Source organism: Semicossyphus pulcher, unplaced genomic scaffold (genome assembly GCF_022749685.1).
Source record: "Semicossyphus pulcher isolate SPU_LCO1_2020_fin unplaced genomic scaffold, fSemPul1.0.p SCAF_23, whole genome shotgun sequence".
NCBI lineage: Eukaryota > Metazoa > Chordata > Actinopteri > Labriformes > Labridae > Semicossyphus > Semicossyphus pulcher.
In genome coordinates this window covers 187711-313435 of record NW_027211697.1, presented here as the reverse complement: position 1 = coordinate 313435, position 125725 = coordinate 187711, and the positions used below count along the sequence as shown (strand labels likewise).

General features: G+C 42.5%; 7 protein-coding genes across 8 annotated transcripts; 4 read left to right on the top strand and 3 right to left on the bottom strand.

Annotated features, from left to right (window-relative positions):
* Positions 1-42352: 42352 nt before the first annotated feature.
* On the top strand, positions 42353-57443 carry ccdc43 (coiled-coil domain containing 43). The gene is made up of 6 exons (XM_069674294.1): positions 42353-42612; positions 54225-54448; positions 55232-55325; positions 56032-56167; positions 56334-56389; positions 56568-57443. The coding sequence occupies exons 1-6, from the start codon at positions 42519-42521 to the stop codon at positions 56753-56755; spliced, it is 792 nt and encodes a 263-aa protein (XP_069530395.1). The 5' UTR covers positions 42353-42518; the 3' UTR covers positions 56756-57443.
* A 5864-nt stretch (positions 57444-63307) lies between these two features.
* On the top strand, positions 63308-65632 carry fzd2 (frizzled class receptor 2). Its single transcript, XM_069674293.1, has one exon. The coding sequence runs from the start codon at positions 63456-63458 to the stop codon at positions 65091-65093; it is 1638 nt and encodes a 545-aa protein (XP_069530394.1). The 5' UTR covers positions 63308-63455; the 3' UTR covers positions 65094-65632.
* An 8886-nt stretch (positions 65633-74518) lies between these two features.
* On the top strand, positions 74519-82621 carry mylk5 (myosin, light chain kinase 5). Its single transcript, XM_069674857.1, has 17 exons — positions 74519-74921; positions 76105-76254; positions 76725-76877; positions 76996-77178; positions 77595-77630; positions 78691-78818; positions 78925-79078; positions 79418-79729; positions 79809-79917; positions 80275-80478; positions 80568-80785; positions 80869-80992; positions 81294-81446; positions 81529-81658; positions 81740-81827; positions 81954-82094; positions 82198-82621. The coding sequence occupies exons 1-17, from the start codon at positions 74786-74788 to the stop codon at positions 82401-82403; spliced, it is 2625 nt and encodes an 874-aa protein (XP_069530958.1). The 5' UTR covers positions 74519-74785; the 3' UTR covers positions 82404-82621.
* A 1478-nt stretch (positions 82622-84099) lies between these two features.
* On the bottom strand, positions 84100-84967 carry LOC138602501 (complement C1q-like protein 2). The gene is made up of 3 exons (XM_069673968.1): positions 84712-84967; positions 84476-84610; positions 84100-84386 (listed from the first exon to the last, which is right to left on the bottom strand). Exons 1-3 carry the CDS (start codon positions 84965-84967, stop codon positions 84100-84102), a joined length of 678 nt encoding a protein of 225 aa, XP_069530069.1.
* A 2243-nt stretch (positions 84968-87210) lies between these two features.
* Positions 87211-90399, bottom strand: LOC138602866 (coenzyme Q-binding protein COQ10 homolog, mitochondrial). 2 transcript variants are annotated; one of them, XM_069674473.1, is made up of 5 exons: positions 90197-90399; positions 89481-89633; positions 89049-89241; positions 88381-88482; positions 87211-87763 (listed from the first exon to the last, which is right to left on the bottom strand). In XM_069674473.1, exons 1-5 carry the CDS (start codon positions 90298-90300, stop codon positions 87611-87613), a joined length of 705 nt encoding a protein of 234 aa, XP_069530574.1. In that variant the 5' UTR covers positions 90301-90399; the 3' UTR covers positions 87211-87610. The 2 variants fall into 2 exon arrangements, with proteins under 2 accessions (XP_069530574.1, XP_069530575.1); XM_069674474.1 differs by lacking the exon at positions 87211-87763 and adding an exon at positions 88158-88240.
* A 1388-nt stretch (positions 90400-91787) lies between these two features.
* hsd17b1 (hydroxysteroid (17-beta) dehydrogenase 1) lies at positions 91788-94047 on the bottom strand. The gene is made up of 6 exons (XM_069674529.1): positions 93915-94047; positions 93523-93684; positions 93268-93447; positions 93008-93101; positions 92714-92897; positions 91788-92406 (listed from the first exon to the last, which is right to left on the bottom strand). Exons 1-6 carry the CDS (start codon positions 94009-94011, stop codon positions 92251-92253), a joined length of 873 nt encoding a protein of 290 aa, XP_069530630.1. The 5' UTR covers positions 94012-94047; the 3' UTR covers positions 91788-92250.
* A 17174-nt stretch (positions 94048-111221) lies between these two features.
* Positions 111222-123065, top strand: stk17al (serine/threonine kinase 17a like). Its single transcript, XM_069674495.1, has 7 exons — positions 111222-111523; positions 114936-115148; positions 118907-119051; positions 119888-120014; positions 120108-120156; positions 120410-120589; positions 121340-123065. The coding sequence occupies exons 1-7, from the start codon at positions 111411-111413 to the stop codon at positions 121623-121625; spliced, it is 1113 nt and encodes a 370-aa protein (XP_069530596.1). The 5' UTR covers positions 111222-111410; the 3' UTR covers positions 121626-123065.
* The last annotated feature ends 2660 nt before the right edge of the window (positions 123066-125725 follow it).

Here is a 125725-nt window from a genome sequence, read left to right as displayed (position 1 = left end):
GGACGGATTGATTTCCACGTATCGAAGACAAACAGTGTTACCTTGTAGGAGGCATTGTTTTTCTTCGGGCTGATGTTGATTAAAAAGTGTAGAAAAGAGAGGATCAATTTGCATCTGACAACCTGGAGGTAAGCAGAAAATGATAATGAAGGATTTAATTGAACTCCTGTGCACAGGAGAGGAAATAGATAAGGAGTATGGGAAACAATGCTGCATAGAGCGACGGGCTGGATCGAAGTGCAGAGGAGTATTTTTTATAATTAATACACTTCCACTATGTGCAGTTTAGGTGTCTAAATGGCAAGACAAACCCAACATAATTAAGGTAAATAAAAAAGGTTCAGCCACACACACACACACACACACACACACACACACACACACGCACACACACACACACACTCGCACACACACGCACACACACGCACGTGCACAATGACACGCATAGAAAGCCAAATCTGTGCAAACAGTGGGAGGTGTTGTAACAGTTTGCCAACAGGAGACATTCACGCTTTGGTGCATCTGGAAGGGTGCTAGCTAACGCCCATGACTTCCTATCCCATCTGAGGATTGTGGATGACTTTGTTCGTCATTAGCCGTTCACACACACCTCCAGCGCCGCATGTGAGCCACTTTTTCCTCCTGTTACCCGCTAAGATCTCCTCTCCCTCGTGTCTAGACCCACACCTCTATTCTCTCTCCCTCTAGCCCACACATCATGACACAGCATGTGACCACATGACATGTCATCTGCCGATATACCGCCGTTGTCACAGGCAGCAGGCGCTGATTACTAAGGATGGAAACGTTCTGCCGCACAGACGGCTAATTTACAGTCCCGCTCACACTTATGTGAAGCTGCAAGCTAAAAAAAAAGTTTGCCTTTTTGTCTGCCTGAACTGGATGGGATGTATAGAGTCAAAGTTCCTCCTGAAAAGTTATTTGTGCATCCTCATAAACGGTGATGGTGCTGGAAGCTCAGTGGAACAGAGATGAGCTATTAGATGTGAAAAAAAAAATGTTATATTTATGTTGATTGATTGTTCGATTTATGTTTATTCTGCAAAAAGGAGATATATTGTAAAAAAAATCGATGGCGCAACAGTTAATATAAAAGCCTTACTATGCTGATTTCAAGCTTCATATTTCACTATGTGATACCTGTGGAGTAGCTTAGCATCATTTACTGGAGCTCTGTGCAGGCCCTCATACAGCCTCTGCCTGAAACGACTCAGTCAGCTCTGTCCCTTTAAGAAACCCCACCCCTACAAGCCCGCTTTTTTCTGATTGGCCAGCTCTCTGAAGCCTGATGAAGCTGCACTTTGTGACGTCAAAAAGTGCAGCGTGCGAAACCTGGTGTTCACAGCAGCCTGCAGAAGAAGACAGAGAAGCCTGAGGATTACTCCAACGTACTTTTACCTACAGATTTGAAACTTCACCCATGTTTAGCCTGGACATCCACCATTGTAACGTTATACGTCTTAAAATGCGAAACAGCATAATACTCCCTCTATAAACTTGCAACTGATTTGTCTTAAATAGACCAGACACATGAGTAAACACATGACTATCATGCGATCAAGCAACCTTTTTAAGGAGAGGAGAAAAATGTTGAACTTCTGCATAACCATGGTAACAGACTGCTCTAAGCAAGTAAAGCTAAAATAAAAATACAAGAAAGAGTGCAGACAGACAGCCTTCTCGGGTTTACATCTGATTTGCCAAAACCTGACGTGCAAATAGAGATAACAGATTAATGTTGGTGCTCCTCTGAGCTTGAATGAAAAGTAGGAATTTACCAGCAAATTATTATAGGATTCAAAAACAAATACAAACTCTTGTGTTTAGACGGCATCAATGTACAAATAATGTTTCCTGACATCTTATAATATCACATCAATCTTTTTCTCTTAAATAGACTGATAAACCAATGAGAGAATGTCATGAAATGTTTCCAACTTTTATATTGAAATAAAGAAAATCACTTCTGCCATGCAGCACAGAACATGCATCCAGCTGACCTGATGCCAGGTTTGGGCAGGAAACAGCCATCATGTTGTCCTTACTAAAAGCCTGCAAGTTTTGATTATATTATGACAGAACAAAGCATTACATCCGAGAGCTGAAAAATGATGCGTACAATAGAAGAATATGTCACGATGGCAGAGATAAATATCCTTTGATGTGACTCCGTGGCGTATTTTTGAGTGTGACAAAAGTTTTCGCTGCAGCCGGTATAAGTGAGAAAGTTGCGTGACACCAGCAGGGAGGTGCTCAGCATCATTGCACATCCAGCAGCCGGCAGCCGGTGCAGCGGACTGTGGCGGGAAGCACACGACTCTGCAGAGTGGTCTGATGAAGCTATCTGAGGTTTCATCTGCTGTCACTGAAGGAACGTGGGCGGCCGCTGTCCTTTTATAAGGGCAGCACCCCAAAGGGTTGGAGAGGATCATTCCAATAGTCTGAGCATGTACTTGAGTGGCTATAAACCACCAGAGAGCCTGTTAGAGAGAGGTACTTGAGTGGAAATAGAAAGCAATATAGATTAATATAAATATGATCATTTAGACCGAGTCATGTGAGTGCGTCTGACATCACTCATCGACCACTCTGTATTGAGATACAGGCTCGGCCAATTGCAGCCCTGCGGACCTTTCTGACTCCAACAGACTTCGACAAAAGTCTTTAAAAAGCCAGAACATCCGGTGCCATGCTGCGGTTGTGTTTGTGCAGGCTTTAAAATAAAGTTCAGATGCACAAAAATAACTCATAATTCAATTTATGTATCATTTTATTTTATTCGCTTGTAATAATCGCTGTGAAATTTAAAAAAATCAAACAATAATGATGATGATAAACTAACTGGAGCTAGCTGTATGCATATTAGTCTCTCCATATTGACATATTTTAATCAATAGCTTAAAGCCAGCGGCTCCTTTGAACCAGACTTCACCTCTTAGATCACATGCTTATTATAAACGTAACTTAAGGGAAACCCACAGAGAGGTTGCATAATTAAGAGTGCAGATGATGAGGATGAGATGCCTGCATGTTGGAGTCTGCCCTGTACGCTCTTTTCTGCTGTTAAATCTTGGCTGAACTGCTGGAGCTCAAATCCCCGAACACAGAAGCCTCCACACTCTGACATCCACACATTTCTAATATTTTATTAAGTTTATATTTCAAGTGGCAGAGCGGTAGATATTGAGGTTTATCGTGAGGGCAGGATGTATGTAGCACAGCCCCCTCAGCCTGAGCAGAGAGAGAAAACACGAGACAGAGAGAGAGGGCCAAGAGTGAGGGCCCATTTTCATTTTAATCAGTCCGCTTGTTGGTTCAGTTGGCTATGAGCACTCTACAAACAAAACCAAATGGCAGCTCCTGGCACCGGCTGAGGCGCAGAGACTTTGGGCAGAGAGATGAGCGAAGAAACATACAGAGAGGGAGTTTGGGAAATCAAGGTTTCATTAAGCTGGCCAAACAGTGAAACTCAGCAGCGTTCAGACTCTTCAATGGAGGACTGCTGGAGACAGAAGACTGCGCAAAAGTGGACGTTTCCCTTCTTTGAGCCTTACAGCTTCTGTGACAATGGCTGAACACGCTGCAGGACTTAAAGGAACAGACCGAGCAGGCAGGAAGAGAAGTGTTTGATTTGCCTGAATGAAGATCTCAGAATAGGCAGGTTCCTCAATGACTATTTGAACTGGTCCATATGGTCAATAAAGGGGCGTAATGGATCTATGAAAGACATATTTAGAGCCCTAATGAAGACAAATGGACTCCATCAAAACTACCCATGTCTGATAACCTCTAGTATTGATAACAGCTTCATTATCCCGCCTCCTCCTCCTTCCTCAGCTTCTAATCAGAGCCGCAGTCTCGTCTCCACATGTGAACTGGAGGCTGATGAACTTAGTGCAGACAGCAGGAGGAGGTCTGTGTCAATCACCACGCCGTGATCTACAGAACTCACATGCGGGTCATGCTAGCCGGCCGCTCCGCTACATGTTAAACAATTAGGTATAAGGCTGCCTTTGCACCCGTGCTTAATTGGGAAAACGTCAAGCTCTCGGGCTGAGAGCAGCCTGACATATTACCCAGATTACTGTCTCACTTGAAGGCTTTCCCATTACCTAAGGCATGTCTCCCTGTCTCTTTCGCCTATCCCTCACCTCCTCCTTTATCTTTTGCTACTTTTAACTTTCCTCTCACCATCCTGCTCCTCCACTCAGAGATCACGCTTTGCTTCTCCATGTCAGGTACTGCACTTTTATACCTGGGAAGCAAAGATAACACACTGAAGAGATGTGTCAATGTCATTCCAGGAGAACGTGTGTGAATCATCAACTTATGGTTCTTCTTTTCCCACAACCAGGACGTGGTATGCTACGTATTTATATTGGAAATATTCTTTGGGAAACACAGCCTCAACTCAATGGCCTTCCTTCCCAGATTTAGATGAAAGGTTTGATACCACAATGATGTCTGTACCCTTAAATTAAGCTAACACCTGCAGCTGGCTAACTTAGCTTAGCACAAAGACTGGAAATAGGGGGAGACAGCTTGCCTGAAACCTCTATATGACTTATATCTTGTTTGTTTAGCGTAATTAGCTGGCTACTGGCAGTAGCTTCATAATTAGCATGCGAAAATGAGAATAGTGTAGATGTATATGAGTCTCAGCAAGAAAGCAAATATGTGTATACTATATCCTTAAAGAGGGGAAAACGCGATCATGGCTGTGCCCTCCACAAGAGGGATGGGAGTGAGACCGGAATAAGTGTCCTTGGATATCCTGAACAAACAGAGTTAGCTTAGCGGTAGCAAAGTGGTGTACATATGGGCCTGGCATTTCAGATTGCTTAATTGTTGGTGAAACTTCAACAAATTAGCTAGTAGTAAAGAGTTGCAGCACCATTAATTTCCTTGTTTAGTTTTCTATTTTGTTCATATCGTTGTTTAGTCATAATTTCCTCTTTTATTTTGCTATTTACTACCCTTGTGATGTTCTACTTCCTGCCTTTGTGTGTTTTCCCACTTGTTTGATTATGTGCCCCGCCCTTATCGTTTTCACCTGTTCCTTGATTGTCTCACCTGTGCCTCACCTCCCCTCCCCAGTGTATTAGTAGTCGTTGTCCTCGCCTGTCTCTGTGCCAGTTGGTCTTTTGTCTTCCGTCAATCTTCGTGACACCCTTCGTCTATCTTCGTCAGCCCTCTGTCAAACTAAGTTATGCTTGTTCCTAGCGTGGGTTGACTTTGTGGCTCCTTCTGTGTTCTTTACCTGTTTTTAGTTCGACAGTAAGTTAGACCTTGTCAAATTATTTTGGATATTGTTTCCCTGGACGTTATAACAGTAAGCTTTTGTTTTGTCTTTTTGTTGGAATCAAGACTTTTATTCTGCCTTTTGAAATTTACCACAAACTTATTTCTGCATAGCCTGCATCTTTGTTAATTTACCAAGCGTGACACTTGGGGCCTTTCTCAAACCACTCCCGACACCCGCTCCAATACACAATTACACTCCGTTTGCGTGCTCGCGTGGATGGTCCGCCACATTGTCCAAATACTCTGAATGTGGAGTGGGAGTGGGTTGTTAAATCCTCCGAGTCTGCATCGATGCTAACTTACTGACCAGGTGCAACACTGCGTTATGTTCGTCCTGAGATGACAGACGTAAATTAAAGTTCCATGTTATTACCTATACAAACGAGAACTATATATATATATATATATATATACATATACATACTGATGTCACCATCTTAAAGTTAACGTTATATTCAGGGTTTAACAAGTGTTTTCCAAGGAAGCTCGGGATCAAATTTATTTTCCTCACTGATTTTAATGCCTCAGTGGTATTTACGTAGCTTTTGTTATTCGGTTATACACATTTTCTGTGCCCGCCAGAGTGAGAGGAGTTCACCTCAAAGCTCGGCGCTGTATTTAATCCCTTTACCTTAAAGGGTGCTCCGTTCAGCTGTGAGTGTGACGTCAAACGGAGTTCACATTGCGATGGAGTGTGAGTCGGGAGGGTTTGAGAAAGGCCCTTAGCCTTTCTATAACTGGTCATTTTTCTAAGCTGTTGAGTGTTTCGTTTCTAGTTGAGCTATAAAGGCATTCTATAAGTGGGTCCCGCATGCTGCAGTGTGCCATCAAAGGTTGAAAGGAAAAATACTTCTTGATGGCTAACGGAAATAAACACTCAAGGAAACACACAATATGTGCCGGGTAGTAAAACTGAATGTGATTTTTTTTCTCCAGCGGGCGTCTTTAAAATCACTCAGGCAGCAGAGACGACCTACACTGCATGTGAGCCATGCAGCAGCTCAAACAGCCAAGTAACTCTGCCATCCTGAGCTAGTTCAGGTGCTTTTTTTTTTATCACATCAGCGTGATAAAAGAGTTCATTTAGCAGGCTATGCTGATGTGATTTTTGCAGACATAGTGCTTTGCGATAATTTGATTCTCTTACACATTTCATCATTTCTGCAAAACAACAAACAAACTGGGTAATGCATCAGCCGCTGGTTTATTTACATGAGACGCTCTCCTATCAAAAGTCTGATCTCAGCTGAACCACACAGTGCAGCAGTCAGAGGCGATGTCTCACCGTGATAAACATTTTCAGACTTTGAACTCTTTGATGAGCAACACAGCGTACACTCTCTGAAGTCTGATAGCCATTTGTGTTACAGGGCGGAACATAACAACGGGCTGATTGCTGGGACGGCTGCGGAACATCTCCGCTGATCAGATGACATGACGCACAAATGCAGATACTTCTCTAACGCTTAGGCAGGATTGTTTGTGCTATATATTACGCCAACTGTTTTCTCCAGTCCCAATTTTTTCATAAGAATGGTCATTTCCTGGATGATGCATGAAACAAAGGTCTAAAACCTCTTAACTGTTTTGATACTGTACGAGCTAAAGTGTCTTACAGCTGAATTTCATGCTGCTCCCAACTTCTGTTATCAAAAGGTTCTGATTCAAGGATTTAAACTCCTGCAGCTGAGGACAAATAATTGTGTACAGAAGAGCGGGGACCCACTCAACTGGAAATAGATGCTGAAGACCTCCCTAAGTACTGTTCAGGTTTCAGATGAGGCCGCATAATTTGGCTGAAAGAACCTCGAGTCGCTTGGTCTCGTTGAACTTGTTCAAGAGACAAACTTTGGTGCTCCAGGTAAGTGTTTGTTGGAGTGTAATGTCTGGCCTGTGGGGAAATTAATAACTTGATAATTAATTTAACTAATTTAACAATTCATTGTGTCATTCAAATTTGATAAAAATAATGATTACCATTTATTAAACCCCCCTCAGGCCGCAGCTGCACGGACTCACTAAGCAAACTCTCCACCGTCTACAGCAACTTTTTCCTGACGTGACACTTTGAAGGGAGGCGAGCTGATGGAGGAGAGGGAAGCTGGAGGCTGAGGCGCACACCGACAGTTGACGGACACTTGGTAACCCCTCAGGGACTCGCTGCATTTGTCTACGTCAGCTTGTTGTACAAGTCATTGCTTTTTAATCTTAAAGTCGGACCTAATGTGGTTTCCTTCCATCACATCTCAGCGGGAACATCAACCTAATGTTTTCACACATGAACACGTCGGTAATATAAAGACTGCACACGCTGAAGGTTAGAACTTGGGGCTTGAAACTTCCTCGAAAATAATTTTAGGGCTTTACTGCTGGCAAAACTTTCAAAAACTACTAAAGTTATCATTATAGCTAGTTTGTAATGAGTTGCTGTGATTGGCCAGTTACGTGGAAAACTAACCCTGACTGGTTGTTTAATTCCGACCAGACACATTTTTTAACAAACTAAATACAAAGGGGCACTCGCTCAGAGTCACAGATCAGCAATCAACATCAATATTTCAATTGAATATTCTTAGGGAAATGCAATGATCAAAATGTGTTATTTTATCCAAATTCTTATGAAATAATGTTGCCTACTGTTGCTTTAATCTAACAAGCATGTCTTTGGACTGTGGGAGGAAGTACCCAGAGGGAACCCACGCATGCACAGGAAGAACATTGAAAACTCCACACAGAAAGCCCCCTACGTCCGGACCTGGATTTGAACTATGGGAACCTTCTAGCTGTGAGTGCAAACCGCTGCACCACCGTGCAGCCCTTGGTTAGAACATTTCACTTTAAATTTAAATTAGTTAATCAAATTACATTTAAATAAATACACTTCCATTTTTAATCACTAAAATGAGACATTAAGTGAAGTATTATTCAGACTCGTCCGAACTTTTCTGCAAATGGAGTTATTCCCTCTGTGAGAGCTCGTAAGGGTCAGCTCGTCCTCCGCAGCTCTGATAATTTGCAGAGTGGAAAGAAGGTAATTACATTCACAGGACATCAACTTTGTGGGTAAAGGTTTTAAAGTTTGACCTATTTTATTCCCTGTATTCGGACATAACATGACGTTTTTTATATATATTATTCACACAATCAGTTATATTGGCCAGGTATGTACACATACAAGGAATACGACTCCTTTTTAACTTCGATCTCTATGTGCAAGCATTAAACATTAAATATTAAACTAAAAACTACAAGCCTACATTAAACATTAAACTTATTTCTGTCTCACTTACTGTTTTAAGTGAAACATTTGTTTGCTTCTGTGAGGAACTTCGTTTGTTTCTTTTTCTTTGGATTTTCACTTATTTTTTAAGTTAAATCTGTAGTTGTCGTTCTTTTCTTTGTTTGTTCAGCCGTAGTAGATTACTGTTTAATCGCAACATTTACAGAAACCGGAAATGCATCCGCTTAGCTCTGCCTAGCCTCTCTGGCAGACCAACCACTGCTGGCTGATGGAAAACGCGTCACTAATTGGGCGCTGCTTGTGTTTTTTTCCACAAATGTCGCCAAAGACACGCAGTCCATAATTCTGCAGATGCTAAGACTTTCATCAGTGGGCCATAGGCTCAATCACCATTGTGTTACCTCATTTGGCGATAGATAGTGACTTAACAGACATTTATATAAGTGAAAATCTTCGAGATCATTACTTGAAGTGGCGGTTTGTAACAAAAAATCTCACTTTAAATGTTTGCCCTGGAAAACGTAAACAAAGGCAGCGTGCAGTTAATTGCTTCGTCTGACACCTACCCCCCGCCAGCAGGTTCAGGCATTAAAAATAACTATATAGAAAAAATCAATTTTGTTGCTGATGATCTGGTTTGCTTTTGTAGGTCTTATAGAGTAATGAGAATAAATTTCAGTCTGTTTCATAAGCAGCAAAAAATTCCTCACAGGAGCTTTAAGATATAGAATAACTGTGAGTACAAGCAGCTGTTTTGCTCTAATGTTCACTTCCTTCTTTACTCCAGCTCTGATGGTGCTTCGGCGAGGCTTAAGAAACAAAGCCTGTGCTGAGTTTGTGGAGCTAGCAGAGAGCTTAGTCGTCCCAAGGTGTTTGAGCACGGCCTTTGCACTGTCAATTAGCCAACATTTCAGAAGTCAGCTGGAAAAATATAACAGTGTTAGACCATTAATGTCGCCCGCGGCCGGCTCATTGCACACAGTCTCACTATATTAGCCTGATAATATGCACAAGTCAGGAAACAAACACATCAGAATATATGATACATTTCCTAAATACTAACATCTGTAGCCTCTTAACTCCCTCTAACACTGAGCACTAAGAGATGGAGGACATGCCCTGAATAAATGTCAAACTGTGAACATTTTCTTGGCATTACCCACTGACCCATAGAGTAGCCCCTCTCCCAAACACTCCCCTGTAATGTAGTGCTCAGCCTTTCACAGAGAGTGTGTCTGTTAACATCCTGAAACGAACATCAGATTCCTTTTAGGGAGCTAAAAACTTCCAGTGTTCCCATAATGGCCTGTCCCTCTTTAATGACCATCTGAATCTATTTCTAAGTCTTCGTTTCACAGGGAATAAATGGCGACTTATCCGAGCCAAGCGTAGAAAAAAAAAAAGCTCAACATGGAGCTCAGATCACTTTCCTGCAGAGTTTCTTCATGCCAGAGTGTGAAGGACTTCGGCTAATGAGTTTAGTGAGGGTGTGAAACGTGTATCCTCCTCCATCAGAAAAGGGCAGGACCGGGCCTAGCATCTGTAGGAGCTGCCTCCAGATCCAAGCAGCACATGTTAGTATTTATATAAGTTCACCAATTAAGAAGTTCACTGGGAAGAGCCTGCACATTTCTCCTCCGCCTTATCTTCTCGTTGTTAGAGTGGCAGATTGGCACCGTTTCTAGCAGCAGCAGGTTTTTAACTTGGCTTAATTAATATGTTGAAATGGCTGCGGCGGGTAATGAGGGATTTACACAAGCGCACATTTCTCCTCAGCCAATAACCCCTCTTTGCTCTGACAGCCAGCCAAGAACAAAATGCTATAGTTTGTAGTCTGTGAGAAATTATTTTCTCCTTGTGAAATCAGTGGATGTACAGTATGTGCTCTAAGACGTCCATGTAGCTGACCTGGCTGTTAGAGTATTTATATACAGTACTGATAGGCAGCAGCGATGATATATAACAAAGTTTTAGCGAGTGGAAGATTTCCAGATTTTTTCAGAATAAAAGTTTCTTCAGGGTAAAATCAGGATACTCCTACTGTATTTACGTACCTAAAGACTCTCTCATTTTTAGCTCAATCACCAAGGCAACAAAAGACATCATCAGCATCAGCAGAGACAGTGAAGTGAAGAACAGAGCTGTATGTTCACTGATCTATCAACAGGCAGCGGGGCTAAAGGACTGCAGGGATGAATCTCATCACTGCAGCCGAGCAGCATAATGTGGGTGCTTGACAGCGAGTAGCAACCGATAATCAAAGTGAAGTCAACACTGCAGACTTCAGACTGACATTGTTGTAAATATAGCCGATGTGTAGGTGGTCAGAACTGCTCGCAAATGAATAACAAGTGCAGACAAGACCCACGAGAATCACAGACACAGCGTGAGGCTTCTGCAGCATGAAACATGCCATCAGCTCACGGATCGTCTCCGTCACCGGGTGTACTGTAAGGGCGTGTTCGAACACAAGTCTCGCCCGTGAAGTGTCTCCAGAAAAGAAGGGAATAAATAGGAAACAAAGCAGATAACAAACAGAGAACTTTATCGCCGGGATTCCCTTGTGGGAAACGGCATCACTCAAGCATTTAATTGGAAGGGACTGACATTTGCAAGAGCAGGGTGTCGTAGCATTTGTGTCAGAGCTGAGGCACAACTCGCTGCCGTACACATGCATCACGCTCCACTGACTCAGGAGGGGCAGTTTTCTTCTTCTTCTCTGAAAAGAAAACTTACAGTCGCACTCGGGCGAGTCAAATATATATATGTGCTCACATTTCAGCTAATGGGCGACTTGTGGAGACATCGAGGAGCGGCGCGGATAAAAATCAATGAGGGCAATCAATCGGCCTGCACATTTTCATCCGCCAATGTTTGAAGACATTCTTGACTATCAACTTCACACAAATGTCACACGGCTCATTAATCCGCTTTAATAGATATTTAAGTGTCCAGGACTTATCTGCTGCATCATTCTGTAATTAGAATCCTTGTATCCGGGATGAGAGGGAGAAATGTCAAACGCTCACGATCCACGCCTCAGTTACTCGGACCAGCGATAACATAATGCTGAAAGATTTAAGGTGACACTTTGCTTCATTATTTAAAAGACACTGAGCCGTCCTATAGCACTGTTATTAAACCAATAGGACATATGCATTTCTGCCACCTGACACACACAGAAAAGCCTCTTCAAAAATAGAAACAAGGAAACGCTTATGTTGTTGCAACATCTCAAAGATCACAAAGAAGTATGTTGGTCAAATTAAAAAAAAAATGACATGAATTGCATAACAAGAGTGAAATCTCAGCGAGGTAAAACTCATTATAATTTGAAAAGCTGATAAAGATGAAGTTCAGAAGTAGCTCTCTTTGCCTAAAGATCAATGTGAGACAAAATGTATTCTTGATGTACGACGTCCTGTCAGAAAGTGTAAACAGATCATTAAATCATGACAGGAGAGCAATCCAACACTGTCGAAGAAACATTAAATACATATTTTTGGCCCAGTGTGTGACAGACATATCTTGCAGCAACTGTTTCTATATAAAGATCTTTTATAAGAGACAAAAATAAGATAAAGCTGTAAAAATAATCATATAGCCACCTGGTGTTTCTAACTCAGCGACAGCATCTGAAGAGAATCAGCGTTATCCAGTGGATAAGTGTTTTAAACAACGATACATGTAGAAAATAATCATAGAAACATCCAGTTAAAGCGAGGTAACAACTCCCTCATGAGAGAAAAGAACAAACAGGAAGGAAGGAAGGAGTGAGAGACCGAGGGAGGCAGCACAACAACAGCCACAGACACACTGACTGTGAAACAGTGTTAAATACATAATGACATTTATGTGTAGTTTGTGATGACCGGGCGTTTTCATGTGTAATTTACATGGAGAAAACACAGTTATATGGAGGCTCAGGAGATCTGACACACAGAAGTATGATGTGAGAGAAACTTTAATGCCATGTCCTTTTTTCTGTATCCTTCCCCTCTTATCTGTGGCCTCCTGTTGTTGTTGTCTTCACCTCATAACAACATCATCCACCCTGCACAATAACATAAATAAATAAATAATATAATAAACAAAAAAGGCCGGAATGCCGTGAACTTTGGGACACGCATTCAAGAATGAATTAGAATGACTTTTGTTATTACTTCACTTTTCATATTAAGTTCATGCATTTCACTTTATCATTTTGTCGTTTGACTTCCTGTCGCATAAGCAGGAACATTTAGTTGTGATGTGCAGACCGACATCTGTTAATTAAAGAAGACCAGTTTTACAGAATAACACACAGGACTACTTCCTGAAATACACTGACAGCTGAAACTTTGTGCTAGTTTGTGAAGTATGTGTAACGGGTTTGATCTTGCGTTGTGTCATTTAAAACAAGGATTCTCAGTCTGGTTGTTGGTGATGGACAAATAAGACAATCACTGGAATGTTCTCGAACATGCATTCAGGATGAAGCTAGAGACATAGAAACACTCATGTTGACACACATACACGCAGCTTAGCAAGGAGCTAACTTAGCTAGCAACACAGCATACATGCTAATGTTCGTAGAACAAATATAGTAAATATGCAAGTCTAAAAATGTGCGTACGTCTTTGTCCATGTCTCAACTACTCCAGATACACTTTATGCATTGATATGATAACAGATTTGTGAACAAAAATAAACGATCTCAAAATTATCTGCACAATGCCGTAAACATGACCTCCCTCTTACATCGGTGGTTAAAATTGGAAGAATGTAGGGTGCGTCCGTCCCTAGTGGACAACCACGCAAAAGTGTAAGTGACAGAACACTGAACCAAAATATGTATGTATAAATACATAAACATAATATTTAGTTCTGATGGCATGGCAAGTGGAAGCATAATTATGTTACATATGCACATAATGTTTACTGCCTCCCAGCAACAAAAACAGCTCCCGCCTACCTGAACGCCCTCATCCAGGTCTACACTCCCTCCCGCCCACTACGCTCCACCAATGAAAAGCACCTGCTACTTCCATCTCAACAGGCCCCTAAGTCCCTAACTAGACTCTTCTGTCTTGATCGTTGCTTGTGTTGTATTAAATCTCAGATGTTCGTTGCTTTGGACAAAAACGAAACATTGTAACACCAGTAAACTAGTTAAGCTAATGTGATGCTAATTAACGCAATTTAATTTGATAACTTTAAAGGATGTCAACCTTTAATGTTCTAAGAAGGACATCTTTGTTTTAGCAGGATGATCAGACATTTTATGACATCATCAAAAGGGTTTTAAAAGGACTTAATGACACTGTGTTAATATAAATCAACAAACTGGACCCACATGGCTTTCATTCCACAGTTACTCTAAGTTAAGATGGTTACGTCTTCTCGTGAGGGTATTTGTGTGTGTTTGCAGATGCTTGACTGTCTCAGGCTGTTTGATTACACAAAGTCTGCCTTTATTCCAGGATCTAATAAAGCCGAGCTCATAGGCTCAGCGTGTTTCCTCTAGCATGCAGTGTACCAGGGTGTGTATAATACCTTCTGTACAAGCACCAAATGCTTCTCCTTCCTCCCTGATCCCACATCACCTCAACTCAACTTCCCAACTCACAAAAGTTACACTCAAGAGAGCTTTTCTCCACCACAATGAGAGGAGAGCGGTGTGCAAGACACAAGTGATGACAAAGTCTAAACTCTCTCACACAATTCTAAATGCAGCCATACATAAAAATATGCTCATTAAAATCGTCCATTAAAACACCTATTAGCTACACATGAGTGATGTAATAGCATCCTGGGGCACACCTGTACGTCACCGTAGTATCGGAGACAAAACATTTGCACCTTTTATACATGTCTCACTGCTTAACACCCGTGGACTGCATACAAGAAGGGAATGTGGCCTCTGGCTTCAGACTTGAAGACAATGCAAAGGTGCTTTAAATCTGCATTCTTTCAAATGGCCAGCAGGGTGCAACACCATCCATTCGTTATCTATATCGCTTATCCTGTTCAGGGTCGCGGGGGGGGCTGGAGGCGAGCTGTCATTGGCCGAGTTAGTAACAATGAGGCTAGTTTTTCTCACTTAAAACAGCGAGAAAAACAGCACTGCGTCATATTGTAAATAGGACACGTTGTAGCGGCTTGGACCCGGAAACAGTTTAATGCAGACGTCACCACTTAAAATCCGACAACTTAGCTAGATTATAGCGCCGTCATCTGGGTAAAATATCATAACACAATAACACACCTCTCTCTGCATTTTATTCTGGTATATTGGTCACACCGGTATATAGGACATAGCCCACTTTTTAGATTAAACAAAATGTATTGAAAGTGCGTCTTATACACCAAATTTTACGGTATATCTGACTACATTATAGCCTCTGGGAGCGATGGCCAACATCCCAGGGCTTCCGGTGTAGCCAGCAGTTAGGGATAGAGGACTTCCGACCAAGACATCCTCTTAATTCGCTTCATTGTGTGCAGTCCGACTAGAAACTAGAGTTGGAGTGGAAATACGACGTCTAAGAACAGGTGTTAAAAACGGCATGATGCTTTTCTCTTTACAACACAAACGACATCCAGTTTGCCCTCTCATGAAACAAAAACATTGTCTCTGTCATCATCCTTTACTCCATCGCTCCACCTCTCCTGTGCTCCTCCTTCAGGCCAAACATGTAAGCAGGTGGAGATGATCCTATAGAGGGCTGACAGACAGCCGGCCCCCTCCAAGCAACCAGTCCCCTGTCAAAGTCTGCTGTGTTCATTGTTGAAACATAACCTGTAGTAACAGTGAGCACGGAATGCAGTTGTAACGTTGCGCTGTGTGCACATTATTCCATTTAAACGATCACTTGAGTGAATATATACGTCAGACAGAAACACATATTCTCCCCTCAGCAGTGACAGAGGAAACCCACAGGGGAATACAGCAGAAAATAAATGAATGATGCCCTTATTGTAACTAAACAGGCCAAGTGGAAGATATGGGAGCTCCATTACTGATAGATGAAGATGTGTGCGTTCTCACCTCCTAAAGAGGCAGGCTAAGAGACGGACTGAAGACGAGAGAGAGGGAGAGGGAGCGCTGCGAACGTTTATCCCTCCGTAAACATGGAGTTTCACTCAGCTCTCACATGTGGAGCTGCCTCTCTGGTCAGCAGGATGCACTGATGGAGATAAACCAAAGTGACATCACTCCTCCATCTCCGTTCTCGCCCTCTCTCTGTCTTTCTCTGCCTTTCTGTCTCCGACCTCCCAAGGGCACCTTGCCACTGGGAATAGAGACAATGCTATTGTTCTCCCTTTGCTCCGTCTCTCGCTCAGCCCATGTCTTGTTGTCTCCTCACTGATTATCAATGCAACACCTCTAATAGGATCCACCGGCCCACCGCTTTCCCGCCTTCTCGCACCCACTTCATTTATACGGGGAGTGAAATTCAAAGGAGTAATTTGGGGTAGAAAGAAGATGGATGTGCCTCCGTGTGAACACCATGCTCAGGAGCCTCGCTGCAGACAGTAGATAGAGTGGAGAGGACCTTTGGGTGAGGGGCCTGATGGAGCGTTTTGCTCTCTCCCTCTTCATTGGCGCCTTAAAGGATCCAGTTGTTCCCTCTGCAGGCAGCGTTACTTTTAACTCCAAATGCTTCAATTCTACAGAATGAGCTTAAAGTCGGGATGAAACGGCATTTCGAGAGTAGCTTCCATATTGTGGAATTGATTGATTTGATCGTTGAGAAGTGGGCGTAGACAGACGTTCTCCACAGCGCAGTAGCTAGCTAACTGACCGAGCGTTCTTGGTGCTCTGCGGCTAAATGTTGTAGATTGATTGACAGGTGGATGTCATGATATTATTGGTTGAAATTGGTTGGTACTAACTTCCGTAAGCACATGTGATATTTTGTTTTACAGGAAGAAAAAATGATCAGATTTTCATATAAGAATACGAAGAAATGGATTTTCTGTATGTTTTTTGGCCTATATTGTCAAATAGATGCACAATATTACCGGGGATGTGATCTTAAAGGATTAAAATGACATTTTTCATTTCACCTCGACTTTAAGAACGTGTACTGTGAGAGGCACCTGATCTTTTCACCTTCACACTGAGGTCTTAGCAATAAACTAATACATGCTGTAAACTCTGTTTTTGTGTTGTCTGTTTCATGTTCTTGTTTCAGACACTTCACTTCCTGCCCCTGTGTGTTTCCCAGATGTGCGATTGTCTGCCCTGCCCTGTTTGCTTCCCCCTGTGTCCGATTAGCCTCAGCTCAGCAGTATATTTAGTCAGAGTGTTTCTGTTTGCCTTTAAAGTTTGTTTTATGTCACCCATGTGAAGCATTGCAGCAGTTTCTTTATGTTAGTGTTCCTGGTTGTTCAGATCTCAGATCAGATATGACCTCATCTTTTGCCTTTCCCTGCTGGTAATGAACCTGTTTTTTTTGGCAGGTAAATACTTTTTTATTTCAATATTTTTATTTCTTGGTTGGTTTAAATCCCCCAGGGGAGCATCAGTTCATCCAGTCTCAGTTTCACTGTAAATAGTAAGTTACAGTGGTAACTGGTGCATTCAAGGAAGTCGGGAAATCTAAATGCTGAATGGCTTTTATGACACTGCATCAAGGGAATTAGTCTCAAGTTAAATCTCAAACGGATTGTTAGCTGAACTTGCAGCAGGTTTATAGAGATTAATAAGAAGCTAAATCATTGTCAGATGACCGCTGATGGGAGCCAGGATGGTGTTATGGCGGATTACGTTCCGCCTGCTTTTGCTTTCCACATGGACTGTTCTTCCTGCATACGCCGAAGCCTGCTGATACGTGATTGGTCAATACTTCTCAGACTACAAACGTACTATAAATGTGCTACAAACTGAAACCACAACAATTTCTGTAGTAAAATCCTGTTGCGCACCTACAGAGCCTACATTTTTATTTATAATCTATAAATAGAGACTATACTTCATCTGACTTCCTCCTTTGATTCCATCATAATTACTACAGACACAATGTGTGGTTGAAAGCTGCTAGCACAGACATGTGGGCGTTTTATTGTGAGGACAGTCTGTATACAAAAACAGTACATGACACAAACATGAGCCAGATGGACAACAATCACAAACAACATTTTTCTCCTCTGTATTGATGAGAAGACACGAAAGCTCCCGTCATGACATGCCATGATGGCTCAGTGTCACCCTTTGTGCGACTCTTCCTAACAAAGGATGGCACATAGTGAGAAACGCTGTGGAGATCTCCTTCTGCCATCAGCATCTAACAAAAAAAAGTGTTCCTCTGTGGGAACCAATCTCTCTTATTGTCAGCTTGAACACATCAGGACACAAGGCGCTGACAGGCAGTGACAGCTATCAAGAAATTGTTTGAACATCTGCACTAAGAAAAATTAATTTTGCTTTGTTCCACAGCCTGCAATATCCTTTTATATACAGTGTATATTAAATCCCTTCACAACATGAGTCATTATAATACAAAGCCAAATAGGTTCCACAACAGGTGACAGGAATACTTTGATCTCCAGGCCTGCGGACAATTGACACAGTCTGATGTTAGCCACTGTTAGATCCACCTCCAGAGGCTATCAGCGACTAATTACATCATGACTAGACGAGGGGGAAAACCTCTTAGCGGCTCATCCATAAGCTCAGGGTCAGCGGCTTCTCAACGCAGGGGCTGGAAGCACAAAAGTATCTTAACAACACAGCTGACATGCAGACTGCTGAAATATATGTGCATGTGTAAAATAGGCTGCATCATATACAAGCTCAGGCAGCCAGGAGGAGATGCTGCGAATAAATAATATACTGCTGGAACGAAGGTTAACATCAATAGTGAGACTGTTGGGGCCGGTCTGCCATGATGGGCCCCGCGGTGGAAAGTGCATCCCCCCCAAAAGGCTCCGTGACATGCACAACTGCTGAAGGGCTGTCCCCAACAATCACGTCTTCCCACAGAAGAGCCCGGCCGGGGAACAGAGTAACACAAAGGCCAACAGCCTAAAAATAACGTCTGAGCCTGTGGAGATTCCCCACTTCATACAGTAGCCATGACCGATCATCATCAAGGCTTCAGATCAGACACAAATATGATGTGAAAGAAGTAGTGCTGAAGAACAACACATTAAGACCTGATTTTTTTTAATGTATAGAACCTCTTTTTTCTCCTTAAACTAACTCACTCTTTTAAATCGAGCATCTAGTTAGAAACCTTTTGTATCTCTGCAGCCTCTACCTTCATTGTCTTCACATCCCTCCAACACACACATGTACCCCCCCTCACATAACCTCCCCCCCGTGTTTGCCCGTGGACACTGTCATTGATGCACACAACATCTTTTCCTGCATCCCCATCGATCCCCTTATTGAAACAAGCCTCATTTGCAGTCTCCTTCTTGACATTTTTTCCTCTCCTGTCTCTTTCTTTTCCAAACTCTGACAGGCTGTGCAGATTTTGGCAGTTTGCTGTTCTCCCCTAATCCTCTGCCAGACTTTCCTCCTTCACAAATATACAAGGATTTCAGAGAAAATGCAGTCAGACATCAGATGGCCACAAAAAAAAAAAAAACCTCCGCCTTGTTATATACAGTTTTTAAATGTGTTAAAAAGTCGGCTCCTTCACTCTGGGACACTGGGGTGATGTAGTAAGGACAATGAAAAACAGCATGTCCTGATATAAAAGAAAATGGAATAGCCAAGCTGAAAATATTCTATGAAATACAATCATCATTAAAATGTGATTTTTAACATTCATTGAAGTGTAAAAGACAGTATTTCAATGGCCAATATTAGGCACTATGGAGGGGATTTAAACCTGGCTATCAGGAGTCCTGCACAGGTTAACAAAACAATAACAACTGTCATGTGCCCCCACTATGGCTACGGTCATCAAAAAAAGGTTTGTCAGTTTGTGAATGTACCACTTAATGTTCAGTATGATGTTCAGCTACAATGAACAGTTTAACAGCTTCAAAGTTTAGTTCACCAGCAGCTGAATGCTGTGACCAATGACTGTACATAAAAATAGACGACGCGTCTCCATCTTCTCTCATTGTACAAAATTGAAGCAAAAATACCCCCTGTGACGGGCGCTGCCATCTTGCGATGGTGACGTCATTTGGAGCAAGAGCGGCGCAGTAGATATCGGCGGGTGGAGCCGCTGTAGCCACTTACGCTGACCAAAACACACACTTAACTTACCGAAAAAAAAGGCAAAGATCCCGCACGCCGGCGTGTTTAACAGCAGAACAGCTTCTTGTGTTGGTCTGAAGCAGATGTTCACAAATATGGAAACTTCAGTGACTGTAGTGATTGTTTTAGTTACGTTTCCTCTCACAGTTCCTCCTCCACTCTGCTAATCAGGAACAGATCGACTGCAGGAGCCGTACTTGTCAACAGAGCTGTCAATCATCTCTTTTACAGCATCAAATAACTAATTAAAACTAAACTTGTTAGAAAAATGAACACTTGGACGTAAATCAGCATGATAAGAACTAACTATAATGACATGTTTGATTTTATAGTTTGACTCATGTCCCATCTGTTAACATGGAGGAGGCGGGCTTTATGACCTATACTGCAGCCAGTCAGCAGGGGGTGATAGAGATGTTTTGGCTTCTCTTTTAGGGAGCCGTCATGTCGTCCATCTTTTTCATAGACTGTATAAATAATGGGCGTAGTCTCAGTGACGTCAGGCAAAGACAGGCAAAGAGGCGGAGCGCGACCGAGCTACAGCTTATGGCTGAGCTCTATGGGCGGGCCGCATGAATCAGCCAGCTACGGCTATGAAGCTAGGCTATATGCTCCTCAGCGTAGCTAGCGGTTATTATCCATAGACTGTATAAATCATGAATGAGCTGGTTTGACTTTCCCAGGAGGACATTCTGTCGGTGACTGACTGCAGGTGTTTAGTTATCAGACTAAAGAAGTAGCGGACTCGCTGCTCGCTCACCCAGTGAGAGAGCAGCGAGCCGACACGTAACGGGAAACGTAAAAGAACCGGTCTCTTCATCACTACGGTCCGCTGTAATCCCTCCGGGGAAACGCCAACAACTCCTGACTCCTATTTACTGACCGACGATTAAATAAATAAACACTGCACAGGCTAACAAGCAGCTAAAGGGAGCACAGTATACCTGCTACTTAGTGCTAAAAATATTTCAATACAATAACACTAGCATTTAACTCACCGAAAAGCTTGAGCTCAGACTTCTTGCACAGCCATAAAGTTCCATAAATCCCACAGAGAGATTGTTTGTCCAAACTTTGAATGAAAAAATCCCCAAAAGTCTCCAACAACACAAACAGGTGAAGTTAAGCTCAGTGTCTGTGTCTGTGCTGACGTCTAGCAGACAGCCAGCAGGATCCACCTGTCAATCAAGTGATCCGGCCCCTATGATTTAAGGCTTAATATAATTAAAATGGGTGTGTTATAAAAAAATTCACCCCCCGTACAGTTATCCTGAACAATAAAATTAGCTATTTATAACAAAACCGTTTTTTGTACCAGGCTGTAAACATAAAAATTGGCATTTTCCCACCTGCTGTAATGTTATTTCTTGTTTTTTGGAGCCAGCCTCAAGTGGCTACTCGAGGATCTGCAATTTTTTGCACTTCCGCATTGGCTTCATTTTTCAACACCGGAGGTTGCCCCTTGATCTTTTTATGCGGTCTCTACGGTTGTGACGCAGAGTGAAGTCACTGAATGGAGCGCTGCAGCAGTAAAGGGTCAGTCTGTTACACAAGCATTTAATTATCTCTCTCTATACTTTTAAAACTTCCTGCTGATGGTGAAAAGGTCAAATAAGTGTTCATATTTAGATCAATTTACATTTTCATCAATTAGATATACAGATATATACATTTTCACTACACTCTGTACTCACAGTATGAATGTTTCTGTTTATCATACATTTCATAAGAGCTCCACCATAAGGGACAGTCATGTCCACAGGCGAATCTTTAGTATGCCATTGATTGTTGTAAAGGTTAAAGGTTAAGGTATACTGTAGATGTCTTCAGAATCAATATCTCATTGCAAATAGATCATCAAATATATTGATTGTGCCTTTAAAATAATCCAAACTTAGATGGAAGTTTCAGAAACAGACACACTTGTGTGCTCGAATATATCTGTGTGTGTGTGTGTGTGTGTGTTTTTGTTTTTTAATCAAACATGCAATGATGCTTTAAGTTGGACATAAAAAAATTATGACCTTTTAGTTTCTATGTTGAACTTTTTATACACATCAAGCAGATAAAAGATATCAGCCTACAGTTGGAGTCATGTTTCTATTCACATGGAAAATTTACCTCCAAAATGATCTCTCCTTGTCCCTCTGTTTTTAGTCTCCCTTCATCAGGGAAACATCTGGCTGTTTATCTGCTAAATGCCGGTTAACTTTTCGGACTGCTATTCGGTGCCGGCATGTAGGGATTTTATAGATTTGTGCTCAGCAAACGGCTTCCTGCTGCAGCGAAAACCAATGCAGTGAGAGAGAACTAAACTAGTAAAGGTGCAGGCTGGGCAGCTAAACAATGAGCTGAAAGACACTTTAAAGCCCAATGAGCCTGCGAAGAACTGCAGAGTCAGGTAACAACTGACCATGGGTTCATCACTGTAATGAAACCTTGTTACATAGAAGTACGATCCACAGTTACTATGAAAATATTGTTTTAAGCCTTTTTAAAGACACGGTTGCAGGATGCTACATCTTGTTTGGACACAGAATAAGCAGAGGGGCAGAAGAAACAGGTAGATTTGATGGGTAACGGCTCTCTTGTTTTAGTGTTACAGCACCCTAGATTTCCTAAAGAGGGCCCACTGGAGAGAGCACTAATCTGCAAGCTGACACACATTGTCTAACATCCCCAAGTGCTACTGCCAAGGCAACCAGGATACTTCCTCTGTGCATAAAAGAGTTTTTTTTGTGCACAGTCTCCACAGCTGAGATCCCTTACCCGCAGTCTCTGAGCAGCAAAGTCCTCCCTCTTCCTTTTCCTATACTTGCCTTTACTCTAATCCACAAAATGCATATGCAGCCAGAGGAAACAAAGAGGCAGAAGAAGAGACACGCAGAGAGAGCGTGAGAGGTTAGGAGAGAGGAAGAGAGACTGAGAAAGAAGAGAAAAGGTCCCGCGTCTCGAGCCCTCCAGAGATCAATTGTACAAACTTCTCCATGAGTGCTCTCCCTCGCCCCTGTACTCTCTGAACTAGCCGAATCAATGCCCAGGCATGTGTGTTTGTGTGTGCATGTTATTTAGACAGGAGAGGGAGCAGGGGAGGACAACTCTGAGGGCGGAAGAGACGCAGCGAGAGAGAGAGAGAGAGAGAAAAAAAATGGAGGGAATAAGAGAAGCAGCGGTAAACGATAAGAAATTCCTCAGATCAGATATTCTTAAATGTCACCGAGCTGAAGTGTCTGTGGATGGTGTCGTCTGGAATATAAAGGCGTCCTGGCGGTGGGGACAGTGCACGGTGCATTCCCTGCAGGTTTTGCTCCTGAAAATGCCACAATAAAAGAATTTCCATCAATATGTCCCCTATTTTCAATGATCACGTCCTAGTTAAGGAAATGCTTTTATTTGCACACCCATACAGTGCAGACATGAATGTCGTCAAGTTCCGGCATGGAGCCTCAAACAGAATTAACATTTAAACACATCCATCACATTCCTCTTACATTGTTACGACAACAAAGAAGGCCCCTCATTGTCTGCATGCTCCCACTCACTTAACACTATCAATTTTAGTGATTTATGTCTCCAGTTGGTATGAAGGGACTATTTTTTCTCCTGCTGCGGCTCCCAGATGTTGGGTTTGTGGATCTATAACGAACCACTTAATTGTCTTCATTTCCAATTAAATACTAAGTTTTAGTTTTTTCTTCTTCACTCTTTGGTTAGCTCTGTTGAAAAAACAGTAGGAGGATACATAGTTTACATACTCCTTGGGATTTTAACAACTTTTCCCCCAAAGAAAGCCGGCGACAGAGCAGAGTGTCTCCTTTATTAAGGCCCCTCACGCCGGGTCTTAGTGGGAGATTTTGGCTTCACGCCTCCCTGCCACGGTTTTTCCTAAATCGGCTTTCTGTGGCCATGACAGTCATTAGCCTTGCCCCTGGCAGTAATCCTCTAGTTTCTGTCTCTAATGGAAGCAGGAAGGGTTAGTAGCATTCACTCTGTTTCTGCCTGTGTTGCCGGGCCCCACGGGGAACCTACAGGCTGTCCAAAGCCAAAGCCTGATGCACCTCTTGATCCACAGCACAACCGATGCCCAAAAAAAACAACTCACACTACACTGAAGTTGTTGTCGAGACAAGTTGTGGACAAATGTACCAATGAGCAAGGGGTATAAATTAGTAGATTCATTCAAAATCACATGCAAGTCAAATTTTGATACATGAGACTTTCCCTTCCATGTTACGTTCTACTAAGCTGCTACATTATACCCCTTTCCCACCAAAATTAGCATTCTGACGCAGGTTCTTCCCGGGGAAGACCCGCTTATAAATGCTGATGGGTCTCTTTTCCCATTGTATACTCCTTTCAGTCTCTTTTCTGCTGCGTCACCGCCTGACGTCACAAATGCACCGGACACCTGTCACCTTATTTCTTCTTCCCCTCAGATCAGAAGAAGCTCTCTCACCTCGCTGTCTTGCCAGTGTTGCTGCATCTCGCACAAACAAAGAAGAAATTCGCCGTTGTATGTTCTTCTGAGTTTAAGCGTCAGCGGGCGGAAATTCAATGCACATCAAAGCACTGCGCCGGAAAGGGGCGGGGATTAGAGTGACGACCTGGGTCTTATGTTCCCATCACTGCCGATCGGAGCCGAGGCAATAATTACCCGGGTCTACTGTAGAGTCATTTGACCCGGGTCTGAATGCCGATTGTAGCCTTTCCTGCTGAACAAAAAAGGCGGGTGTTAGCGGGTTTTTTGACCAGTGGGAAAGGGGCTTTACAGAGGGAGTCATTGTCCAATTTGACTAATGAAATATCCGCGTGTATCTAAAGTGCATGGACAAGCTCCACCGGTTACAATAGTAAAATGTCTTTAAACATTTTTGTATCACTATTGAAAAGTTAGAATTCAGTATACACAGGTGAGTACTTTGAAATTTGCTGATATGTCTTTACCTTTAGTTAGGTTTGATTCTGAATGCAGGATTGCACCTGTAATGCAGTTTTATTTGTTGTTGTAATGTTACTTAGATCTTACTAAATCACTGTCCATGTAAAACTACTGACACATTCATTAAAATAGCTCCATGTCTCAGGATTTGTCTCAGGTGCCTCTCTGAAAGGGTGATTGTTCATGTTAATAACCAGAAGTGACGGATGGAGAGGACCACTAGGTGAAAACTGGCAACCTGACCCAAAAATATACAGTTTTTACAGTGTAAGCAGTAAAGTGTCAACAACAGAGAAAAATTACTGATGCAAGAAACTGCTGATGCTTTCGGTTCTGTAACATTGCAAACACAACTTTGATGAAATCAAGAAAAAGTTTGACCTCAAGCTAGAAAGCCGGAAATGTTGAGGAGAACTCCGAACAGGCTAAAGGTTGTTTATTAGCTGCAGAAGGAAGGCAGAGCTCTGAGGATAAAAGAAGATAGAGTCATCTCCCGAGTCAGACACTGAGTTAATTTAAGCAGCGTATCCATCAGTAACCAGACCCAAGGCTATGTACTGATGGTGTTGATTTAAATTGCAACACATGACAAGACCTCTCCTGCCTGCAGTGTCCGGCAGCTGTCCATGAAAGCTGAGTGAGAGAGTGCAAATTGCATGCAAGAGAGGCGTCCGACAGTGGGTCAGGGCTGTCATCAGCTCTGTGATCGGGCCTTTATTTCTATCACCTAGATACATGTACAGAAATCTGCCAGCTGTGACACTGTTGTCACTTCAAAGACCCTGAAAACGTATTTACTTCATCAGTATCAGTCATGTGTTCGTACATGAGGAGATTATTTTCTGCCATATGTTACAACTGTTTTGGTTATTTCACATTATTTATGTATTTCTTGATTTCATGACTCCTTCTCATTGATTTAATGTGGGTGTATGTGTGACTGTGATATGTGGCTCACTCACACATCTTTTCTTCACTGTCCAGAAAGAGGAAAACAGATCACAGCAGGATATTCGGAAGAAACCTCACCCTACAGTGAAGCACCCCAAAGTATAACTTCCTTTAAAATTAACAGCACCATCGTCAGCTATGAAGGCATAATCCTGGGCCTTTGGTTACATACATTAATGGACCGGTAAGCATGTGTAAACAGCTGAACAGAGTTGCAAATGGGATTGTTAGTTCTGCAGTCAGTTAGAAGTCCCCCCATGAACTGAGATCAGCAAAGTTAGACCCACACGGCGGGAAATTAAATTGTCTGAGGACTCATTCCTGCTTTTAAATGTTCAATTTAAAGGGCAAAAAGTGCCAAGTGCAAAGAGTGAAGACGTTTAATAATTCCCTTTTGACTTTTCAAAGTGCAGAGAACGACAGAAGCAGGACAGGCTGTTCTACTTAAAGGCTGTTATGAGACAAAAGCAAATCAAGGAACATACTGAGTGTCTCTGTCGCCGACAGCAATCAGTGCACAAAATAAGAAATCTGCTCTTTAACCACTGAAATAAATATTAATATCTGAAGACTATTTGATATTGTTGCCAGATAACTATAAAAGTGTAAATAATATCATTTAAACAAATAAATCTGATACAGGCCCAAATGGCAGAAAATACCCTTTGGTGCATAATCAGGGTGGGAATTGCAGGGTAACTCACGTTACGTTGCGTTGCGTTGCGTTGCGTTGCGTTGCGTTGCGTTACATAGCATGACGTTACGTTGCGTTACGTTACGTTACGGTAGGGTACGTTACGGTACGGTACGGTACGTTACAACACGACATGACACAACACGATACAGTGTGGTACGGGACCACACAATACAACATGATACGATACAATACGATACTGTGCCTTATGGTATGAAACGGTATGATACGGGACCTTACAGTACGATATGATCCGGTACGATATGATACGGTACAGTACCACATGATACAAGATAATATCACGATACAGCGATTCTGACAATCATATGACACATCAAGATATCTTCAATTAATTTCTGTTCACGTTACCCTCATTCCTGTCATAAGCGCCACCGCGAGGAGTCATGAAGTAGTGAAGCGGTGAGTCAAAATCGCAGGGAAATCTGTTTAGAATGGCATATATTTGTAAATTTAAATATTGATATTTGGCACCACCATATTAATAATTGTATTGCATGAGTCAGGACGGCGATATATTGCCGTCTCGATATTTTGTCCCACCCTTACTGCACAATATCCACGTAAAGAACAGATTTATTTTGTTATTAAGTAAGTGAAAAAAATTCATAACAATACAAAAACATATCCTGACAGTTGAATTTATTTTCCCTTCTGTTTTCCTGAGAATAAAAGGGTATAACAGGTATTCCTCATGAGCTCTTGGTGCGTCTCCTTTTCCCTCTGCCAGTTTGAATTTGATCTGTAATGTCATTTAATTTGTCAAAGCTACATAGAGATTTAAAGCGATACCAATAGCACAACTACTTCTTTGCAGGACCACTTCCTGTTGGTCAGGACATAGTGCTCCTACTTAAAAGGTTTCAAATATCCTACCACTGTAATCAGACTACAACTGAAGGGCTTCTGCAGCACAATAGAAGAAGCAGGATTACAAAGCACCCGTTTTATCTTCATGATAACATGATGATACGTGACATTTCTGGCCCTGAGTCTCATAAGTAAAAAGGAGTGTTTATGCATTCACTGTTTATGTTTGTTTGAGATTATGCTTTAACCTTTAACGTAAACCTACGGCAGCTCGGGGATATTTATTAGCAAAACACATCACTTGTGTCTTCCAAACTGCTTCTGACATTTTCCTGTGAGAAATATTCAGCACATCGAGCGCAATAAACGCATGTTCCCGCTTTATCCCCAATTTGACGAGCGTTTACAAAGCCTTTCACTGTCAGGATTTCTCGTCCTGCCTTTCAAGCAACCAAAGGCAGAGAGAGAACTTTTATTTTGAAAGGAGGATTCTGTCTGGGGGAGGCGACAGACAGACTAACAGATTGTTCGACTCTGTGGTCCATTCATGAATCCATTTATTAATTCATTCAATTGTTTGTTTGCTCCTTTGTTTTGTTTGGCTCATTTGTTCTTTTGTTTGTTGATTCATTTGTTCCCTGTTTGTTCTTTTGTTAATTTATTCATCTGTTTATCCGTCACACGTCCTGAAACAACACTGATTTAATGAAACTTGAGGGAATGACTGTGATGCATTGCCTTGGTCATCATGCCCAGACTGTCCTTAATCTCCGACTGCGAGAATTAACAGGTCGAAGTAAAAGACGTCTGTTATTTATCGGCCCTGTGGGACAGTGAATCATTTGCTGAGACACAGGCACATATACTGTGGAAATGTTTGCTGGTCACTGCCTTTAACTTTCTGCTCTTTCTTTATCTTATCAAATGGATTCCTTTTTCCATCTCATTCTCATTTCTTTCTTATTCACAGTCATATCTGAATAGGCTTTCTGGAGTGGGGTCACGATCTCCTTTCTCACGCTGCACTGTCACATGCATTCTCTATTATTCACCTCTCTTTGTCCCACTTCTCTTTATATTTGAACTGTTTCTATTCCCTTTCTCTTCCTTCCTCGCGTGGGCTCCTTAAGAAATAAGTCTTTGAGGTTGTAAGGAACCATTTGTTGTATCTGCTGAATGCCGTAGACCTGACATTATTGAACACTCTCCTGTGCGAGAAAACGACATACAAAGCTCCACACGTGAACGCAGACACATGCTGTGAAACCGGGGGAGAAAAAGAAGCTTCGGAAAGGTGAGCAGAGCAAGGACAAAGTGTGGCTACACCGCGCATCACAGATGAAAGAACGAACATATTACAGCAGCCGCAAGAGCTCACCTCTCACCCTGTTGGCTTTGACGGCCCAACTCCAACCCACTGCTGACTACTCATAATCAATCACATCTCAGCCCGGGCCCACAATTAATCAATCAATTAAAAACCCACACAAAGCCACAGCAGTGTAATCAATCAATCCAGCCTCTGTGGAGGGCCGTTATTGAGAGCCGGGGATCAGATCTATAGGCGCCGGTCCCCAGATGGCCCTGGCCTGAGTGTGCATGGAAGGAAATAAGAAAGTAACAGAGAGGTGAGACGAAAGGCTCGGTGTGAGCCACAACAGGGTGGAGAAGAGGCTCTCAACACTCCCATGATGCACCACCAAACGCCTGAATATTCATGCAGAGGAATCGGGTACCATGGAGGCGCTCAGTTATTCATTATGCTTCTGCAAAAAGAAACACACCATCATCCCACTGCGATGGAATATTAATAGTCGCCATTAATAAAATATCCCCCTCCCCATCTTAAGTCTTGTCTTCAACTTTCTCGGCCATTGCACATATTGAAGCTCGGGACATTTGGGATGTGACCATGAAAGTAAGCCGCGCTATTTCATTTGGCTTATTTGTAAACTACAAAATGTACTTATAATACTCTTCCCATCTGGTTCGGATGTTAAAAATGTGTCTTCATTTGGTCCTCTATGTGGATATAGAAAAATAGTGTGGGAGGGGTCAGCTCAAGCAGCTCTATAGCTGTATACTCAGAGGGGATGAATGTTTAATTTAGAGCAGCCTGAAAGTATGCTGACATTTCGCCATTGTTAGGAGAGATGAATACATGGGACACTGTCTGCCGCAGGAATGGAAATGTGCATCAAGGCTGTTAAAAATTCAACTTCCTTTCCCGCTCAGACATGCAGATCTACGCTCAGAATACAGTAAGCTGCAACTGTAAGTCTCCTTTGATTTAGTCTGTGGAGGTTGTTGTCATGTCATAATCTTCATGTAAACTCCACATCAGGAGCAAGGCGCATGTTTATGCACAGCCAGCCCTCTGGCGTTTGCTTTTACGTATCTGCTGAGCAGCACCTCCATTTCTCCCCTCCCTCTTACTCCCTTGATCTTTGACCTCAAGCTGCTAATTCTCCAGTCACCTGTTACCATGTGGCAAAGCATGCAAGCACACCAGCAAGATCACCACAAGGCTTCCTCTGTTGTATTTATTAAAGATGAGCGGAATAAACAAACAACAAATGCAGGTGTACTATAGCGCAGCGGGACTGAGACGCATGAGAGGCTGGGGGGGAGAGAGATAGAGAAAGAGAGAGCGGTCAGCCTGTGGCGAAGCAGTGACACAGAGCAAGAGTGCGGGGAAATAGCAAGAGAAGAAGAAAAGAGGAAAAGAGGGAGAGAAAAAGCCAGAAGAGAAGGTCAAGTACCTGCCACTCCTGTCAAACACTTCGTATAACAGCTGAGCTGTGTCCAGCAGGGTGGCTGCCTGCTTCCGGGGCCTTTCATCTCGCAGAGGTGATGGGTGATGAGGGCTCCTCTTCCTCACATTTAAAGTCTGTCACAATACATCTGCAGTCGTGGGAACTTCGGGACACCGTGGGCTGCTGGGACCTCTGGGAGAATGTGCATCTGCAAAAAGATGAAGTGCACGGCAGATACTTAATAAGGGACAGCCGGTCTGCTGTGGCTGCTACTTGTACTCTGCATCTCTAAGCATGAGCCTCTCCTGCACTGGAGAGTTTTAGGATACAAATCAAAGGGGACATTTACTTGTTGTTTGTGCTGCTACTCTGCTGTCAAGTGGTTTCAGCTCTGTTGTGCGTGTTTGTGCATGCATCTGAGCATAAATGTGTGTATGTGTGTGTGTGTGTGTGTTTTACGGTCCCTTTGTGCAAGCAGAACTATCAGCAGGCTTACAGGCCTTACCTCGAGGCAGGAGGAGCAGCTGGACCGATGGTGTGACCGGTTCAGCTCAGAATCACAGCCCTGGATCGGAAACAGAGACAGAGGCAGAGACTTGAAAGAAGTGTCTGGCAGTCTGAGAAACGCTCAGACAAAGACACCAGAAAAGAATGAACTCCTGCCTGACCACTGTATCCGCAGACCAGCAGACTGTGACTGACTGACAGACTCTGAGCCGAAGATGGCGATGCGGTCACTGCGCCACACCAAGCCAACTGGCTCGCGGAAACAGGATCTGTTTTTCCGACCCCATGGAGACCTGCTGAAAAACTCCCTGCCATCCATATATCTGAGCCCCGCTCAGGGCGAGCGCAAAGAGAGAATTAGGGACAGGTTTTAGTTTTGGAGGGTTGTGTTTCTGCCACATGTCAGCCAACTGAGTTTCAGGGAGAGGAGTTCTCTGAGGTAGCTCCAGATAGCCTCATCTTTAACCCCTCCACGCTCCCCCATCCCCAAGATAGAGTGTCACAGGACATATGGTTGAGCCAGAAGCACCTGGCAGCCCCTTCAAAACTGCAGGCGGATTGAAATTGTTGCAACAGGGGCTGGGAGCAGGAAGAAAGAAACAGATATCTCCAAAGAATGGTCTGGAATTCACAGCCTTACTGCAACTGAGAGCACCGGGATGAGAGGGTGGTAATGGGAAGGAAAATGGATAAGGACTGAGGGAGTGGTGACTTAGACGACAAGGAAATGAAAGAGAGGGATGAGGTTGCAGACTTAAATAATTACATGTATAGATTCAAACACCATCTTCTCTCAACATAAATGACACATTTCCATCTGAAAAAGTGTTGAAAAAGAGCACACGTAGCCAGAATTTTGAAATGTCGTGGGCAACATGAAGGACTGTTGCTCCGTGTAGTTGGACAGTTGCCATGTTGCCATGGTAATATTGGCCACTTCCTTTAACAATCCAAGTAAAATCAGACCAGGAAGAAATTGAGGAGAGGCTGCAAAGAGGAAAACATCCTCACTTGTATGATTGATTGCTGAATAAGATGCGGGATGTTAATGTTGTGATCACACCACTTGTTCCGTCTGCATATACACACATGCAGGACATGTTGCAACATATGTATGTTTTATGGATGATTCTGTAGCTCCACCTATTAAAGTTGAACCCAACCAATGAGATCTTTGCTCCTGCAGCAGCATCTCTAAGTAAAACTCTCGCTTTGACAGATCAATACACAATAATAAGACTTTGGACGCGTTCGCTTCATAACGTATCTCAGCTCTGTGTTCAGTCCATTGTGTTCTGACTAAAAAGATGGATGTCGACTAAATGCTCTTTGTTCGAAGCGTTTCCGCCATCATGTTTCAATTTAGCCCTCGCCAGTCTTCCAGTGTTAACAGCGAGAGGTGTCAATACAGAAAATCACATTGCATATTATCCGCTACGTTCAACGCGGAGTGATGAATTTTCTTCTGCAGTGGTTAAAATGAACAAAAATTGATTATCAATATGCACACCCATAAGTGTGTATACTGTACAGCCTCTTCTGCCATGCATCATCAGCATCACACCCTGCTGTTTAAAATTGATTACCGTGTGGACTTGTCAGAAATGATGGATTGTCATGAAGTGGATCCATATTGGTCGGGAGTGACTGCAGAGGATAAACACAGTAACGCTGACAGAGGACGCACTTCTCTGTTTTCATCGGCTGGACGACTTTGATTACACCGAGGAAACCGTGGACATGTTGCTGTGTATCCTCCATCTTCGCCATTCACACGCTTCTACTGTTAGCCTGTTGGTGATCTGCTAAATTGAGTGGTTAACAATGTTGAATGGAGAAAGAATAGCTTTTGTTTACTCTCGACTCTTGCTGGATTGAAAACTGGCAAAGGCGAGTCAGACACATATTTAGTGTCTGAATATTTACACAGTTTTGTTGTTGTTGGAGTCTTTTGAATGCTGATCCCACACACACAATCAGTCATCTGGCAAGATCAGCCTTTGAAAGTAAAATTACTGTAGCAATGAGAAGATGCATGAGAAGTAAATGATCCTTATAAAGGACTGTCTTATTTTCCAACAACAAACATGAGAAGATGCATGAGAAGTAAATGATCCTTATAAAGGACTGTCTTATTTTCCAACAACAAAGACGTGTTCTTTTGTAGGACTAAGTAACAAATCACATTTTCTGTCCCTACTGTAACGGGGGTGTCTTTCTTTTAACATTTCAAGTAGCATTCATTGGACAATATAAAAAAAGTTATAATGAACGGCATTCTCATGTGTGAGAATGAAAGAAAAACGCTACAACAAAGCAATATAAAAAAGAATGACGCCATTATGGGTGAAGATTAGCATTATTTCACTGGTTTCATGCAACATCAGGGCAATACGCTAAGAGAACCAAATCATGTACACCTTCTGCATTCAGGGCCTGTGTCCACTAACGCGTTTTTTTGCACTGGCGCCTATTTTCAATACAAAACTAACAGCTGTTTTTTGTCGATATACTCACAGGACTCTCAGTTGAAAATAGCCACGTTCATCAATGTCACTTCTCCCTCACCGGCCAATCAAAATCAAGAAGGGGCGGGACTTCAGCTTTTCTCAAATTTGTCCACAACAATGGCGGAGGAGAAGCGTATCGTTTTTTCGAGGGTATAATTTCTCTGTGTAAAGCTGCTGCTATCGTCAGGACACGATTCCAACGTGTTTAGTTTTCTTTGTAAAATGTCATTGAATTAAAGCAAATATGAAGCATACAGAGCGATTTGAAACAGACTTCACTACCGAGGGAAGCGGAAGTGCCGCCAGACAACTTTCGAAACCCAGCAACAGTAAGCGCCGGTGAGAAGCGCACTTAAATGGAGGTCGTGGGCGCTGCCTGTTTTTGTCAATTGTACCTGTCAACATAGTGACTGCGCTGTGTTCTTTCAGCTCAAAGCTTTGAGGAGTCATCTTGTTTTCATATTAGGTGATGCTTTCACGAGGATCAAATAAGAGAAGTAGAGCTTAGATCCGATTGAGACGACGTTACAAAAGAAGGCTTTTCAACAACAAACAACAAACTCACTGTGATGGTTGTCACTCAACGCAATGCTGTGTGTGTGTGTGTGTGTGTGTGTGTGTGTGTCATACATAGTGAGACACTGTAGTTCACTTTTTGTTTCTGTGTGTTTGTGGAAACAGATGCTGTGTTTTTATCGTTGGTCCATCCTTCTGTTGTCTGATGATTTCATCAATACTAAAAAGAATTCGAAGGGTTGTTACACCTGCTGCAGTGTATCACTTGTCCTTGTTTATCAGTTTAAAGAGCTGTTTTCTTCAGTGAAGCCTTGAATAATCAGTTATAGGAACAAAATAAAAAATACCATCCAAAAACAAATATATTGTTGGTTTGGACATCAGGGCTCTGTGGTTCGTTGTATATACGTCCACACGTTAGGGCACCTTGTTTTGTTGCAAAACTAATGTCAATCGTTTTGTGTCCGTTTCTTTTTTTCACTGCATTGTGATGGAGCGGTGGCCAATCATATCCAAGCAAGGGGGCAGTGCTCTCCCTGGCCACACCTCTGGATATGCTGCTCAATAACAGCTACATGTGTAAATAAAGATAAGAAATATTTTCAAACAAGTTCGCCATATCACCTAAAAAGCTGATGAGTGCTGCTGCCCCCTAGAGGCAAGATATGGATCTGCCAAAATAGTACACTAAGCACAATGACAATAATATATTTTATATCAATTAGATGGGAAATAACATGTCATGTCAGACATACATTTAATGGGAAATAAGCACTAGAATGCACAGATTACCTTTCTCCTTTTATCTTGACCCCTCTTCATGTGATGCTTCTTCTCTTTCCTCATCCATGATCAGCCTCTCCTCCTCTCAGATTATACTGGAAGAAAAAAAGTGGGTGAAGCTGATTTCCTACTACACAAATATTAATCCTAACAGGAAAACATATGGCTATCACTAATCACAGACTGCCTCATGGTCCTCAGGGCCCCTGTGTCCCTGGGCGATGTTTGTGGCTGTATTTCTAACACAAAGGCTATGAAAGTCTTAAGACTGAAACTTTTAACCAGGAGAAACCCCAGCTGCTGAATTCTGTTCTCTCTCTCTCTCTCCTTCATTCCGTTTGCACAAAACGCTTCGCTTGTCACCGCGGACTCCCAAGCTCCTTTAATAAACGAAAATGTCGGGCTTTGAGTGGCAGAGTGTGACTGTTTAAAACCATTGGGATTCTGGTGTAATCCTACGTAAGGCGCGGGCAGAACGCGACTTTAAAGTCGCCTTGTCGCTCCACATTCAAGTGGAGAACCTGGAGAGGAGAGGCTAAGGATTGTAAGAGAGGCTCTCGCGTTGCAAAAGAATAAAGTGTACATGTAGGCTTTCCAGGGAACCAGGCGGTGTTTGATACATGTAGAGCGGAGAGACTCGTATGTTATGGTGAGGCCTTACATCTGACATCAAGCTTAAAATAGAGTGAAATGTGGGTTACTTCCACTGAGGAAGTCCCATGGATGGAACTTTGAGGACTGTCAGTCAGTAGTTACAGCGTCGAGTGAAAGGTTGCAAAGGAACCAATCAAGAAGGGAACATTACCTCCATTTTTACATAATTAAAAAGCAGAGATATTCTGTGTTAAGTAGGTTTTTTAACAGCAGAGAGCAATTACTGGAGGACTGAGGATGGTGAAAGGGTTTCATTGAATGCAGCTGTAAATCTTTGTGCAGAGAACTGCACCCATTGAAGTTGTTTTTCATGCTAAAGGGAGGAAAAACAACTTTCCCAAACTTTGCCTTTTCCTCTTTTTTCCCCCACTTCCCTTTGTCTTTTTAGCAGACAGCTGTCTCAGACAAGATGCTGCTTCCACTGGAGACCTCACTCCTTTCGCTCACACGCTCGCTGGCTCCTAGTTGCCATGGAAAAACCCAGAAATGGGGCAGAAAACAGTTCAATGAGGGAGCAGAGACTTTGGAGGGTCTGGAGGGAGGCAGCAAGTTTCCAGGGCCCGTCCTGTCAAACCATCAAGATCTTTTGATGCGTGAAAACGGAAAGAAGACTGAGCGAGAGAAAGATTCTGAAAAACTGAGAATGAAAGAGGGGTCGGAAAATGGGGAGGGGGAAACTAATCTGTCGACTGAAGTTAAATTTGTGCGAGGGGAGTTAACAGCATCTTAAAAAAACTGATAACGTGACGAAGAAAAATTAAGATGTATCCGATGTGGGAATTTTGTAATCAGGGAGGAAAGAAACGATTGAAAACCTTGATGAAATATGATCCAACAGTCAATATCCTGCAGCAGAGAAATGGCTCAATGACATACAGAAGAAATCAGCAGGAAGTCCTGTCTCCAATGTAAGAATTAACTGTCTATTATTAAGGTATCAATAATCGCAGTGAGTACAGTGTTGGTGATTAATTACTAAACACAGTCAGTCAGAGCCAGTGAGAATAGGCTGGCTGGCACCAAAGGCCGATCATTCAAAGCCACAAATCAAAATGTGATCATAAAACCGAAAAAGGGAAACGCTTTCTGTAGAAAAAATAAAGTGCGGTTTGAAATATGATGCTTTAATTAATATCAGAGTATATTTAACATCCAACAACAGCGGTGGGGATTGAATCTGGGACTGTTTTACTGTGAGTTAAAGCAACAAAGGATTAAATTACATGCATTGTGTCAGGGGAAACAGGTAACAAGAATTTAACCACCACCCTCTGGGAAATTACTTACAAGATGAGCTCACAGATTACCAACGCTGCCCGCAGTCCTGAAGTCGAAGCAGAGACTATGAAATATGCAAACAAACAGATATGGATGAATAAATAAATCCTTAAAAGTTTGAAGCTCTGTGACACATCAGCGGGGACTTGCTGGTGACAGCCCCTCCTCACTTTTTGCAGAGGGGTTTTGAAGTAGCACTGTCAGGAGAGGGCCCTCAGAGGTTCTCGGGTAAAACACCTGTCTGAAATCAAATTCCCTTTTATTTCCCTGAATCCCACAGACTGAGGAGCAAAGACATGGGAGTCTAATGTCTGTTACAAACGCACAGCACCATGCATAAACGTGGCTGCCATTTTGCTGCATGATTTGTATGTTGTTTTGGTGCTAGTGTTCATTGCTGAGGTGTTTGGGCATATATTTTACATCTGTGACAAAGTGTGTCGAGACCTTTTATGTCGTCTTCCTGCTTGTTAATGCAGCTTTTCTTGTCTTTCTTGATGTGTTTGAAACAACAGCAGCAGCTGCTAGTAGAACTGCAAAAAGCATCATTTCCTGTGCACCAAACAGCAACAGTAAAACTAGCATATACTGGGGATACATTCAAACAATATGTCCTTATATCATTTGTCAATAAAACATAAACCAGAAATAAACCAATACTGTTTTTACTTGTACTTTGTAATTTGTGCCAAATAGCTAATAGTAGCACGCTAACACAGTAACCTAGGATAATGGTGGTAAACATCAGCAGGTTTGCTACGTATTTGTGATCATCACAGAGCTGCTAGCATAGCTGTAGATGCTTATTAAGGTACAATCATGATTCAAGACTTTATGTAATTGTAAAACAGTTTGCTAAAACATATATAACTCAGGCATGCAAACAGGTAAGGGGTAAAAAAGGTGAGAGCATTGTGTGGAGAGAGAAAACCTGCCACAATTAGGGGGGGTCGTGGGTGTGGTGAGCGGAGAAAATACAACAGACTCCCAAACCATCGCTGCATATCGCGAGCCCGGGCGCTCTCTCTGCGAACAGACCAACTGGTTAACATGGCCACCAAAAGGGAGCGGGCAACGCTTTGCGGCTCTTGTGTCAGGCACGAAACGCCCTTCAAGGCGATTCTCGAGGTTTACATTAGTAGAAGACTCCAAACCACATGTAGTTAGAATTCAGTGGTTCATCTCAAATGGTCCTGGCAAATTTCTCCTCAGATCTACACGAATCTCGTCGTTGACCTATTTTGATCTCAAAACGGCGAATTTCACCGAAAGGTGAGGAGTTTGCATCCCTGATAAATGTCTGCTAACTGCCGCTACATGTCTTCTACTTTGCAGTCTTGATGAAGATGAGAGGGGGTCAAAGAGGAAGGGGAGGAAGATAAAGCTGGATGATGAATGACATGAGAAGAGTGAGAGCATTTATAGCCAGGAAAGATTGATTCTTTAAGAGTCTAAAGAGAAACGGGGTGGCTCCTGCTCTGACACTAAAGATCCTTCAATTCTGCCCATATTCATCCCTCCTTCCTTTACAACGACACAAGACGGCGTGATTGACAACATTCCTCCATCTCTTTGATTACAGCGTGTCTGCCTTCCCTCCCCTGTACTATCTGTCTTCTATTTAAGCCCTAAACACAGCTGTCTGCCAGGCCGCCTCTGTCCGATCCGTCCGCAGAAAGCAGCTATCAGGAGATTGTTGGGAAGGATTTGTGCGATCAGACGGGCTGTGACACAGAGCCTCTGAATTTGTCAGCTTGTCACAAACACTTACACCTTCCACCACTAGGCCTTCTCAGACACCAAAACTGCTCAAGCGACCTCAAAGATCAGGCCAGCTTCAGTCTACCGTGATGGGGAAGAACGTAGATGTAAATAAGATCTACTATGTATGTCTCTGCAACCCCCAAACCTCCTTTTCTATCTTCTCTTTCTCGCTGTTTAAAACAAGCGGGAGACCCTCAAGCGGCGACAGAAAGCTCTGGGGGAAAGAGAGAGGGAAAGTTTGATGAAAGATCAGACGAGAAGACGTGGTAAGACGCAGATGAAAGAAAAATGTCACAGCGAGCCGTCACGGGACCTTCTAACAGGCCTGCATGTCCAGCAGGCTTGGTTTTCCATGTGAGAAGATGATGGAGTAGCAACAATGGCCTCTGAGGAGCAGCCATGCTCTGAGGGCAACACCAGCAAGGAAGCCAAATCCCAACAGTGCTGGACGACACATGGTCTGCATGTTCAGGCTATTACAGAGTCCAAATCAAACTGGTGACTCTTTGTCATTTGTGCATATTCAAGTTGTCTTTTTGTTAGAGTCATGGAGAGTATAAGACATGTTTAGGTATAAAATCCCTATCATTAACGTTAGATGTTACTTTCTTGCTAAGTTCTTTGGAATAAAAAGCTAAAACGCCTAAAAAAAAGATAGAGAAAAAACACCCTCCTTCTTAAACTCAACCAGCATCGAGCAATGGGAAATCAATGCACTGACTGAGTGTCAATGAAATGTTTGCAAACTAAAAAAATGCACCCGCGTGGCGTCAGACTCAGACAAACAGAAGTTAAGAGGACACACACGGGCACTCATGCTTATACTCACACACACATAGGCAATTAAATAAGACACAACTCAACAGGGGGTCTTTTAGGTGGATTACTTCATTGCCAGGGATTTTTTTCAGACCCATGAGATATCTTTCTCTAAGTGTTTCTGTTTTAAGAGAAAACACACCAGAAACTAATTTTAATCCAGGGATAAACACCAGACAAAAAAAAGTTTTAGGGTGAAACTGTTACCTATTTCAGTCGACTTTGAAAGTCTCGCTTCGCCGTCACACCAGAGTAAATAGACGACGCAGCTCTGCACTGTAACACATCCACTGAAATATGACTCATATATTTCTGACTACCATCTGGGTGTTCTTAACATAACCCCAACCATCTGTGTCAGTCCCGAACAAGAAATTTGACTTACAGAGGTAAATATGACTGAGGGAAAATTTGGCCTCAAAACACATTCGCTCCAAAGGAAACAGAAGTAAACAACAGAAGACGGAGGTGAATAAGCGAGAGGGGGGAAGAAAGGAAGGGACCTCATTAGGAGACGTGCAATGATACATGAGTAACAAGACAAAGCAGGAGGTTGTTCTTCACAGAATAAAAGTAATGTAACTTACACTATTTCAATTAATAATAGCGTTATATTTCTTGAAATTTGCTTCTTCAATTGCTTAATCATTTAAATAAATGTCTGTTAAGTTACTATCTATCGCCGAATGAGGTAACACAATGATGATTAAGCCTATGGCCCACCGTTGAAAGCCTTTGCATTTGCAGTATTATGGACTGGGTTTCAGGTGCGACTCGCGGAAAATAATCACAAGTAGCGCCCAATTAGTGATGCATTTTCCATCACCCAGCAGTGGTTGGTCTGCCAGGGAGGGTAGGCGGAGCTAAGCAGCTGTTTTTCCGATCTCCGCAAGTGTTGCAAGTAGACAGTAATCTACTACAAACAAAGAAAAGATCGATGATTATAGATACAACTTAGTAAACAAAAAAAAAGTGAAAATCCAAGAAAAGAAACAAACAGTCTAAAGAGGACAGCAACCCTCAGCGAGGAAAATCAAGAGTTACAACCGGAGCCAACCGTGGACGTCACACTGGCGACACTGTCTGGAGAAGATACCCTCTCAAGTATGAGCAACAGCTAGCTTGCCTAGCATGAGGTGTCTGTCAAGCTCGCTGCTAGTAAGCTAGCAATGCTGAAAACAGGGAACACTACAAGTCAGATGGTAACAAAATCCATCTGCAAGCGACTCTAAAGTTCATAAATAAGCATGTTATATCTTTTTTGAGTAAAAACTTGACTGGACTTTCTCTCGTCGCCAGCAAGTGAATGAACGTATGAACACTGTGGGAAGTTACACTACAAACAGTGGATACAAAAGTTATGATTAACCCCAACTACTCATTCATTTTCCTCAAACCTTGCAGATCGCAATATTTACAACACTAAAAACAGTAATAGAAGTGGTGCATTTCCTTCTGATAAGAGCTCCAGGCTGAGTAATTTCCCTGATGTCATACAGTACCAGCCACACAAGATGTTTCCGCCTCCACTGTGAATAAATAGCATGAAAACAGACCAATTAGATAAGCAAAGATTATGATAAAGATAAGCCGGGGTCACTGGCTGTGGCCCATTTGCCTGTCTGATTGTCTCCTGAGCTGTTGCCTTCTGTTGTCTCCTTCTTGCTCATGCTGTTCGGTTCTTAATTTAGCCTTCACTGAGCCCAGGAAGATTACAACGGCCTACAACAGGCGGAGGTGCACTCTACTGCTCTGCTCTACAAGCAGGAAGTGAAAGAGGGACAGAGGGGTAAATCAAGATACATCCCCGGGTTGATAGATGCTGAATGGAACCGATAGAGAACATGGAGCAAGGTCGGCATCCATTAGACATGCCTGTAAGTCACGGATGGATCGCTCCACAACAGAAGGGTCAGCCTGTGCTGCTCACACCTCTGTCTTACACTGGATATGTCATGGTGACACACAGAGAAGCACAGAAGCAGGTAGATGGCGAAAAACCATGTTTGCTGGCCTGCTTCCCTGTAATGATGCCATGTATTTGAACCACTTGGCTTTGTGTGAAAAACATAAAACATACACAGCACAAATGTACTGATGGTGCAGACATGCTCATTGTCAAGAAGCTCTACCTACCAGATCAGTCAAACACACCCCTCCCTTCAGTGCTCTCAGAAAGTCCAACCCCTCCATTCACTGACGCACATTGCCAGGGAAACGACGGTATTAATAAACTATTAAAAGTATTTTAATCGCAAAATGCAGAATGTCTTATGCCTGAGGATAATTTGCCCTTAACTGGGATAAAAATGTATATCATGGTGTAGCTCTGTTCCTCAGTTCCTCATGGGTGTGAACTTTGAAGCAGGAACGTAGCCGGCACAAAGGCTACCTGTTGCTAATTGGCTGGAATCGTGTTGTGTGGCTCGGCCCATGTCACTTTATTTTTTGCCTATTTGCAGAGGCATGGCTGTGGTTTTCAGCACAACTCGCCAACAAATTTGATATTTTTTTTATCAGTTAAATCTCAACAGCCTAGGTGAGGTGACTTGGAGGACATAGGAGCATTTCCATCTCTTGCAATGACATTTAGGTGTTTAGGTAAGTCTTACAACAGATTAAAAGTAACCGAAGATGTCAGGGCACTGACGTCTCCGGCTGTAATAAAAAATGTCTATCATCCAGACTTTACTCGAAGGAGCTGCATGTGAGCCAATGTGTGAACGGAGCAAGTTATTTAGAGGAACAGCAATTGAGTGGACATGTTGATGACGTCATTGACGTTGCATGGAGCCTAGCTGATTCATAGACTTTTTCCTACTTGCCCGTATATTAGTTTCAACTCCTACGCATCCATAAGAATTTTGTACTGATAAATGCAAAATCAGTCATCTTTAACAACGAGTCCTCTTCCTTGACTTGAGGGCGATACCCGGCTGTCACCCCTCGTCTAAACCACACTGAGTATTTCCAGCAGTTTAGCACATCTGACACAGACAAAGGTGAGTTTGAATAATGTGTGGACATGATTCTCAGGAAGCTGTCGTCAGTTGTAAGTGAAAACGACTTAAGATTAGAATGGTATACATTACAACAGCTACTACCCAGACCTGGCCTCTTTCACTGCTCGCAGTCCTCCAGGATCCCGGAACCTGCACGGCAATGACGGCGCCAATGTCATGCTGTCACCTGATCTGAGCCATTATTACACAGGCATTCTTAATAGCCCTATAGATTAAAGTCCAGAGGAACAAGACACCAACAGATTAAAAAAAGAAAGATAGGAAAGAGGATGATGAATTGCCTCAGATTGCGAGGCAATCATGCATAAATTACTAGGATGTGCTTAGGTATAATAACCAGCGCTGTTTTAAGTGATCGCTCACTCTCGGGGAGCGGTTGTGTAAAAAAGAGCGGGTGGGGATGTGGTGGGGGGGAGGGATGGGTGGCGGGTAAAGAAAGGAACGGGTCGCAGCTGTCTACTCAATCACATCACCGTCAAGGGTATCGCCCTGACACTGTCTCCACTCGGTGCCCTGAGCTTCCCCACAAATCTCCTGGTAGACAGACGCAGCAGTCAAACGGCACCCGCCTCCTCCCAGCAGGGGCCCCAAAGGTTCCCCGGGCACGTCTCTGTGGCCCCACAGGCTGCCGTTGGGAGCCCCGGCAACAACTGATTATTCAGGATCTAGGCTAACAAGAATCTGCCATGCGGATCTCAAAACAACCTGTTCTGGTTGTGAATACATCATGAAGCAGAGGGAACAGGCTGTCTGCCGCTTCCATTCTCTCTGGGTGAGCTGCTCTTTCAGTTGCTCAGCAGATTCGGGAGGAGCAGCTTCAGGTAGGAGGACAGCAACCAAACCGTCGCATCTTGGGTCCACATAACACAGAGAGCGGTATGATAAGGTTTCACAGTGGGACTCAGCTGTTTCTAATACTAAAAAATACACCAAGCTTCTGGATGATGAGCCAAATATGTGCTGAGAAACAGAGTCCAAAATCTTTGCCTTGTTCCTGCTTGATTGTTCAATTTGATGAAAGAAATGTAATGCAAAGACTTTCAGAGAACATTTTTTTTAAAATAGCTTTAAAAAATTCGAAAAAAAATCAGACTTTTCTTGTTAATGTCTGTGGCCGAGGATAAGTTAACACAAAGGAAGCTGAAGCATTGGGCACCAGAGCTGAATCCATCCAGTAGTGCACATTTTTCTATTCGACTCATCTCTTGAAGGGCAAGCAATCAACGACACGGTCATTGAAAGATGTACACAAACACGTGAAGGATAAATATTAGTGTCTATTTCCTCCATAACGTGTCCCCTGCCACATCAGTGCTACTGTCTGAGCCATCTGCCAGAGAGCTTGGCAGGAGTACAGGAGAGCCTCAGCTGAAGGGCCTCAATGGGACCATCTCTAAGACTGGTACAACACCTCAGGGCCCGAGCATTCGTCTCCCTTCATCACATCTTTCTTCGTCAGCATCACTTTACATTCACTCCTCACTTAAAACATGGAACTGCAGTCCCTGTCCCTTTAAATCCCCGTTTCTCTCTCCGTCTGATTGCTTATAGCCCAAGTGGTGTAGTAATGCTAGCGCAGCAGGGAGCTGGGGAGCAAAACAAACTTAGGCCACTTAACTCAATAGTATTCACAATGGCAAATTAGGTCGAAATACAGTGGTTGCATAGCATCCCACCCAATCAAACACATGGAAGCACATAGGGAGAGCAGGCAGGGTGTTTCTCCTCTGTGACTCATTATAGACCTGATAATATGCAGCAAAATTCATGAATGGGCAAAATTGTAAAAGGATACACTGGTTAATATTACATGGCACTTTGTCTCCATCATATCCTACACTCCACAGCACAGAGCCAGAAAGGAGGATTAATAGTCCCATTTTTCCTTCCATTAATCCATGAAGAGGCTGTAGAGCAACCCCCTCCCCCTCTGTTGTTCTTCCTCTCTTTTGTATCCCCAATGACCCGGAGTTCAAAGTAGAACTACAGAGCGGGGTTTGTGTTTGTACAGATTGAGGGCCCTCTCCAGCAGTATCAGGAGGAAACAAGGAAGCAGACTTGAAGTCTGTCAGCCTTCTTCTCCACATAGCAGGTGGCAAAGAATCAGAGAACAACAGAGTATGAGGGGAAAAGACAGCGGGTCGTTATGCCAGAACAGCAGGGGGCCTTGGGGACCAGTCAGGGAGATGGGACCCGAATAAAACACACACTCAGCCCCTTCAAACGCACACACGAAATTGGACACTTGGCCAGATATGGCGAGCTCATCTGGCACTGGCACGCTTGGTGCACATGAGCTTAAAGTGCAGCCCGAGGTCCATCTTAGCTTAGCCACGTAGCTTAAGTCCGCTAGCCAAGGTTTCCTCCTCTGGACTGAGCTCACACCAAAAGCATCACACAAAAAGCATACCGCTACACTGTTGCACAGAATAGAGGCCACTAACCAGGGAGCCAGCTGCCAACTCACGAATGGCTGTGGTGTACTTTCCAAGCTTGGCACCACACACACGCAGAACTGCCATTACTGGTCTCTGCAGCATCACAAATACGGCAGGCGTACAGACAAAGCATGCAGCATGAAGAGGCTGCTGACCCCAGAGGTTTCAGATGCCTCCAGGGTGGAGGCACTCAGTATCCAACACTCTCTGGTACAAGAGTACACCAGCGAACGCACAGTGAACTGTAGAGACACGCTCACAGAGGACGAACAGCATCCATATTTGTTTTAAGTGGCAGTTCAATGCTGTGCCATCAACCTTGGAGAAAGGAACTAATAAAAGTGTGCTTTAGCACCCTTTCCTTGTCTTTATTCAATTTGTCCTGTAAATTAATTTCCCTAAGGTGCTGTGTGTGAATGGATCTGAGAATACAGACCGGGATAACATAGAAATTCCACTGCATGGTATTGTGTGTGTGCAGCAATAGATTCTAAACATTCAGTAGGAAAAAGAAGAAATGGAAAGGAGGTTACAGCAGAAACAAATAAATCATGGCTGCCAGTAAACAATGGAAATCCATCCTAAATAAAGTCCATCAACCCGACCCTACTTACAGACATACTTAATTCTTGGGGAATATACAGGAAACAATGTGGGTTTTTAACAGTGTGTATTATTCGCAACTGTCTGCATGATGGGTGAGGTATCAGCTGCGTCCCAATCCAGGGGCTGCAGCCTTCGCAGGACGTCTTTGAGAGCTGATTACGTCACAGCGGCGCGTCGAAGGCTGTCCCAATTCAAACGCTCCTTCAGATGCGGCCGACAAATGCGTCCTCCGTTTACCGGGCCACAAAGGATCCATCGGGTGCATCCTTAGCAGCCCAGTGTATCCCGAGATTAATTGCATGCCACTTCAAATGAGATGGCGGACTCTTAAACAGCAGAGGAATATGCTTTTTATTGTAGAAGTTTTGGGTTTCAACTTAATTGAATAGCTAGCGTTACACATGTTTAAAAAAACGAATGGGCCCTTGAAAGAAATGATCTTTAAAATAACAGGTTAAGTTACGTGACGTTAGTTATGCTAGCTAGTTAGCCCACTAGCTACCTGTTGCTAGGCGACAGGAGCGGCGTTTGGTGATGCAAGGGTAAGGGCTTGAACAGCTGGTGACGCAAACAGGAAATCCTCCGTAGACCACAACATATCATTTCAGTTGGGCTTTAACGGTCTACACAGGCTATGAATAGCCCATCCTCCGTAAACCGCCTCCTTCAAAGACTGCAGCCTCTGGATTGGGACACATCAATCTACTATCTAAAGAATCCTGCCTTCCCATGGTCTTTTCATAAAGCTAGGTTTACATGGCTTTCTTAAGTCCTCAAACAGAGAGAATGTGGGTGGGTAAAAAAAAAATGAATGAAAGCAGGTAACAGATTGATATAAAGAGATCACTGTACTAATAATCATGCTCCAAATTGGCTTAATCAACAAAAACAGAGTACATATCACCTTTCCTCAGCCAGAATAACAAGTGATGCAGGCAGAGCAGGAGAGAGAAGAGAGAGATGTTTCAGAGAAGGGCAACAAGGCGAGCAAAAAGGGCAAAGACGAGCTTCTAAAGGGTTAGCTTGTTAGTAAAGGAGAGGACATAAGACCCGTGAGCACGTGCTCAGACAATCGCCCACACACCGACCCAAATGGGTGTGAAAACACATCCATTGTGTCGGAGAATTCTAGGAGAATGTGTCCCTATGTGACATCAATACAACCGGAGCAGTTAACGTGCCAGGCCTCGCCATTTCGCCTGACTTCCATTCTGCAACCAATAGACCAGACCTTGCACTTGGTGGTCAGAAGAATGGGATGGGGGAAGGAAAGAAAAACAAAAGCGATTGATATAAATGATCTGCCGGCCGAGAGAGGCCCCCAGGCAGGGGCGAGCGAAGGTCCGCTCGATACCAATTGATCGTGGGAGGCCCAGGCATTCGTCTTAATTCTGACTAATTAGGGCAGCGGCTGACGAGGAGGGGGTTAGAGGGACAACTTATCGGTGTGTGTGTGCTTGTGTGTGTGCGTCAGTGGAACCTCCCAGATTACAAAATCAAGCCCCCGTGTTTACAAAGCGTGGAACAAGTGGAGGATTAAGGAAATCAGTTTAGGAAACAACAAGCGTCACCACATTAGTGTTGCTGCCAAAATAATTCCCCTGTCTTCAGCGGGATGCCTGACAGGCAGGATGGGAGTAAATCCGCTCACTTTTTTTTATCTTGTTTGTGTGAGAACTGCTGATTATCTTCTAGCAGCACAAGTCTGGCCTTTGATAGCCAAGAGGCAGCAGAAGAGAGATCTTTTTCTGGCCTCACCCATCCCACAGATAGACATCAAAGCTTTTTAATTGGCAGACAAGAAGTTGGGTTTGATCACAGGAACAATTGGGGAAAAGCATTATATACGTGCACGGTCCTCAGAGTGAAAAAATATGGAGTGTAACCTCATAGTGGGAGGGTGAAACAGACAAATCTGTGGACACAAATTTCTTTTGTGTGCAGCCCTGCAGAGAGGAGTGGGAACCTGAGAATGGAAGGTGTAAGCTGGGACGTGTCCAAGAGTTTAAAGGCAAAGCCCTTTTAAAATATCCCAGCGTTTAGGAGCAGACACTGAGCGGCTGCTGAGCTGCTCAAAGCCCTGACTCAGATTTCTATCTGTCACTCCCTGAGGATGTCAGCGGCGTGAAGTGGAAGGTGGCAGGAGGAAGGTTTTGCCATGAATGAGGGGCAGCAGCGGAAACAGTTCTACCTGCAGATAACAATCTCCTCGTCAAAGAAACTCACACACACACACACACACACACACAAGGTGCCAGAGCTGGCCTTATGCAGTAGCGGCCGCTCACATAAGTGACAAAATATCAGCGGGTTAGAAGTGACAGACAGGCTGCGTATCTGTATTAGACAAGATCCCATTGTTGAGAAGAGACAAAAAAGCTCAGACAGGCCGGGCTGACCTGCTCGCTTTGTCACTCACTCTCAAAGGCCAGAAGAGATTGACAGATATAGTTGGATATCAGCTACTCACTCTTGTTCTTTGACATATAAACTTCTTGCCCTTTCCACCTCCGGCCCCCCCGTTCCCTGCCAGCTATTCATATCCCGGCCTGTCTCGCTTGCGCCACTTGCCCCTCTGGGCAGAGCTTTGTATCAGGAGTCCAGAAACAGAAACTCACGGCGGGTGTCTGGATCTCCTCAACCCTGGCTATAAATATCAACGAGGTGTCATTCTACTCACATCAAATTAACCAATCGGGGTGGACATGTCCCCTGAATTCTCTGCTCGTCAGCTCGAGTGTGATGTCCTAATGACTGCCTCGCCGTCGATACCGGTCCACATAACCACGGGCCCTGTGGGGGACAATTAGGGAGAGTCGGAGATGTTTTCCTTGATAAATGTTGTCACTGCCGGTATTGGTACTAATAAGATGTAATTTGCTGCTGTACACTCTGATGACACACGCTGTAACAGCCCCACTGCAGACAGATGGGCGAGCCCTACAAGGCTTTACATTAAAGTGACACAAATGCTTTCATTAACTCAGAAGAGTCGCATCCACAAACATATAAGCAGTGTTTATGTGATTATGCCTGTGTTACATACTGATAATGTGCAGTGTTGTGCTAGACATCAAGAGAGAGGAAGACAAATGTCATTATGTAGTCCCAACAGGAGCTCTGTTATGATTATTACTGCCGGAGCAGCAGCATTAAAAAAAGAGTGTGATGAAACTGTTGAAGGTGAAGAAGAATTTGCGATTCTTCAAAGTCTTCCAGGCCAAAAATGCAAAACTAGAGGCTGCAACACAACAGTCGACAAACCGTCACTGTAGCTATGAAGGCTGTCACTTTTAAATTTGATATATTGCTCAAACCTGGTGAAATATTAATAGTTCGAACTGTAATGATGTGACCGAATTCAAAATTGAAGCACAGCAGATAACGCTTGCCCACGAACAAATTAGAAATCTGCTGTCCAGAGTCCCAGAGTGCTATCACGTTTAAAGCAGTGTGCCTCTTATTCCGACAGGTGGCGATAATAAGCTGCCTGCTACAAACCAAAGGAGGAAACTAACGAGCCAAGCCGTTGTTAACCTTTCCTGCTTCAGTGTCCCGACCGTAGTCAGAAAGCACAGGGGAGACTTATTGCTGTTCTGCTCCAGGGCCAAAGCTGTAGCTAGCTTCGAGGCAAACTCCGTCACTTTAATGCGCCAGCAGCAGACGAGAAACGGGAGCGCGGCTTGAGTCTTGAGGAGTCGTAGGCTTTATTACGCACAAACACAGCCTAAACTGTTAGTTCTGTTGTTTATACAGCTACCGATCACTTTTTTCCCTGATCACTTAATTTTTGGTATTAAAAAATCTAAATTATTGCTAAGTTAATGAATAATTAAACCTTTTGTAGAATAGCACATAAAAGAATAACGCCAACCCCTATCAAAAGTGTCGAGGTAAATTTTCTGCTGATCAAATCATCAGGGTTGTTGTTTCAACACTGCTTGATGGCGACTGAGAAAAGAATCTTTTGATGGATCTCCTCCTAACATGCATGAGTGTGTGTCCAGCTCCCTCCAATGAGAACAAAAAAAGATCTTCTGATTGGCTGTGAGCAGGGGGACCACATGAAGAATAAAAGGCCAGGGAGACGCATCATAAAAGGCACAGGTGGTGTGAGACCGCACCGTGCTGTCTGATGTGTGTCTGACTGACAGCTACCGGTAGAGCAGGGTCGACTCAGCCCATCAGCTGACGTTCTCCAGCACCGGTCTGCAGCACCAACCGATAGTCAGCATGGACATGTGAAGATTAGCCCCGCCGGACCGCCTCTCTCTCTCTCTCTCTCCCTCCAACTTTTACTTCCTCCTCTTTGTCACCACCCTTCATGACAACGTGATGTCACCATAAACCGTCATGTGCTGATTCGCTTGAGTCAATGTTTACCGTGGTTTGAGGGGGCTTGTTAGGCAGTCATCTGACAGCCATTCATCAGATTACGGACTTATTCAAATGTGGCATCGAAGGGGAGAAAATCCACGGGAATCTGCTTGGATTGTGCATGCGGTGGAATATTTGAAAATATTGGAGCTTGCATGTAAACACCTACAGCATAGTCAAATATCACCCTGACAGTGTTTTGTAAGGAGGAGGGGGGAAAATCGCATTCAGCTATGAACAGCAAAATAACAAACCATTTTAAATGCGGTGACTGATGTGTCACAGTGGAAAATAAGTGATGACTGTGGGGGATTCTCCGCTTTCACTAAGCACAAAACTCAGTCAGCGTTTCATGCATTCATTTGCACAGAGCCTTAAAAGTAGCCTAAGTACAGCTAAATCTACAGTATCCGTTTCCTTTTCATATCATCTCTCTGAGAAGCCCCTAAAATCCATCCTTTATGCCATATACCAAGCCCGCTCTTCAATTTAATTCCCCATCTGTGGCCAGCTTGAAATATGATCCAAGAAATGAGATCCGTGACCCTGAATACAGAGTGTGAAGCAGCATCGGGAGCAGGATGGAGACATGGCCTGATTCTGTAGCTAAGTGGCATGTCTTAGAGGGGGGAAGAGGCCTGGATCCCCTCCCCAAGTGGCATGGCTAAATATTTGCCCTCATCCACTTGGCTGTCTAGACACATCCACTCAGCCCCCTTCCCATCACTCCTCTGTTCTGCTCAGAAGCGGCGAGAGCTGGCACGGTCAGCCAGGCAGGGCGCCAAACCCACGACAAAAAGTTTCTCCTCACTGCCAGAGGTCACGGAAGTTCAACAACCTGGAAAGAATGGGCTTTGCATTTTTAAAACCTCAGGGCCGACATTTGGGGAGTCACATGCACACCGAGCAAGGGACGGGCGAAAAGAAACGCTGTCAAATGGTCTTTGTGCTTCCCGATGATTTGGAGAAAGGAACCCTCAGAACTCGACGAGAGGTCTCTGCGGATTTCTCTGAGTCAGTGTTCCATATTCATAACCTTTTTCCACACTCACATGGCAGAGTTTTAATTGCCTGCAATTCAGACTAAAAAGCTCGATGAGCGGAGTGAAAGCGCGGTGCCTCCTGAGAGGGGGATGTGGGAAGTCCACCTCCAGCACACTTAACCTGATAAACGCATAACTGCTAATAGGAGCCTTCATTACACATAACCAGATTATTCCCTCTGCTAGCAGCTCGAGCTAATTCTTCTGCTTCAAAGACACACTCAGTCACTGGACTCCAACAAACGGATGAAGCAGCACATATTACTGCTATGTGAGGGTGAATCCAAACATGCCTGTGAAGAGCATCAAATAAGTCAAAGAAAATATACTAAGATTAAGATGTTGCATAAAATACAATACAAATGCCTTATGCTAAGAGCTGAGTAACTTTTCTAACATGAAATTTCTCACACAGTTAATGTGAGCCAATTTGTTTTTAAGTTATGGTAACACAAAAACTGTCTCGCATTTCTCTTATCACTTCTGTCTGCTCAACACAGAAAGACATTGTGTGTCTGTAAGAGCGTGTATGTGTGTGTATGTGTGTGTGTGTGTGTGTGTGGGCGGGAGGGGGGCAAAAGACAAGTGAGTGAGAGCAAGAGTGAGAGCATATGAATGTACAGTATGTGTGTGAGAGAGAGAAGGAGTTGTGTTATAATAATAGAAAAACAGAAGAATAATCTTTTAACTATGATCAATGATCATTAAAAATAATGTGTTAATAATATTATTAGAATTATAATGTTCTGTGATAATACTGAACATCATCTACACTCTAGATTTAATTACATTAATTAAACTCTAACAGGAATATTACTTATCATATTATATATATTATCATATATTAGATCATATCAATTTGCAGTAAGACAGCCATTACTTTGATTTCACCAGTAATTATCACCTACAACGTGACAGATTTAACTGAGCCGTCTCTGGAATACAACACAGCACAGAAATTAACGTGTGTTGATTGAACAGGCTTATTCAAGTCATCTCAGTATTATTTAAACAGCCCTATATTATACATGTCTCTCATGAGGCTTTACACCATATTATACAGTACCCACTTTTTGCTACAAGTCGAGCAACCGTGTGACAAGGAGGCCAACTGCTAGAGAAGATGAGGAAACATGTCTGTTACACATGCTGGTCCTGGTTGCTCTGCTCGCCTGCTTGTTTTGGGTTCTGGTTATATTCTGTCACATTAACGTTGGGGTAGAGGATATGTTGACATAGAGAGGACATTGCACATTGAGACTGCAGGGCTTTTCTGAGGCTGGTGGCATTGGGACATGAAGACAAGTGTGTATCTGTGTGTGTCGTGTATAGAAGGAAACTGTTGCCTGTGGAGCGGAGCATGTGGATGCCCACCCACTCAGTAGCCTGGCGGCCCTCGTCATTTCGCATCAATCCACAGCCCCTCAGTATAAATAGGACAGGCGTCCTACAGCTATGCGGTGCTAAGAGAGGGGATGGCATTATGCATCGACCCTGGGCCCCTCATTCTGAAATATGACTATGGCAGCCTGTTGTAATGGCAGCTTCCCTCAAACAGCACTTTGATAATAGGGTTCCTTTTTGGCAGTCGGTAAAATTAATGTACTTTACAATTTTGTACTGCCTACAATATAACAAGGTAACTGACATCAATGAAACTTTGAAAATCAATCTGTTTTAAATTTGAAATGAGTAAAACTAGTCAATTATTCTGCACAGGTTTCCTGACAGTACTTTTTAAACTTCTTCACAACACTGAACTGCCTGTTCTTCTACTTGCTGCACTCAAGTCATGTATAGAATTAACACATAATATCCAGCTTTGACACAGGGTCTAACTGGCTATTTTGCTCCAGTTTGAAACATCCACAACGCTATTATTACCAAAGCCCGAACAGGAAGCAATGAGCATGGAGCACCACCTAATCAGCCTGCTTTCACAATAGTTTAAGGGTGTTTGATGGAAGTTAGTTTGAATTTTGCCTGTAGAGCGTACAAAGCAAGCTAAACATGAGCAAATGTATCCTGGCTGTAAGGAACTGAAGGTGGTGCACTAAAATAGAGAGTACAGTTCTACACGGTAGCTTCCCTGTGGCGTCACAGAAGCTTCACACTTCATTACTGCAAGGCCAGCGACGTGTGAAGCCATTATGTGGGAGCAGTGGGAAGGGGAGCGTGTGTGTGTGTGGGTGTGTGTGTGTGTGAGCTGGGGGTAAACAGGGAGTGGGGTGTGTGAGAGGGGCAACCGATAACCCCCCTTTGCTCGAAGTGCTTTCTGGAAGCAGGATCAAGCCATTCACATGGAAACATATTTTAATATATTCAAACAGCTGGGAGGTGTTGTCTGCTGTCCCAGTGTCAAATGAAAGAGGACGAACAAACAGCTGGCAGGGCATGTTCTTGCTCCGCAGCTCTGCTTACAACTAAACTTTAACAAATGGAGTCTGATGCACATGCATGGAGCAATTTGCGTTGAATCACACACTAAATAAGCTCCAAACTAATGTCATGCAACTAAATCCAAGACTCAGCTGTATCCTCTGTCTCCACCTCAAGAGAAGAGAGCACTAATCTGTGTCCTCTACTTCCACCCAGAGGCCGAAAGCTGAATGTTACACTTGTTCAAGCTGCTGTTGATAGCAGCACATCTGTATTTCATCACCCAAGCTGGAGGTGCAAATAAATGTAACCTTAAGTGGTCTCACTCAAATTCAGTGCCATCATCCATTGCAACAATATTGGATCTATTTGTCATATAAATGTTTCTTCTACTTAGATGGTGGAAATGAATAGTTTGATTTTGTATGTTTAAAAATGATTTTGTTCTGCCAAAGTCTGTTTGACTGCCAGGTACCCACTGAATTTAAAAGTAGGCTACAGCTGATTATTCTGAAATCAGCATTTTAATTAGACCAGTATTGGCCTGCCTCGTGCCCAAAGCCTACGAATGAGTGCACATGTACTTCTGTAAACTGTGGTACCATCGAACATTAATTTTCAGTCAAGAACTTTGGGATTTGTGGCAGTATCCCAGTCGACTTACATGGCTGCCAATGCTGAGCAGTTAGCTTAGCGTTGATTGAAATTTTGGCTGCAAAAATGAATCCAACAAGCCAGGATAGCAGCATGACAAAGTAATCACAGCAATTTTCATTCAAATGGCCAGTTGACAAGACCTGTGTTCACAAACTACAAGCTGTAATTTAGCTTAAAGGTACAATTTATGAACTTAAGCTAAGATTTACTCTACGGGGGAGAAGTAAGCACCAGGTAGACAACAAAGAGGGGCAAAAGGAGGATGTGGGTCCAATATGGTTATTAGGTGTGAAGAAGAGGTGATCATCACATCACAGAGAATACAGAGGAGACAGTGGAAGAAGGAGGACACAGTAGGGACATGTAGGCCTGGAGCATTGCAATTAAATTTTGTTCAATCGTTTTACAACTGAATGGTAGCCTATTTGACATGAAAGTTTAGGCTACAATATTGTGTGGCTGAAAAAACAGAAGGTAAACTTTTAAATTCTATTAAATGGCTGTAATCTCAATGATAATTTATACAGGCATATAGGCCTCCTATATGTTTAAATCTTGATTGGGTTACAATCTTTTACCAAAAAAAAAAAAAGTGTTTTGCGTAACTAAATAAACTGATGGTTGCAGAAATGAATATCAAAATACTTAAGATACCAAGAATTAAGGGGGGGAAATATTCTCATGTTTAAAGAACTAAATTAGGCCACAAAACAGCACTCAATGGGGACAGTTGGAACTTTTAAGTCAATTGTAAAGCATTTCAAAGCGACAAAAAACTGTACTGTGCATTATATTCAACAGTTGTTAATAATGCACACTAGCTTGCAACAAAATGATTGCCATTTTACCTGGGCCTGGATGGTTACCTTGCCGTCAGCACGAACAAAACTGAATTGTTAAACACGCGCCGTTTTTATTTGACTTTTTTCACAGGCAATGTCAAAGGACAGCCGCGCGCCACCGAAAGACCCGAAAGGGCCAAGATGGCTGCGCCCGTGACAGACGCCGGGGAGTTTGAAAGCTGGCTAAATGATCGTCTAGACTCTTTAGAAGTGGACCGTGAGGTGTATGGGGCGTACATTTTAGGGGTCCTGCAAGAAGAGGAAAGCGACGAGGAAAAAGAAGATGCGCTTCAAGGAATATTATCCGCTTTTCTGGTGAATATCCTAAGCGGCATGCTCCGCTCAACAACTAAGGCTGTGTTGTTTTACATGTGTTGCTGTCTGTCTTCTGTGCCGGACCATACCAAGTGACAGCTGATGTCAGCTGTCATGTGGAGTTAAATTTCAACATCAGACGCAGTAATGTTTCTATTTAAGGTCTAGACACCAAAGACAGAGATATAAGCTGTTCACTCCCGCCACGCCAAATCCCATTAAAAAATGTTGAACTTTTATTTGATTGTGATCTGATCCGAAATTCCGAACAAGAAACGTATTAGTTATTAGCTAATACAATTCCTTTAAACGTTTTGACATTTTCGGCTATGAAGAAGAACCACCAAGTTATCTTTGCAATTGGTTAACCATTTGCAGTTGGCTAACCATTTATATATTTAGGACGAGCTGCCATGATGTGATTTGTCAGACTGTCAGTTAAACAGCTGTTAGCCTGTTATGAGCTCCACAGAGAGTAACAGTAACAGTTAGTGTTCACAGGACACCCATTATGCAAAAACTCTATGTGCTGTGGCAAACACATCAGACATGGTATGATAACACCACCTAATGCATCATGTGCTGGCTGTGAGTGAATCAAGTGGGTGCTGCTGTCCTCCTGGGGCTCTTCTGCAAAGCACCTCAACAAACATCATCTCATTCTGACAGCTGTGTTGATGCATAGACATTGATAGCCTTTATATGTATATGAAAGTAAATAAATGTATAGTATATGTAGAGAGCTGTTACTGGTATTTAACTGCTCTTGTCCTGTGTGCGCAGGAGGAGGACACAGTTGAAGATGTCTGCAAACAGATCATCAAGCAGTGGACAGAGTGTTGCAGCCGGTTGGCAGCCAAAAGAGATGCTGGTGATGGTATGCATGTTAATTTGATTCATCCAAAAGTCCAATCTTATTCAAGTGTAAAGAGACCTTGGCAGCTATTTCTGGGGAACAATTACATACATTACGATACAGATATTCAACCATGTGTCAACAAAAATAAGAGAAACATAAAAAATCAATAATGCAGTCCAAACTTGAACAAAAAGTTTTAAAGTCATAAAAAATTATGTAAGAAAGCCAGCAGGCTGATCTACTTATGTAAATCTTGACTAAACAGCATAGACAGCTTGCCATGGAGTCTGTTGTCAGTCCCAGGTAAACATACAGAGGGATTAGATCTTTGAGTTTTAAAATGTTTGCTTTAAGTTTGGAGCAGAGTGCAAGACACTTTTGTCTCAGGGAGAGATTAACATTTAAAACACACACACACACACACACACACACACACAAACATTCGTGACACTGCAGAAAGTTTTTTGTGATCTGAGCGAGTGTTCATGCCAAGAAGTCGTTTCCACCCAGTGTGTTTTGTCAGTGTTATTATTGGAAAGAGATTGTGAGGCTGTTTATTCTGTACATAGCCATACTGTCTAGAGCTCCGGCTCAGATGGGAGCCCTCATTGCTCCTTCTGTTAATGTATACTCATGGAGAGTAGAAAGTAGGTCCTTTTATTGCAAGTTAAGGTTCTAAATGTTTTATTTAGGTTGACTGTGCTCTGTCATTTCTTTTCTGTAGCTGAGGTCCAGGCCATCGCCAGTATGATTGAAAAACAGGCTCAGATTGTGGTGAAACACAAGGAGGTGTCCGAGGAGTCCAAGAAAAGGAAAGAAGCCCTACTTGCCCAATATGCTCATGTAACAGATGAAGAGGAATATCCTTGAGTTTGCAGATTGTTGTGAAAGTGATGAACATTACAAATGTTTCTCGTACCAGGTATAAAGTCTGTACATGAATATTTGACATGGTCCCATTCCAGTGATTATTCTCCTTCTTCACATTCAGCCATAATCCTAACGTTTTTTCCTTGACTAAAGCACTGAAGCTGACGAAGAGGAGCCAACAAGTGCAAATAACTTTCCATCAAATGAGAAATGTATCCTTTCTGAAGTGGTGTACTATCAGACGCTGTATAAAATCATCTAATGTATTACAATATAAATAGATGTTGCAACAGCCGTATAACCCTGACTCCATAATACACTGTGTTTTACAATCTGACCTCCATAATGATAATAGGTATTAACGACATTGTCCTTAACTCAACGTGTCAGCCCTCTTTAAGAACACCAATGTGGAAGAGGTGCTGAACAGACAAAAGCAAAAGCGGGACCAGGCACGAGATGATGCTCAGAAGAAGAAAGAGACGGACAAGATGCAGCGCGAGAAGGACAAACTAGCCAAACAAGACAGGAAAGAGAAGGAGAAGAAGCGTACACAGAAAGGTGAACGCAAAAGATAAAACCAAGAGAAAGGACACTTTGTGAAACGTTTTTGTTAAAAGACAGAAATGAAAAACAACAGCTATTGCCTCTTTTTATCTAATCCCCATTGGCACCTTCAGGGTGTTAATGTATTCTTTTGACCCTCTTTGCTAATTACTTTTTGGCACCGGTTCATATGAAATAAATCTAAGTACTGGATATTGTGCAGGTTCAAAATTCAGATTTTTCTTTCTTGGATACGCACATACAGAGAGATTTCTTGGAATAAAGCTGCAAAACTTCAGATGGTATTGATTGTGTTAGTCAGTCTTGTGTTGTAGATCCATACATTTATATTTTGTTGTTTAAGAACATGTGAAACATGCTTTGACCTAAGTAAAAATGATCCCTTAAGAAATCAAACTATACACCTAAAAAAAAAATGTAATTGATCATGATCAAAACAGGGGAATGCTTGCAAGGCATCTCAGAGTTTCTGCTATTATCCTCTGTGCCAACACATGCCTTGGATTTCTGCACAACTTTTCATTGAAGGCAAACCATTTTCCTTTTATTTGTTTTAGGTTTTAGTTAGAGAGTATGAACATTTTATCTGACAGTAAGACAAAAGAGCAGTTGCTAAATTATACCTCAAAAATATCATGTACCATAATTTGAATGTTTATAATGAGGCGTATGATCTTTTTAAATTAATAAAAAAAACTTTTCAGCAAGTTGGATTTCTTTATTTTTACATTTTGTGGAACAGAACAAATAACAAGAACATTAATAAGACAACTTATATTTAGAGAGCATAGTCAGGAGCGGTGCTACAGTAGTTTACAGACAAATGCTAACAGACAATTTTTGCTTGACCTCCGTTTACAATGGATTCAAGCTTTGGTCCCTAGCCGACAAACTGTCCCACTGATGGGAATAATATTTGACAAGACCCTCTGAAAATAATCTTATGGTAAGTGTGATTAATACATCAAACAAGCATTGAACTAAATCAAACACTTACATTGAACTGTTTCAGTGTCCATTGACACAGTTCAAACTTTTCCCAAACAAGCAGATATAACAGTATTCTGTTATGTCTTCAATTAACAGAAGTTTCAGAATTAATAGGAATATTACACAACATTTTATAATTTAGCATGTGATACAGAGCAAGTCTTCAAATACTAAACAGCATCCACCAAATCATTTTTTAAATTTAGCTGAGCGACACTTCACAGATAGTAATGATATTTATTTTATGTTTGTAATGGATTGGTGATCCTTTTCAATTAAAAACACTGAACTGGTTTAGGAAGTATCAGTTGAGAATAAGTTTAAAATCTAAAATTACAGCATGTTAAGGTTACATAAGAAAAACAACTGTTGCAGGTAAAATGTCACAATACACTTGCAAATAGGTGATGCTCGAACAACATATGTATTTGACAACCCTCAGATAATCAGGGTGATCTGGAGGGGTTTTAATTTCATCGGACCTTAAACTCATGCTTGGTACCTGCTAAGTGATATCCTAAAAGAGTATCCATCAAAAGGAGAGGGGCTCCTCTCCGTGTGTGTGGCCTCACTGGCAGCGTGCTGCTCCTGCCTCCTGACAGGTTTTGGGAGTGCCATCTGGTAAGCACACCAAAGGGTTGTGCGGAGTTTCCTTGTGGTAGCAGCCAGGTCTTTCAGTGCAATGACCAACAACGTTGCTATGAAACAAAACCAAGTTAGTACCAGGGGTGAGAGAGAGGGACATATGCCTACCACTGCAACATGAGTTACCGCTGTCCTGAGATTGCTTCGGATGGTGTTTGGACATGTTGGCAATATGCGCCTTGATCCTCACTTGGCAAATGGCTATATTATGTCTGCTCAGTGCCGTGTGGATGTTGATATGGAGGGGACTGTTGTACAGACGATCCAGAAGGGCCGCGACCTGCAACGCAACAGCTGATTTATTAACAAGAAATTTATAAATATTTACTCTTTACATTATTAAGACACTGTATGCAAGTATGGATTTTATTCACGATCCAAACTAGAGTTAACTAAACAAACCTCCAGAATGCATTGAGGGGATATAGCTAATGTCTGTGCAAAATAAAGCTGTAAATATCTCCAACATATCAAACCTGTTGTGACACAATTCACCTGTAGATGGCAGTAGGAAGCAATAACCATAATTCATGGGACTCACCCTTGCTTGTTCTTTCGCGTGTTTAACAATGACGTAGTCCACTCTCGTAGGATTTTGTGGAGTTTTGGGTACGCTAATGTTGTTCATGTCTGCAATCTCTTCCCAATGGAATGTCTGGGAAAGGATGGCTTGTATCTGAAATAGAAAACAAGCAAAAACATAACAACAAAACATTATTTTTCTTCACTGGAATTTTGTCAAATTCAGGCAAATAAACACAAACACTAACAAAAATTAAATTATATGTTATAATTCACAGAGCTCATCTGCACACAAATGTGGTGACAAAATGTTTGAACACTGAATAGATTTTATCTTTTTTCTTTACAGTCACAGAGACCCTGGCAATCCTTGTTGTTGTATATATGTTTTTGTGTGTGTGAAAAAGATGTTTAGAATAATTGATCAAACCACTTTAAAAAAAGGCACAAGACAAACCAGAAACTAAAAGCACTATACATTTTCCACTGATCAAAATTATTTTCTAATACATAGGGAAATTGTGCAGTGTACAAAGGCTTCATTAAAAACAGCAGACTAAAAAACTATTTCACAGGAGGAAAAATAATTGGCGGTGATACCATTCTTTAAAATCTCCTCTGGTCATCCTGTAATTATACACAAAACAAGATTTTGTTTTAGCATACCTTTTCTCTCTCATTCTTCAAACACTTCCACTGGTAAAAGCACCCGTCCAGGTACAAGTTACGCTGGATAGCAGGTCCTCCTTGATTCATCACCACTGAAGTTGTCAAGGCGGAGGCCATGCCATAGTAAGGGCGCTCTCTTCTGCGTGTCATCATTTCACTCGCATAGAAGTTGGAAGCGGCAGACTCATTGGCTGACATCATATCAGCCACATCCATACCAGGAAGTACTGTTCCATAAGGCAGTATGGATCTTGAGCTGAAGTTCGAGGAGTTGATGGTTACATTGGACGGTCTTCTAGGATCATTCACTGACAACATGGGAGGCTGGAGCTGCTGTGTATTCCCCGCATTGACCCTCTTATACTGCATGCTCCCCAGGTGGTTAAAGTAGGGATGACAAAACTCTTCAATGCCGTCGTCCTGGGACTGTCCCTGTGCTTGTCCAAAGGCCTTATGGGATACATAGTTTTGAGGAAAGGTAGGGTTCTGCCATGTTTTAGCCCCGGATTGAAAATACTCTAGCACTTCCTCTGTCAGTGGAGACCAGAAGGGATTACATTTAGGAAGGCTCCTAAAGGAAGAATTGAGAATTCCTTTAATGTTATACTATATTAAACAATGTTCTTTAAATGAAGCTGAAAAATATAAATATCTTATCATCTTTGTGGTTTTCAATCTTGGTGGTGTTAAGGCCATAAATCATAAAATATACTGTAATATACAATATATATGTATAACCAACACTACAGTGTGAAAACTCTTAACTTGAACATACCCTTCACTGTAGAAGCTGTCCTCTGAATCTCCTTCAACCAAAATGTTTGACATAAGTTGCTGTAGACCGGTCTCCTCATCGCAATCAATCATTTCTGCAGGTTTCCTTCAACAACAAAATCGTTGATAGTTCATCATGGGAAGATTCACACCAAGTATATTTAACTGCTTCTGAATAACATAATTAAAACTTAATCTTAGTATGGTTGCATAAAACTCTTAACTTGAACATACCCTTCACTGTAGAAGCTGTCCTCTGAATCTCCTTCAACCAAAATGTTTGACATAAGTTGCTGTAGACCGGTCTCCTCATCGCAATCAATCATTTCTGCAGGTTTCCTTCAACAACAAAATCGTTGACAGTTCATCATGGGAAGATTCACACCAAGTATATTTAACTGCTTCTGAATAACATAATTAAAACTTAATTTTAGTATGGTTGCATAAAACTCTTAACTACATTAAGGATAGTGCACAGATGCTGAATCACACATGTATTTAGAACATATTTAAAACTCATTCCCTGCTTTTAGCGCTGTTCTGGGCACAATTGAGAAGGCCATGGGAATCATCATGAGCATTGTGAGACCTGGGCACGTTGAATCCTACATGCTGTTCCTGCATTGAGACACTGGGAAAGGAAACAATGGGCGATGCCACACTACCATTGTTTCCAACACCTTCATTAACACTGGCCTGAAAGAGAGAGAAGCAAAATACATCTGAGGCAAACCACTCCTGTTGAAGGTGTCACAGATGCTTCAAACAATGTTTAAGTCAGTATTAGATTGGATGATTGGTAGGTAATGAATCAATAACTATTTTAATAACAAAACCATCAGCTCTATTCTAAGGATTTCACAATTTTATTTTGGTTTAATATAAATGCAAAATAAATATTTTTGGGATGAGGCATGAGCAATTTTCAGCTTTGGGATTTTAAGTATTTTCTGGGTTTTTCACAAGCCATACAATACACTTTTAAAAAATATTGACAGATTGATCAATAGTGAAGATAGTTTCAAGTTAAATCAGAGTATGTCAAACAAAATGTTACAGGATTAAGAGCGAGATCTTCTCTCATCCCAGAATACAACAACTAACACAGCAGCTATAGATGATTCAGTAGTTTTCCACAATTATTTACCCGACCATTACCCTTTTCAAAGGTCTATGGCTTCTGCAAATATGCCACTTAATGTAAAATATCATAGCTCCCAAAAAATCATAGCTTACCGGTCGCTGTGTGGGGAAGAGTGAATATGCAAATGCATCATGACGCCCATCAAATGCCATTCTGAACTCCCAGGAACTTGACCCGATTCTTTATTTAATCAACGTCAGTTTCCTGGCAAAACACGAGGTATTCATTGTTAACATTTCATTTAACCAGGCAAGTTTTGTTTCACAGAGAAATTTTAACCAACTCTCATTTCAGAGAGAGCCCATCAACTGGGCTAACTTAGCCGTTAATCAATCAATCGATCAAATTTTATTTGTATAGCGCCAAATCATCAACCAAAGTTATCTCAAGACACTTTACAAAGAGAGCAGGTCTAGACCGTACTCGTTTTATGTCATTTAGAGTCCAGCATGAATCCACCATGAGTAGCACTTAGCAACAACGTTAACGTTAGAGGATTAAGCTAGCAGCTAGTCGACGCGTCTCGGTAACTGTCACCCACATTAAAACTGCTGCTTCGCCAGTCAAATGAGGCCAACTTCGCCTAAACATACAAAGTTGTCACAGTAAAACACAGGACGAACTTACCTTCATAAGTTAAGTAACTTAACTTTTAAATTAGGAGTTCTTAAAGATTATCTTCTCGTTATCTCCAGGGGTTCTTGTGGCCCCAAAATCACCTCGAACCCATGGACGTTCGATATTGCGCGGACATTGGCTGAGCTTGATATTTCTGGTCCAATCAACGTCAAGCAGAGTATCCAGACGCATAGCAACCGTTGTCACCCCCTGCCCCATATTTTATGTCCCCCTGGATTTATTAGTGGACATACATTTATAGAATGTGTGCACATCATGTCATAATAATAATAAGCATAATGATAATAATCATAATAATACTCGTAATAATAATGTAATTTACTTTTTCTTTTGTTTAAATGCATTTTGTATGTAATCTCGCTTAATATTTTTCTTTTTCCGTTTGTATATGCAGTATTTGAGATATTAATATTTTTTTTTCAATTTAGTTCTGTTAAGCTTACATAATAATCACACCAGCTTAATTGAACACTCAGTTGAAATCAAAAGTATTCCAATACAATTGAATCCATAATACATACATACATACATACATGTATACAAAAATTCGCATGTTGATTTATTGATTGCAAAATTTTAATGTGGAATATCAACATGACATGGACCAAGCATTAGGTGGGAAAGTCAACCTCCCCTTGCAAATCTGGTTGGGCCATGCGATCCAGCTGTGCAGTCAAGTTAGACAATATTAGTAAAACACGACCTGTACAAAAGCGCCAGTATCTTCAAAATAAAAGCGTACACTACATACATGCACATTGACAATCACATGTTGATTGATTAATTGATTATGTTGGGAGGGTTTTTATGTGGAATTTAAACATGACATGGACCATGCACTAAATGGAAAAGTCTATCCCCTCTTGAGAATCTGTTTTTTTGCCACGCGATCCACCTGTGGTATCAAGTTTGACAAAATACGAACTGTAAAAAAGGCACTACTTTCAAAATAATAGCCACACGCTTGTGACTTGTGAGCCAAACCAGCGTTTATTAATATGCTGGTAACTAGTAAAGGAAAGAAAAAATCTACAACTCATGTTCATTTATTAGCATTTTATTGTGAAAGTTTTTTCCGGAAATCACTGACTTGTTGCGATTGACCTGACAGTGGTGAGGGAATCGGAGTTGTGGAAAAGAAGAAAAGTTAGCCTGCAGTGTTCAAAGCAGAGAACAAGGACTGAGAGGGCAGCGTTAAGGTCTTCGACACCAGAGTTTTCACTTTTGTGAGTTACTCTCACTCAGGATCCGCTTGCAAAACTGGAAGATACGAGGTTTGGCGCAAGTAAATCGGAGCAAATAAAGCAGTTTTTTTTAAACTTGGGAAAATGATTTTTTGCAAGATATTGTCTGTTACCCTCCTTCTGCCTCTGCTGATATCATCCCAGTATCAAGGGGACAACGGAATAGTGGTGCCCGAGCACGGATTTTGTCAGCCGATTTCAATCCCCCTGTGCACGGACATAGCCTATAACCAAACCATCATGCCAAATTTAGTGGGCCATTACAACCAAGAGGACGCGGGGCTCGAGGTGCACCAGTTTTACCCTCTTGTAAAGGTACAGTGCTCGCCGGAGTTGAAATTCTTCCTGTGCTCCATGTATGCGCCTGTGTGCACGGTTCTGGAGAAGGCCATTCCTCCCTGCAGGTCAATCTGCGAGAGGGCCAAGCAGGGCTGCGAGGCTCTTATGAACAAGTTTGGCTTTCAATGGCCGGACCGACTGCGCTGCGAAAACTTCCCTGTGCTGGGGGACGGACAGATCTGTGTGGGCCAAAACGATTCCTCTGCTGCCACCGTCCCCCCCATCCTGCCTGTGCCGGGGACCCACGATCTCTCTGTGGTCCCCACACTTGAGAGGACTTTTCGTTGCCCCCCTGTTCTCAAAGTGCCACCATATTTGAATTATAAATTCCTGGAGGAGAAGGATTGTGCAGCTCCCTGTGAGCCATCGAGGAGCGGTGGGAACATGTTTTTCAGTGACAAAGAAATTCATTTTTCTCGTCTATGGATTCTGGTGTGGTCTGTGCTTTGCTGTGCATCCACATTATTCACAGTAACCACTTATTTAGTGGACATGCAGCGCTTTAGATATCCTGAGCGGCCTATTATCTTCCTGTCTGGCTGTTACACTATGGTCTCCATAGCCTACATAGCTGGCTACTTCCTGGGAGACAAAGTGGTGTGCAACGACAGCTTTAGCCCAGATAGCTACAAAACCATTGTCCAAGGTACCAAAAAAGAGGGTTGCACCATCCTCTTTATGATGCTCTATTTCTTCAGCATGGCCAGCTCCATCTGGTGGGTCATCCTGTCTCTCACCTGGTTCTTGGCTGCAGGTATGAAGTGGGGCCATGAGGCTATTGAGGCCAACTCTCAGTATTTTCACCTGGCAGCCTGGGCAGTACCAGCAGTTAAGACCATTAGCATCCTGGCCATCGGGCAGATTGAGGGCGATGTGCTCAGCGGTGTGTGCTTTGTCAGTCTCAGCAACCTGGACCCTCTACGAGGCTTCGTGTTGGCCCCTCTCTTCATTTATCTCTTCATTGGAACCTCTTTCCTGCTGGCCGGCTTTGTGTCACTGTTCCGCATTCGCACCATCATGAAACACGACGGCACCAAGACGGAGAAGCTAGAGCGACTGATGGTGCGGATCGGTGTGTTCAGTGTGCTCTACACAGTCCCTGCCACCATCGTTATCGCCTGCTTCTTCTACGAGCAGGCCTTCCGCCCACATTGGGAGCGGAGCTGGGTCAGCCATAACTGCAGGGGCCTTGCCATCCCCTGCCCTCTGCAGACCGTGCCCCGCATGAACCCAGACTTCACCGTCTACATGATCAAGTACCTGATGACTCTCATCGTCGGTATCACCTCTGGTTTCTGGATCTGGTCTGGGAAGACTTTACAATCCTGGCATAAATTCTACACAAGGCTGACAAATGGCAAACAGGGAGAGACCACTGTGTAGAAAACACGGACATTAAATGTTGCTGGGACTACTTTGTGTATTATTTCCTGTGTCTCATGTGATAGGTAAGTAGCTGTAGGGTTCTTCAGCACTCTGTATTCTCCTCAGCTTTATAGCCTCACATGCATGCCAAGCTGAGGGTCAGGGTTTGACAAAAGGACAAGCTGGATAAACAAAAACTGAACCTGACTGTCTGAACAAATAACAAGCATGGCTGTGGATGCCATGTGCTGAAATGCTCGCCTCCCCCTCTCTGGCTCTTTTCTTAAAGCCACCAGAAACTCAAAGGGAGGGACGATCCAACAGCCGAGAACATTAGAGAGCAGGAATACGAGCAGTTTGTTCTCTCTGTAAACATTTCATATTGTAAATAGTACCTGTAAAAACATGAAATTATATATTTGTATTTAAAGAAAGTAAATACTTTCCCTTATCTAAAAGTGTACCTGCTTTACCTTTGCACTGTAAGAACGCCTTTTTATGAATTGCTGGTTATAATATTAAATTTCTCATGTATTAAAAGAATGTCTGTTTGATGATATCCAAGAAGCTGTCTCAATTTTAGCCTTCTCTTACTCCTCTTCAACCAAAAACAACTCTAATCACTAACATATGCAGCTATCATCAAAAAACTATAAATCAATCGCTTGATCCTACTTTAACAGTGAAAGTGTTTTTCCTGCAATGTTTCTCCCTTCCTTATGTTCAGTATTCTTTGCTGATTAGATAATGTCTTGATTACAAGTTATTCTCTTTGATTAAGAAGTTTTCTTAAAGGGTTAATTGGTGTGTCACACCTGAACATCTGTTGCTTCAGACTGGCAGGCAACAGTAAAACATTATTGGAATTCTTAATGGAAATTAGCTCCTTACACAAGACTGAAGCTATGTGGGAAAAAGAAGGAGTGAGTTTGTATGAAGACACACCTCTCATGTGTCTCACTTGTCAATACATTCTGAAATATTTCACATGTATGTGTTTTGTGCCCTAGCATCTGCTGCCAGCCTGTAAGAATGTATCTGAGGGCTTCCTCACACATGAACACTAACATCGCCTTCGAGTGCTAAACAAAACAAGAATCCTTTCGTCGCCTGTTGTTGTGGAGAAGGCTCTGTTAAACCAACAGGAATCATCTGGCCAGAAAAGTCTGTGCTGTTGCATAGGTGTGAAAATGTTCCTGCTTGTCTGTTTTGGTGAGGGGAAAGCAAGGGTGTTCAGCTTTGCTGTCGTGTTACTTCTCTGGAGCTACTGTGCTCCGTGCCAAGTTGGAATCCCCCAAGCCACGCATGGCTGAAACTCAACCTTGTCTGCGGTGATGTCATGAAGTAGATGGGTGTGTTGGAGAAAGCTGATCCTCTTGCCTCGGAGCAGAGGCTTTGGGCTAGAAACAGGCGATTGAGAATTGCACGCACACACAGTCCTGCAGAAGTTTAATCCCTGCAATGGGCTGTACTGCTATAGATTACAGTCTGATTACTGACACGAGCTTTTTAAAGATCCTAACTCTCTGATATCTCATGACCTGTGGAAAAGTTGATGTTTTTCTTCTTACTCCTAGTATCTGTATCTGGGGTTGGATAAAGAAGGTTCGTAATAACAGACAGGTCGGAATGATTAAAGGTAGAAACAGATACTCAGAGGGGGGAAAAAAACATAAATCTCCCCTCTTACACCCCCTCTGCCTCCCCCTCCTTCTCTCTCTCTGTTCAGCCGAACAGGGGGGGAATGCGAGTGAGTCAGTGGAGCGGTGCTGGGCCTTTGCCTAGTGACAGACAGTCTCCTGTGTGCTGCTCACTTCAAAGCGCCGCTGAAACCTGACTAGCTCCTTGTAAACAGTGCCGCCTGGCCCGAAGGCCCACTTCCTGCGCTTAACTCGACTTAATGGTTGGCTTGTTTGGCTTTGCACTGAAGCAGAGAAGCGAATGAAGAGTGAGAGGATGAAGAGAAGCAGCATGGGGTGGGGTGCGGGTGGTAAAGGGAGTAAGATTGTTTTAGGGTTAAGAGGAGGAGGGGTTTGGAGAGCTTGATGGAAAATTCAGTATCATTCGGTTGCTTTTGTCTTTCTCAAGCGGCAAACAACAAAGAGAGGAGGACAAAAAGGAGAAATGAGGAGAGACGTGACTGTGATTTTGTGAATATTTCAACTCAAACTTTTGATCTCAGACTGTCAAACCTAAACGGAATCAGATGTTGTGCATAAAACTAATGCCAGGAAGAAAAAAAGCTTCTCACAATGTAATTTTCTCTCAGTAAATCTTGATGAGCGTTTTGCACGACCCATCTGGGGAAGTTTTAAGCCTACTCTTCCAACCCTACTGTATCAAACAGTTAATATTAACTGTACAGGGGGTGGTAGCTCTCTCCTCTTTAATGTTGGTGCCCAGCTTTTTGGTGGCAGCTGTCTCGCATGTTGTTGATCTCAGATCTTAAACCTTGCATGCAGTCATTTCCTGCTCGCTTGAAGGCAAGAAAGGACAAGCCAGGGATCGGGGGTAAGACGGGAAGAATGCTCCTCCAGTTGATATTATGATGTCGCTCTTATTAGATGAAGGACTTGGCATGTCGGAAAAGGATCATGTTGTTCGTCACAAGCGCCAGAGTTCTCACTGCCACTATGGATTCATTGTTTCAGTTTGTGTTAATGTAACATTCAGTTCTTTAGCTTTATAAGAGTAATGTCAGGCCTATGAAGGGGCTTAAAGTCAGACAAAGGAAATCAGGAAGAGAGAAAAATGGGGGGAAAAGAAAAGGGAAACTCGCCAGACATGTAGTAAGCCTGTTTCTAATCAAATCTTGGCACACGCTCAAGAAGAACTCATACTCTGAAGGCTCACACTAGATTAGTTGCAGTCATATATTATCCTAACCATAGGAGATTTTCCAGAGCTTGTACTATATCTATCTGTCTCGCCCTGCCTTGAAATCTCAACAGGAAGTGCAATATGTTCTTTCTCCTCCTATCATTGCTTTCAGAGGCGGCTGCTGTGAGTGGGATGGAGTGTAACAAGTTGGCAGGAGACTGAACGTTTTCAATGTGCATTTCAGTTTCTGACTTCGATTCAGGGCCTGTAGCCATAAATTCGGCCGTTGACAGTCTCCATGAGGTGTCCGGCTTCTCTCCATTTATCTTGTGGCAATGAAATACTTTTTTGTTCATTCAGAGCCATATTTCTCACAGAAACAATACGTGATAAATGCCTGAAAACGTTTGACCTTTAACTTTATACTTTTGTAAGGAAGTATTGCACCTCTGCAGCCATGTTTTTTGCTTTTGAAAAATGATGCAAAAACTAACATCACTGGTTCAAAATAAATATGTCTTCAGGATTTTTATTGTTTCATTGTTTCTGTGATGAGTCTTAAGCTCGGACTATGCCTTACACGATGTCCAGCTGTTCTTTAATCACTAATCATAGCTTCTCATGCTCTAAATAATCAGATCAACATGTGCAGTGGAGGCAAATATATTAAAATGGTGTCGAGCAGCTCTGCCCACAAAGCTTTCTAACTTTACATTCTTGGTGGCTCACTCTCATGCCCCATGCACTCCATTTGTCTGCGATTTTATAGCTCATAAGTGCACACAGCACTCAGGGGTGGCTGTGACAAGAAAACAAACACAACCAACTGCTGAAGATTGACTCTGTGTTGTTAGGGGAGGCTTTTTTTCCCCTCTCTTGGCGAAGTGTATTTTCTATCAGTGTAGAAAGTGAGGGAGTGCCTCAGAGCCTCTCCAGCTGCTGAGCAGAGAGGTGCCGACAGCTGCGTGACAGATATTTTTGGAGCCTGCATGCAGCACGCCTGGGATAATAATGGGCTTGATTGGGAGGGAACGGTTAATGTGCATCCAGACACCACAGTGTGTACACAACCATGCCACTCTCATAAACTGTCAGGGTGATGGCGAAAGTAGCGAAAGATAACACGAGGAAGGATGGAAAGTGTGGTGTTTTTAAGCTACTGGGCGATGTCGTCGTTTTCTAATGTTTCACATTTATTGAAACTTAATGCAGAGCTGGAGCTAAGCAGCCATAGAGAGTAGACAAGTGTTGACATGATAAAATATTATTTCCAGGGTATATGAGTCTGCAAACTCCTTGCAGAAGAGTTTGGTGTAACAATATCTGTGGTTGTGAGACATGAGAGCTGTGTGAATACACTGACTGCCAAAAGCATTCTGTTTGATGTGTCATGTTTCATTAATCCATGCAATTTGTAATGAATCCACTGATTCTGTATTTATACACTGAATTGTGCATATTCTGATATATATGAGACTTACACGTGCAATATCAACAAAAAGATTTCATATTTTTATTGACTCTTATTTTGAAATTCTTGGATCTGCAACCTGACCAGTCTTTTCAACAAAGCGGAGATACTGCAGTAATAATTCTGGCTTTTAAAATGTTACTTTGGCTTCTCTTTGCAAAGATTGTAATAACTTAAAATAACAATGGGCAGCAGGGGATAAAAAATAGAGTCTATGGCACACAACAGCTGAGGAAGTAGTAGCAGTAACATGATTCTTATTGGCCTGTAAATGCAGCACTCTGAGCACCTGTATCTCCAGGTAAACGAGTGTTAAACACAAAGAGGCAGCTCTAATCCAGTCTGTGGCCACAGTCAGTCTCCTGTGGGCCTCAGTAAGGCCTCAGGCTTCCTTGATGACTTATTGAGTTGGCTCCTCTCTGGCGAGCGCCGGCCCCCCTTTTTTAATGGAGGCGCTCTTAACAGCTCTTTCTGAGGAATTTACAGCCCTGGCCCCGTCCCACTCAGTCCAGGAGAGGAGGCACACTGCAGCCTTGTCCCAACACAGCCAGCAGTGGAAATGTACCGCTTCAGGCAAGGTGGCAGCAGAGCTCCTGTGCAAGTGCATGTATGCCCATCTTTCTCTCTATATATCTCTGTGTGTGTATGTATGTGTGTTTTTGCTTGGCTGTACGTGATTTTGTGCTTGCGTTCGTGTGTGTAAACCTAAGTGAATGAGTGAGTGGTTATAGGAGGGCTCCAGCTCTGTAGGTTTTCTCTGTAATTTCACTCTCTGCACAGCGTAATCGCTTCCATGTGGGCCCGCACCAACAACAGAGTGGTGGAGGGCCTCATTGCAAAGGTGGGAGTTAAACACAGAGACACATACGGGCTTACAAATGCTCCCTCTCATGGAAAAGAAGTGCCAAGCCTGTTCACTAAAGTAACACATGCCAGGGCGATCTATTTTCTGCATATTAAAATACTACATACTGACTTTGATCCCAAAATAATTGGATTTTTTTTAAAGTTAAATACAGAAAATGCTGCACATAACTTTATTGCTTTCTCAGACCTTCGGGTAAGCAAAGATAAAATATCAGTTTCTCAGTTTTAAAACCAGCAGGAAGGCCAGTATGCCCCATGTATGCTCATGAGTCACCTCCTTAAGACATATTCAGGAGTTTGCTGTTTTTTCTTTGGCCCTCGCCACACATGTTGAACTGTGCGCCTGGAACGCCCCTAGGACTGCAGGGCCAGACAGTCACGGTCAATGTGTGAAACCAACAGAGCGAAAAACAACGGGACCTTTTGCACGACAGGGTCAGCATTTAAAGACACCTCTACAGAGCTGTTTTGCTATTTCAGCCTGAGGGAAGAGAAATTATAAGCTACAAGACCTCCTGATAGGAGAGACGGTATTTCAGGAAGTATGTACAAGCCATAAAATGTACAGACATGGGCAGTGCAACCTGATCTGTGCTGAGGCTGAACTCTAAAATCAACATTTCTTGCTTTGAACATTTCACTCAGAGATCTGATTACAGTTAGAGCTATTGTTAATATTGCTACGGTGAACTACACCCCCTGCTGTTTCATATGCTGCTACGAAACACACAAACTATCCATACAAATAAAACTGCAGCAGTTATTTTGTGTCCTGTAAGTTGTAAAAATGCATAATTCAGACAGTCCGTCATGCTACAAAGGAGTGCTCTCTGCAGAAACACATCATCTGTAGTGGGAATAGCGAGTGGTGGTTTGGTCAGCAGGCCACACAGCAGCTTTGGCCTCTCAGTTCTACAGCCAGAGGCGATTTATGACTGTTTGTCCTGCCAGCCTGGGAGCTGCTGTGAGGGAGGTCAGAGGTCACTGGTCAGCTTAAGTGTTACATTTTTCACGGTGCCTTGAGACTTCACAATCATTCTTCCCAATGGTTGCACATATAAATGTGTAGTTTGCAGAAAATGTATAAAAAGGAAATTAAAAGTACTATAAAATGCTTTCAGTTCCAAAAGTAAAATTGCTCATGAAGGGAATATTTTATATTCTCTGTTAAATTAGTTGTTTACAGATATGTAAAGAACACGTTGCTGTTGCAGCTGTTAAAGGTGGAGCTAATTTAATCTATTTTACAAATTGTTGGGTCACCTGCTCCAGGGCCTAGTAAGGCCTTCCTCTTACAAATCTTTGCTCTCTTTTACAGCTGATGATGGGCATTTATTGGACTGATAACACCTAAAAACGCTGCCTGGGTAGCTTGTAAATTTTCTTACTGGGTTTTAGTAAAGTATTTTTTTTTTACCTTTAATAATATATCATAATTTACTTGAGGCTGATACTTTAAAATCCAGTGGCCTCTTTGTAATGAATATATTTGTTATGCCACAAGGGGGTGATATAGTGCCATTTTAGGTTCCCCTGGAAGTTTTACTGCATAAACCTGGTATTTTAAATCTTGTAGGAAATGATGTGTCCATAAAGCAACATACAGAGTTTCTCTTATGGGTTAGGGCTATATAATATTTTATTAGAAGTCATAAATGCAATGATCATAGTGAGCATTGAAAGTCGAAGTGTCCTTGGGCAAGACTCTGAACCCCAAATTGGTGTTCCTTAGTGGAGATTGGCACTTTGTGTAACAGCCTCTGCCAACATTGTGTGAATGTTTGTATGAAAGGCTGAATGTGACATGTTGTGTAAAGCACTTTGAGTGGTCTGAAGACAAGAGGAGGGCATATACTGTGCATATTACGAAGCACCAACGTGCTGTATATATTTACTGCCTCAGGTAATAGGAGTGAATGCAAGACATCAAAATAAAACTTAGTATAACTTGTAGCTTTCAAGTGAACGCTTTAAAAAAGTACAGAGAGATTGTAATGCATTTGTTTCAACCAGTTACTCTTTATACAGTCTGTGGTTTCAACAAGAAACCTACCACTTGTATGTATACAGTTGGCCACTAGATGGTGCCGGTGTCTACTTTCTCAGAGATAATGCCAACTGCTACACTGAAGTCATGTGATGATCTGAACATGCAGTTTTAGATCATTTGTCATGTGGTAAATAGGATCTTTGGTTAACCTATCGACTGTTTTTGCTCTTCGCGGTTTACGCTTTTTCCTTGCCTCACATCATAAACATCACATGTGGCTGCAGGTTTTGTCAAGAGCAAACTGAAAAATGTCCGGAGGAGACTCGTTCGGTTACACAAGCCTGTTCATGTAAATGCATGTTCTTTGTTTTATGCGATTACAGATGTCGTTATGTTAGGGAATACGGTTTTTTGAAAAGGAGACATGTCGGAGCTTCAGGGTATTTTGACAGTATGATGTTGTCTTGTATTTCATCACTAAATGTATAATCATTTACATGTTGCTTCTTTAAATTAAATTTCTTTTGCCCACTCACTTTGCACCAGTTTCACTTTTAAAGCACTACATAGATCCCTATCCACTGACCGAATTCTTTCTTCACTCTGCTGTGTCTATCTCCAGTCTACATCTGCACCCTTAATTGCGCAGTCATGGTTGAAAGTTCTGGAAAGATGGGGACTTTTATCACAGCAATCATTCAAAGACGGAGCTGACAAAACTACCTGCATGCATACCGTCTACTGCTGAAGGCTACTTCATGTACTGTAGAGGGGTGGGAGGTAGATTAATGGGTCAGTCAGCGTGTCTCCCTCTCTATTGTTTGCACTAAGTGGTCCTGTGCCTAAATGACATTAATTATGCTCCTGCAGGCCAAAGCTCTGTGGGAGAAACGCTGCATTATCACTCCGTTTCCTCCTAATGAGCTGCTCTGCTAACTTTCTCTGCATGTGTTTTCGTTTGCCCGGGAAGCTGTCACATCTTATTTAAAGCTTTGAGTCGGGCTTTATTAGATACAGTGTCTATCACGTATGAAATGCTGACTTGTTTTTCTACTGTAACACCCACATCGCAACAAAATATTAGCCTCACCCAAAGGGCCCATTATTATCAGACTGAATCACTCACAGTAAGTCCTCCAATTTGTGCTTTAACCGGTTCTTCAGCAAATATGATGTAAGCTATTTTTCATATTTGACAGTTTATCTGATGATTCATCTGTCAATCACATCTCTGCATGTTGAAGCCTGTGGTGATGAGGTAATCCAACAAAAGGGCCTGGATAATGTCCATATTAACAAACTTGAGAAAGAAAAGGGTTTAGACCGTCTAATCTGCAGTTTGGAACGAGCTTAACTATCTGTTAGTAATAGATAGGATGTTTTATTGCTTGAAAAGGAAGTTTCAGTGCATTCCAGTGGTTTCACCCCATCTCGGAGTTCATTTTATCTCGGAACAAAAATGTGGGAAAGAAAGAAAGAATGTGATATTTTAGCCTCTTTCACAGCATCAGTGAGATAAACAGTGATTAATTTTGCAAATTTGGCCAATTGCATAGAAACATCTTTATCTAAACCCATCCTCACAGTGTTGTCTCTGTGTGTGCAGCCCTTTGGCAAATGTTTGATTTGGGAATTCTTCCCTCACAGTGCTTTTCTGTGTGATCACTCATGTGGAAGGGTGAGAGTGAAAGGCGACGTTATGATCACCTCAGTGGGCTTCTGCTGTGCCCACTACAGGTTGATCATTATTACACATTTGTACCCTCTTGCTTTCATCCCATAAAAAACATTTGGACTGTGTGATCTCCTGCGTTAATGGTCTCAACAATGACAACAACTGCGAGCCGCTCTTGAGACATCCCTGGTTACCATAGCAGCATGTGGATCTGTTCAGTGATGCTGTTACCGTGGAAAAGGGCCCCCTTGTGTGTCCTGGGATGTAGTGTAACGGGGCCTGGGTTCACACTTAAAGCAACATAGGATTTATGAGCCTGTTGTTCACAGTCACAGCTGTAAATGAACCTTTGCGTTGCAGGCGTCTCTGGCATCACAAAGTTCAGATGCAGCATTGATAAGTGAGACAGCAAACAGTAAAATCGATAAAGGGCAGCACATTCGACAAACAGCACACAATATGACCTTTGGCTGGGTAGGTAGATAAGCCCATTCCTTCCTTTCCCTACTGTGTTTCCTTGTTTGTGTGTAGTGTGTGCATTAGACATGGTAATAAAGGCAGGGGTTTGAGTAGTGGGTGGAGGATCTTGTTCTTTAGAGCGACCATAGAGAGATACGGAGAGGGCTGCATAGCCTGAGAAACCCAGAGTAACTCAGAAAGATTTGCCTTGTAGGTGGAGTCAGTATAGATCAGGGGAGGGTGAGAAAAGACGACTTTGAACATGTGCAGAGAAGTGTGAGGAGTGAGGTTCAGAGCTGCACTGGCTTGGAGGGAGTGAGAAAGACAGACAGGAGAGAAACAGCCGTGACCAAGACAGGAAGTGTGATAACCAGCGTGGGAAATGACGGTGTAAATTATTTAGTTGTTGCTCCGCTCAGAGAACAGAAATGAATGGTGATGGCAGTAAACAGCGGTATGTGTCAACCTTCAGGATGCACATCAAGCCGCCCTGCGCATCGTCTGCATCAGGGACTGAGCCACAATCTAAAGACGCAAGGACTTCACACAAAACCTCTGACACAGGTAAGAGCAGCATCGAGGGGAGGGAGAGAGGGGATTAATAAGATAGGTGTGTGTGTGTTTGTGTTGGACAGAGCTCAGCCTGGTAGCGTTTACCATGTTTTTAATGTCAGCAATTCAGCAGACAAGTCTGAACATGGTGATGGTGCCTGCTGCAAACACTGGTTGGAATCAATTTGCTTTAATTTCTCTTGATGTAAAAGAAGATTTAGTGCAAGTTTGTCGCCTGTTTCTTTAAATATGAATGACCGAGCATCTGATCTGTTTGTTTATTCTATTTGGGGCCTTTCACCTCCAAGTCAGCCCACACTGACCACTGCTTTTGTAATGCTCTCAACGCTCAAAAAGCACACTTCCTTTCTCTCTCTTCTTTTTTAGTCCTTACTGATATTAACCTTTTTTTTTACTGTTAAACACAGCTCAGTGTCATAATTTAGCTGTAGATAAGTAAACTGCCAACATATCAAGTATATTTGCTTCTTCTATCTTCTCTTCAGTATCTTCTTAAAGTTTAAATATCAGGAAGTGATTTAAAGTCTCAAGCCAACTTGACCACAGTGTAAGTTTCGTTACAGTTTCATTTTCAACAGCAGTAGAAACTTTTATCAGCAGCCCGATGAAGCATTGACTTGTTAAAAAGAAGGTCAGAGAGTCATGGTGTGAGAGAGGCGTGAAAACCCTCATCTGAGTGTGTTTGTGTGCAGCAGTATGGCTCAGAGCAGCTGTCTTTATTGTGGCCCTCGGTGTCTCACCTCCCACATCAGGGTTAACAGTGAATATTTCAGCATTGTAAAGTCTAAAGGTTGACAATAAAACACCCATTTTGTTAAACCATTACTAGTATACTGTATGTTGCTTTGTACGTCACAAATGTTTCGTTTAAGACGGTAACGTCCCCTGCAGGCCTCTGTGATGTATTTAATTGTGCTGGTGATACCACTCAGTGTCAGCCTGCGGTGCTGATAATGTGCCTTTGATCCATGAATCTTTGCTGGATCGGTGGGAGTCAGTTCCCTCCCCCGTGCTTTAAGCAAGCATGTCAGTGAAATTAATGAAAGACTTGGCCCTGAAAGATTTAGAAAGAAGGAAAACAAAAGTTCATGATCATGAACTTTAAGTCAGTGCTCTTGTTGGCCTGAATGTTATGCAGTCCTGTCCTCATTCAACTCCCCTTCTCCGTATCCAGGGTCTCCTCACCTCTCCTCCTTTAAACGCCTCGACCCACCCCTCTTCATAGAGCCCCTGGAGGACTGCTGTGTGGACGAAGGAAGTGACATCACCCTGCGGGGGGTCATCACTGGAAGTCAGCCAATCAAAGTGTCGTGGTTGCACAATGGTGAGCAAGGACAAGTTGCGCTGCTGCATCTCGAATGTTTGCTTGGACTTGAATGTTGACCTTAAAGCCCCGATAACTCATTGAAAAGAACATCGGCCAGCATAGTGTCTGAAATTTTAGACAGAAATCAACTTGTGACATTTTAGATGTTTCTTTTAGTACTTGTTCCAACGCAAAATGTTTCTCTGCCTGCACATTTACATGAAATTGAAACATTCTTGTCGTCTTATTTTTAGCATGTGCCAATGTTTCATCTAAAGTGGGTGTTTGAACAATGCCTGGCAACACAACAAGCACTTGTAATGACAGATCCACAACAGGGTTCAAGAGGTCAACAGCGTCTTTTCTCATGTATCCGGCGTCCTTGTCAGCCCTTCCTTTCTCACAAGCCTTCTCTTCATTGTTCGTTCCAGCACATTACACTGGTGGGAAAGAGTGTTTCTAGTGTGCTTGTTTGCTCCTATGGGCAGGTGAAGTGGCCCGTTTTGGGAATCTGTCCTTCAATGGCAGGGAGATGAGTTTTGTGGTGAGGGAGTGCTTGCCTGAAGATGCTGGGGCCTACACATGCCTGGCAGAAAACAGTGCAGGGAAGACGTCCTGCTGCGCTGCTGTGTTCGTCAGAGGTGAGGGACATGCTGGAGACTGATGTTTTCTTTAGAACTATTATAAGAGTTCTCCAGAGTTTCATTTCTGATTTCATTCTGTCTCTTCTTCTCTTCCTCTTTCTGAAAACCAATCCAGACTTTGAAACTATCCTTGGTGGGCAGAATCGTGTCTCAAAGAACTCTACTTCTGCATTCGGAAGCGTAACGCAGAATGGAAGCTCACCACAGTCTCCCAAAGACGAGCTAAAGAAACTCAGAGGATCTAATTGTACCTCCCCTACAGGCTCTGATAAGCTTAGCCCCGTGTCAAGTCCAAGAGGTAATCATGTACTCCTTAATTTCACTTTAAAGTACTAATAATTATATGTTTTAACCATTTTGGGGATCTATATATTGATTACATACAGTTTAGCTTGCCTCCTTACATAATTAGATGCACCAGGAAAACATCTCAGCCTCTATACCTGTTTTAACCACCTCCGGTCATCCATGTTTTACTTAAAACAACTAGGAAACACATAATTTCCATCCCTCCTGTGATTGGCTCTCAGGCAGCATTTATATCAGTCAGGAAGTATGCATGACTTCCACAACAATGCAGCTTTTTGTTACATCCTCCGGAGGATTCAGTCCCAAGTGAGTGCCATGTAGGGAAGTGGACAGTGCACAGTCGAGGAGAGCCACACCTCTGTGCAACACTATTAAAACCTACCTGCGCTTTATCTGTCTGTGCAGAAGTCATCCCAAAGAAGAGAGCCAACTCGGGGACAGGTGAGACACACACATATACACATATTCTTTCTCACCTTACTTACTATCTCTGTCAAATTAACAAGCAGTGCATGCACCTGACTTTCCATCACCCATTAACCTTTACTAATTGTTTTAAGCTACACTTTTTAACATGCCTTCTTTATATCAATATGCATGCCATTATATATCTGTTTAATGCTATGGTTTGCCCTGGAGCGACTTCTTTTCTTTAAGGCTTTTGTTCTGGCTCTAATGTTCTCATGCTCTAAGCTTTTGTGCTCTGGATTACTGGGGCACTTTACCTTAGGGTGTAGGCTTTCACAATACAAGCATGGTAAGTTGACACAATAAAGCCTGGATGTCTGTCAGCACTGTTTTTTAGGGTTTATGTTTTTTTCTAATTAGACAGAACTGACAGTGAGATTAAAAAAAATGCTTGTTAAAAGGGCAAACTGTCGATATTTGAACCATTTAAACACAAGTTTATCAGATTGTCTGTAGCCAAATTCAACATTCTGATGCCACATTATTTGCATGCTGACAGTGTGAGGGACGCTGTTGACTCCAGCTCATATATGGAACTTTCTATGTTTATGTAAAAGTATGGTAACATGACTTAACTATAGGATACAGAACAGACTGTGTATCTTTGCTTTAAGGATATTCAGCTAAGTAAATAGTCCTACATGTATGGGACATATTGTAAAGTGTCTTCAAACAACACATGAACCAGATTGTTTAACGCACTTAATTACACAAGGACTGTTTGTTCTTGTGTGGGTATGGGTCATCTTTGTTTTGCATTTGTTTCAACTTGAGACACTGTGTCTGCTTGTACTGTATGCTGGAATAATAAGGGTCTCAGGGGAAGTAACACAGTTCCAGTCTTTTTAGAACAGCGCGACTCATCGAGTAATCTCACCCCTCTACCAAACAGTTTCTGTCTTTCCGTCTTTATCTCACACTCACACACCACACTGGATAGTTTCCTTCCACTAGGATGTTTTAGGCCTTCACCAGTAATACAATGAGCATGCAGGCTCTGAGACAAAACACTCACTTTGTTTTGTCTTTGCAGGAACACCATTACACTTTGAAAACCCTCCGCAGCACGTCAACGTGGAGGTGGGACAAACTCTCAGAGTGTCGTGTTTTTTCAGCGGCAGCCCTCCTGTAGTGTCGTGTTGGATCAGGAACAAAGAACAGGTGCTGTCGCTTTAAGGCTGGTGTACAGCATATCCTCTTTCTGCTATTCCAGCTGTCTCTCAGTACTTATCTTACCCACTCTCTCTCCTCCACTTTACACCTGCAGATAGTGGATGGTCCGGAGCTGTGGGCAGAAAATACAGAGCGGAGCAGTACACTTGTTATAGCGAAGGCTAAACAACAGCACACAGGTCGCTACACCGTGGTAGTGAAGGACCGCAAAAGCTCTGCACAACACACACTCACCCTTTCTGTCATAGGTAAGACAAGACACAGTCTGCAGTGCCAGGACCATGTAAAGTAAGTGTGTATGGGGGCTGGGAAGGGCACATACGCTGCAAAGGCAAGGGCATGAAAGATATTAAAAAATAAAATAAAAACATGCTTTTTAAAAGCTGAAACAAATGCATTAACAGCAAACGTGCTTCAAATACATAAACACTGCAAGGTCAAAAACACACAAACACACAGAACAAATGCAACAGAAAAAGTCCTTTCTCCTAATGAAAATCTTTTTGGCTGTTGTGACATGTTTACCCTTTTAGGCCACCATAGATTTTGAGTTAATTCAGCACTTCATTCATTAATGTTCCCCCCAGAGAGGCCGCAGCCTCCTGCCTCCTGTCCTGTGATCTCCCTCGTCTCCGCCACCAGCCTTGTGCTGTCCTGGTCGGGCCCCTGCTACGACGGCGGCAGCGCCGTGCTGGGTTATGTGGTTGAGGTAAAGAACCAAGGACGTGCAGAGCCTGCGGACTGGAGCGAGCTCACTGCCCAGTGTAAGAGTACCTCATACAGAGTGAGCTCTGGGCTGCAGCCTCAACAGGAATACTGCTTCAGAGTGAGGGCCTACAACGCAGTGGGAGTAAGTGAGCCGGGACCAGTGTCACCAGTAGTTAGGATGGAGCAGAAAGGTGAGGCGTGATACGACTTTTAAATAAAGAGGTGAATATAATGTGGATTATATTACAGCTCTCATGTCTTTGTATTTAGCATTAGACAAACCTCAAGAAGAGGAGCCCCCTCAAGCGTATTCCTGTGTCACTATTGACTCTTCCCACAAAGTGACAGATGACTACAATTTGCTTGAGAAGCTGGGAATGTGAGTATCAGTCAGAAAATATTCCATTTCACAAACAGGTTTTTCCATGAAGCGTCAGATAGCGGTTTCTTCAGAAATTTAGATGAACAAGAAAGCTTGACACTTCGAGTGAAAGTCTTGAGGCAACCCACACTGAACAGTGGGTTGTCACGCCAAGTTCCTGCAAAGTGCAGCAGAATGGGGTTTAAATACGTGCATGTAGAGACATGCTTCTACTCGAGTACACAACAGATGTACTGTGATGCAGGTTTTAGGACACCATGGTTTCAGTTGATAATGGCAATATCAATATCTCAGATTTAAGACCGGTTAGGATGACGATGATGAAGTTCCAAAACATGTTTCGGTCTTCATCAGGGGAAAGTTCGGACTGGTATTCAAGCTAACCCACAAAGACACTGGACGTGTGTGTGCTGGGAAGTTCTACAAAGGCCGACGTGCCAAGGAGAGGGAGGCAGCTCGTAAAGAGATCGAGCTGATGAACTACCTCCACCACCCCAAACTGGTTCAGTGCCTCGCGGCGTACGACCACAAGCCAGAGATGGTCATGGTCATGGAGTTGTGAGTATCTGCATGAAGGCCCAAAGTGGTTGAATTCTTTTACAAATAAATCCACCAAGCATTCGCTGTAACTTTGGTTTTGTTGGTAGTATTGCAGGTGGAGAACTGTTTGAACGCATTGTGGATGACAGCTTTGAGCACACTGAGCCGGCCAGCGTGCGCTACATGCAGCAGATCCTGGAGGGGATTGCTTACATGCACCAGCAGAACATTGTTCATCTGGATCTGAAACCTGAAAACATTGTGTGCGTTGACACCACTGGCACCTCCATAAAGATCATTGACTTTGGATTAGCCAGCAAGATTGGTATGTGAATGAAACTCTCTTGATATTAACATGGTATTCTCGTGTACGAGACAACACAAGACTGTTTGATTTATGTGTAACAGATGGCAACACGCCTCTTAAGGTGATGCACGGGACTCCAGAGTTTGTGGCTCCTGAAGTGATAAGCTTCGAGCCTGTTGGTCCAGCCACTGACATGTGGAGCATTGGGGTCATCTGCTACATATTGTGAGTCACATTTGAACTCCTATTGACATATTTACATCAAAGGAATAGTTCTCTCTCCTCTCTGTATAATAAATAAAGGGCTGGGTCAGTACATTGAACTGACCTAATTCACTTTACTGTCAGTGAAAAGGACTTTAATCAGCTGCAGTTTATTAGTGTTGTTACTGTGCAGGTTGCGATAGTCATGATTGCTAGACTCCTTGTAGTCTGAATGTTTTACTGACTTTTGATGCCACCTAGTGGATGTAGGACGAAGCAGTAAATATAATGACACAGCTGCTGTCTCTCCTCTGGCTTCCAGACTGAGTGGTGAGTCTCCATTCCAGGGTAACAGTGATGCAGAGACCCTGGCGTTGGTCACAGCCGCCCAGTGGGAGTTTGACGAGGAGAGCTTTGATGAGATTACAGACGAGGCCCAAAATTTCATCAGCTCCTTGCTCAACAAGGACACGAGGTGATTTCACGAACATGCAGCTACGTCACAGCCTCCTGATTCCATCTTCACTCAAACACGAATAACACTGTGTATGTTCCAGGCGGAGGATGTCCTGTGGAGAGGCACTGGTCCACCCTTGGATGGCAGCATTTGCCTCTGGAGATCTCACCACCACCAAGAATCTGTCCAAGGAGAAGATGAAGAGGTTTCTGGCCAGGCAGAAGTGGAAGGTGAAACCTTAGCTTAGCACGTTTAGGTAGCTCTTTGAGATTGAGGTTTTGGATTAATTTAACATTTTTTGTGTTCCATAGAAAGCAGGTAAGGCCTTGTTAGCACTGAAGAGAATGGCCCTGCTGTCTAAGAGTGACGGCTCTGGATCTCCCACCAGCCCCGGAGAAGGTTAGACGTTTATATTCTTTTATCTTAACAGGTTTTTTTTTGTTTCTTGGTTTAACCTGTATATAAGTCCTAATATCCTCCCCTCAATTTCATCTACTCCCTTCGTCCATCCCCTCTCGGTCCCAGACTCACCCCTGAGCCCGGAGGCAGAGCACGCCCTCCAGTCTCTGGAGCGCAAGATGCAGGGGCCACCCAAGTTCACCCAAAGCACAGAGGACCAGACAGTAGCTCTGGGATCCAGTGCCCGTCTCGCATGTCACCTCACAGGTACATGACTGCTCATCTTCAGACCTTCATTTAAGAGCTTTAGCTATCAGCAGCTCTCATAGCTGCCTTTTGCCCCTGATCACCCCTCCCATCTATCTTGCAGGGTACCCTGATCCAGAGGTGGTGTGGCTGTGTGGTGAAGAACCTCTAATGGAATCACCAACAGTGCAGATTGAGTATGATGAAGATGGTCGCTGTACCCTTGTCCTGGCCAAAGTTAGCCCAGAAGACGCTAACATTTACACCTGTAGAGCCACCAATGACCACGGCGAGGCATCATGCTCTGCCAAACTCACTGTTAAAGAGTAGATTGATTATGTTGATGAATGTAGAGAAAAATATTATGAATATAACATTCTTGAGTGCCTTGAACAGTTGTAATGTTCTTGTTTTTAATTCAAATAAGAACCAAACTAAACATCCCTTCACTGTGACGGGATATAAAACATGTATTACTGTACAAAATGTATGAACAGCAGAATATTGTTACAGAGCTACAAGCGTGGATAAAGGCTGATATTTCCTCATGGATCTAAGGTGTGGTTATTCACTGTCTTAAAACGTGCTATTTCAGCTAAAACCAGGAACCTCGAAGTTCAATTTCACTCCAAACAATATTCACAGCCCATCTAGCGGAGGAGAAAATCTTGTACATTTACTGGCTTTTAATTGAGTTATTCAAAGTTATACTTTAATCTTTACTTAGCAACTTAGAAATGGCACCCCAAATAGACATTATATACATAATAAACATTGACATGGGTGTGTTTATTCTTCAGTTGCTCCCTCTGCTGGAAGGTCAGATCCAAACGAGGTTCACTCATTACAAAGCTGCAATTTTTGCACAGCAGCGTGCTGGGATAGAATCAATTGTTATTCATTGTAATGTAGCCATTTCTTAAAGGGGATCAACAGGGCAAAAGCATAAGAACAGCTTCTGAACATGCAATGCAGCTGAGCCCTTCCACGATTTGAAAATATGCATTATCTTAAAGGAGTTGCCTACAGTTGAGCAACAAAACAAAATATAAAACCACTCTTCACCATGATGGTTAGAAGCACTGCTCAGTTCTCCATCCGTCTCAAATGTTGGTATCATTTTAAAATCGGTGTTGAGTACACGCTCAGATATGTAGGTTACCTTTCTTACCCAGAAGCTTCTTAAAACTAAAAACTTTGGCTAGTAAAATGAAATCCCCTGCAGTACAATGAAGTTTGGGATCTTACCATGATGAACTAACTAAAATAATCTCTTTGGTCAACTTGTAGTTTAGCACAAAAACAGTCGTAGAATAACAGTATAGGCTACATTGGTGAATAAAGCCTTGACTGATCACTTCCAGATGTACCAGAGTCCCAGAAGTCCTCACCCACTACATTCACACAAAAAATCCATAAATGCATAAAACATCGTCAATCTGAGTCAAATAAACAGATTTGAACTTTTTAAACTTCTCACTGACTTGTTATTGAGTTATTTACCATCAGATTTATGGAGGCTTTTTCAATGGAGGTCTGGGAAGAGAACATCAGCGGCAGAGGCCGTAACAGCGTATATGGTTCCAATGTTGGGCCATGGGTTTAAAACAGTTACAGATACAGCTACATCAACACTTATTGTATTGTTTATTGTATTGTAAATGCCTCACATTACATAATGAGTTTTAGTTTATTTCGATTAACATCAAATTTTCTTTTCCTGTTACTGATAGGTGCAAAATTCTTGTTCTGTTCTGTGTATCCATGCTAACCAAAAAACCACACACAGACACCAGTATGTTTAGATTATTGCTCAATTTAATTTTCAAGTGATCCAATCAAAAATCTGACTCACACTGTTTGAACACTTACTATTAGAGATACAGGCAGAACAAACCATCAATTTGTCTTTTGTGTGAATAGTGTCACATCACTGAGCAGTTTGAATCAATTGAGTATTTACTGTATTAAGCTATAGTAATATACTGTAAAAGCATGAATGCAAACCTGAAACCATGTCGTTGAATTATGTAGTGAACAGCAGAAAACCACAGAAGGTGTTGTAGTTCATGCCGTCATCATACACCAGCCTGTTTGCATGGAGCCTTACATAAACATTGTCTCCCACCTCGAGGGGGATGACCACAGCGTTGCTGCCCATGTCGTTGGCATCGGACCCTGAGGTGTCCCAGACTGATGTCAGCTGTTGTTCATTCTTCATGATGCTCACAACAGAGTTGGGAGCAGGATTTAAGTTGTTGAACATGGAGAATCGAAAGAAGTACATTCCTTTGACCATTGCTGTGAAAATGCCTGCCACAAAAAGTAAACATGTATGAATGGTTTACGTTTCTCATTTGCCTGTCTATGTTCCCCCCTTTATGTTTTTCTCCCTCTCATACCTGTAGACGGATTATAGCCACTGCCAGTGTTGGAGAAGACCCTCTTGTACTGCAGAGGGGTATTAGTGGTGAAAGGTCCAATGTTTCCAGAGCCACTGTCTCTAAGAGCTGCAGAAAAAGCCACCCTCGGTGTCCCTAAGAGCATCAAATCAAAAAACACATCAATGGTAAGATTTCATAAAGAGAAGAGTAATATCCCATTATTACATCCCATAAAAACATTTGCTCCGTGTTACCTCCAGTCAGGCTCCGCAGCTCCAGGACTTCCTTTTCAGTGCTTTGCAGCTTAGCCTCCAGGAGGGTCATTTTTTCAGCCATGTTGGCCACTTTTTGTCCCACTGCTCCCAGGTTTTCACTTATGGAAGTGAGGGAGCAAGTGTCACAGCAGCTGGTTGATCCTGAGCTCTGGCAGACTCTGTCATTGTTCTCATTAACTTGCACCTCACATAGACAGCAGCTTAAAGCTAGAACCAGGACTGCAATCTTCTTCATCATTCTTCAAACTGCTTCTTTGCAGTTTGTGTGAAGCCTCCCTCCTTTTATAAGTCATCTGACCCAGTTCAAAAAAACCCTGCTATCTTTATTGACCTCTTAGTTGTAAGGGTTTGGAAAGCAAACAAGAATTGACTCATGATAATCATGTTAGATTTTGTTCTATGCAGCGTGTTATTGTATGGCAAAGGTTACAAAGTGCCTTTAGGCCTAAAGTAATATAGCACTTCATAACACAAGTCTAAAGTGATGTGATCAGATTTAACAGGTGATGTTTATTTAGCAAATTTGTTCAGACAGGGTAAACTAGTTTAAACAGAGCATTATACAGTAGTAATACAATTTGTTAGCCCTGCCCTATAAATGTTAGACTGAATTGGAGTTCACAGAAACCTACAAGATCAACAGCTGATCACAGTCGCAAAAGAAGCCTTTCCATATTTTACAATTAATCAAATACATCATTTTTACAAATAAAAAAGTCTGAATTAAATATAACAGCCATTCAGGTAATTATTGTAGGAAGACATGAAAATATGTCTTACAAAGGAGGTTAAGAGATAGCCTCCTTTCCCCCGTTTTTATGTTATGTTACTACATTTTGTGCATTAAAGCTGCAGTGAGGAACTTTCGGTTTGTGTTGATTTTGGCGCCCCCTGTGGACAAAGCTGTACCTCTTATCTCTTTGCTGATTTTGTCCTGTATATGCTTAAAGTAACAATCTCGAACATTTTCATTTAAATAAATGTCTTTTAAGTCATTATCACCGAATGAGTCAACACAATGGTGATTGTATATAGTATTATTATGGACTGGGTGTCTGTGGCGACATTGGCAGAAAAAATCACAAGCGGCGCCCAGTTAGTGACGCATTTTCCATCACCCAGCATTGGTTGTCTGCCAGAGAGGATAGGTGGAGCTAAGAGACTGCTTTTCCGGTCTCTGCAAGTGTTGTGAGTAAACAGTAATCTACTATGGCTGAACAAACAAAGAAAAGATCATCGACTACAAACCCAAAAAAAAAAAAAAAAGCACTCAGATGAAGGCAAACAGTCTAAAAAGGAAAGCGACCATCAGCGAGGAAAATCAAGCGTTAGAACCAGAACAAAGGGAGTCAGCCTTGGACGTCTGGTTAAATTGAGACGTGTGCTCCAGTTAGCCTCAATTATTGTCAGTGGACGACACTCAAGAGCACAAAAACTGTATCTTTAAGTTATAGTTTTTACAAAGAAAAACTCACCCTGCTTACTGTAACAGTCATATGACTATGTGACTACTAGTCATATGATCACTCACTTTAAATTTTTGCCCTGGCAAATGTAAACAAAGGCAGTTAATCATTTCGTCTGACACCTACCCCCCTGCCAGCTGTTTCTGGCATTAGAAATAACTATATAGAAATAATCTGTCTTGTCTGGTTTGCTTTTGTAGGTCATATGGAGTCATCAGAATTAATTTCAGCCTGTTTCATAACCAGCAAAAAACTACTCACAGTGGCTATAAGAAATAATGGACGTGTGTAACTCTTGTTTTCTAATGTGGTAATGGTTAACTTCATGATTACTTGTGCTCGCAGCCTATACATATACTGACAATGTAAATAACAGTGTCAAATAGCTAAGATAGCTTTTTATACAGTAAGATTCAAAATGCTTAAATACTTTGGTTTTGTTTTTCTTAATTTTCTCTTGTTTCAGTACAAAACTGTTGCTGATGTCAATATTAACTTGCATCATTGCTTTTGCTGAGTCACTTACAGGCCTACAAGTGTTATTTGTATCAGACCTTTCTTTGGACTTGTATCTGTGTTTCATAACCTAGTAAAAAATAGTCTTAGTTTGTTCCAACACGATAACCCTTATACACTATTACTGACTCTTCCTCTTAAACACTGTATGCCATGCTGCTTGCATGAGTTTTTATTGTATGGCCAATCACCTACTGATAAAGGCTTGTCTTACTTAGAAGCCAAATAGCAAGAAGACAAGGAAGTATTGGCTTTGGCTTCAGGTCATTAGAACTGTGCTTATGTAACCGTTCCAGGAGACACATGCTTTTTTTCAAACTTGTGCCAAAACACAAGAAGCAAACTGTTACAGACAAGATCCACTTAAAACAGGAAATCCTTGTGTCTTCATGTCGTAACCAGTCGCTGCTCCATTGTGAGAGACTACTTAGAAACTACCAAGAAATTCAACGATATTTCTGAAAAACAGGTGCTATAAATGACACATAGACATACGTTTACCAAAATAAGAGCCTTTTAATTCCACCGACAAAAATTAAATGCTTGACAAAAAAAGAGCCTTTAACTCTTTTGGATGTTTTAGCACCGAGTAGGAGTCACTTGTCTGTATATTACCCCACAATTTTACAAAGAGAACATCTTTGTACAACAATATTTAAAACATGCATAATTCATATCCCTGAAATAAATATATATGTACAAGAAGGTAAATAAATGAGCTTGTCAGCTTAGAGATAAATAGTTTTAAGTATATTCCATGTGCAAGTCAACTAAAGATATGAGTGAGTTCAAATCGAAGATCCAGTCTCCCGTGTAAGACAAGTGTTGGAAAGTTGGAAGGGTTTGGTTAAAAATCCAAAGTGGATGTGGATTACAGGCAGGTGAGAGTGGTCTCCTCATGTTGACCGCCTCCTTAGCGATGCCTCCTGCTGGCTCCTGCAGAGTGTTGCAGCCCGTGATTCAAAGGCACTGACCATCTGCTTAACCACTTCGTCAAAGAAAACGCTGGCTAGCTGAGAGTGCAGAAGAGACCTGAACTCAAAGGACACCTACAGAGGACACAGGAGGGATACAAACATGTAAGCAGACTGTTTGTAAGACCAGTCTATTGTAAGTTTACCTTAACAGATTTCTTGCTAGTATCGGAACATAGACCTAAAACTCCAATCCAATGTTAATTTCTTCAAAGACACAGTCTCTAAAACATTGCAGATTATCATTGAAATTAGACTTAAGTTCCTTTAAATGTTCTTTTATAATCAGTTTATCTTCTTCAACTTGTTCTACTGAAGGGAACCACTTCCTGGCTGACCCTGAGTTAATCTGAGCCAACGTTAAGGTCAGACTTCAGTCAGCGGCTCTTTAACACTGTTCCCAGCTATTTCCGGGTAGCCAGGGACACTAGGAGTCTACTCGAGGCTAAATTTAGAGCATAATGAGATTTTACTCAGCACTTCCTTTCAGTGAGTAATCCATTCACAAAGGTACAAGAAGGATGACTTGGAGTCTCTCCTTAAGAATGCAATCTGAAGAACCATGTTTTTCTTCTGTCAATGGGGGATTGTTCATTCATTGATTAAATCTTTCAGCTTTCAATAAGTCAAAATAATGTGGCTGCTGCAAAAACCTTATTTCATGAGATATTCAATTCATCGTATACACTTACATAGAAGTCCACTTTGCAGGAGTTCGGAAGGTCTTTGGCTCCTGGGGCAAATCTCCATATTGTTTCAAGATGGCTGAAGAGGGAACCATCAGTGCACACGGCCTGTTACAAAAGACATTCACCATTATTTAATCTTTGAGAGGCAAATGGGTTGTAATCAGTATTCTCTGAAGAAGCACAGAATGAAGTCCCCTGCTGACGCAATCTGACAGTTTATATTAAAAAAAAGAAAAGAAAAGAAAAGCGTCACAGTAATCCAGGAAAATATAACCAACAGTACAGTTTTCCTAATGACATGAGACATCTTTAAGGTGAAAGAGGATGTAGTGGCAGGACCAGCAGGAAGCCACAAAAGCTGTGTGACAGAAAGCTGCAGTTCCTCTAACACCTGCTCATGCTGGTTCTAAGAAACATTCACTGCACTGATGTCAGGAAGAAAAAGCTCCAACTTCTCTCTTAAAAAAAGTCAAAGATACGTTTTTTTAACGTGAATAGAAATGATATTTCTAATATGTGACTTAGAGGCAATCTTAAATCCAATCCCATCCTCACTGAAGCCTCATCTTTGACCAACATATACAGGAAGTGGGCTTTGATTAAAAGTAATCATTCATAAATAGGTTGGTATTTGTGAGTTATTTCCTAAATCTACCAAGACAAGGACTTACCCTGACTTGGTGGTTTGGGACGCAGGTGACCTCAGAGGTGTAGCGTTCCACAATGGGTGGGAAACCTATTTCGAGCTCTGCCTGGACATTGCCATTTGGTCCCCTTATGACTCGAGACTTCTTGCACCAGGGAACAAAGTGCTGGTACTGGTCCACACTTGCCACCACATCATACATCTGCTCTGGAGTATACCTGAGCACACAGTCACATGATGTAACACATTCTTTAAAATTAATTACAGTGTTCCTTATAGGTATTTTCAGTTATGGATTTATTTTCAGATCATTCATTTTGTGGAAAATTGTGTAAAGTGCATTTAATAATTGTTTCAGAGCACAAGGTTTGTCCAACTTAAAATTCCAAAAGCAAAATAATATAATGTTATCATCTAATCATTTCACTAATGTTGGCCATTACGTAAAGGCACTCACCCTAATGTCCGGCATTCGGTGTACTCCATCCTGCGGGTGATGATGGGAGCAGCCAGGTTGATAAAGCTGCGGCTGGGTGTGATGGTGGGGATGGTGGGGCAGAGAGGCAGGCTGGCCCTTCTAGCTGCCAAGGCCCCACAAGAGCCCAAGTGTCTGAGGGGAGGAAATGAAATATATGGGAACACATGAATGAATGTGTGGGGAATATACAAGTAACTTTCAAAGTATACTCCAACAGGCATCCAGGTCTGTTTACATTTTCTGTAAATGTAGGTGAGTTTAGGAATATGGAAGTTTACCCACGTTATTTGTATTGCTAATGTACACTGTTTTTAACGGTATGCTGTGTTTGAACGGTGTTTTTAAGGGAAGCCAAGCATTCATCAACACTTTTCTGATGAAAAAATAACTGGATTAATTTTACCCTGCTGCTGCTGGAGGTAATGATTGTCATATCACAAGGTAACAGGAGAGTGAGAAAAGAGTGACTCACACAGGGATTGCATGACTCACACATTAACACATAACTCGAATTAACACCGGCATTTAAGTCTAATTCCAAAATAGTAACAAAATATCTCCGTAAAAACAAAACACCTGGAATAGCTACACATTTGAAAACATGTCAATAACCGTATTAACAGAGAAATTAAACGTAAACGAGCACAACTGAATACCTGTACACATCTCTGTGTCGAAGTCCCACGATCACTCACCTGACATTAGCTCTTTTAGTGTTTCCTCGCGCAACTTTCACAGCGTGGGCTTCAGACACGTCCAGCAGCGCCTTAAAAAGGAGAGAAGTCGTTTTGTTGGACATGGCGAAGTATCCGTTTGAAAATGTACACAGGTTTCTCGGAGAGACGTCGGTAGTTTCACATAAGCAGAAACAGAAACCAGCTTCGTTCTAACTGATGAGTCGTTCAATCCACCTAAGGACAGCAGTGACGTAACGGCAGGTGCCGTTTCCTCTGGCCAATCAGAGAGAAGGGTTGATGAAGTTTAAAAGTTGACCTTGATGCCTTATGATTCCTAAATTCATGAAGGTAAAACAAACGAACAAGAAAACCAATTAATAATAATCAGACCACTTCTAGGTTTTATTGACTGACAAAATGAAGAATTTAATTTACAGTAAAATGCAATGAAAGCGGAGGTACTGGTGATGGTCGAGTGTATTTAGAGATGTTAAACCAGTACAGTGTGTATAGTTTAACATTTGTAACAAAACAGGCCAAGATTTTAATCTGTGTCTTTTTATAAACCTTTTTAAAAGTAGTTTTTCATGATTTATTACAAAAAGATGTTATATTAGGAGCTTTAAAAGTTTTTAACAGTATTTTGAGAGGTTTCTTTGAGCCTAGATGACATGTGTGGGTGAGCTCATGGGACATAATCAAGCACGTGCTGTGTGCACGACACAGCTGAACTTCGGTCCGATAGCAGAGGTTATCTGACTTTCAGATTGTGTATCACAATGTACCAAAGCAAGTTTCCCAAGCACCACATCCCACTGCATTTCCAGTAAAGTAATAAATGAGTCACCTCACCAAAAATAAGAATAAGAATATTGATAATACATCAGTTTCACATTAAGGTTATTAGCTACTTGAAGTGTAATGATGGGGCTTTCAGCAAGCTCCTAGTGTACTACAATTTAAAGGTCACCATTGAAATGAACTGTAGTTGTTTTCAAAGCAGAGCAGTTACACAAGAATCACTAAAAAGCAGAATTCAATAGTTAGAAATATAGAAAAATAAAACTAAATTTAATTCTGATAAATTTTCAAACAGCCTTTAGCTAACTCTCTTTATACTGTTCTGCATAAAGCCTCTTAAAAGCTGAGACCTCTTAGTGCTGTTGTATTTAGCGGCTATGTGGTTATACTGCCAGAACTGGTAGTGTAGGATCTACTTCGGGATTTTCAGACCGGAAGTAGGGCACCTGATCAAGGAGGGATTTAAGAAACTCAGTCAATCCGAAAATAGGCCGGAAACGTAACTTGTAGATTTACAGACAACTTATCTCAGGTTGTAAGAGAACATCGAGGTTTAACAGCCCCAGGCTGTTCCAACAATTACACAAGGGACTGATGCTGATCCAGCTGGCCCTCGTTCATCTCTGATCCTTGAACTTCAGTCATTCAAAAGAGAAAACAGCAAACAGTAAAAAGTTTACTAAGAACAATATTAGGTATATGGTAACTTTTCTTCCTCAACTTTTTGCAATAGAAAGGTAGAAGGGCTCATTTTCTCTCAGCCATAGCTTATTAAATATGCCAGCCAAAGTTCTTGTGGTTGCCAGACTTGTGTTTATTTTGTTTTTATGTGCGAGTAGTTTGTGCCTGTTTGACCCAAATAGCAGACAACAGTTTCAGAATCAAAATATGCCAACCAGTGTGGAAAGAACACTATCAAACAACAGGAATTGTTGTTGAACAACAGCTTTTGCATCACTTAAAACATTATACATATCAAGTTGCTCCAACCGCCTGAAATACTATATTCAAATGTAGTGTTTATGTGTTAAAGTGTATTGAGTTATACAATTTCCGATAAGTGACACACAAAAAATAGAAGTATGGAGTCCCTCCCTTCTGTGAACTCTCAAAACTCTGAACTTACTGCCTTTACCAGTTGAGCAGCCACAGTGAGTCAACTTTATTCCAGGAACTAAAACACTGAAAGACCAAATAACTAACCTCAGCAAATAAAGCAAAAGAAGAGCGAGAATAAAGTAGTGGCTTGATTTAAAACAAAGTGTGTCAAGTTATTGTTCCTCAGCGGAGAAAACGATTTTGCTCATGGCACTGATGTAGCGTAAGCCGTCTGGTTCTGTGACCTTCAGTTTGGTGAGAGGTGGCATGACACCGCTGGTGAAGTATCTGAAAGCAGGGCTGGGTGACTGGATGGCATCTAGAAACACCTTAGAGACAAACACAAACATAACAGCAGGGCTTATATAAAGAGGTGCTTCAAGCAGCTAAATAAAACACATCATTACAAGTGAAAGTATAGACCAATAAGTTAAATCAAGGACCTTGTAGTCCTTGTATGCTGAATAGACCCTGTCTTTGTTATATATTTATATTATTTGGGATATATTTTTGTTACATCTTCACATGTAGTTTCATATTGCTCTAGTTGCTGACTCTTACTGCACCAATAACTGATCGTTTGGTTAATTGTATATCACAAATGCAGACATGATTATCTGTGGACATAAAACACACCTTTACAATGTCCTCAGTGTCCTGTGCTGCATTTTGGAAAATGGAGCTGCAGTGCTGCAGGTACTTTTCATAGAGGCTGAGCGTGTGTGAATCAACCTGTTGGAGAGACAAATCCCCGAGCTCCGCCTTCTGCAGGTTGACCAGGAAGTCCGTGTTGACTGGTCCACACTCGATGAGACTCACGCTGCAGGGTCAGGCATCAGGTCAATAGTCTCTCCTAATCAACATTCACAGTTTGATTTTATTTACTCAACTCCTTCTCAAATGATGCAAACAGCAAGCTTTAAGACTCACTGGATATTGAAGTGTTGCAGGAGGACTGCCATGCTCTCACATGCTCCCTCTATTGCAAACTTACTGGCACAGTACACCTCATTAAAAGGCAGACCTGTAAGAGAGCATGAAGTACAGAGACTGGTTATTTTGGCAATGTCATGCATGGCAGCAAGCCTCAAAATGATTTGTTTTTGCAGTTTCTATGAAATCATTACAAAAATTGCACATGTGGAACACTGTTGACATTCAGAGATTCCTCAACCGTTAACTTGTCTCACCGTGAAGACCTCCAGTGCTGCCAGTGACCAGTATCCGGCCCTGACCCTGAGCCTTCATGTCTGGTAGGAAAGCCTGGATGGTCTGGATGGTTCCGAGGAGGTTGACGTCCAGAATCTGCCTCATGGAGTCCAAGGACTGCACCTCCAGCGGCCCCATCAAACCCACACCGGCATTGCACACTGTGAGCAGTAAAAATAAGACCGGTAAGACACACAAATTAGAAATAATATTAAAAATTTGACACAAGAGCATACCGAGAATGTCCACTCGTTTCTCCACAACCCTGTCCCTCGCATCCAGGATGGACTGCCGGCCAGTCACGTCCATTTGGAGTATGTCCAACGTGTCCCTGTGCAGACCTTTGACACACTCTAACAGACGTTCCTTCTTGGCCAGGTTTCTCATTGTAGCATAGACTAAACAGAAAGCAGAATACAATATTTAGCTCTTAATTCAAATCATGTATATTTTGCAGAATAGATCTGGTTGCATGATCAGTCTCAAGCCAAGTTGTTTGTTTAGTCCAGTATAATATACAGTGCATACAGTATATTACAATGTATTAAAAACAGCACTTCCTGACCCCGTGTAAGCTCTCTTAGAACACATTTTAAGACCATGATTAGTAAATATCAACTGTGGTTACCTTTGTATTCCTTTTTGGGGTCAGAGGCCAGCCGGACAGCCAGACTGAGACCAATCCCCGAGGAGCAGCCTGTGATCAGAACCACCTTCTTCTCCATGGCTCACTAATGTTCTGCTTCAATAGAAAGCAACTGGAAAATGAGGATGCGATGAAGGCATGTGAAGTCTCTTTCTCCCAGTGTTTTCACTTTTTTCGCTGTCACAAGGACACTTAAACCTAAACACGCTCCTGGTATCAGACATCTGGAGTCCTCCCAGTTTTTTTCTCATGTCCTTGATAGTATCGTTTGAGAATCTCCCGTTGAAACATGTGGGAAACATTTCTGCCTTTGTTTGAGGCTTGGTAAAACTTCCAGTGAAATTAACAATGTATATTTGGAGGTTTCGAAACTAAACTAACTTTCAATGAACTGTATCATCTGAGAGTAACAATGCTCGCAGAAACAAACACATACACTGAGCACTCTGACGGTTTACCTTTGAAATGCAACGCTTATATGAGCACCAGGTGGCAGCAAAACATCATAATAGCTGGCCATCTGGCTGTTCCATTTACCACATAAAGTCTATGAAACTGAATATAGACAGAAGGAATGGCGAGTTTGTGGGTTTTATTTTAAGGGATCGAGAAAATCGAGGAAAGTAGCAATCTCATAAGGTTTCCAAAATCAGATATCTTATCCATTTGTCCAGACTGCTTTAGAGGAAAATTGTTTTTTTAGGCAGATTTAACAGAAAGTTGTCACACACAAAGTTACCTGAGCTAACCTTACCTTATACACATTTTGTTAAATAGCTTTATTACAGTCAGAAAATTGCTATTGAAAAAACCTTTTCATTATCTAAACAGATCTTAATAAGTCTTGTCATCTGTTTTAGGAATGTCAAACAAAGGAAACCTGCAAATAAAATCGAGTGGCACGGACAGGAAACTAAAGGGAAACTTGGCCATTTTAAGGCAACAAATTCCATTCTTCCAAATCTCTGAACCGTATGTGTCTATTTCTCAGTAGAAGCGATCTATCGTGCAAACTCTGAGCAGTGATGGAAATTTGTTGTGTTATTACAAGATGTCAGCATGTGCATGTCAATTCAAGTCAAGTCATTCTCAGGAAACGTAGGATATGCTAAATGAAAATTGGCTTTTTTATCTATTATTGAAGTTATTTGTGTGTTTTACTTGTATTGGGAGCACGCCTCATATAACATTGTGTCATGACCCTCTCTTATCTACCCTAATCTCTTAACTCTCTAATTCCTCCTTTTTGTGCATTTTAACACGTTACCACATGTGCACTCTCCTCCAGCAGCGTTTCTCGCCTGTCAAAAGAACATTTCAGCAGCCTGATTTGAAAGAATTTCTTCTGCTGGTGGGAGCAAACCAAGTAGGAATTTCCTGCCATTTTGTTGCGTTCCTCCCATTGAGATGGCATCAGCTTGGCCGCTGTCCCAGAGTCTGTGGGACAGATAACAGCCGACCTTGAACCACTTTCACACATCTACAACTCCTAAGCATTAAAAAGCTTGACCTCAGAACTTACTTTCCTGGTATACTGTATGCAAACGTTTGTTATTTCTGTTAATTGCTAATTATGTTTGGGGCCTCTTATACACTTTCAGTTCTTGGCCTTATGCATGTGCATTTCTATTGTTCTGTAGAGGACATGGAGTACATCCAAGTTTCTGTTTCTAGTGTGCAAATCGGTTAACTTAGGTCAAACATCAAATGCAAATTAAACTGAATATGCTCTGTGTTGAGCTTCCTGTCTGCCTTCCTCTATCACCCAAACAAACTCAGAAGTACGCGCTGTACTTCATCCTTGAGTTGTCTCTGGACGCCTCCTGACAGCATGGCACGGTCTATGGTCCATGGTCTAGTGCAGTTGGGCAGCCTCCCGCTACACGTGGCCTACAGTTTCCCTGTTGCCCAGTAATTACCGAGAGATGGTGGAGTGGAGGTGCACAGTGGTCTGGAAAGGCCTTTAAACACCTCCTGGACAAGATAGGCCCACAGCACAGAGAGTAAACAGACCTTTAAGACCTTTCAGTTTGTCTGGGAAGGAGCGAGGGCATCCCACGTGCACAGCAGTGTGTCTTTGTGGAATTCTAGGGGGAAAGTAAAATGTTTGTTGGATGTGCTGAAGGCAGCAGGCCAACCTCGTGCTCAAGTAGGAAATGCATGAGATGGAGCAGCACTGTGACTGCAGGAAAGGAGCCGCTACTGCTTCAAGGGGGAAAGAATAACAGCTCTCTCGTGTCAGTCCATGTATGTGCTCAACCTGTTGCAGGACAAGGCTGAGTGAGTCACGTTGGACTGTGCTATTTCAGGCCAGACACATGTACTGTGTGCATGGTGCATAAACAGTGTGAGATGTTTCAGCAGCAGATGCTCTCGACAGGATGTCCCATGTGAGAATGATGAGCAGAAGTGAAACAGCTGGAGACGTGTGGTGGATGTGGTGAAGCCGAATGTCACGCTATCGTTATCAACAAAGTTAAACGAGGCCAATTTTTCTGAGGGGGTGTTTCAGCAGAACTGTAAAAGGTAGATCTTACCTTATAGAGATGCAACCTTACTTTTCTGCAAGATAAAGCATGTGCCTTGTGTTTAGAAACCATTTAAATCAGACTTGTTCCTAATCTCAAAAAAGGGTGATAAAGTTTGGTGTCTGTCATTGTTGTGATCAGCTCCTAGCAGCTAAGGTGGCATCTCCATCCAGCCCACAACAGGGAAGAAAAAATGCTTTCCTTTAAAGAGGCCCCTCTATATTAAAAAATAAAGCTTCATGAGAGGTTTCGTTTCACTTGGTAAAACCACATTTTGATTGCTGCTGTCTAGACTTGATGGAGTTTGCGATTAAAGATCTGCGTCTGCATCAGATGAGGTAGAGTTACTTTGTCTGTGACCCTTTTTTTTTGCCTCTTTTCTCACTACATAGGAAATACATTGACTCTATCTTCAGCCTTTGCTTTTATAATTCCTCAAAGTCTCTCAACTTCTTCCCTCACAAAATGTTTTCCCTGTAAAGGTGTTGCAGGACTGTGTGGTAAAAAATAGAAAGTATCCCCTGTTCTGTAAAACCCATCCAGCCTTTAAGACAACCGGGACTGGTGTGAGGGGATCCAAAGAATTCCGACCCAAACCAAGGAGCCATGACTTTATATGCCTACTTATAAACTGCTGACTGGCGAGATGCTGCGCCGGCTAATCCTCCTATCCTCATGAAATATACTTCAATAAAGGGTAAAGAAAGAGAGAGAGCCTGACAAATGCACAGTGCATTGTTCGCATGGTGAAATAGCGGAGTGTGGCTTGCTCCTCTCTGCTAGAATCATCATGGCTGAAACAGGAGAGGACGTACGGAAAGTATGAAGGGTTTTAAACTCACAAAAATAACAGCAGAATCAGCACTTTTACATTTTGACTCTATGGAACACAATTTCCTGAAACAGCGTTTAAGTATAACTACATTTAACTTAATCATGATGTTGGAATAAATCTTATCTGTCTGAAGTCAGTATTAATGATAAAGCTGCAAGTCTATAACTCACTGAGGTCAGTGCAGGACAAAGACACAGAAAAAAATCATCAGTATTTTAAGTGCAAGAACTGCACATGCTTGCTGTGGGGACCCGGGGGGGGGTCTGGCCTAACTTCAACCAAGGTCGAAGGTCACTTGGACATGAGAGGAGACTAGGGCATCCTATTTAAAACATGTATATTTTCCCAGAGTTTTTGATATATGGGATGATGCAGGGGTTATAGTAGTCTGCTGGACATGAGGCTGTAACCCTTTGAGTTAAAAACAAGCCAAGTTTGTGTACATAACCTCAGAACTCCAGGAAATGGCAGGGATTATGTCATGGGAAATGTCCCATCCGTTCTGATTTGACCCCTCGGTGCATTTTTTTCTCACTATAACTTGAGGACATCCTGTTTCAGCTCCTTTAATGGCACATAAATTTGTCTCAAACCAAGACCTGACCTGTATTTCCCTCGAAGCATTGATGTCTCAATCATGGTTAAAGCTGGAGGTCAAAGCAGGACAGTTTCCGTGTGCATGCATACCTCCAGCAGCTGCACCATCATGGGAACTCTAGTTCGGTTGACAGGCACAAACATATCTGAAGTATGTATCAGAGGTTTGTTCCTCAGCGAGATCCAGCTCGTTAGATAACATACAGAGGAAAATTTAGCCTGTGTGAGTGCAGATGTCATCAGCAAAGGTTTGCTGGGTCAAGTCCCTCCCTGGTCTGGCTGCTGGGAAAATACAGTCTGAGACAGGAGATGACTGAGGGTACACAGGGGAGCTTAAATGTTGGATGTGAACAGAAGAAAACCTTTAAGGAAGCTGACTTTTAATGTTTTATATATTCACATTCCACATGTACATTCCAGTGTTAATCTTTCCTTTCTTGGCTCTCGTCTCGACTCCAGGTGCAGCAGGTAGAGAGTGCCAGGCACTCAATGCATCAGTGCCTCACCTGTGATGTGGTGAAATGAAGTGATGGGTGTCTTTGCACGGAAAGTGACTCAGCTGTCCTGGTATTTACCCGGCACTAGTAAATGCAGACATGTTTAAGCACTAGCACTCTCACTCAGCATAGTGGTTACAAAACAGCTTCTTCTGTTTTTCTATCAGTGGGCAGCAGTTTCTCTGTCTGTCTGAATCATTTCTTAATAATGCTTCTCCTTGTGTCTTCTTGCCTTCCCGCAGACACTGATGATATCATACGGGCACTCCACCCACCACCTGGTTACCAGGATACCCTCTATTTACAGCTGGGTTTGGACACACTGTTACTACCTGTGTAGACATAACAGGAGGCATTGTGTTAGCATGCATGATAGTAAGTGAGGAGACATTCTTCACAGACCTTCCCCGAAACATAAACACCACATTTCACATCAACACCTTAAAAAAAAAAAAAAAGGAGACATTTAAATTTGCATTCTGCAGTAGTCACACCTTTGAGTAGCTCTTTCCTGTTTTCTGTTCTAACCAAACCCACTTCCACTGGCTGTTGAATGCAGACAGTTCTCACAAAAGGAGATTATGAGCTATGCAGAGCTTACACCTGAATAATAAACATATATCCTGATTTTTGTCTTAGTGTCTTCCTGCTGGTTAAGGTCACCCCGCCTATTTCATTAGCTTGCACAAGCTTGCTTTTACGTGGAAGCTGCTGTGAAACCTTGGCAGACAATCTGTCAATGACAATTACCTTAGAAAATTAAAAGAACGCAACCCACTCCGCCCCATGCCACACTTGCATAATCACTGCCTCTGCTTTCAGTTCCCAGGAACACAATGAAAAGTGTGGCATGTAAATCTGTAAAGTGCCCGTCATTGTGAGCACTTTTTCTCCCCCGTCCTCTAATTGACGAGTATAAAGGATCATATTTCCTCTGCCGTCTTTGTCATCTGCTCTCAGCTCAGGCCCGGTATGTCCCGCACTCTCACAGTTGAGAGTTAATCCTTGTCATCGCCTCGACAAACACCGTTCTCACCTGTCTTCATTTTTAACATACCTGTTTTGGTTTGTCATGTTTTTTTCCTAACGACACAGGGGGGGTTCTCATTGGTTGATTCCTAAACGGTTTTTGCTTATGCTGTATTTGAATAAAATGTGCGGTGAAACAGAGAAAGCCGTGCCCTTTTATAAACACTCCACCTTGTATCTATCAGTGCAACTGCTCGCCCAGTATCTGGTTAACATGTGAACTCGTTGACATTGTTTGTTTCGGTGACAGTGGAGACAAATTTAAAAGTGTCGCCCTTAAAATACTTTTGTCAAAAATATTTATAGCAATATTTTGTGTGATGATACATTATGTACCCTGCTCAGTGTTAAGGTCAGTGTGTGATGGCAGTTTTATATGGCAATTTATAAGCAATGAAAGTAACCCTTTCAAAGTAGAAAACAATTAAGGCCTTTGTAGTTACAGCCTCACATGGTCTGGTATGATTATTAACTCATGGTGGCTAATGTTAGCTAATGGTATCATATCAGATATTGCTTTATAAGTGTCCCTAGTTGGATTGCAGACTTTATAGCTCCTTGGCTCTTGTGCTACTGTTGCATGAATTCTCAACATTATTCCCAAATCCCAAGTCGTAAATTGTTTCGATAAAAGCTAAAGTTACTTAGTGTACCTCTAAGACAATCTTTATTTCTTATTGCCATGGTGACCCTCTCTTCTTTTCTGTCCTCTTCTGACATAACTGGAGCTGTATGCACGCTGACAGCATGACATCAACCTGGCTCCTCTGGACTTCCATTCAGTGTAACTTTGGTCCAGAAATTCACATATGATGCTGATCTCGCCACCAGAAAGAGCTAACACGAGGGAAATTTCAATTCCATATTTTTCTGTAAAAAATAGGAGACAGGAAATTTATGAACACAGGAATCCTTTATTCCAAATAAACGGTGTTATGTAAATCTCTTTCTCAGTCTGCGCTTAGGATGCAGATACAAGACATTCCCAGAGGACCATCTGGGTCTTATCACCTCTGAACATCATTTCCTTCACAGAAATGACCAAGACCAGCAGCCAAGTCCCTTAAGTGTACTTGTGCTCACTGTAACTGCTTCTACGTGCTTATCACACATCACTCCCTATGTTGTCATGTCAGTGGCCCTTCACTTTATTGTGAAAGATGAGGATTTCTCCTGTCATTCCCCCTCTTATGCCTAAGCTCTGCTCTATTGCTGTTGACTTCTAAAGTGATTTAAAGGAAAGTTAAAGGTGTATTCTGACAGAGATAAAGGGGTCAAGTGACATGCTGGGGAATTTCTCTGACGTCTTGTGGTAGACAGCGATTAAATCGGTGTTGTGGCTAGATGACAGGGCAAAGGTCAATAGAAAGCTCTGGGAAACGTGCTCTGCTGCACGATCCTGAACTGTGGAGCAAATCACTCGACTTTATCTGGGGCAAACATTTTGCTGACAGTTTATCACACTTAGTAATTATTACATAAGACCTTTTGGGCCTATAATTTTGGGTTTAGTAAGGATCAGATTAGGAGCAGGAGGAAAGAAGCCCAAACGCGTGATTATTAGTGTCTGGTTATATAAGAAATTTTTTTGCGGGACTTTTTCCAACTCAAGAATAATATGTTGAATTCTGGGAGTGACAGGCGTGTCCTGAATGCCACGGTATTGCAGCCGTATATGGCCATCATACAGAGCTGATGGGCCAGTTTGACTCTCAGTAGCATTCCTTGTCGCCTTAGTTTCAGCTCATAAAGCTGTTACGAACTCACCTTCATATTTTACTTCCTTATTTACGGCTCATTTGTTATTGGTGACGGGTTAGTGTGTCACCTAAGAAGCATGGGTGGTTCCCATGCTTTTCACGCCCTTTCACTTACAAGAAACTCGATCACATCAGTCAGTAACTGCCACTGTTTAATAATAATTTCCACATGTCGCTTCCTGTCATATTATACAAGCAGCAGGTGTACTGAGTAATTATTATTATGAGTAATAGTAACTGGCCATTTAAGGTGATTAGAACAGGCTAATAAATCAGTAGCATTTTTCTTTGTCTTAGCTGTTAGTCAACAAGGATCCCGGAATGCCTTTAAAAGCTTACGTAAGAAAAAGTACACAAGTATCATCAGTTAAACTAGTTAAGCGTGTACTCAAAGTAAGTAAAGTAAAAGTACTTATTATACAGTATATAAAGGTATATAACAATATAATTGTCAATACCGATATCGATCAATATTCTGGAAACTGGAAAGGCAAATTTCTGGTAGATGATGAGAAATGACAAAAGAAACTTCACACTGCCTTTTACTTCAGCTAGTGGTATCAGGAGTATCAATCAAATTATATAATAAACTCCGTTTTAAAAACAGTAGCACCTTTATTTTTCTTGGAGTGTCAGTGCATACAAGCAATGAGGAAACACTTACTTGTGAGCTTTGAAATTATCTAACCCATTATCTAATACATGACAGTCTCGGCTGTGATTCTCACAGCAGATTCGGCCGGATCATATGACTGATCTGTCTCTGCGGTCTTTGATCAGTGCTTCGGATCACACACTACAGTGGACATGTGCTGTTCTCCTCATTAACGTAACACTCCCGACAAAGATGAAGTGACATCAAAGGTGGTGGAGCAGTCTTACAAGAGAGAGATGTCAGGCTGGATTTGTATTCGACTTTTATATTGAGAATGTTTTGCTTCTTGTGAGCGATTCTAAAATCTTATTTGCAGTATTTTCTTTAATGCTTGTGTAAAATAATGATAGCTGAAGTCTTTGAACAAGTGTTCCTCATATTTAGATGACTATTTTTATAATGATAGCATGTGATATCACATTACTACTCACACTGCAGTTTGTGCATTTAAAAAAGACGATGTGGCCTTCAGTTGTTTTTTAGTTCAACAATAATGTGATCTGTTTCCAAAGGATTCATCTGTTTTCATTGCTAGACTCTCAGTCTGGTTTAACAGGGATATGTCAGAAGATTCCTCTGGTCTCGCCTTGCGTCAGCAGGGGGATTCCTCGAGATCCAGCATCTGGGTGCTGCATTCTTGCCTTCCTTACACATCACCATCGCAACTCTCACGAGACACAACAGTCGAACAGCGGTAGTCGCAGACAGAGTTGTTTCCTGTCCCCCAGCTGGAGTGAGGGGTGTGAGAAACATGCTCGCTGAGCTCAGAGTTATGGTCAGAGAGGCGAACGGTAGCACAGAACCAAATAACCCCATCCCACAGTGACGATAGTCCCCCTCTCCGACAGACACTCCACTCAATAGAAGAGGAAGAGAGACAAAGGACACATTCAGTGTCTGTTAACACAAGAGCCCCTGTCAATTATAAATACTGGGCTATGAATGAAAGACATGGCTTTGTCACCAAACATGAAACTAAATCCTCAGATAAATCATCAGAATTGATTGGGAAGATTGTGTTAAATCCTGACAGATGGTGCGAGCCCAACCCTTTACTTGTGGGGTGTTGGGGTCTTGAATTAGAAGAGGGCCTGTCAGGCGAAGGGTGTCTCATCAAAGAGGGGACACGCCCTCGGTGCGGCCACAGACATTGGGCTGGAGGGCGGCTAACTCAGTCTGAATTCCTGCCAGAGTGTTTTATGTTCCCATTCAGTCTGAGGAAAGGGCTGCAGACTAAGGAAGCTGGACAATCTCCAACTGATTATTTTAAAGGAAATTCCTTTAACTTTTACATACTCTGCTGCCAGTTGCCACCAGTTCACCATCACAGTGCATGTGCACTTAAACTCCTTCATAGGGCAGTAAAACAGGAGTGTAAAATGTTCACTTTTGTTCACAGGCAGCCAAACTCATTTCCTCTGTGGAAAATGGGATTGTTAGACTAAAGGGTGTTGGGAAATGTTTGATTCATTGGTGGCTGCTGGTGATTTGCCTGGTTTGGGATGTGATCAATTGTAAAGCTGAGCGGGGTGATGAAGAGGGCAGTTTTAACACAGAGGCCTGAAGGGCCGCATGAATAACTAGCTGTCGACGTCAGCTATAAGTCATAGCTGTGGGGTCCTCGAGTGCACACACACATACCCACACGTTTAAGTGTGTGCACTTAAGTCTAGGTATCTCCCTGGGAGGTCTTGTAAGGGTAAAAGCAAAAGAACCAAAGAGAGCAGAATATGAAATTATGGGAGCGAATGAGCAGCCAGATTCTCATTAAAGTTCATGGGGGTCTCTCAGGCCAGGCCTCAGGATTTACTGATCTATTTGTCTGTGTGAGGAAGAAGAAAACACATCGAAACAGTAGCAGGCCGGAGCCAACGCTCTTAAAAATGGGATGACTGATTTCAGCGGTAAGAGAAGACCATGGTCCAAAGCCTCCCGATGAATATTTCACCTTCTTGAGGGTTTGCAAGTGGAGAAAATAGATTTCTGAGCTCCAGACTTTAACTCTTGCTCTTGGTAAATATATTGCAGGCCATGAAATTGGGTTTGCAGGGTCTTCAGAGGATGATTCCTTTACCTGTCAGGACACGTAACCTCAAAACCTTATGGCTGAATTTCCACAAAATTAGCTGTACATGTTTTTTTTCTCCAGAGGATAATTCCCTGTGATTGTATCTACAGAGGAAATAATCTTAAGGGCAGAGTGCTGAAAAATGTATTCGAAAGTGTGACAGTTGCAGCAAAAAAGACAGCGATGCACTGTGTCCGACCTTTGACCCAAACCTCTCTTCCCCTCATTCCTCATTGAAGTCACAGAGGCCCCATGATTACATGTGGTCAAACATAAAACAGAAACATACACAGGGACCAAATACATAAACAAAACAAACTCGTAGAGAAAACTCAAGCTCTATGTGATGCCGTGTAAACTGGTTGAATAATAATTAATAGAAAGGCCTCACAGAGATCTGGGATACCACATAAAATCCCATGACCTAAATGCTTACTCAATGCGGTCTGTTTGATTTTTCACCTCATTTTAAGGTAAGACCTTCTTATAAACCAAAACCACAAAGCTCTCCCCGATGGCCTTGTGGTCAGGTGGATAAAAGTCCAAGGCAAGATGTACTTGGCTTTGGTTTAAAGCAAACTCCTCCTCCCATATTCTCAAGAAAAAAACATTCATTTTTCTCAGCTTAGGGCCAGAAAATGATAAAAGCTGACACGAGGTGCTGATAGAAAATGTGTGTGTGTGTGTGTGTGTGTGTGTGTGTGTGTGTGTGTGTGTGTGTGTGTATGTGGCTTCTTGCACCATCACCACGGCTACTCAAACAAAAACACCGAATCCCAAGCAGCACGCTTCAGCAGGTAATCATTAGTAGCAAGCCGACCTTTGACCCCTGCCATGCCTCAGATGACATATGGTGCATCTACCTGCTGTTTCTGGAGTCACTGGGTCCAGTGTGATGCAAATGCATTGACCTGCAGCACCAGAAACAGTTGTTTCATGTAGACTCTGGGCTCTTTGGGTGCCTGTTTGAGTACAGCTTGTACATTTTCTATTTGATTATTATTTCCCAGAGGTATTTTGTGCATCTGTCTGTCATCTCTAAAAGCTGTTAGAGGGAATGTTTCCTTTTTATGAAACAAACTAATGTTGAAAGCATCATAAGAAAATTCCCTTGGCAAGAGCCAGCCACAACAAAGAGCATAGACATGTTAGCAAATGACTGTTGCTGATTTCCCTGACATTCATCATCATTTTTTTTCTGACTGCAGTTTCTCTTGGCTAGGCTAAGCCTTTGTCTTAATGCTTCCCATACCACCTCCCATGCTCGGTTGCCAATTAAAATACATTTTTTCAGTTTCTCTCCTGAGTCAGACATTCCAAAAGGATTTGTCTGCTTCCCCATGTCCTCTTTTGTCTTCGCTCATCCTTCTTTTATCAACTATAATGTCTTCTTCTCGCTATCTTCTTCCTATTTCTTCCTTTACACCCCTCCTTTCCTTGCTAACTATATTTATAGGTGTATCTGACAATCTCAGAAAAGAGTGAAAAGCTTAATTTCCTCCATCAATTTCACCTTGGGTTGCTGGGAAGTCACCTTTATTACTGCCAGACTGCAACTGCTATATTTTACCACTTTATTATTCCATGTCACCAAGCCCCAACTGAGACAACAGTAATTTGTTTTGGCAGCCAACCCTCGAAGATAAGCTTTTGATGGATGGCCACGGGTGCAGGACCCTGCTGCCCAGTATTTTTCATCTGGTCCAAGAGGGTGTCTGCGTTTTTTAAATCACAAAGTTGTATTTAATCCCACGTGGCATTATCTGAATAATGCTAGTATTATACAGGCATAAAGCATGTACAGTGAATCGAGCTGTAAAAGGCTTCATGTTGCCTGTTGTTGGATTAATGAGACAATGATGTGTCTGTGAGGGGGGATGGAGACCGGAGACGGAGGCAACAGCTGAGAAAGCCCTTTCAGTTTCTAAGTTGGTCTGTCTGGGCTGTGTGTCTGTCCATGGTTAAGCCTGGCTGCATCTGTTCATGCCCACACCCCAACCGCTTTCAGGGTGGTGTAATATCTAAACCTGTCAAAGTAGCCACGATGAGACAAGCTTTGATGAGCTATTTGAAGAATCTTGCACATGAAGTCAGTGCGACAAACTTCAACAACATGATGCCTCTATTCTTTGCTTCACTGAGACGGATAAAAAGATGATGTCATACCTTTTATATTATGTGAACAGCATGCCTTACTAATTCACCCGCCTGTGTTGAACCTGTTTATTCTGTTTCTTTTAACTTAACTTTACCTGAAGGAAATGAGCACTTTACCACAATCACTGCCTTTACGTGCAAGCAGACGTTTGCACAGCTATAGTTATGAATTCCTCTGGTCTGGGAAGTGGCATGCACAGAAAGTGAGGCAGGATGTGGCACAACGTCTCGACTACAAGCAGCTTTCATCTCTCTGTCTCATTGTGCTGCTGTTTTGCACAAAACCAAAGAGTGTGACAGTGTGACAGTGTCACAAGAAAAGAAAGTTGCAGCAAGCAGGGGAAGAATTTCTGCAAAGAGGCAATTTCATATTTGTGGGCAAAAAAAAAGATGTGCAGTTCACACTCAAGTTTTCCACTGCAATTAGTCTATCCGCAATTCTAACACAAGCGCTCCCAGTGCTCTCCTCTGTCTGTCCTCAGTGTTTCCCATCTGCTGCATTTATCATGGACATCAAGTCAATTTTTCCCCATTTGTTTTCTGGTCAGGAGAGATGAACCAAAACCAGCCATGGAGATTTGATTAACACCCTTAAAAAATTCCTTGAAAATACTGAACACTAAAGACACAAACATTGTTGTCTGTTGTTTTAAGCTGATTTTAAAAACAAATTTGGGGGGGAAGCCTACATCATGTATCATTGTAAATGAGGCCCCACTGGGTTCTTGAGGAGTTGAAAAACATGTTCGCTTTTCCACAAACAACAGAGGCTGTTCTTTCTGCCACTGTCAGGGGGATTTTAGTGCTTTTTCACGTGCCCCTTTTACACAGCCTGTTCAAGGTGGATATGTTGTGTTATTCCTCCTTGAATGGGACAGGGGTGGGAGGTTTTGGGGACATTTTTATGAGTCTGGCCCACCATCCATTAGCAGCTCACTTAAGCCCCTTTCACCCGGCTTTTTTGGTAGTGGAAAAGGTTACAATCTGCATTCAGACCCGGATCAAATGACTCTGCAGCAGACCCGGGTAATTATCGCCTTGGCTCCGGTCGACATTGATGGGAACACAATACCAAGCAGCATTCAAACATCGTTCCAAATTTGTCGGCACCAAGTTTAACTTCCCGGGTCTGAAAAGAAAGCAATGGCTCTGCCCCACATGCATGTTATATAACAGACTTGTTAAACGTCACTCGTTTGCTGCCAGCACACCGGCATTCCATGTAAAATCACACAGTAGAGCATTTCTATGCCAGCAATGTTTGGTTAAGCTGTTAGCTTTGGCAAAACACAGTGTCGTGAGAGCAGTGAGAGCAAACCATAAATGATTATATTGATTTTAACCAAGGCAGTACCCTGTTAGATCACTCTGAGAAAATTGAAATGATCAGATACACGTAAGGCAAGTGAGAGTCACAGTGTAAGATGTTGGCATTATTGCAGGGCTTACGGTTATTTGAAATAATGTGATAGCTGACAAAAATCCAAGTTGAGGCTATGTGTTGTCTTTTTATAACAAACAAGCAGGTGTTATTTTGAGCCTACTCTGATGTCTTATTTCTAACCCTCCACCACTGTTTCCTCTTTTGCCAACAGGATTAGTAACTTATCTCTTAATACCATTAGAGAGTCAACTCTTCACGTCATCCTGCGGTCCTGAGGTGAACATCTTCCAGCACCGATGTTGGGAAGTCTTCTGATCCTTCCCCGTCCGGGCCCCAGAGGAGATGTTTGTCCTTTTTGTTAACCACAGTAGTTGATGTGGAAGAAATGCCAGCAGCAGTACGTGGGTGGTGTGTTAAGTATTTAAGTCAACTGGAGCTATTGGGCTGTTTAGTTTTATGAGGTGCAAGACCTTTGCCACTCTATTCAGACTGCTTTACATTGAGGTCAAAAAGATTAGAGATCACACCAGCGTGTGACCTTGGCTCACCACCATTACACCATTGCAGGGGTAATTTATAGAGTCAAAGAAAGCATGACATCATGTATAAAATGGGCCTGCTGTTTGTCTTTCCTAACCCTGTAATTGGCAACATACACGCCATGTACTGTACCCAAGCAAATTAGGATCTGCCTGTGCAGAGACATGGAGCGTTTTCGCTAAAGCATCACGTGCTTGTTAATTACAAATTGCTCAACAACAGGACAGATATGATATCTACTGAAGTCGTTTATAAGCATTCAAAGAAGACAGGGAGCACTTATTGACTGAGGTGAGATTATCAAGTAGCCCACTGGAGTCTGAACCCATTCATTACATGGAATCCCCTTTCTGCATAAACAATGGTTAACAAGTAAGAACCACAAGCAGAGATTTTAGACAGCTTGCAATCATGCTCTGTATGGATTCAGCATGTTGCAATTTTGCAGACAAAGTCTTTTAGGCCTTTTTAACAAGGCAAATGTCTTGACAAAGGTTGATTGCTCTTCCATTCTCACGAAATTTTGCTACCATCAGCTGTTCTTGTTCAGGGATGGAGGAAAACAAGGGAAACGAGTGAGAGTAAGCAATGAAAAGGACACCAAAACATTTATCAGTGAGAGCTGTTTGACTTTGATCTACATAACCTCTTCAAAACATAGTCTGACAAAGACACCTCATCAGACAGACATTTTCCGATGCCGGACGATGACATACATGTTCAGTCATTCGTCCTCCATGGTATAAGCAAGGGGTGGAAACAGGTCATTGTGGTTCTTCAAACAGAAAAGGAAAAGTCTGGGATGTTATCAGAGTAGAAGATCTTTACATAACAGGCCTCCAAGCCGACTCATAAAGGAACAGCAGTGAACACTTAACAGCACTCACATAGTCTTAAGAGAAAAACACTAACATAATGAGACCCCCCACCACCACCACCACTCTTTTTACACACCCATGGGCAATGGAAATGAGAGGAGAGAAAGGACATCTTTAAAAATGGGGACAAAAGACTGTCTGTCTCTTTAACACATTTACCTTAGGGAGTCATAAGAGAGCGAACCGTGTACATTCACCCAGATCCTGCTGGTTGCCTCTTTTTGTCCTTTCACCCTCAACCTTTCACCTCTTCAGTAGTTCCTGATAAGGATGATAACATAGAGGAGGATGAGATGATAGCTCTATGTTTTATAGTTAAGAAATAACATGAGGAACGGCTGTGCATTTCACACATTTCATCATGAATACAAACTCCAGCAAAGGTTGAAACATTACCCCTGTAACCCAGTTACATCTATCTGATTCTTACCTTTGACATGTTAAGGAAAGGACATAGACTTTACTCTATAGCCGAGGTCTATAGAGAGCTGTGTTTTCTGACCCCGTCATGACAAGGTCTATTTGTTCCAGTGGCTCGGAAAGTGTTCCCCAGGTCACCGCTCAGCTTCTCATATTTATGTTAGCTAAACTGTAGGCTGGCAGGCTAATTCGCTGGTATGTGTTTTCATTAGGTCTCCCGGGCCGGGTAGCGCTCCCTCACTAACGTGGCTCCTCTGAACTCTGACCCTGGCTTCAATGGGAAGGCAGGCAGGGAAAGAGGGTCGAGGCTTCAGAGTGGGCTCACTTAGACTTAAGGTAACAATTTGAGGAGGCGTAACAGGTTATGCAACCTTGTTGCTGGTCGCTAATGACTCGGTAAGGTCTGAGGAATGTCCACTCTCAATAGGTCTCTTTTACATCAGTTGCTGTTTATGGCAACAAAATTAGCTTTAGCATGGTTAGATTGGACAAATCCTGCTCTGTGTGCTAGATAACAGCTATGTAGGGCATGTGACAAACCGCTAGCAGTGTGCTTAGCCATGGGCCATAAAAGCAGCACAGAGGGACCTGTCATCCCGTCATCTCCTTCCCATCCCTCAAGGGAGCACAAACACTCATCTCCACAATTAGAAACATGAAGGGTACAGGCTGGTGTGAGGCTTTTGAGGAAGGAGATTGTCTCACATTGTCTCATATGATCTCCCTAACACAGGGTGTGACATATGGCTGATAAAACCACAGCTTCCACCCTTAGTTCCTTATCGTCTGGGATTGACTCTCAGCTGGCAGGATTTGCTGTGCGTGTGGGTGCCTGCTGTTTGCTTGGGTCAGTCCAGGCCTTGCTCTCTCTAACAGCTTCACAGTTTCACAGTTAAAGCTTCAACAAGTCCCTGGAGCTTAGGTGACACATTTCCCAAGGAGTCCAGATCATCGTCACATTTCCTCATTGGCTTGTGATCACTTTGACTACAGGACCTGTGAGACTGAGTTTGTTTTTATGATTTCTAAATAAATATTAGATAACAGAGGAAAAGAACCGGAATCACCTGTACACAATCATCCCTTACAAGTTTCTTCCTCTGTAGCTAGCAAGCCGATCAGTTGTCAAATGGGATGCTTTGAATTCCTTTTTAATACCACACAGGTTCAAGGGACAGACAAACAACTCTCCCACGGGTAAGAAGAAAAGCTGCGCAGAAAGCTCAGCATACCCCAAGGGCAGCGTCACATTCATGAGTGAGTATTGTGTGAGAAAAAGGCTCACCTGTAGCACAGCCCACATACCATTAATAACTTCAAACATGCCTTAAATGTTTGTGAACACACGTGTGTGCATGTGTTTGTATGTTGCACTTTGTTTACCCTCCATGTTTTGGTAGTTAATTTTGGCACAATATTGGGTTAAAATAAGGGGGAAAGGTCACCATAAGTGTGCTATTAAGTTGACCTAGCAAACACATGACACTTTGTCAACCTTATTTAGTTATAGGCTTATAAATGTCTGTATCTAAATTGGTAGTGTCTATTATAACTGTTGAACTGCTGTTATCTGAAAGTGGAAAGAGTGCATATGAGTCTGACCACGTTTCTTTTGATGTTTATAAGTGTGTGCGTGTGTGTGTGTGTGTGTGTGTGTGTGTGTGTGTGTGTGTAAGGACAGCACCCATTAGTTTAAGCCATCTAAAGAACAATTACACTAAGACTAATTTTAAAGTAGCTTGTTTGTCTTTGTGTACCTACACCGATAAGCTCCTGTCACTTAAACGCACCACTTGCCTTGCCAGCTGGCCTGAACCTTGGGTCCGTCCTCCTCAGCAGTTCATTGGCTTCCACAGTACGAACGTCAGCGCTGGGGGCGGGCCCTGACAAGGAGTTTATTGTCAGGAATGTGTAGTAGCATTCAAACTAATTTACCTCACCGACTCTATCACACTCCTGCAGGTCATCATCCCAGCGTTTCTGGATTATCTCCCAGCGGTTTGACACAGCTGCTGTTGGCATCAGTCGACACGTTTATAATGCGAGTTTGTACTTGAGCTCATCAGAAAAACGTCTCTGTTGTGTTTTTTTTTGGAGGAAAAGGATTGTTTTACTTCGAGCACGACTTCAATGCCAGACTCAGCAACGATGAACAGAAACGGAATCATGACAAAAATCCACTCGAGGATAAGGGCAGAGCCGTTCACGGCCAATTACGACTTGGTCGGCAAAGAACTGGGCAGGTGAGTGTTCGTTGCATGAATGATTTCTAGCATTCATTGATGAAACGCTAAGCTTTGAGCTGGCATTGTCTGTGAGTGGAATGGAATTAGTAACAATATTTTGATAATCTTTTTTAAATCTGTTAATCATATTCGATTTTCTCTCTGCACGTTTTAATGAAAAGCGTGTTAATTGAAAATATCCAGTCCCGAATTCAGCCCTTCAGGGAATAGCGCAGAGGGAGATGCGCTTTGGCACGCGCAATGGTGATGCGTTCTTACGCGTATAGTGTGACAGTTTCTGAAAAGTTTCAGAAGTTTCTTAACCATTAACTAAAAGATATGAGGAGATCGATAATGACTTGTGTTCAGATGCTTGGGTCAACCCGTTTTGCGAGATGAATAGGGAGTTAAACCTAAGTTTACAAAGTCCACACACTGCTCTTACGTGTCTGTTGTCTTAGAGGTGACAGCATATTTCTCTTTGGCTTTTGAAAAGCCACAACCTGTTTTATTGTTTCTTCCTATGCCCACTTGTGTGGGCAATTAGATCCTAATGCATCAAGTGCTGAAAATGTAGACTTGCATTAATTGCAGTCACATTTTATGTATCAAGGTATTTACAAGTTTAAAGTGAGGTTGTAGTGTTCAGACCGGCTCTCATGTCCGAGACTGTACCTGTTCATCCTGAAAATGCAGTTTGAAACATGTCATCTATCCTTAGCATCTTTCATGTTGTCAGCAAAACGCATTTTGGGGCTCATTGTTGCTGGTGTGTGCATCCCAGTAACAGAAGTGCACATCCAAGTGGTATTTGAGTGGGGATTCCCCAGTTTGCCAGACAATAATGACCTTCCTCACAAAAGCAGTTGACATTTTGGGATTCACTAAACTGAATAGCTGTTTAATTGCCATTTGTGGTAATTCTGCATCCGTCTTTAACTCCATTATTCACTGCCGGTTTGCTCCTATGCAGTGTGTATTGGGCTTAATAATGAGTCAGTTGGTAGCAGCCAGTTTTCCTTGTCAGACACCCTTGGACATCCTGGGACAGCAGCCAGGACCTGTGGGGGGTGGGATTGGGGCTTTCTATGAGGTATAGGCCACAGCAGCCTCTAAACGCCCCTTCTTCCCCTCTCTCACCCTCATACCTCAGCCTAACATCCTCCTTCCCCTCTCTTCCCAGGAGTCCGACCTAACAACATCCTGAGATCAGGCCTCATAATCGCATTAAGTGCAGGAATGTACATAGCGCTGCATACCAGAAGATCAGCTATAACGTCTGTACATTAGGAGGGGTGATGACCATATTAGAACTGCCTGAGTTTAATTATTTCGCCAAAGATTCTTTTAAGTCTAATGAAGTCAAAGGGAGCAATGAGAACATTTTTATCATCAGACTGTGAATTATCAGTTGTGGTCCCCCTCAGGCCTCTGTATATAAAATGTGTTGTGGCCAACCCAAAAGAAGGAAGTGGTGTGTGTCTGTCTGTGAAGCAGGCAAATAAGAGCTGTGAGAGCTGTCATTTCTCATAGCTCTTCAGACATGAGTCAGTGCCCCACTGAGCGAGACAAAACGCAGACTCCACAGGAAGCCAACTTCTCAATCAAATTATCACCATCTCCGGAACTGCAGGGAATCAGCACATCTCAAAGTTTATGATTTATGCATGGCAGTCTCAGACAGATTCTACCAGGAATACGCCTTCAATGAGCTTATCTACATCAGTGTGTTTGTGGTCCAAACAGTTAACATTCGTGTTAGTCAGAGTTTTCCTAATGTTGTGTATATTAAGGAAACAAATTCAATGTGTAAAACATAACATGAATTAATTGTGATGTTTAACCAGGAGCTTCTGTGCATCAGCCTGCTTACACCTCAGAGTGTGAACAGAGCCGGCTGGAGGATGGCTGAGTTTAGTAACCTCTGACCTGTTGTCAGCCTTTGAAAAGACCTCCTGTTGCTCCTTTCCGTGGCCCGCGGTCATTCCTTTTCACTCTATGTAGTTCCCAGCCCACAGCGAGCTGCTCTGAACTTGGCTACTTAATGATGAAAAGCCTCTGACGGGTTTTGCCTTTTCACTTTGAACAATGAGTTGTCACCATTCTGCGAGACTGGGAAACAGCAAAAGAGAAGGAACAGGCCTCACAGCAGCCGGGGTGGTAGCCAAAACAGCACCAAGCTCGGCCAAAACAGTTGCTGTTTTTGGTCCGCAGCGCAGTGTGCATGGAGTAACGCTGTGTGGGAAAATGACCGACACCATGCTGACGGGACCTCTCTGACTTGGCCACTTCATTTAGATTCTGTCCAGTTCACAGTCATCTTTTCACTTCCTGTGTTCTCTTTTCCCAAGCCTTCTGCTTTGTATCTGTCTTTTGTAGCTCATTAAAACACTGAGATGTTAGTTGGATAAAGATGTTGAGGTTACAGTATCCATGTGAGCATACTGCTTAGGCTCCAACCTGACTGTAACAGCAGTGACCCCCTGCCTGGCCTACCCAGCCGCGGTCAGGTGGGTGGTCCGGTGTCTCGGGCATGCTGTGTTAGCTGACTGGTCAGCTTTTGTACGACTGTCAAAAGAGGAACAGGCTCTGGCCGAGGGTCTGGGCGGAGGTGTCAACACAATTCCATTTGTCCCTGTTGCTGTCAGCTGTGAAGAAAGGGAAGCGAACAAGGCCTCATTATCAGCCTGGGAGGGACGGCTGCTGATTGTGGTCAGCCTGACACAGAAAGGCAATTCTGCACACTTAGGACATCCTGCCCACACCCACAGTTGACCCCTAACAACCCACATTAATCTGTCAATGTCTATGCAGAAAAATGAGTGGTCATGATGAGGTCGAAGAAGTGGATATCCTTTTTAATCTCATGTTTTAGCAGTGACATCCAGCAACCGAGCTGTTGCATCTCTTTGTTTTGTTTGACCTGTAAAGTGGCCTTCTCCTTATCAGGACCCTGCCCACTATTTAGCAGATTGTGCCAAAAACTGTCTGCCTTATCTGCCTCCTGTCAGACCCTCCTGGAGGCTTGAGGGAGAGGGGGAGAAAGGGGGAAAACTCTAACGAATGCCTAATGACGCCTCCTATGCTGAGCATATCAGTGGTCAAAAGTGGCAGCTGTATTTTTCAAATGATGCCGCCTAACCGTCCTATCTCTGAACCGTTCTTTAACCTCGCCCACAGTGTTGTACTCGTGGCCAGTCAGCGGGCTTTCCAAATGTCTTGCACTGTAATCTAAGTTTCACCCCATAGCAGTTTAACTGTCAAGAGTAATTTTAGCCTTTCGTTTGCTGCATTTTAAGTGACCTAAATTTAATCCGGTGGTCCGGTTGGCTACTTGGTTAAAGAACAGAAACATCTCTGACCAAATATATTTGGAAGGCCAGTTATTCCTTCTCCTCACTAATCATTCTCTGCCTTCTTTGTTTTCCAGGGGAAAGTTTGCGGTGGTAAAAAAGTGCATTGAGAAGGCAACAGGGCAGCAGTATGCTGCCAAGTTCCTGCGAAAGCGACGAAAGGGCCAGGACTGCCGCATGGACATCTTAAACGAGATCGCCGTGCTGGAGTCGGCCAAGGCAAACCCCTACGTGGTGGCACTGCATGAGGTCTACGAAACCAACCAGGAAATCATCCTCGTTCTGGAGTGGTAAGAAAATACTGTAGATATTACTAAAACACCACAAAGGTCTTTTACAAGTCTCTAAAGAGAGAGAATCTAAAACACGTTCGAGCCGCCCGGTCTGTCATTTCAAGTTTGTTTGTGTTCAAACACTAATGCAGAAGCCCATGCGCTGCCAATGATATGAGAAAAGGTGATGGATGGTGAACTAAATGGCCTTTTAAACTTTCCTCACTTGTCAGTGTTTTAGCCATGCCAGGAAAACTGGGATCAAATGATTAAGCTCTCCATCATTGGGGAAGATGATCCTTTAATCATCACTTTATCTCTCCCTGACTGGAGGTTGTTTCATGCAGAATGTCTGAAGGATTTTAAGAGACCAAACTGGCTTCTAAAAATTCCCTTCAATATGATTTGGATTCTACTAAATAAGCAAAACATCCTTTATTTTGCGTGACGCAAATGCAATGACGCAAATGTGTTTTCATGTTAATTGTCGGCTTATACATCTCTCTCTGATCTGTGAAAAAAACCTTCCTGACTATGAGTTACTGTATATGCTGGCTGCTGAGGGCGCTGCTGCATCTCACTCAAGTCTTCCTCATCTAAAAGAAAAACAACAGAAAACCACACATACACGTGAAATGCATAGCCTTTAAATGGAAATTTTCTCTCTCTCTGTGGCTTGTGGCTCGTCTCGTTGTCGCCTCGACACCTCAGTTTCTGGTTATGCTGAACGGCTGCCAAGAACTGTCACTTTAAATACCAATGTGGCAGAAGTGCATTATGCTCACTGTGTGAAAATTACAATGTCAAGCAAGAAACGTGTCAGTTAGTTACCGTGAGAACATAATGCTCAGTACTCCAGACGGTGTATTGCCTGTCAACATGCTGGTGACCTGGCTGGCAGCTGAGTCAAGCTGCTCGGTCAGTGACCCACAAAATGTCATCCGGTCCGTCTGGCTCTGGTCTGTTGTGGCATGGTGTTAAATGACATTATGCATCTCACTAAGTGTTCACTGACTGCCCTAATGTTGGCCTCTAATTAGGAGTTGGAAAGGACACTTAGCATCTTAATTACCATGCTCACATTCATTAAAAGAAGATGACTCTGGGCAATTATAAAGCCCCCATCCCCTGACCCTGCTCCTTAACTGCTCACTGTGCAGGCAGGAAGCTGTTTCCTGCCCAGTCCTCAGCAGTCATCCCCATCCCAGACATGGAATGCCTCTGCAGAACAAAGGGTTCTCTGTAGGAGGGGGGCTGTATTTGACCTCCGACTGAAGTGTGAAAGGGGAAGTAGCACCACAGTTCACCCCTGCATGCCTACAGAGAAAACATAGCAGGAGGTCAGCGGGCACTGGTCCACTGTTCTTCTCCAGCTGCCTAATGATGCTGCATCAGGCGTCTAGGAGCACAAAATCAGGCAGCCTGCACATGCACAATTATTTTGTATTAAAGAGCCCTGCAGCTTTTGCACTGCAGCACTCACAGTGAGACCTCGCGGCCACTGAAAAAGCTGCATCTTCAAACTGTCTGACCTCAGCTTTAGTTTTAAGAAGTGCATTCCATTTCCTGTGGGTTTAAATGTAAGCAGCAAGCAAGGTTCCCAAAAGTAGCACACCGCGCTGCTATAGAGTGCTGTCAACACACACATACACTTCTCGCAGCCACAACCACATCCTTGGTAATGTCAGAGAAATGTAAGCGAGAAGTTGACTGCTAATCATCTTTGAAAGTGTATCTCCTGCATGCGTCAGTACCACAGAATCCCCCGTCATAATGACTAGTTTGAGAGATGATCGCTGAGCTCTGAAAACTTTTTGTGCACAGTAGCTGAAATGATTTCTCCAGGAAGAATAGTCTTTTATCTCCTGCTTTTCCACATACACAGAATGTATTGTAAAAGCTTTAATTGGACTGTTAGGGTTAAGACAATTTAGCCAACAGACAGGTTAAAGCTGGAAAGCTGGATGCTCACGTCAAAGAGCACCCAGCTTGGTGGTCAGCCAAAGAGGCATTACTGGCATCATTTGTCTTCAGCTGATCATCTGAGCCTTCTCCTCAATATTTAAAACCACAAACGAGCAGTCACAGCCGGTCAGCTCAAAATGGCTTTGACGACATAGCTTCCACTGCAGAGCCTAAAGGAGGTTGACTTGGTTTACAGCTTTAAAATAGAGACATATTTTCCCCTTATTCCTACTTATTCGGAGATTCAGAGACTTATCTTCAAATGGTTGTTGAGCAGCCTGGTGCAGGGGAGGATGCCTCCCACACACTGAAGTAATGTGTACATTAACTCTTGGAAGGAGGGAGAGCAGGCAGACAGTATTTAGACTTCAGGAAAGTATCAGATCATTCCTAAGTGCTTGGCCAGAATGTGTGCAGTCTGTTGCATTTAAACAAGATTGACTTTATCAAGATGGTAAAGCCTCAGGCCTTCCGCTGACAGCTTAATGAAGCGGTTGAAATACTTTGTCACGTCAAGCCGATAATTGCTCAGACAGGTACTGTAAGAGGTCAAATCTATGTTAAGTTGACAGGTTGAAGTTAATTTTCTATTTAACACCAACTCAGTTAAAGCAAAAGCATCCCTCAGACCACACTCATTTCCTCTCTCAAATGAAAACACTAACACAAGGCTTGTTTACCTGTCGTATAATGAGTGCAGAGTTTCACTGTAGTAACTCTTTGGGGGTTGTAAAGTGGGATTGAGTATGTTTGCAACAAGCGGGGTAGGTGGCAGGTCAAGTATTTGGTGCTGGGAGCAAAAAAAAGATTATGCGGACCAATGACGGATATCCTTAAAATCCCCAAAAACATGGTAGCTATTTTCACAGCTGAAGATAGTAAAGAGTTCGGAGTTGGGAGGCTGGTTATGTAACCGTCATGCCGAGGGCACAAAGTTTTCCTCTGCAGATAAAAAGCATGTGTGCCATCTAAATCCCCGACACATGGCTTGGGTTTTTTGGGTGAACTGTCAGCTTGAGGCAGCGATCTGAGTGATGGAGCATCCAACGCAAATCCACCATGACTCCACCTCACTTAAAGTTGTTACACAAGAGCAGCAAGACCAGGCAGGAATCTCACTATTCCCTCCACAAAAATGTGAGATGTAACCATCAAGTCTTCTTATTACTTGATTCCAAAAAAGGGTAATCTTATGCAGCCTCAGGCTCATACAGTATCAAGTTACCAACTTCACACCTCGTCTCTAACACCTTCTCTGGCTACTTTCACATTCTGTTCCTCTCTACTTTAAGAAAATGTCAGGGTTTGCTTGAATTTCCCCTGTTTTGATTAATTAAGTTAAACTGAAGTATATCAGACTTTATTGGGCCTTATCTGAACCTGTTGTAAGCTGATATGAGCCTTCTTATCTCCTGTAATATAGCTGAATAGGGGAAGGTACATGCAGAGGCAGTGTACCTAAAATAATATTGATTCATGTTGGACTTGTGTGCAGTGTGTACATGTGGATAGACTTTGTGCCTCCAAGCCAAAGTACACCAATAAGGGCACATGATGTTACATAATTAAGAATAAAGTGGAAATCACTTTTGCACTAATGGGATGGGTTGGAATTTTCTATTGTCAGCCTCTGCGGTTCAGACAGAGAGGAAGGGCGTATTTGTACAGTTTAAGGCGCAATTTATTATGACAAGTTCAAATGCATAATCAAAAAATGAAACAAGCCAAACTAAACTCCATGTACAGTTCTTTTCCTTTCATCTTATCCTTGTTTTGTTTTCTCACTTTTCCTTCCGGTGCTTTCCTTCCAGTGCTGCCGGTGGAGAGATCTTCGACCAATGTGTTGCTGATAACGATGAGGCCTTCACAGAGGAAGATGTGATCCGGCTGGCCAAGCAGATCCTGACTGGTGTGGCCTTCCTGCATCGCAACAATGTGGTGCACCTGGACCTGAAAGTAAGTCTACTGAAACATAATATGTCAATATAGGACAGTCTATTCCCTCGAGTGGCAGGCTGAGGGAGGTATTATTCCTGTTATGCAACCGCAAGTCATGCAGTGTGTCACGACCCTGTTCCCACGAGGAATCAGTCAGTAAAGGAACCAGACTGAACTATCATCTTTTCATTAACGGGGCCCTGAGGAAACAAGGCATCTATGCTATTTTCCTTCTACTTATCATCTCTCAAATGAACCATGTATCTGGTTTCTCAGAACACATGTTGGATTCTTTTAAAAGAAAAAAGGGGAATGAATGGAAAAGTTTTATCACTTTGAGTACACCACATCCTTGGTTGAGCTAGACTGATAGTTTAAAACATGTTGGTGCATATTGACACAGGTTAGCGCTTTGAAGAGGTGACTCGTTTGCACTCTTCAGTCGCACTTGAACTTTGAGAGACAAGTCGGCCTTGGCCTATTTTTTCCTCTTGTCTTTATCTCAGAAGTTCAAACTAACTTTGGAATCCAGCCAGACTGGCAAACACACAACTGTGCTTACCTCAAAGTCGCACTGCTTGCAAACACAAACAATGAAGCCATCCGAGTGTTTGGCAGGAATATCCTATTTGTGTAAAAGACTCATCTGATTGGCTCAGAAGATAATCTCAGTGGAGCAGCGAGATGCTGACTGACAAACCAGACCCTAAATCCACTTGGGACCATTAAAGTTCTTTGACTTATTCACATTGACATGTAGCTTAGACATTAGAAGTCAGTCCTCAGGCCTCTTGAATAGTCATTAGGGATTATGTAACCAAACTCAGCCTAATCTGTTTGTTCTTCTTCTTCAGCCCCAGAACATCTTGCTGACCAGTGCCAGACCTCTGGGGGACATTCGTATTGTTGACTTTGGCTTGTCCAGACGCATGGACAACATCACAGAAGTCAGGGAAATCCTGGGTACCCCAGAGTATGTGGGTGAGTCCTGCTCTCAGCTCCTACATACCAAGAATCACCTGTGTCTTCTCAGTCTGAGCGCTGACTAAATCGGGCCTTGTGTTTCTGTTGCAGCACCAGAGATCCTGAGCTACGAGCCAATCAGCACTGCTACAGACATGTGGTAAGTTAGCAACTGTAGTTAATAAAGTATTTCCACTCATTTTATAGGGTTATTTTTACTTCTTGAAATGAGACATATTCAGGACACTGTCACACGCAGAAGACAGTCTAGACCTTTTATGACGACATCATCTTTGCAGAATACTTACAGCCAAATCTATTGTGCAGCATTGTGTCGCAAACCACATTCTGAAACCGTTGAAGATGACAAATTGCCTCATGACCCCCTCCCCTTCCTCCCCCCTCTCTGCCAGGAGTATTGGGGTTCTGACATACGTCATGCTGACAGGCGAGTCTCCCTTCCAGGGTAATGAAAAGCAGCAGACTTTCCTCAACATCTCCCAGGTCAATGTGGACTACTCGCAGGACACGTTTGAGGGGATCTCCTCCATGGCTGTTGACTTCATCAAGTCCCTGCTGATTAAAAACCCCAGGTGAGACGGTTTACAGTAAAGGTGGAGATATGATCAGATGTTCTGGTTTGTGCTAAAACTAAAAAGTTTCCATCAGCAGTACTTTGAGCTGATTTACACATCAAGGATGTGAGTCAGTTTCACACCGACACGGAAGTACATCCGCATACGTCTACATGAGTGTGTGTGGTAACAAGATTTATGTCACTTTGACGAGTAACTTCCTCTTGCAAATTTCTTTGTAACCTCATCATTTAGAAATGAAGACACTATTAATTCCAGTATCTCTACACCAAACACTGATGCATGAGCTTTAAGTGTAACCATGTAATTATGTAATTATAAAAGGGTTTTCAATGGACGCTTTATAACCATATATTTGTTTAATTTAATTCTAACCCCAGTTCTTTTTGAGTGCTCCAACACTGAGCCCTTAATGTCACCACAATTCATTATTTAGAAAAGTATCAGCAGATTCTGTCTCACATCCAGAGCAGTAATCTCCTGTCAGTATCCTTTAGCTGCAGCAGATTACTGGTAGATTTGGAAGAAGGGGAAGATTCCTCAGTGTTTGAGTAATGGTGGAGGGGAAAGAATCTTTGGTGCAAAAAGTGTTGTTTGGGGGTTTTTCAAACCAAGTGTTGAAAAAGAATATTGCTGATGTCTGTGGGAATGGATTGACAGAATCGGATAATCCAGGCAATCCATCGGTTATGTAAACTCTAAGAAAATTTCCACTCATCCACAGTGTTATTGTGTTTGTGTGTACAGGAAGAGAGCCACAGCAGAAGAAAGCCTCAACCACCCTTGGCTGAACCAGCTTCCTCATCTTCATTCCCACCCACTCCTCCACGCTAGCCCGGCTTCTTCGTTGGATGAGCCGGAGTCAAGTCTGTCAGAGTCAGAGCCCGAGAGCCCGACTGACTCCCCTGAGCTTGAATTGTCATTCCTCACTTACCCGAGCCAGGGTGAGCTGAAGACGGGCCGTGACACCTTCTCATTCGGCGAGCCCCCCTTTCCCACGCGAACTGAGATAAAGCAGGAGGTCATCTGCTGAAAGACATTTCCCAGGTGGAGAGAGACTGAATGATTTTGAACTCCACGCAGCAGATGCTGAAAGCCAGTGAGCCTGCAGCTTCCTGGTCTTGTTCTGACTCAGAGCCATGCTTTGTGGATGCTGTATGCCTGCCACTGGCTGCTTCTACTGCTGTGATGTCTGTGTGTACTGTCATACCTCTGAATGTGTGTGTTTGAATAATGCACGCTACTCTGTGCTGGTTTATGATTGCATGGAAAGAATGTGAGAGGAATGAAGATGCAGAGAGAGAAAACACACGAGGACTTTGTCGCAGGACTGCACTGCTGCCTTACAAAGTGACAGAACTAAACATGGCTCAGCATAACACAGTGGTTAGTTCTCCACTGCACGCACACTGGTTTCTCCTTTTACCTAATTAGCCTTTGAACTGTGTTTTTTAGAGGAGAGGCAGTCTCCAGCTTCTTTGGGAAATGACTTCACTCACTGTGTGCGCTCATCATAACAAGTTCTGCTTCAGCTGACCCAGACATACCTTCTGTGATGAGTTTAAAGGAAGTAAAGAGTTTTGACAGATGTTTTTTTTCTTTACAAAAGAACGAATGCAAAGGACAGCACCTACGCTGAAGCCACATGTTAACTTTTCCATGTTTATGTGTTTATTTATGAATGTTTGTTGTACCACTTCACCCCCTTAAATATACAAAGCCACACAACGGCCTGAGTTTTAGATGGAAAAGGTAGCCTTCTTATTTAAAGGACAATCTTAAGCACTTTTTTTTTTAATTGAATTTCCATCTCATAGTAAGAAACCAAAGGCTCATCAAGCACAGTCAGCTGTCACACAATGTATTGTACATATGCACCATTTTCCATTACACAACTGTTTGGGTCACATTACCTTTTTTTTCACAAGTGCCACTTCGCGAACTCACTTCTGCGTTCATTTTTTTTATTTGTTTTGTTTGCTTTTGCACAAGTTGCACAATTTTCTTTTGTACTTAACTGCGAGGTTGCCACAAGATTTTGCATTATTAAAATATTTTGAAAACATCAGTCATGGAAAGAGAGAATAAAGTTGGTTAAAAGTAAAGGTTTTATGATTAGAACAGATGAAGTGGTCAACGGAAGGGTTTGTAACAATATAATGTTTGCCTTCAGATGTTTGGGAGCAGAGAAATTGAGAAGAATTTCTCAATAACGAACTGAAATGTGTAATGTGAGTTAGTATTAAGGTTAAAAGATCATTGATGTCTTTTTTTTTTTTTTACCATTGTATGAATGTTAATATCATTATTAATGTCTTATTTTGTAAATTAACTTTTACTTATTCCTGTTGTTTTCTGCTCATGATTTTCAGGCAGGTTTGCACTTTTTTTTGTTTTGTTGAAATGAATAAATTCTGATGGCATGCATTGCAAAATGTAAAGAAGCAAAAATACACGTGCATTTTGTATCAAACCTTTCTGCTTGAGTCTTTTTATTGCAGCAATAGCGATGACAAACACAAATACGATTCATTCAAAAGCAATCAACTTAGCTTATCACTATTTAATTTAATTTGAGGGGTCAGTTTCTAAGAACTTAAACAGTGACACAATATTATTCTAGATTTGGGTGGAGTGATTTATTCAAATTCAGGCTTGTTTTTCCAATTTAGTGGTATTTTTCCTCCACAGATCGCTACCAGGAAATCATTTTTTGGCCACTGCTCCTGGCATAGCTCTCGGAACAGCACCTCGCAGCTCTTTTGCCACTGAAAAACTTTGTGTATTTTAGTTTATCATCAAATATCTGCAAAACTACTGTCAATCCCATCATCCTCAGCTGGACTTTATGTTTAGTGCTAATTAGCAAATTATAACAAGGTTAAACACTAATCTAAACTTTAACGTAATGATTATACCTGTTTTATGTAGCATGTTAGCATTAGCCTTTTGCAAAAAACACGTGACATGTCGAAATACATTTTTTGTGTACGTTTCTTATATCGTTCTCTATTCTGTCTAATGTATCATCCCACCACATATTCTTTTTCCACTGTAAGACCTCATATGTTCTCAGTATACAATAATGCTGATCATAGAGGCCAATACCATTCAGGGTTTCCAACAGTTCACCTGTGTATGTAGTCAGGAGAAAAGCAGATTCCAAACCAAAAAAGATTCCTTGTGTTTGAACTGGATCACATGTAAAGCATCTGCTTTTCCTCTCAGCATGTCTATTTAGAGAAACCAAGTATCATAAAGAAAATAAAAGTCCTCTCTCGGGCTAGTCTTCCAGAAATATCCAGCAGCCTCTCTGAACAGGAAATGCCAGCATCCTGTGAAGAGGAAAACAGAGTAATGCTTTCCACTGTTGTAAAGTTTCTGTCTCTTTCTGACTTTGCCCCATGAACACACATTCTTGTTCTTGTTTATTTGTCAGGTTAAACAATACCCCTGTCTGCCAGTATCCTGCATACTTGCTTTAATGCGCTCTTCCTCCTATGGTCGGCATTGAGCCAGTTCAGCTCCGCTGTGGCCAGTAAGCAGAAAGGGGGGCTCCCTGAAGGGTCCTGCTCCGGTGGCTCTTGGCCGGACCGTCCACTTCCCCTAAAGAAAATCCTGCTGCTGCTTGGAGCTGAGGAATGCCAGAAATGTTCAGAACTTACTCCTTCCTTTTTTTTTCTAACCTTGTTTTTATGCCTCTTTTCCCTCCTGGCTTTCTTGGGGTCTGTTTTCTCAGTGGGGGGTGGTATTGTTTCCATATTACATACAGCACTGGTACATAGTACTAGGCCCCTCTACACACACAAACATATGCAGTTATTGAAGTGGTTGATTAAGTGGCTGTTTCTCAGAAGGACTCTCAGGATCAGCGGATGTGACTTTGATATTTACGGTGACCATTAGAGGATGATTTAAGACAGATGTGGAGGCAGTTTGTTCTGTCTGCTGACTGCTGAGTGTCCTACTAAGACAGATTTTGTGGTGTAAAAGCACTTCGGTCCCAGATATCCAAACAAATACAAGGAGTGGACAAAAAGTTTACAATAACATCCAGATAACCTGCTTACAACAGATTCTGTGGAGTGAATGTGGGGTCATGCTTAATGGTTTTTGAAGGTAATCAGACAACAAAAACTGCTTTCAAAAATTGGAAAATCCATTTTTCTCTCTTGTGTGTAACAACAACTTGTGTGTCCAAACAGAGAACATTCATATAACAAATATTGATACTTTGCACCATATGAAACCTTGTGTCTGACATCTGCTGGGCCGTAAGGTGTTTTGCTGTAGGCACGCAGCAGGCCTTTCATCTCATGTTAACCAGCTGCACTTCCTAAAGTCAAGTCTGTCAGCGCCTCCAGCCATAACACATTGATCCCCTGAGGTACGTGAAAATCCATTGCTGGGATTTCAAAACGTTAAGCTCCTGGGAAACTGGAATGGTTACATTCTGCACTATAGGTCATAACAATCAGTTATATAACCAGAAATTGTTTGACAGCAGGCTAAACCTTTAACTGTGCCTTTCCCATCTGTGTGCCACTCACAGCTAAGGAACAAAAAAGGTGTTGTGACTGTAATCAAATATTTGCTTATGTAAAGCACTTATCTTGGCCATAGGCAAATATTTTCTGTTATCTGAGTTGATAAAGAAAACATGTAAGAGAAGCCGACAGTTGTTATTAAAAAGATGAAGATGATGTCATTGCTTTAAGGGAGTCCTATTTATTTACATAAAATAGCTCACAGAGCCAGATGGTACCAAGAACAGCACTAATAGCAGAAAGTACATCAGCAGCACGAAGAACTACAAATAAAGACATGTATAGGATGATAGAGGCCTGAACTGGATCTGTCCCTGTTACGTGTTACACACAAAGGGCAGTGTCACATACCTATAATGTTCTAGGCCGACCTGTTGCCCCCATGAATGACCTCTTTCTGTCACCGGTTAGACACAAATGAAGAGTTCCCAGCTCCTTACAGCGATCACCTCACCCTATCTGCACAATCCTCTGCTCAGTTGTCTCTCTTTGTTTCTGTAGTGATCATGTATTTTGCTCTCCCTGTCTCCCTTAATCTCCCTATCTCTAGATCTCTTTCTCTGCCCCCGTTTTCTCAGAAGCCTTG

Coding starts and splice junctions, on each gene's coding strand:
- ccdc43 (XM_069674294.1), top strand. CDS start 42,519: ATGAAGCAGAGGGAACAGGCTGTCTGCCGCTTCCATTCTCTCTGGGTG. Junction 54,449..55,231: donor GAATATTATCCGCTTTTCTG/GTGAATATCCTA, acceptor CTGTGTGCGCAG/GAGGAGGACACAGTTGAAGA. Junction 56,390..56,567: donor CTTTCCATCAAATGAGAAAT/GTATCCTTTCTG, acceptor TCAACGTGTCAG/CCCTCTTTAAGAACACCAAT.
- fzd2 (XM_069674293.1), top strand. CDS start 63,456: ATGATTTTTTGCAAGATATTGTCTGTTACCCTCCTTCTGCCTCTGCTG.
- mylk5 (XM_069674857.1), top strand. CDS start 74,786: ATGAATGGTGATGGCAGTAAACAGCGGTATGTGTCAACCTTCAGGATG. Junction 80,479..80,567: donor ATGGTCATGGTCATGGAGTT/GTGAGTATCTGC, acceptor TTTTGTTGGTAG/TATTGCAGGTGGAGAACTGT. Junction 81,828..81,953: donor TCCCACCAGCCCCGGAGAAG/GTTAGACGTTTA, acceptor TCTCGGTCCCAG/ACTCACCCCTGAGCCCGGAG.
- LOC138602501 (XM_069673968.1), bottom strand. CDS start 84,967: ATGAAGAAGATTGCAGTCCTGGTTCTAGCTTTAAGCTGCTGTCTATGT. Junction 84,611..84,711: donor GCTGCGGAGCCTGACTGGAG/GTAACACGGAGC, acceptor TGATGCTCTTAG/GGACACCGAGGGTGGCTTTT. Junction 84,387..84,475: donor TGGCTATAATCCGTCTACAG/GTATGAGAGGGA, acceptor TTTTTGTGGCAG/GCATTTTCACAGCAATGGTC.
- LOC138602866 (XM_069674473.1), bottom strand. CDS start 90,300: ATGTCCAACAAAACGACTTCTCTCCTTTTTAAGGCGCTGCTGGACGTG. Junction 88,483..89,048: donor TCCCAAACCACCAAGTCAGG/GTAAGTCCTTGT, acceptor CTTTTGTAACAG/GCCGTGTGCACTGATGGTTC. Junction 87,764..88,380: donor CCTGCAAAGTGGACTTCTAT/GTAAGTGTATAC, acceptor TGTCCTCTGTAG/GTGTCCTTTGAGTTCAGGTC.
- hsd17b1 (XM_069674529.1), bottom strand. CDS start 94,011: ATGGAGAAGAAGGTGGTTCTGATCACAGGCTGCTCCTCGGGGATTGGT. Junction 93,685..93,914: donor CCCCAAAAAGGAATACAAAG/GTAACCACAGTT, acceptor CTTTCTGTTTAG/TCTATGCTACAATGAGAAAC. Junction 92,407..92,713: donor ACACTGAGGACATTGTAAAG/GTGTGTTTTATG, acceptor TTTGTCTCTAAG/GTGTTTCTAGATGCCATCCA.
- stk17al (XM_069674495.1), top strand. CDS start 111,411: ATGCCAGACTCAGCAACGATGAACAGAAACGGAATCATGACAAAAATC. Junction 115,149..118,906: donor ATCATCCTCGTTCTGGAGTG/GTAAGAAAATAC, acceptor CTTTCCTTCCAG/TGCTGCCGGTGGAGAGATCT. Junction 120,015..120,107: donor GGGTACCCCAGAGTATGTGG/GTGAGTCCTGCT, acceptor TTTCTGTTGCAG/CACCAGAGATCCTGAGCTAC.